Below are 121,436 nucleotides of genomic sequence, written 5' to 3' on the forward strand. Positions count from 1 at the left end.
ATGCCCTCATTGGCAGGCTTGGGTCACGTCTGGGAGAGGAGGCTCTCCAGATGGAACTCAGGATACGTTCTCAGGGAAAAAAAGGAACTTGGTGCCAGACGGTCTTGCACAACCACTGAACCCTGAGGCACTGTCTTTGTCCTCGCTTGTCTCAACTGTGGGCAACCTGAGACCCCTGTTGACTGGAAGGGTGGCCTTGGGAGCCTGGCAAAAGAGGAAGGTCTGGGAAATATCACACACCAGACAAGTAAAAAGCCAAAACTGGGCAGAACTGGCAGGGGCTGAGGCCAGGTGGTCATTCTGCACAATTACCACCAGAGGGCAGGCTTGCCTAGAGATGATGGAAAACAGGACGTGGTCAGAGGGCAGCCGTTAGGTGAGTCCTGTCCCAACCCTCTGAGCATAGCAGGTGCCTACTGCTATACTTACTGCCAAGCCTTATGAAGCCCAACCCTGTCCTAAGCACTTTCCATGCATCAACTCACTGAATTATCAGCAATGACATTGGCACTTTTTTTTTTTTTACCCCATTTTATAGATGAGGAAACCAAAGCTTTGGAGAAGTGTTAAGCAATGGGTCCAAGGCCATACAGCCAGAAAGGGGAAAGTTATGCAACTGTTCTACTAAACCCTGAGCTTCCTGAGGTTGGGGGTTGTGTCTTGCTCTTGTCTGAGGCCCCCACAGACCCTAACACAATCACTATTTGTTTAATGAATATTTCTTAAAGTGAGAATGTGGGCTCAAGGGCTGTCCAGATGTGCTGCGTCTTGGAAGATGAGTCTTAGAGGCTGTCAGGGACCAGAGGGACCACAGCACACCAACAGAAGAGACAGTTGTAGATTGGCAGCGGCTTGGCAACTCTGAAGTCTCATTGTAGGTCACTATTTATGCCTCTTCCAGGGGTGGCTGGCTGTGCAGATAGGAGAGGAAGAGAACGGGGCCCCCACTGTGGGCTAAACACTATGCTAAGTGCTTCGAGGGAGACAGAGGTAAGTGTGACACAAACCCCTACCTCTACTCCCCTCTTGGGAGAAGAAATCAGTCTTGGCCGGAAAGAACCCAGAAGTAAGGTCCTGACTCCCCTAAGAGCGAACTTCAACCCTCTAATCAAAACTGTGTTATGTACATGCTAAGTGCCAGGTGCAGCAGATACAGCAGTGAACACAGCTGAAAGATAGACACAGCTCAGGGCACCCAGGTGGCTCAGTCGGTTAAGCATCTGATTCTTGATTTTGGCTCAGGTCATGATCTTAAGGTTCATGGGATTGAGCCCCACATCAGGCTCTGCACTGATAGCATAGTGTCTGCTTGGGATTCTCTCTCTCTCTCTCTCTCTCTCTCTCTCTCTCTGCCCCTCTTGTGCTTGCACTCTATCTCTCTCTTAAAGTAAATTTAAAAAAATAGACAGCTCTTGCCTTCATGAAACTCAGTCTAAGGGGGAGACTGATAATAAACAGATATGTAATTGCAAATGTGATGTTTAAAGGAAACAGGAAGGGGTGCCTGGATGGCTCAGTCTGTTAAGCGTCTGACTTTGGCTCTGGTCATGATCTCACAGTTTGTGACTTTGAGCCCTGTGTCGGGCTCTGTGATGACAGCTCAGAAACTGAAGCCTGCCTCAGATTCTGTCTCCCTCTCTCTCTGCCTCTCCCCCACTCGTGCTCTCTCTCTCTCTCTCACACACACACAAAAACAAATAAATTTTTTTAAAAAAGTTTAAAGGAAATGGGGAAAGTACAAAGTGCTATGAAAGAAACTAAAAGGAGACTCATTTAAGCAGGGTTTGGGGAGTTACCTTTCTGAGGTGACAAAAGATGAAAAGGAACCTGCCATATGAAGAGTGTGGGAATGGCATATCTGGCAAAGGGAACAGCCTGTAGGGAGGTCCTGCATGGTAGGAAAATGTGGCATGTTCAAGGGACTAAAATTAAGAAAATCATTTCTGGAGTGTAATGAGTCAAAGTGGGTCACAGTGCAAGATGAATCAGAGAGGAGGGCCAGGGCAGAACAAAAGCTCAGGTTTTATCTGAGTGTAAAGAGAGACCACCAAAGGGTTGTGAACAGGGCACTGGTTCAGTCTAAGCTGATCTATGTTCGTAAAGGTCACTCTGGCTTTCATGGGGAGAGTGGTTTGAGAGTGGGGCAGAGTGGAAGCTGGAAGACATGGCAACTCTTACTAAGTCAATGTCAAGGGCACACAGACGGGTGGCTATTTCCTCCTAAAGCGGGCATCTAGAAAGGCTTTGAGGAGGGGTCTTTACCCCAACTGAAAACTCAACAGGCGAGGATGAAGGAGAAGGCTGCATCCCCCACTCCAATCTTTTCCCTTCTGAATAAAGAAGAAACTTCTGTTTTTCCTTTCCTGCCGCAGAAACCAGAAAGAGATGGCCATTCATCAATCAGCGCCTTCTGAATTACCTACATGTAGGGCTAAACAATAATTACAACAAACCATCAGCAGTTCCAAGTGTGAATGGCTCAATGACATTGTAAAATTTGGCATAAATAGATCTGGCTGAGCCTCACACATTTTCTCATGGGGTTAACGATGTCAGCAGTTCCGAGTCTGATCCCTACTGGCCTCTGAAAGACAAGATCACAGAAGAGAAAGAGGCAGAAAGAGCTTCCCTGGTGGCATTTCCCCAAGCAAATGGGCACATTTGCCTCTCGGATGAGCAGGGCAAGAGTCAACCAGGCCAACCAGAATGTGATTAGTCAGAAAGAGTCTCTCTGTCAGCTCTTTATTGGTGACCAGTCTCACAAGGGGCAAGAGTTCACGTTTTGTGAAGCCTGTTGTGTTTGTTAAATACCGTGTGTTTTTATTCAACCAGGTACTGCCTGCCAGCCAAGTTTATACGGCAATGTGCCTCCGGGCTCTGTCCATCTCAGACCAGTTACTGGTCCTCCCTGTTGTACACATCCTCCTCTTATCAGGTCCTCATAACTGAAGTCCCCTCAAAGCAGATAGAGAACTGAGTTTAGAAACTGTTTTTACTTCTACTGAATTGCTTTGCCTATCCACCATTCATTCACCAATCCTGTGGTAACAGCATCTTAATTTTTCTTGGGGACCTCAACTTAGGCCACATGGTTTGGCGGCACAAGCCTCCCACTAAGGCTCCAGGACTAGACAAGATTTGGTTTGTCATTGAATTCTACCACCAGCATGACCAACCCCGGCCCCCCCGCCACCCTTTCATGCTAATTGGTTCAGAGTCGGCACAAGATCTAAATTGGCTCGGTCAGATAACCTCATGAGTTTTTGCTGGACCACTAGGGAAAGAAACATTCTCTTTTCTCTGAACTGGGATTTATGAGGATGGCAGCCTGGAGCCATGATAGCCTGTCTGAAAATAGGACAAGTGCAGAGGAAGCAGAGCCCAAAGACAGAGGAAAGCATGAATCTTGTGGCATCATTTGAGCTCCTGGAGGTAGCATTACCTGAAGCCCTGCCTCATTAGGGGTGGGTTTTAGATACCACCAAAAAAAAGCATTCCGATGATCACATGGACCCTGAGCAACACAAGGGCGAGAACCAGACATCCTGAATTCCCGTGCTGTGTTCTTACCCTGTATTGTATTCCAGATGACTGTATCCAACCACATGCCCAAACTTGACAAATCTGCATGACTTTATGGTTTACTAAAAGATGGATATTTTTTTTTAAACATCTGATTACAACAGTGTTTCATCTAACTGAATCACAGAGTCATGGAAGGGCCCCTAGAGATCATATCATTGAGCGGTTTTCAAAGATTTTTAACAACTTCTCATTTCAAACAAAGTCATAAGCAGAGCTCCTGTATATAAGAAACAAAAGCAGTGTCTTGTTAGTGCAAATGTGTTTTATCTTTTCGGTTACAAGTTTTAACATTTACTTTTAGAATCAATGAAAACTCAAATTTTGATTTGTTTCCAAGGTATAAAAATTGTTCATATAGAAAACCAATAAAGAAAATCAATGAGGGGTGCCTGGGTGGCTCAATCAGTTGAGTGCCTGACTCTTCATCTTGGCTCAGGTCATGATCTTACAGTTTGTGAGTTCGAGACCCGCATTGGGCTCTGTGCTGATGGTGTGGAGCCTGCTTGGGATTCTGTCTCTCCTTCTCTCTTCCCCTCCTCCATTTGTTCTCCTTCTCTCTCAAAAAAAAAAAAAAAAAAAAAAGAAAGAAAAAAGAAAATCAATGAAAACAATATTGGTTCTTTGAAAAGATCAATAAAATCAATGAGCCTCCAGCCAGCCTAAGGAAAAAAGAGCAAGGACAGAAATTACTAATGTCAGAAATGAAAAAGAGGACATCACTACAGATCCTATGGACATTAAGATGATAACAAAGAAATACTGTGAACAACTCTATGCCCATAAATTTGATAATCTGGATGAAATGGACAAATTCCTTAAAAGACACAATTTGCCAAACTTACACAAGAAGAAATAGATGATATGAATAGGACTTTATCTATTAAAGAAATTAAACAAATAAACAAATAAAACCTTCCAAAAGAGAAAGCACCATTCCCAGGTGGGTTCACTGGTGAAATCCATACAACATTTAAGAAAGAAATTATATGGGGGCGCCTGGGTGGCTCAGTCTGTTAGGCGTCCGATTTCAGCTCAGTTCATGATATCGTAGTTTGTGAGTTTGAGCCCCACGTCGGGCTCTGTGCTGACAGCTCAGAGCCTGGAGCCTGCTTCAGATTCTGTGTCTCCCTCTCTCTGCCCCTTCCCCGCTCATGCTCTGTCTCTCTCTGTCTCTCAAAAATGAATAAGCATTAAAAAAATTTTTTTAATTAAAAAAAATTTTTTTAAAGAAATTATATGAACTCTCTATAATCTCTTTCAGAGATAGAAGCAGAGGGACTACTTCCCAACTCATTCTATGAGGCCAGCGTTACCCTAGTACCAAAACTAGACAAAGACATTACATGAAAACTAAACACCAATATTTCTCATGAACATAGATACAAAAATTCTCAAAAAAATATTATCAAACCTATAATGTATAAAAGAATTATATCCTATAATTGGGTGAGATTTATCCAAGGTTACAAGGCTAGTTAACAATCAAAAATCACTTAATGTAATTCATTGTATCATCAGGCTAAAGAAGAAAAATAACATGATCATATCAGTAGAAGTAGAAAAAGCATTTGACAAAATCCAACACCGATTCATGATTTAAAAAAAAAACTTTCAGGAAAGTAGGAATAGAAGGGAACTTCTTTATCTTGATAAAGAAACCTATAAACCCAAAATAGATGAAAGACATGGACATAAGACAGGAAGCCATCAAAATCCTAGAGGAGAAAGCAGGCAAAAACTTCTTTGACCTCAGCCGCAGCAACTTCTTACTCAACACATCGCCAGAGGCAAGTGAAACAAAAGCAAAAATGAACTATTGGGACCTCATCAAAATAAAAACCTTCTGCACAGCGAAGGAAACAATCAGCAAAACTAAAAGGCAACCAACAGAATGGGAGAAAATATTTGCAAATGACATATCAGATAAAGGGTTAGTACCAAAATCTATAAAGAACTTATCAAACTCAACACCCAAAAAACAAATAATCCAGTGAAGAAAAGGGCAAAAGACATGAATAAACATTTCTCCGAAGAAGACATCCAGATGGCCAACAGACACATGAAACAATACACAACATCACTCATCATCAGGGAAATACAAATTAAAACCACAATGAGATATCACCTCACATCAGTCAGAATGGCTAACATTAACAACTCAGGCAACATCAGATGCTGGCAAGGATGTGGAGAATGAGGATCTCTTTTGCACTGCTGGTGGGAATGGAAACTGGTGCAGCCACTCTGGAAAGCAGTGTGGAGGTTCCTCAAAAAATTAAAAATAGAACTACCCTACAACCCAGTAATTGCACTACTAGGTATTTATCCAAGGGATACAGGTGTGCTGTTTCACAGGGGCACATGAACCCCAATGTTTATAGCAGCACTATCAACAATAGCCAAAGTAGGGAAAGAGCCCAAATGTCCATCAATGGATGAATGGATAAAGAAGATGTGGTATATGCACATATATACAATGGAGTATTACTCAGCAATCAAAAAGAGTGAAATCTTGCCATTTGCAGCTATGTGGATGAAACTAGAGGGTATTATGCTAAGCGAAATTAGTCAGAGAAAGACAAATATCATATGATTTCACTCATATGAGGAATTTAAGATACAAAACAGATGAACATAAGGGAAAGGAAGCAAAAATAATATAAGTACAGGGTGGGGGACAAAACATAAGAGACTCTGAAATATAGAGAACAAACAGAGGGTTTCTGGAGGGTTTGTGGGAGGGAGGATGGGCTAAATGGGTATGCGCATCAAGGAAGACACTTGTTGGGATGAGCACTGGATATTCTACATAAAGGATGAATCACTGGAACCTACTTCTGAAATCATTGTTGCACTATATGCTAACTAACTTGGATGTAAATTTTAAAATTAACTAATTAATTAATTTAACAACAAAAAAAGAATACCTAACAAAAACCCTACAGCTAGTTAACAGCATTCTTAATAGTAAGAAAATCAAAGCATTCCTTCTGAGACCAGGTACAAAACAAGGATGTCCCTTCTCACCACTCCTTTTCAACATCATACTGGAAGTTCTAGCCAATGCAATAAGACAAGAAAAGAAGATACAGCTTGGGAAGGAAGAAATTGTCTTTGTTTGCAGATCATCTATGTAGAAAATCTGAAAGAATCAACAACTAAAAAAATGAATAATAAATGATTATAGCAAGGTTTCAGGATACAAGGTTAATATATAAAAGTCAATTATTTTCATATAAGCCATCAATGAACAAGTGGAATTTGAAACTAAAAACATAATACCATTTATATTCTCACGCAAAAAAAATTAAATACTTATGTATAAGTCTAACAAATCTACATGAGGAAAGCTATAAAACTCTGATGAAAGGAATCAAAGAACTAAATAAACAGAGATATTCCATAGTCACTGGCAGGAAGATTCAATATTGTCATGATATCAGTTCTTCCCAACACAATCTACCTATTAAGTGCAATCCACATCAAAATTCCAGAAAGTTATTTTGTGGATATAGACAAACTGATTCTAAAGCTTACATAGAGAGGCCAAAGACCCAGAATAGCCAACACAATACTGAAGGAGAACGAATTTGGAGGACTGACACTACTCAACTTCAAAACTTACTATAAAGCTAGGGTAATTAATACAGTGTGCTTAGGACGCCTGAGTGGCTCTGGGTGGCTCAGTCAGTTAAGCATTTGACTTAGGCTCAGGTCACAATCTCGCGATTTGTGCGTTCAAGCTCTGCGTTGAGCTCTGCACTGACAGCTAGAGCCTGGAGCCTGCTTTGGATTCTGTGTCTCCCTCTCTTTCTCCCTGCCCCTGCCTCGCTTTCACTCTGTCTGTCTCTCTCTCTCTCTTTCTCTCTCTCTCTCAAAAATAAACAAATAAACTGAAAAAAAAAGACAGTGTGGTATTGGCAAAAGAATAGACAAATAGATCAATGGAGCAGAACAGACAACCCAGAAATAGACCCACATAAATATAGTCAACTGATCTTTGACAAAGGAATAAAAGCAAGATAATGGAACAAAGATAGTCTTTTCAACAAATGGTGCTGGAACTGCTGAACATCTTCACATAAAAAAAAAAAATGAATCAGGACACAGGCTTTACACTCTTCCCAAAAATTAACTCACAGTGGATCACAGACCTAAATGTAAAAATGCAAAAGTATAAAACTGGAAGATGATATGGGAGAAAATCCAGGTAACCTTGGGTATGGCAATGACTTTTTTGATACAACACAAAAAGCACACAAATTCATGAGAGAAATAATTGATAAGCTGGACTTCATTAAAATTAAAAACCTCTGATCTGTGAATCACAATAAAGTCAATGAAAAGACAAGCTACCAACTAGGAGAAAATATTGGCTGAAGGCTCATCTGATAAAGGACTGTTATTCAAAATATACGAAGAACCCTTAAAACTTCACAATAAGAAGACAAACAACCGGATTTAAAAATGGAGAGCCTTAGCAGGCACCTCACCAAAGAAGACACACAGATGGCAGATAAACCTATGAAAAGATGCTCCGTATCATATGTCCTCAGGGAAATGCAAACAGTAGTCAGGTACCACTACACCTACCACTGGCCACCTATTAAAGTGGCCAGAATCCGGAACACTGACAACATCAAATGCTGGTGAGGGCATGGAGCAACAGGAACTCTCATTCAGTGCAGGTGAACCTTCTTACAAAACTAAACATACCCTCACCATCCAATCCAGTGATCGTGTTCCTTGGTATTTATCCAAAGGAGTTGAAAACTTACGTTCACACGAAAACTTGCGCATGGGTGTTCATACTAATTTTGTACATATCTACCTAACCTTGGAAGCAACAAAGATGTTGCTTCAGTTCAGTAGGGGAATGGGTAATCCAGACAATGTGCTGATCCAGACAATGTGGTGATCCAGAAAATGGAATATTATTCAGTGCTAAAAAGACATGAGCTACCAGGCCATGAAAAGATGTGAAAGAATCTTAAATGCGTGTTATTAACTGAAAGAAGCCAACCTGAAAAGGCTATATCCTACATGACTCCAACCAACCATATGACATTTTGGAAAAGGCAAAACTATGGAGACAGCAAAAAGATTACTGGATGCCAGGGGTTGGGGGTAGGGGGGAGACACCTGACTAGATGGAGCTCAGAGAATTCTTAGGGCATACTCTGTACATCATACTCTGTATGATAATGCCATAATGGATATACGTCATTATATTTGTCTAAACCCATAGAATGCACAACAACTAAGAGTGAACTCTAATAAGAACTACGAACTTCAGGTAATTATGATGTGTCAATGCAGGTTCATCAATTGTAACAGATGTACACTTCCGTCGGGGATATTAATAATGGAGGAAGCTATATATGTGTGGGAGCATGGGGTATATGGGAAGTCTATGTATCTTTCCCTCATTTTTCTGTGAACCTAATACTTCCCTAAAAATTTATCTTTTGGGGTGCCTGGGTGGCTCAGCCGGTTAAGCATCCGATTCCAACTCAGGTCATGATCTCATAGTTCGTGGGTTCCAGCCCCACGCTGGTCTCTATGCTGATAGCTCAGAACCTGCAGCCTGTTTCAGATTCTCTCTCTCTCTCTCTCTCTCTCTCTCTCTCTCTCTCTCTCTCAAATATAAATAAATAAACATTTAAAAAAAAATACTAGGCCCTCAAGAAAATAGGATGAAGTGAGGCAGAGAGGCTGGGAAGGAGGGTTTGGGAGGGAGGCAAGGAGGGAGAAAGGGTGTGGGAGGGAGGGAGGAAGGTGCTTGATCAGGGGCTCCAAGTTGCTCTCTGTCTGGTAGAATCTGAGTCCAAATGACTTTTGTGGCTGTCAGCAATGGGCACCATGGCTTGGACTCACTGCCCTCCAGCAAAGAGCTCTGAGGCCATGAGAGCAGGGGAGGCACAGGGATCACCACATGGACAGATGCCATCTGTTGCCTTTCTTTTGTTCACTCAGAGGCAGACAGCTGGGGCGGCACCACCTGTGATCGTGAGCAACCCTGGAAGCTGCACTGTCAACAGCCTGTCACAGGGAATCACCTCAGGCCACTGCCTCCCCAAAGAGCTGCCCAATGAACCAGCCTCTGCCCCTCGGGGTCTCTCTGCACAGCGCTAACAGGCTGGGGCCCGGCCATCCTGCCCGTGCCGCCAGACTCGGGCACCCGCTGCAGCTGCTGGGGGCCTGGGCTCAGGGGATGCCTCCTCTCTCCCTTCCCCCTGGGACAGAGGGCAGGGCTCCCCCAGAGTATCCAGGAGAGCCAGCTCTTTCCCTCCCCCTTTCTGACCTTTCACACTTGGGGAGGCCTTCACTGTGCAAGAAGCCCTTGTCCCCCTCCCTTTCCCCGACCCTCATGCCAACCACACTGGTGCCCACGGCTGGTTCGGCCCACTCCTCAGAGAAGGCAGAGGGGTTCACACAAAAGAAGACAAGAGAAGCAAGTAGCCCATGGACAACCGGCCTTGGGAGTTCCTGGCCCCACCTCACAGCCGCATGAGGGGGCTTTGAGGAACACCACGGGGCAGCGGTGGGGGTCTCCAAAGTCCCTGAGGTTCAGGGCTTTCAGCATGACGGGAGCATGGGGTCAGTTCCCAGTAAGCCCCTTTCATCTGTCGGACCTGTGAAGAGTCTCCACTGGGTCTCCCAGAACTGCCCAACCAAGGGAAGCCACGCTTTACTCCAGGATCAGGTGCCCAGGCCATCAGCTGTGTCCCAGAGCTCTCTCTCTCCATAGGCGCGCCAAGTTCCGAAGGCCCAGCTGTGGTAGGCACCTGGCATGCTTCCAGGTCCTGGGGCTGCTAAGGGCCCGGCATGCCACAGCCTCACACCCCCCTGGGCAACAAGTCCTCTGCAGACGGGCCTGGCCCTGAGAGAGCTGAGCAGAGGCCATTTCCTGGGAAAGCCACCCCCCCCAGTGGCCAGCCTTCCTCACTGCCTCTCTCCTCCTCCTCCTCCTCAGGCTCTAGGAGGCCACCAGTTACCTCCTGTCCTCAACCAAAAGACCCTCAGGGGAAGAAAGTGGGAGGGCATCATCATCATCATCATAAAACAGTATAAGTATTCATTCACTCACTCATTCATTCATTCATTCACTCATCCAAAAATTATTTTTTGAGGGCCTGTGCCAAGCCTGGCTCCGTGCTAGGCACAGGGGACACAACTGTGAGTGATACAGGCCCCAATCATGTCCTCGGGGAGCCGGGAGTCCCATGGGGGGAGACAGTTGGCAAACACGCACACAGACATGTAACAGATACGTAACATTATGTCGGTGGCCACATGTGCTATTAAGAGAAGCAAAGTCGCTCGAGGAGGTGCTACTGTAGATCTCTGGTCTGGAAGCTTCTCTGAAGCAGTCACCCAGGAGACCAGAAGCTGGGACCCAGGAGCTGGGCCAGGAGCTGAGGGGACAGTGCTCTAGGCAGGGGAAAGAGCAGAGGCAAAGGTCCTGGGGCACAGGCAGGCTTGTGCATCAGAAGCAAGTGAGGAGGACAGTGTGGCCAGCCTCAGTGACAGGGGTAGGAAGTGGGTCTGGAGAGATGACGGGGCCAGATCAGGCCTGGAAGCCAAGGTAAGGATTCGGCTTTGATTCTGAGACAGTTTTTACCAGGGAAACAACATTACCTCAAGTATGCTTTCAAAGAATCACAAAATACAAAATTTTTTTCTGATGTTTTATTTAGTTTTGAGAGAGAGAGAGAGAGAGAGAGTAAAAGCTGGAGAGAGGCAGAGAGAGAGGGAGACACAGAATCCGAAGCAGGCTCCAGGCTCTGAGCTGTCAGCACAGAGCCCGAAGCGGGGCTCGAACTCGTGAACCGCGAGATCATGACCTGTCCTGTGCCGAAGTCATGCACTTAACAGACTGAGTCACCCAGGCGCCCCAAGAATCACAAAGTTTTTAAAAACTAATATCAGCATCTGGCATTTATCGAGCCCTTGCTCTCCATGTGGTCTTACGCTTGGCATTTTGACCACATTATCTTCTTTCGTCCTTACAACCACCTTATGAAGTGGTCGGCCTGATTCCCTTGCCTTGTTCCAAGAGAGACAACTGAGGTGCAGAGGGGTGAAGTGATACGCCCAAGGTCACACAGCTAGAAAGCATGAGCTCAAGACGAGCCAGGCGGGCCCCCTCCAGAGCCGTTGGGTTACTCTGGTCCTGGTGTTAGGCCGCCTGGCTTCCAATTTTGACTCCCAGCCACCAGCTGTGTAACATAGCCGGCTCCTGTCTGGTCCTGACATTGCCACAGCTCCAACCTCTGTAAGACGGACACACTGCATCCTCCTCCGGGGGCTGCAGAGAGGACACTGAGCAAGGGTGCGGGCTGGCGGTGGGTGGGAGGCAGATGGTCAACAGGTGTGATGGCAGTTACTCACCCCCAAAGCTTTGGGGGCTGTGGTTCTAGGGACCTGGTGAAACATATGAGGTCAATCCACCTTGGAAAGAGGAGACAGCCGTTCGGTCTCCACTACAGCTGCAGCAAAACAGACTGCAAGGGACGTGATGGAGGCCCGCAGACAGAGGAAGGTACTGGGTGGGACTAAGCAAGGCACAGAGTCAGCCTTGTCCTCTCCGAAGACTGTCCTCTTCCTCTACAGCCAATCGGGATGCATGAGAGAGAAGTCTCCATCACCTTATGGGGGACAGCTAGCTTCTGCCACGAAGCCTCCCCACACTGCCCAGGTCAGAGGCAGCGGTGCCCAGGTATCACAAAACCAGAAGTTTCTCCATTAAAGCACTGCTCCATTCGGCACAGCAGTCACCTTTCATTGTTTGGGCTCCCTTTGTTCATTTAGCCTCATGGGACCCCAGAAATCCATAAACAGCAAACAACAACGAGCTCCACTCTTTAACTTCTCTTCCGATCCTTTCGATGCACAAACATCCCTTCCTACGTGTTCGTGTGACCATGTGAATCCTCTTGTGGAATTTATCTCTGACACTATTCTAAACATGCAGGAAGAAACCTGGAAGGTTTCTGGCCCTCTTTTAGAAGAGCAGTGTGGCCTCATGGTTAGAATGTAGGGTTTGGAGGTAGACCAGCATGGATTCAGATTCCGGAGAGGCATGCTGCGTGACCTTGGATAAGCCACTTGACTTCTTCGGGCCCCAGTTTCCTCACTGGGACAGGGATAAGAGTGTTCCTCTCACCAGGCTAGGAAAAGGAGAAAAGGGAAGAGAGAGTGTGTGCAACACTCTAGCCAAGTACCCTGCACAGGCCAAGTTGTTCCTTTACTCTCACTTTAGTCCTTCTTATCGAGATATGCAGCAGGCTCAGAAAGTTCCCTCTTTGGGATAATATTTGTATATGCTATCAATTGCTGTGTAACAAATCCCCCTAAAACTTAGTGGTTTAAGTAAGCACACATTTATTATCTCACAGTTGTTTCTGTGGGCCAGCAGTCTGCCCATCACTTACCTGGGTCTCCTGCTTCAGGGTCTCTTGAATGCTGCAATCAAGGTATGAGGCAGGGCTGAGGTCTCATCTGAGTGCCCCATGGAGGAAGGATTCAATTTGAAGTTCAGGTGGTTGTTGGCAGGGTCAATGGCTCAAGAGCGGCTGGGCCGGAGGTCGCCCTCAATTCCTTGCACATGAGCCTCTCCAACATGGCAGCCTCCTTCCTTGAAACATGCAAGCCAAGATGGCAGTGCAGTTGGCTAGCAAGACAGAAATCACAATCTTAAGTAACTGAATCCCAGAAGAGACATCTCATCACCTTTGCCATATCCTAATGGCTAGATATAAGTCTCTAGGCCTGTCCACACACAATTGGAGAACATAAATACCAGGAGGCAGGAGTCTTCAGGGGTCACCTTGGAGTTTGCACTACACAGCAAGGTTCAGTTCAGCTAGCATTTTCTGGGGCCTTTTATGTACCAGGCACTGTCCTGGAGCTGGGAACTTACAAAGTGAGGAAGCCAGGGTGTCCATCTCCCAGGAACTTCTGTGAGATGTTTTCTGCTTCAGTCTCTTGTTTTTCACTGCTGTGAACACTTTGGGAACCTGTGTACAATCTCTGTTGAGGGGAGGAGGACAATTACTCACTCCATAGTGTGAATGAGTTAACTAGGCCCTTTTCCCTCCATCCCAGGCTGGTCAGGGAAAAGAACACACACACACACACACACACACACACACACACACACACACACACAGTGAGCTAGCTCTTAGGGGTATTTGCAAAGTAGTGGTCACTGTGCTGGTTGCTATGGAAACAAAGAGAATGAGACCAGACCCTTCCCTGGGGAAGCACACTGGGAGATGGGGAGCAAAGAGGGAAACTCACAGGTTCGGCCTGGAGTGAGGCATGCCACACTGGAAGCCAGATCCGCATGGGGAGTTAAAGCAAAAAGATTATAGCCAACAGCTGAAAAGTTGAACCAAGCTTTGCCCTATACTTAGTGGATAATGGTGGCTTGATCTCAGAGCAACCAAGTTCCCTTCCCCAACACAACCCCCTTCCCCCACTCTGACTCCACCTCACAGATGCCAGGGGGGCTTGCTACAGAGGCAACAGACACAAACTTCCTTTGTTCGAGAAACCTCATCTTCCCTGGCTAACCATGGCGGTCTGGTGGGGCCTGATGGTCACAGACTAACTCCTCTTGGCCATGGGGGTGGACTGGATACCCAAGCTGGATCAATCTTCCATTCCCTGGCCCATAAGACACATAACCCAACCTAAGCCAATCAGAGCCTTTCTCTGGCATTTCTTCCTGGGTGAAGCTGTCAGAGAAGAGACTATCTTCCTAGTTATGCAGGAAGCAGCTGCTGGTAACCATGTTTTTAGCCATATAGAGAGGGAAAAAGGTGGAGCCCTACATACACAGAAACAAGACAGAGAGAGAGAGAGAGAGAGAGAGAGAGAGAGAGAGAGATACACCAGACAGTATCAAATTCCTGGTGCCTGTCTTCAAGCTTTACTTGAAAATCTTTTTACTTGAAAATCTTTTTACTTGAAATCTTTTTATTTACCTAAAATAATTCAAACTGGGTATCTGTCACACTCCAACCATAGGGTCCTGAACTAGAAGTATAACATTTTACCGTTGGGAGTTCAAGCTAAAGCTACAAATCTTCCTGGGAGATGTGATCCAGAGGTCCAAATTCTTACTAAAGTATAAATGACTAAGATCCTTTCTTGAGAGAAGGCTGTGATGTGGGTTTATCTGAAAATACACAGGGCATCATAAGGTTAAAAGTAGAGGCTGTCAAGACATCCTTCACCTTATTCATGTGTAAAAAGAGCTTGTGATTCAAATCAGAAAAACTTGAATTTGAGTGCAGGCTCTGCCACTAACTGGCAAACCTACTTCACTTCTCTGGGCACCCATTTCCCCATCTTTAAAATGGGAATAATAATGTTTCTGCACTTCCTGTCTTACAATGCTGTCATATAGAAAAATATCAACATTATTTTATTTCCCTGCAGCCAATGTCCCTAGATGTGCTATATTAAATACATCTTAATACTATATTTGGGTAAATGCCAATGAACAGAAATGTGAACAACATCTCTCCAGTAGGACTCAGCACCTGAGGATAAGAGTGAGTGAGAAAGTCTTAAAACAGCTTCAAGGGGTAGACGTCCATCTACAGAACAATGGTGTTAGTCTGGGCCCCGACTTGGTAAAGTCTGACGTACTTTCATCGGTTTGTGTGTGTGTGTGTGTGTGTGTGTGTGTGTGCAAATTTATACTTTTCTAAATCGTCTCTTTCTTTTCATTTTTTAAAAATTTCACAGGCTTGTGATGGGGCGCTTGGATGGCTCAGTCGGTTAAGGGTCCAACTTCGGCTCAGGTCATGATCTCACGGTTTGTGACTTCGAACCCCGCGTCGGGCTCTGTGCTGACAGCTCAGAGCCTGGAGCCTGCTTCTGATTCTGTGTCTCCCTCTCTCTCTGTCCCTCCCCCACTTGGGCTCTGTCTCTCTCTGTCTCTCAAAAATAAATAAATGTGAAAAAAAATTTAACATGCACGCGAGAAAAAATGTCAAACAAAGAGAGAAGCATAAAACTAAAACAATCCACTTCAGCACCACTGGAGCCTTTTCATCCAGATCTTAACTTTTATTTCTATATATGGATCTTACCAAACACACTCGGCTTCATACTTCCTTGGTGTTGTTTTCGTTACAGTTTGGGAGGCCTTTACATATCAGCACATAAGTTTGGTGGGTTTTGGGGAATTTTGTTTGTTTTGTTTTGTTTTGTTTTAAAGATTAGAATCCTTCAGTTACCAGCATCCTGGGTTTGCTAGATCTGGCATCCAGTACACGGTTCAATACATATTGTTAAAAGGAAGACAGAAACAAGGGGAAGAGGGAAAGAAGAGAGAAGTCAGGGGAGTGGGAAGGGTGATAAAAAGAAAAGAAAAGGAAGGGGGAGAAAGGAAAAGAGGTAGGAGGATGGAGGGAAGGGAGAAAGAGGGGGAGAAGAGGGAAAGAGAGGAGGGAGGAAGGGAAGGAAGAAAGGGAAGGGACACAGAGACAGAGAGGAAAGGAGGGAGAGAGCGAAAACAAAGGCAGATAGAAGCAGAGGAAGAGAGGGAGAGAGAGACAGAGACAGTGAGACAGAAAACAGCGAGAGAGCAAGGGAAAGAGGGACAGAGAGGGAGGGAGGGAGAGGCGACAGACAGACTGAGTCTCAATCTCAGATTGACAGAGAGAGAAAGGAGAGAAGGGAGGAAGGGAAGAGACACAGAGGGAAGGGAGGAAGAGAGGGGAGAAGAGGGAAAGAGAGAGGAAGCGAGAGAGAAGAGAGAGAGGAGAGAGAAACAGAGATAAAGGAGGGAGGGAAGAAAGACAGAGATGGAAGGAAGAGAGGGGAAAAGAGGGAAAAAGAGAAAGGACAGGAAGGGAGGGAGACCAGAGAGCAGAGGGCAGGGGGACTCCGAGCCGTGGACACCGCCCCGCCCCCGGCCCCGCCCCCGCCCCCAGCCCCGCCCCCGGGGCGCGGGCTGCCGCGCCACCTCCAGCCGCCAGGAGCCGCCACGGGCAGCCAGCAGCACCCTGCGCGCTCCGCGGACCCTCTCTCCCGCCTCAACGCCGGCCGCTCGCCGCCTCGCCGCCGCTCTCGGGCTCCGGCCGGGTCTCGCGCGCAGTCTTCTCGTGAGGGGCCCCGCGCCGCCCGGCGCACGCCGCCCCCCTGCCTCGGGGCGCGGGGTCTCGCGGGCCCCGCTCCCGCCCTCCGCTCGCCTGGCCCGGACCGGAAGCGGCGCCGCACGGCCTGGGCCTGGCGCGGGGGGCGGGCACCGGGGCCCGGTCCGACATGGGCAAGAAGCACAAGAAGCACAAGTCGGACAAACACCTCTACGAGGGTGAGGAGCTGGCCGCGGTGGGGGGCGGCGGCTCTGGGGAGTGTGTATGTGGCGGGGGTGGTGGGGGGAGGGTTCTCGCTCCTTCGAGACCACCCTCGAGCTCCAGAGGCGGGCCGGGGGCCGCATCTCCCACGGGCAGGCCGGGGACCCGCGAAGGGGGTGCGGCCCGCGGGAGGCCGCGCAGACCCCTCCCAGGCGGGGGCGGCATTCGAACCCGGGACCCCTGACCACCCCCCCCGGCGGGGCTCTTGTTGGGAGGTGTGAGACGGCCCCCAGAGGCCCGCAGCGTTCGGGGCACACATTCGGCGAGTGTCCGTCAGTCAACAGGTGCTTCGCGGGGCGCCCACTGCGCGCCCAAAGCCGCCCCGGCAGTGGCTCCCCCTTCTCCCCCTGCCCGTCCCCCTGCCCGCGGTGCCTCTGCATCGTGGATGCTGGCCGGCGCGTCCCGCCCGTAATCGAGGCTCTGTCCTTTTGTTTTAAGAGTATGTAGAGAAGCCCTTGAAGCTGGTCCTCAAAGTGGGAGGGAACGAAGTCACCGAGCTCTCCACGGGCAGCTCGGGGCACGACTCAAGCCTCTTCGAGGACAAAAACGATCATGACAAACACAAGGACAGAAAGCGGAAAAAGAGGAAGAAAGGAGAGAAGCAGGTTCCAGGAGAAGAAAAGGGGAGAAAACGGAGACGAGTAAAGGTAAACGTGGCTGCGGTGCTTCGGCTCTGCTGGTGGTGCCACTTTTTAAGAGTTCCCGCCTCCCGCTGCCAACCTAACTTGATTCTCTCTGTGCCTGGCGAGACGCTGAAACGCCTTTACGGCTGTCTTGTTTTGAGGAAGAGCAGGGCAGCCTAGAAACATGAATCAGTTGGGAGTTTCAGCAACTCTTGATTTTATTTATACTTAGTTACACTCACAGCTGAGTCCTGATTTTCCAGAGCCGCGTCAAAGAGCATTTGCCCATCTTGGGGCGCCTGGGTGGCGCAGTCGGTTGGGCGTCCGACTTCAGCCAGGTCACGATCTCGCGGTCCGTGAGTTCGAGCCCCGCGTCGGGCTCTGGGCTGACAGCTCAGAGCCTGGAGCCTGTTTCCGATTCTGTGTCTCCCTCTCTCTCTGCCCCTCCCCCGTTCATGCTCTGTCTCTCTCTGTCCCAAAAATAAATAAATGTTAAAAAAAAATAAAATAAAAAGGAGAAAATTTTTCCTCACCCTGGTCCCTCATACAGTCCCTCCCACTAGAGATAACCAGTTGGAGGGCACCTGGGTGTCTCAGTCAGGCATCTGACTCAGGCAGCAGCTCGTGAGTTCGAGCCCCACGTCGGGCTCAGAGCCTGGAGCCTGCTTCCAATTCTGTGTCTCCCTCGCTCTCTGCCCCTCCCCGCTTGCACTCTGTCTCTGTCTCTCTCTCAAAAATAAACACTCAAAAAAATTACTTAAAAAAAAGGTAACAAGCTGGGTTTTTTTCTTATTTGTAAAGTAGTTTATGAACATAGTTTTTAATTTTTTTTTTTTTTAATGTTCATTTATTTTTGAGAGAGAGAGGGAGACATAGAATCTGAAGCAGGCTCCAGGCTCTGAGCTGTCAACACAGAGCCTGACGCCAGGCCTGAACCCACAGACCGTGAGATCGTGACCTGAGCCGAAGTCGACACTTAATTGACTGAGCCCCCCAGGTGCCCCAGTGAACATAGTTTTTAAAAGTCAAGAGTACTTCAGAGCTTTTACACAAAAGCAGTCGCCTGCTCCAGTGGACAGTTTTACTTCCAAAATGTTTTAGTTTTTTTCCTTTGGGTATTTGTGTCTTTTTTTTTTTTTTCAACGTTTATTTATTTTTGGGACAGAGAGAGACAGAGCATGAACGGGGGAGGGGCAGAGAGAGAGGGAGACACAGAATCGGAAACAGGCTCCAGGCTCTGAGCTGTCAGCCCAGAGCCTGACGCGGGGCTCGAACTCACGGACCGCGAGATCGTGACCTGGCTGAAGTCGGACGCTTAACCGACTGCGCCACCCAGGCGCCCCTTGTGTCCTTTTTTAAATGTAGTTTATGTTATTTCCTGACTTATCAGTACGTCTTTTACTGATAAGTTACAGAAGGTGAGAACTTAAGTCAGCAGTCCAATACCGCTTCACACCCCCGATTTCCCTTCCTCCATTCTTCCAGCGTGGATGTATCACGGTTGTTGGTTAAATCAGTATTCAGTGTTTAATTGTTTTTCCTGGTGACAAGTATAGCAAACATGGAGCCAAACTTGGTCTCTTGTTAATTGCTTTCATTTGTTTGGTTTTTGTGTACCAAATCTTCCCAAACTGACAGATTTATGAAACCCGTCTGATTTCTGTTTTTCACGTGGTCAAACAGTTCTCCTTTTCTTGAGACATCTATCTTGGAGCCCTCTGTGCCCTCCTGCCCCGTCTAGTCTGGTTGAGTCCTCTAGGCCTTCTGGGATCCTCCTTTGCTTCTTTCCTGGATCCCGTGCCTTCTTGATTTGCTCCCTTATTCTGGTGGATTCTTAACTCTAGGAAGTTCCTAAGAAACCATTCATAGGAGGTAGGTTTTGGAAGTCCTTATGTGTTTGAATATCTTTATTCTGCCATCCTATAGTCTCACATAGATGGATGGTTTGACTCCGCGTGGAATGCCAGATTGAGAATTATTGTGTCCTAGAATTTTAAAAGCATCTTGTTCTTTAATTGTCCTTTTTAAAAAATTATAGATGTTTATTCATTTTTGAGAGAGCAAGTGTGAGCGGAGGGAGGGGCAGAGAGAGAGGGGAACAGAGGATCTGAGGCGGGCTCTGCGCGGACAGCAGCAAGCCCCGTGTGGGCTCGAACTCATGAACCGTGACATTATGACCTGAACTGAAGTCCCAACACTAACCAACTGAGCCACGCCGGCACCCCTAGTTGTCCTTGTTTCTTTAGCACCCTGTTCTTATTTTTCTGTGCAGTATCTTCTTTTTTTTCTCTGAGGATATTTTTTTTTCCTTTTAAGTTTTCTTTTGCTCCTTGCTTTGTATCTCCAGTTCTTCAGTTTATTTTCTTGGTCTCCTCCTTTTATGTTAACAGCATCCCTTAGATACCTGTTGCGCCTTCCTAGTCTGTATTTCAGTGTGAAGCACAAAAGGGCTGATTAATAAATACTTTAATTAAAGTACTTAATTAAAGTATGAATAAATACTTTGTATTTAGTTTTCTAGCTGTAGAGTCACTAAACAAAGACCTGATCATTTCATTGGGGAACCCCCAAATGTCTGTTCTCCAGAGAAAAGTCCCTTCTTGGACAAGGATTTTACCTGGCTGCTGGTATTTTGGGGGCCAGCCAGGGAAGGGGACTGAAGGTCCTACCACCCAGTGCTCTGCATTCACTCCAGCATCTCTCCCCACTTCTGGCTGGTATGCTGTCTGGAGACTCTGGTTCCTTATGTCTCCAAGTGTGAGCTTTTCCAGGTTTCTCAGGTTTGGACTTTTCTCTAGCTGTCCACTTCTGCATGCAGGAGGTCTCTTACTTTCTGTGATCTGCACGCTCCTACACTTGTCTTTCATCTCCCGAATGTGTGGGTATCTTTCATCCCCTGTCATCTCGTCTGTACTTTGTTCATCTCATTTAACTGGAAGTTGAGGTCACCCCTTTTGACCACTTCTGATTCTAGTTCTGGCACCATAATGCCAGCTGATACACTCGTGTTCTTCATTTCTTCTTTTATCAATTGTCTCATTCCTTTTATTAACTGCGCAGTATTTTGTTATATTGATGTACCATATTTTATTTGATACTACATTTAAATGTTACAAATAAAGCTTCATTGAGCCTCGTGTACACAAATCTTTGTATACTTTTGTAAGGATATCTTCAGGATAAGTTCCTGAAATTCTCCCCCTGTGTTCCAGCCACTCTGCCCTTTCTTGACTGTGGCTCGAAATGTCATTAGCCCTCATTATATTTCGATTACCTTGTAAATTAAGATGCTTTTGCATCCATAGTCTTACTTGGACATAACACCCTGTAGGACAAGTAGGTTGGTTTCCGTTTTATAAAAGGTAATGTGGAAACTCAGAAGTGAAGTGAATTTGCCCAAGGTCCCGTTTCCCCAGGACTCAGAGACCATGGGACATTCCAGATTCTCTGGGGTGTCATTGGTTCTGTAGAGGCTGTTTGGGCCATCCGTTCTTTGCAGGTCAGACCAGGGATGGGGGAGGGGGTTCTTTTACTAGTGTTGTCTAGGAAGGGAGACTTCCGGACGCTCCTCTCTGAGCTACGTTCTGGATCCCTAGGGAATTTTAGGAACAGCAGTTGCCTCTGGTCCCTTCTTGGGGAGAAGCAGCTGTGTAACAGACATGGGCCTGGAAGGGGCTGGGGTATGTGTGGTTCTAAGGGACTGGTGATTCTTCTGGCCATTCTATGTGGCAGGAAGAAGGAAGGATGCAGGGAAAGGATCAAACTTGCCATTTTAAAGCGTTTTTCTGAAAGGCATACATAACTTCTGCTTGTGTTTCATCAGCTACAACTTAACCACATGGCCACCCTAGCTGCTAGGGAGGCTGGGAAATGTCTTTTAGTTGGAGAAGGAGGTGGGGCTTTGTACCCTAATAAGATCAGGAATCTGTTACTTAGGGAAGAAAAGGGAAAGGTAAAGTTTGGGGGAAGCACACACACTTACAACATAAAACCCTATAATTTTTCAAAAGTGTTGGAGTTAAATGAGTTTCTTCTCTTGAGTAGGAAAGGCCCTGGTTATATTAGTTTAAAATGGCCAAGCAGTTACGATCGATAGTATTTCTCTGTGTAGCACAGTGGCATTTAATACCAGCCAGAACATTACGAGTACAACATCCCTTTGTTTTAATCAGGCCATGATCTAGATACCACCCCTCTGAAAGTGTGTTGGCTAGTTTTTCCCCCCTGAGCATTCGAATGCTGAGTGATTGGCAAAGAATTTGTGTGCTGGCATAACTCTTAATGTATTTCCTAAAGATTCAGCTTTACATTTGCAAGTCCTTTATTTCCAATTTCCACATCATATAAAAAATATATAAGGCACCTGGCTCAGTCAGTTAAGCATCTAACTCTTAATTTCAGCTCAGGTCATGAGCCCCTCACTGACAGTGTGGAGTCTGCTTGGGATTCTCCTTCCCTCCCTCTCTCTCTGCCTTTCCCCCTCTCATGCATACACACACTGTCTCTCCCTCTCTCAAGATAAACTTTAAATAAATAAAATAACAGCTGATGAATAAATGCTCCTATCATTTGGTCTAGGAATATAAGCATGAGAGGACAATGAAGTAAAACTGAGGGGCAATAAGTAAAATTCTGTGGGATGCCTGGGTGGCTCAGTTGGTGGAGCATCTGACCCTTGATTTCAGCTCAGGTCTTGATCCCAGGGTCGTGGGGCTCTGCACTGAGTGTGGAGCCTGCTTAAGATTCTCTCTCTCTCTCTCTCTCTCTCTCTCTCTCCCTCTCCCCCTCCCTCTCTCTCCCTCCCTCTCCCTCTCTCCCTCCCTCTCTCTCCCTCTCTCCCTCTCCCTCCCTCTCCCTCTCCTTCTCCTTCTCCCTCCCTCCCTCCCTCTCCCTCCCTCCCTCTCTCCCTCCTTCCCCCTCCCTCTCCCTTCCCCCCTCCCTTCCCCCTCCCCCCTCTTCCCTCCCCCTCCCTCTCCCTGTCTCCCCACCACCCCCGCTTGCGTGCTCTCTCTCTCAAATTAAAAATTTTTAAATGTCAGTGGATTTTTGGTTTGCTTCTATTTCTTGGCTATTATAAATAATGCTGTTGTTAACCCGAGTATGTAAGTATCTCTTTGAGAACTTGCTTTCAGTTCTTTTGGATATATATCCAAAAGTAGAAGTGCCAGATCATCCTGTCTTCTCTTTTACAGATGAGAAAACTTAAGGCTCAGAGAGCTTAGTCACTTGCTCAAAGTTGCATAATCAGTGCCAGAACAGGAACTCAAACCCTGCCCCTTAAATAGGTCTGTAGTGTGAAAGAGTTGTTAAAGTGGACACTGACCTCCACACCCTTCACAGTACATGGAAAATTAACATCAGTGCCCTTAACAGAGGGGGCGTTCTAGTTCTCAGTCTCTTGAGAGTCCCTGGGGCTGGGTGGGGGGAATCACAGAAGATTTTGCTTAGGCGGTTGCATTTGAGCTGGTCTTGAAAAATCAGAATATAATGATGTTACACTACATGTTCAAGCAATGGGATAAAGTATGTACTCTGAGCTATCATTGTAATATAGGGATATTCTTTTCATCTTGTACGATTACAGGTAAGGAATCATGGGGCACCTGTGTGGCTCGGTTAAGCATCCAGCCTCGGCTCAGGTCATGGTTTCACAGTCCATGAGTTCAAGCCCCACATTGGGCTCTGTGCTGACAGTGCAGAGTCCACTTGGGATTCTCAATCTCTTTTTCTCTTTCTTTCTCTCTCTCTGCCCTTCCCTGCTTGCATGTGCACATGCCCGCCCTCTCTCTCTCTCTCTCTGTCTCAAAATAAAAAAACAACAACCAAAAAAAAAAAAAAAATTAACATTCGAGCGTTTACTGTATGCCAGGCACAGTTCTGAGTTCTTTACATTTACTATTTTAATTCTTACAAATAGCTCTGTGGAGTAGGTGCTGTTAGTATCTCATTTTATTGCTGAGTTAACTAAGGCATAGAGGATGAGGTAGCTCATAACTAGAGAGAAAAAAATGGATGACTGTAATCATTAAGCAAAATGGAAATTCTGTCAAAACACAACTCATTGATTTGTTTGGTATGACATCTGCCAAAGCCAGGATCTCCCAGCAGAAAATCCTCCCACTCTGGTTTCCTTTGGAGGTTGTCCTCTTTAAAAAAAAAAAAAAAAGTTTATTATTATTTATTTTTTTTTAGTAATTTCTGTACCCATTGTGGGGCTTAAACTTACAACTCCTATAACGAGTCACATGCTCTTCCAACTGAGCCAGCCTGGTGCCCCTAAAGTTTGTTTGTTTGTTTGTTTGTTTAAGTAGGCTCCACACCCAGCGTGGGGCTTGAACTCATGATCCTGAGATCGAGTCAAATGTGCTTCCAAATGAGCCACCTACATGCCCCTGCTTATTTATAGTAATCTCTGCACCCGAAATGGGGCACAAACCCACAACCCCAAGATCACGAGTCACACGCTCTTCCAGATGAGTCAGCCAGGCACCTCTAGAGAAAGAAAGACTGTTATGAGTGTAAGAGTGGTGTTGCTCCTCTGATGGAAAGGCTGTTTATTCATTTATTTACTCAACAGACATTTACCAGGCACCTCTTACATGCCAGACTCTGTTATTAGACTCAAATGACGAAGGTAAATAAAATACAGTTCCTGCCCTACAGGAGGAGCTCAGAGTTGAGCTGGGGAATCAGATGTGAAAGGAGAGCTAAACTTCATGGCCTGGTAAATTCTAGTAGAGGTATGAATAAAGGTATGTTCTGGGAGTCCAGGGGAAATTGTTTCTTGTTTTCCCTTGGGGAGCCGGGGGAAGGCATCAGAGGTACAGACTAAATAGGCAGCACATGCTGTCTTCAATCTAAGGCCAAAAATGAGGTGTCACTTTGAGGTAGTAAGACTGATTTTTCAATTAAATTCAAAATCACCTGTTAAATTCTAAAATTGTTTTGCGGATTGGAAGCATTATTTGAGTATAGCTAGAAATCTCTGTATCTGTATCTGTATCCCTTCCAAAAGTAGCTGAAAGACAGTACTTATCACTAAGGACTTCAGCTGTTAATTTGTGTGCTTTCACATTCCCATTCCATGCTGCCTCCTGTAATTAATTAATTCTGCAAGTATTACGCATAAGGCATTGTTGAGCTTGGAGGTACAGCACTAAAAATGACACGGGACCCTGCCCACAAGGAACTCTAGTGAAGAGGCAGATGTGTTTATAGTGCAATGAGTGTTATAATATTAATAATATGAGCAAAGATTTGCTTCAGAAGTGTCATTCACAAATTAATAACTTGCCATTGAGTTGTGAATAAATTAGAGTCTGAAATTAAGTACAGTGTGTTTGTAGTTACAGAAATAGCCGCTGTTCCTCTCTCCTGCCTGGACCTTCTTGCGCACAGGATAGTTCCTCTGCCTGGAATGCTGTTTCCACCCACCCACCTCCACCCCCAGCCTGGCTAAATTCTGTCCTTCAGATCTCAGCTCAGATGTTACTTCCTCGTAGAAGTCTTCCCACACTTGTCCAGTCTAAATTAGATTCACCCAACAGTTATTCTCTCCATGGATTCTGTTTGGGTCTTTTTAATGAGTTGTTTAATGTGTGTCTCTGCTGTTACACTGTCAGCTTCCTAAGGGCAGGGCTGTGTGTGTGTGTTATACACCAGTGTTTATCTATACAGTAGAACCTTATTTTTTTATTGAATGCATGAATGAATGAGTACAATATGGGCAAGTGCTTCGCTGAAATTTCACATACTGTCTTATTTCATCCTCAGAACAATCTTCTGAGGTATGTATTGTATTGCAAAGATAAGAAAATTAGTCCCCCAAATTATATAGTTTATCCATAATTTCATGGCAAATAAGTGGCAAAGCCAGAATCTGAGCCTATTTATAAACTATAACTGTAAACCCTTCTTCCTTGGCTACCTAAAGTTAAATGGCTCCAGTATCTTTGTGTCGTTTTCTATATGTAATTGGGAAAATGCGTTAACTATTAAGCATAACTGTATTAACTTTTGGTTTTACATATCTGTGTGACTTTAATAAGGGACGTTCTCAGTAAGATTCTTTAACTATGTTCTGAATCATGAAGAAAATTAGAAGGTTGGAATCAGAATTTTAAGTGGAGAGAGAAGTGTAGAGGTCAAAGCCTCTTGTTTTGTGGGTGAAACTGAGTGAGTGAATGGGATAACTTGTTCAGGGTCACATTCTGGTAAACTAGAAGGCAGGTCTCCTAATTCCTAGTCTGGCAGTAACATGTTACTGAATATCCATGCAGTTTAGGGTGCTTTCCAAGTATAGGTTTTTGTATTCTTTTTCTCTTTGGGACTGTAGCCCAGAAGGTCATATTCTCTTGCCATTCTGAATATTAAGGTGGTTAACGTAGACCAGGCTGACAGGATAAAGTGACCAGGTAGTCCCATCCTTTGGTACTTTTTCAACTTTTCTATTTCTTTTTTTTATTTTTTTAAAAAAATTTTTTTTTTTCAACGTTTATTTTATTTTTGGGACAGAGAGAGACAGAGCATGAACGGGCGAGGGGCAGAGAGAGAGGGAGACACAGAATCGGAAACAGGCTCCAGGCTCTGAACCATCAGCCCAGAGCCTGACACGGGGCTCGAACTCACGGACCGCGAGATCGTGACCTGGCTGAAGTCGGACGCTTAACCGACTGCGCCACCCAGGCGCCCCACAACTTTTCTATTTCTTGACCTCATTTCACCATTCCATTGATTCTAAGATAGATAAAATCAACAGTTAAATCTCTATCTTGTGGGTGATGAGAGGCCTGATGAGAATAAGTGAATTGCTTAAGAAGGTCACTGTGTGTTAAGGATGAGGCTGGGGCTAGAACTTGAGCCCATAGACCATGGGTCAGCAAACCATGGCCAGTGCACCTGGGTTTATAAATAAAGTTTTGTTGGAATACGGCCACACCCATTCATTTATGTATTGGGTAGGGCTGCTTTCACGCCACAACAGCAAAGGTTAGTAGTTGGGACCTTAGGACCACAAAGCTAAATTATATGCTATCTGGCCATCTACCAAAAAAAGTTTGCCAACTCCTGCTCTAGATTCCTGGCACTATAGCCCTGGTTCTTTCCACCTAGGAGAGTGCTTATTGCCTTGCAGCTGTCCTCACTTCACAATTTACATTTCATAGGAAGGAATCTGTGTCTCTAGGGGGTCTTTTTCCATTGAACAGAAGGAAATTTTCCAGCCTACAAAAGATTGATGCCAGTTGTTCTGATTGATGGCAAAAAACCCACAAAACTTTCCAGAATCAAAATTTGCTGCTCTAGAGTACGGCATGAAGTCATAAAAATAGACACCAATCAACTTGATGATAACTGAGATCAAGAGCACTATGAGTACAGTTTATATAGCGTTTTTCTCTGGAGCCTTGAAACCAGTCATATATTCTATATTAGATGCTTTGGACCCTGAGAATAGAAGCTCTGTATCAGTGATCCTGAAAGTGTGATTCCTATAGCAGCAACACCCACAAGGCCTGGAAACTTGTTATTAATGCAGACTCATAGGCTCTACCTTAGACCTACCGGATGGGTAATCCCGGAAACAGGGCCAAGACGTTAGTGTTTTAATAAGACCTTCAGATGATTCTGCTGTACACTGAAGCTTGAGATCCATAATGGGCACTCAGAATTTGCACTTCTAGCAACTTCCCAGATAATGCTGATGGTGCTGGTCAGGGAGCACACTTTGAGAACCACTGCTCTGGATACTAGGACAATAAATTAGGACATAAGCCAAGAAAATAGTTTTGGAGTCGATAAGATCCTATTGAGAAGCTTGATTCTCAAAGGCATAAAATAGACATTTTTAGACAATTTTAGTAAAAATTTAATTTTAAAAAAAAGAAAACACAATAATAAAACTAGCACCTGGATACCAACCATCCAGCTTTAGCTTTTTTTTTTACCTTTTACTTGATTTTTTGGTTTTTGGCTTTGGCTTTTTGTTTGTTTTTGTAAAGAAATAGGGGCACCTGGGTGGCACAGTCGGTTGAGCATCTGACTCTTGATTTTGGCTCAGGTCATGATCCCAGGGCCATGGAATGGAGCCCTGCTGACAGCACAGGGCCTGCTTGGCATTCTCCCTCCCCCTCTCTCTGCCTTCCCCTGTTCGCCTGCTCTGTCTTTCTCTCCAAATAAATATTGAAAGAAAGAAAAGGAGAAAGAAAGAAAGAAAGAAAGAAAGAAAGAAAGAAAGAAAGAAAAAAAAAGAAAGAAAGAAAGAAGAAAGAAAAAGAAAGAGAGAAAGAAGACAGAGGGAAAGAGAAAGAAAAGAAAGAAAAAGAAAGGGAGAGAGAAAGAAAGGGAAAGAGGAAGAGAGAGAAAGAAAAGAAAGAAAGAAAGAAAGAAAGAAAGAAAGAAAGAAAGAAAGAAAAAGAAAAATTAGAATATAGATACAGATGAAGCTTTCTGTGTATTCTTCCAGAATCCCATTCCTCTCCCTCTGTCTCCTCTCTCTCTGCCCTGGAGACCACCATTATTGTGAGTGTCCTGTGTATCAGTTGCATACTTGTTTTTGTAATTTTACCACTTCCACATACATCTGTAAATAATATACACTTACACATTTTCAAACTACAAAACCAGTATTGTAACAGTATTCTCAACTTTTATCTCTAGAAATTATAGTTCTGAACACTCTACATCTTGATACAGTGTAACTTTAGCTTATAAATTTTACCTGCTGTGTAAATGTCATAATTTATCAATCCATTTTCCTTTTAGTAGGCATTGGATTGTTCATAATTTTTTACTATTTCAGAATGTGGCAGTAAATATTCTTATACCTGCCTTCCATGTAGAGAAGTTTCTCTAGGGTATATGCCCAGGAGTAGAAAAGCTGAGAAGTAGGGTAAAGGCATCTTCAGCCTTAAAATATTGTTAATTGTTCTCCTAATGGTTGTGCTTATTTACCTACCCATCTGCAAGGTGTGAGAGCCCTATTTCTCTGTTTTCATCAAAACTTGACATTTTCAGGCATTTTATTTTTTGTCACATGGAGAGCTAGGAAATGCCTTGTAGTTTCAAACATTTATAATCCCCAGAGTTCTAGGCAGCTTGAGTTAGTTGGCATGTTTTTTGATATTTCAGGTTTCTGGGAATTACCTGTGATATCCTTTACTCATTTTCTATTGGGTTATCTGCCTTTTTACCTGAATAAATGCTCTTTGCACAGTTTTTGTTAATACTCTTGAGTTTTCTGTGTTTCAAGTACTTTATGTCAGTCGATAGCTAATCTTCTCTACTCTTGGGTCATAAAGATCCTTTACTTTTATCTGAAATTTTAAAGCTTTGCTTTGTACATTTAAGTCTTTAATCTGTGTGGAATTTCCTTTTGTGTACAATATGAGGTAGAGATCTAATTTTATTTTCTTTTTCATGTAGATAACCAGTTGTGCCAGCACTGCCCTTTTGTCCTTGATTTATAATGCCACCCCTGATATACCAAGACTTGTCTATGTGCACGAGTCTGTTTCTGTACTCTGCAATCTGCAGATTGGTCTGTTTGCCCCAGTTAGTATTACAAATACTATCTGGTCAAACACATCTTATTGTGACTTTTTTCAAAACTGTGGATTATTCTTGATGATTCACTCTTCAAGATAAATTATATGATTGGCTTGTCAAATTTCATGAAATTCTGTCTTACAATTTTGATTGACATAACATTTTATTTATTTTTAAATGTTGAGAGAGAGAGAGTGAGTGCACAGGCAGGGGAGGGGCAGAGAGAGAGAGGGAGAGGGAGAATCCCAGGCAGGCTTTGCACTGTCAGTGCAGAGCCCATTGCAGAACCTGATCCCACGAACTCTGAGATCATGACCTGAGCCAAAATTAAGAGTCAGTCGCTTAACTGACTGAGCCACCCAGGCGCCCCGTCATAACATTGTATTTGTAGATTACTTGAGAGAGAATTGACTATCAATTCATGAACATGGTATATCTCCTTTATTCAGGTCTTCCACAGTGACCTCTCAGTAATGTTTCATAATTTTTCCTAAAAGGTATTGGACATCTTTTATTAAATTTATTCCTAGGTATGTTTTCTTTTGTGAATAGTATTATTTTTCTAATTGATTATTTCTGGGATATAGAAGCACTACCCACCCCCCCCCCCCAGGAGCTGTTATTCTCTCCTTTTCCAGTAGATGGCAATAAAATACATTAAGATTTCATTATTAGAAATCTGTTTTCTTTTAAGTAGTGTCTTGTTTTTGTTTTCACTGAAATTATTTGTTTTAAAGGTATTAATTCTGAAGTATTTCTAAATTGTTTCCCTTTGTTCCATTTAGGAGGATAAAAAGAAGCGAGATCGGGACCGTGTGGAGAATGAGACAGAGAAAGATCTCCAGTGCCAGGCCCCTGTAAGATTAGACTTGCCTCCTGAGAAGCCTCTCACAAGCTCTTTAGCCAAACAAGAAGGTTGGAATAAGTCTGAATTAACTTACTTGAATGAGGAAGCTGAAATTATTTTAAGGGTTGTAGCCCGGGAAGGTGACTGGGTTTTAGCTTTTAAGATTAAAAGCTGTATAATTGAATTTTTTTTTTTTTAAGTTTTCTATTTTCTGTCACTGCATAAGAGCTTTAAAGTAGCTTCCATTTTGAATTGATACTCTAGTACTTCAATATATTTGTAAGATAAATGAAATTTCTGTATGAGACATTTAATGATGAGTATGAGGTAAGTCATATGGAAAGAAATCAGCTAAACAATACTCTTTAGAATCTTCCTTTTGAAAACACTCTTTTCCTTTCTCCTTTACTTTAGAAGTAGAACAGACACCCCTTCAAGAAGCTTTGAATCAACTGATGAGACAATTACAGAGGTAAATGTTCTTTCCAACATTTTTTAACTTGGAAATTAAAATGAGAAATATAGGATCCAAACCACTTCTCTATTTTTGATTATTTAAAGCCACATTTTTGTGGCCTAAATCCAAATGTACTTGATTTTAAAGTGGATGATAAATATTTTGCCTGGCAATAGAAAGTACTTTAAGAAGCTGACTTTTAAATGTTCTCCTTTGGTTTGTTTTAACTGGCAACCTGAAGAGTGTTACATAATATTCTTAATGGCAAATTTCTCTTTAAACTAACTTCTGATGTTGAAGCTTTAAACCAGGAATAAATAATACAGATATTTTCACTTTGCTAATAAATAAAAATACCTTCTGTATATTTGTTTAATGCTTATCATGCTGTGAATATTCAACAATTATTAAGTCTGGGAGAAGAAACTAAGTAGGATTTGTGGCCCTCTCTTAAATGCAAAATTTTGTTCTAAAAAATTCAGTATCTAGATTAAACCAATGTTAAGTTCTTAAAGAGGAAAAGAATAACTCAGTCTTCATTAAAATACTTATTTTTGCTACTTTTCTTTACTCAGAATTTGAGTTTTCAACCCAAAGACATTTATATTATTTGCAGAGGATTCGTGGGTATAGGCCATGCATTCTAATACTGAATTTTCTTCTCACTCTGTTATACTTCTGTGTCAACCCCAGAACATATTATAAATCATTTTGTAAGTGAAAGCCTCTAGTGCTATCTGTATTCAACACCTGTTCAGCTTTGCAGTTAAGATCAGAAGTTAGTGGCCTCACTCCCTTTTTGGTGTTACAAATACACTTGAATAAGTCATTCACTGTTTGTCCCAAAAATATGAATAGGTATTCCAACTCTATTGGAATGCTCGACTATGAAGTGTTGGGGCTGCCTTTTAAATTTTTCTTCTTATGACATGATCAGGATGTAGGCTAATGAAATCTTTTAAGTAGATTTCTTAAAAGAAATCTACTTAACAAGGTCTCTCTTAGTCCAAGGATATTCACATTTCTCAGAACACTTTGGGAATTAGAACCCAGAGCCGCATTTTTTGAATATTCTGTAGAGATCTGTTATCCTTAAGACTCAGCGCAAATGCTGGTAAATAATGTAATTGATTAGGACCATATTAAAATGACTGGTTTTAGGGGGTGTAGGTAATTTGCTCTGAAGAGGTCCTCCAGAGATGATTAGTGTTGTTATTCATAGTAACTACTGTGGACAGCACACAGTTGTATGTAGCAGTTCCAGACTGAGTATTTTTGCTCATTCTTTATTTTTTAATCTCATTGCTTAGGCATCCTGCTAGAGAAGAACAAATATCTAAGGTTATATTCCAACTCTATCTTTTATCACATTTATGATCTAGAACAAATGATTTGCCCTCTGAGCCTTAGTTTTCTCATTTCTAACTGAGGATACCACCACCTGTGTGGCTTTTATAAAGATTACATATAAAATAAATCAAGTACTTATCAATGGGTCTGCATGTAGTAAATACATATTAAAAGTTGCTGCTTTTATTATTTTTTAAACCATTTTTATTAATATAATTATTTGCAGTATGAAAACTTTGGTATGCCAAATTGCCAGAGGAAAAAAAATCAGTCTAATGACCTAATTGTAGAGCAGTGGTTCTCAACCCTGTCACTACTGGAGTTACCAATGCCAAATATTCCAACACTAATAGGAATAGTCAATCATACAAGTACCAATGTCTGCACCAGCCCTCCTTCCCAAAAGATTCTGTCGTGGGTCTAGGCTGAGCCTCCTCCTCCCCTCCCTACCCCCCAACTAGAATTTTTTTTTTTTAAGGCTCCTCTATTGGTTCTGATGCACAGCCAGAATTGAAAACCTGTGATAGAAAGCACTGGTTCTTAAGTTTGGGGGTAATTTGAGGACCTTTTTAGTATCAGGTTTTTGAGTTCTCCCCTGTAGATGAAATAGAAGTTGGATCCATTGATTAAGAAAATATACATATTTTACATAGATGTATTAATCCTGTGGCCCCCCAAGAGTCCAAGCTTATAGTTATAAATCAGCATGGAAGATTGCAGATGTGCATTTATAGTTACTATTTCTGCCTTTTCCCCTATGGTTGATAAAAGTACATAGGGTTTACGTCCCAGAGGCCAAGACACTGGTCAGTTAGTCTGGATTTTTTATTTTGTTTCATTTTTCCCTATGTGGGAGGTGCTACCAACTAATTAGATATGTATATCTTAAAAGATTCTCTGTCTTAAAGGTACAACTAGTATGTAAAACATCTTCACCTTGTTATTAGTTGTTAGTCTTTGAAATCATTCTTTCACTTTTCAGTGAGAGGTATGTTAGCATACTACACATTCTTTTTACATCTGAAAGTTTTCCTGTGACTTCTCCTAGACCAGTAGATTTGTTCATAATAGAAGTAAGATTGCTCTTTGCGTATCTTCACAGAAAAGACCCAAGTGCTTTCTTTTCATTTCCTGTGACTGATTTTATTGCTCCCGGCTACTCCATGATCATTAAGCATCCAATGGATTTTAGCACCATGAAAGAAAAGATTAAGAACAATGATTACCAGTCCATAGAAGAACTGAAGGTAACTGTAGTTATTTATGTCGTGATTGGAAAATAGACAAACTTAGGATACAAAGTAACATGTCTGTTCAATTGAGAGTCTTGGATACTGTATGTACAAAATCTTGGTAGAAATCTACATGTTTGGTATTAGGAAACTTTCTAATTGACCTTTTATTTTGCAGAGAATTAAGTTTATTTTAATATCCAAAATCTTTGTATTTTTTTGTCTCAGAGCTTGTTGATAGGCAACCAGGCAAACTAAGCCATCTGCTATCTTTTATTATTTTGGGACATTTTTAGAAAAATTTTGAATTTCATATGTTCTACAATATATATTCTCAACCTTTAAAATGAAAAAGTATCTGATTTTTAAATTCAGACTAGTGCAGATAAAATTGATACTTAAATTTGTGGCAGAGTAGTTTCCTTTTCTGTTTCTAGTCATGTCTCTCAAATAGAGGATAAGTTGGCCTGTCCAGAAAATAGTCAACAAAAGTTTAATTACATGTTCTAGTTTGATGAAAGTCAGTTGCTTTCTGAGTTCAGTTTGGCTAGACTTATTGAGCATATTTTCTTCAAAAGAGAAGAAGGAGATTAAAAACTTTAAAAGTGAAGGGGCGCCTGGATGATTCAGTTGGTAAGCTTCCGACTCTTGATTTTGTCTCGGGTCATGATCTCATGGTTCGTGGGTTCAAGCCCCACATCAGTCTCTGTGCTGACAGCAAGGAGCCTGCTTGGGATTCTCTCTCTCTTTTCTTCTTTCCCTCTCTGCTCTTCACTTGCTCACTCTCGAAATATGTAAATAAACTTAAAAAAATAAAAATAAAGAAGCTATAAGCCACCAGGATGATGTGTGTGTCTCATGTTACAATGGGAGTGTTTTCCATCTTTAAATAGCCTTGGCATATGTTGATTTCAATGGTAAATTTTTCATTTTGATCCTCAAAAGGAACCACGTGGTTTTTGAAATTTTCTGTGTCAGACCACCACAAACTGAACTGGTTTAGATAATATCTATTTTGCCTTTATTTTTTCTGCATGAATGTTGTAGTATTCACCTGACCTAAATACTAGACTCTAGTCAGTTACAGATCATCTTTACCTTTTCCTTTTTTCATCCACGTATCAGTTGAGATTTATGAATAAAACCAGCATTTAATTCTATCTTCGCTATCCATTTGACTACATAGATAACATTCCACTTACTCTGAAAAAACTGAATTACGTTCAGAGAAATGGAAGTTTCCCAACTTTTCATCTGGTGAAAATTAAACTAGAACAGTTTATTTCAGCATATTTCTGACCTTCTTATTGCTTAATGGGAAAAAATTTCACAGGTTTTTTTTTTTCTTTTTGTGAATAGTTTTCTTCTGATCTTGCTCTTACGATGACAGGAGACCATAGAAATGGGCCCCCTAAGTGTTTTTGCACAAATGATTAAGACTTGTCATAAGTGGAATGAACTAATATTTTCAACGTTTTAGAGTTTTCTACATGAGTATGTTTTCTTTTGGGGAAAAATCCAGTAGTCCAATGTAATATTAATTAGCTTATTCAGCTCATTAGGCTGTTCAAGTTGGGTTTTTTATTTTTTTTGTAATTATATGGAAAGTATGCAGAAAGGTCATTCAGCTTTTTGAATGACCAAGTGCCATTACCCCGAAGTCCAGTAAAGCCTAGCACATGACACTTAAGATCATGGAATCTACAAATGCCTTATTAGATCCAGTACTCTCTTGCCAGTTATAGGCCCAGTGGTCATTTAGTATAAGTAATAGCCATCTGATGTCCTCCCTCATTCGCCTTGTTTCCCAAAATATATATTTAGTAATTCTTTGTTTTTTTAATGTTTATTTATTTTTGAGAAAGAGACAGAGCACAAGCAGGGGAGGAACAGAGAGAGAGGGAGACACAGAATCCAAAGCAGGCCTCAGGCTCCGAGCTGTCAGCACAGAGCCCAATGTGGGGCTTGAATCCATGAGCTGTGAGATCATGACCAGAGCCAAAGTCGGGTGCTTACCACCCAGGCACTCCCTATATTTAATGATTCTTAATGGAATAGAAGTTTTTCCTACTATCTGTAACAAGGGTCCTTAACCTGGGGTCCCCCAGATAGAAGCCACAGATAAGCCTTTAAGGGGAACCTACTAAAATGACATGAACAATTTAGTGTTCAACTTGGTGTGCATATATATGCTTGAGGAATGGATCCATGGCTTTCATCACATTCTTAAAGATCTGGGATGTAGCAAAATTCTGAACTGATAAGAGACTTGGCCAGACACTGAGGATCCAATTTAAATCCAGTTTAAATTTAACACCAAATTTCTTGGGACCCTTGAGTCTATCTTCTCACATGCTTTCAAATAATACTAAATCTACCTGTTTTTATCCCCTGTAAGTATTCTAAGCTGTCATCACTAGTTATTAAATAGTGATATTTGAATATTTGGTTTGAATTTAGAGGAAGAGAGTTTGTTTAGAGGGATTCTTTTTTGTTGGGTTTTTACCATTTTAACTCAGTAAGGCCTTGGTATAATCACTGTCACATTTATACAAAGTAAAAAATTACTTGACCATGAAAACATGCAGTGGAATTGAGCTCTCCAGCACATGTAGGTACTTTGAAATTTAACCCAAAAGTACAGTTTTGATAATTTGGCTATTCTAGTTACATGTTTCGACTCCTAGAGATTGTATGGTTTGTGGCACATCGGCATGGTTTTGCAGCATTCTGCAAGTTATGTTTAGCTTACGATAGTACCCAAATATTAACATTAGTGTAAATGTGTTAGTGTTTTTGATCAGTTAATTTGAATTTCTAAGAAATACTGTGATAATTTAGCCCTGTCCCAGTTTTCATCAGGATTTGAAATTATTTAATTCATAAACGGAAACTTATGATGTTTGTTTTAAAACTAAGAGTAGTATTTTTTAATTACATGAACTCAGTTAAGATTATTCTATTAAATGGAAGTATTTTCTTCTAATTCTTTTTCTGTGTAGTTAGATTATAGTGAAGAAACCCATTTAAAAATTTCATCTTGGGGGCCACCTGGGTGGTTCAGTCGGTTGAGCATCCAACTCTTGATTTGGGCTCAGGTCATGATCCTAGGGCTGTGGGATCAAGGCCCTCATCAGGTGCTGCACAGAGCGTGAGGCCTGCTTAAGACTCTCTTTCTGCCCCACTCCTTGGCTCTCATGTTCACTCACTTGCTCCCTTTTTCTAAAATAAATAAATAAATAAAAATTTCATCTTGGGATCTAAAGGTTCATGTAATTAATTACAAAATGTCTAAGAATTTAGAAAGAAATGTATAATATTTAAATTAATTTAGCAGTATTTGTTAGTGAATCTTAAAACTTAGTAAATTGTTACTAATGTTGTAAAGAGTGAAAGAAAGGTTTTTTGTTGGTTTTATCTTTTTTAATTTTTCAAAGGCCTATATGATTTCAAACAGACAGGAGGATGCTTTGTTTTGTTTTAAATGCATTTTTCTTCTTAATATTCTCTCTCCAGGATAACTTCAAACTAATGTGTACTAATGCTATGATTTACAACAAACCCGAGACCATTTATTATAAAGCTGCAAAGAAGCTATTGCACTCAGGGATGAAAATTCTCAGCCAGGTAAAGGAAATTCTTTGTCATAAATAATAACATAAAATCTATATACCTTTGTTTTTTGGTTAGAGTTGATAGAGATCCAGTCCAGTACAGTACTAGTTTTACAGGCAGATTTTATTAAAGTAGGAAATACTAAAGGGAAAAAGTTTTCACATAAAGAAGAAAATTAAAGCAGGAAAGTTCTCATTTGGAATTGATGCAAATAAATACTGGCATTCACTACTAATTATTTATTTTAGAGGCTATTGAATTGGTAGTCACCAGATAGATTTATATTTGCTATGAAAGAAACATCACCCTGAATTCCAGGGTAAGATTGATTAGATGAATTATGAGAGCTTTTAGGAGAAAAGCTGTCTACTTCCCTTTGTACAGATGGACCCTGATGCTTTGGTGAGGCACAGGAACTCCTTGCAGTAGAAAGAAACAAAATTTCAACGAGCAGTAACTTGCTGGTTGCCACCTCCCCACAGGAGCACTGTCCCTTGAAAGACCACAACTGCTACATAATAAGGTGTTGAGGTGGGAGGAACATGTGCACATGCACAGACACTTACTTCATCATCAAGCTTCATGAGAGCACATAAACATGACCGTGTGTTCAAAACAGGTTAGTGGCAGAAAATGACACGGGATGCCTCAGAGCTACGGTTTGAGGAAAAGCCTTGGGGTAAATTGAGGTGATTGCTGTGCACCTGCTGGGAGAAAAGGAGAGCTCACAAGATAAGTCGTGTTCTTTGAGGTTTTACTCAGCTCTGAGTAGGGTGGGAAACTAACAGAAATGATCCTGGCACCTTACCATGGCAGGACGTTGGAGTTCTTTGAACTTGTGGACCTCAGGCAAGGCATTAACCACGCTGGGCCTCCAGTGTTCTCGTGTGTGGAGAAGAAGGTTTCAAGAGTGATCTCCCAAGATGATTGCTAGCATTAGGGTGCCAACTCCATAAGAGCTAGAATTGGGAGGAGACTACGAGAAAGGAGAGCAAGACAGGAGAGGGATTTTGCGAAGAAGGAAACGAGTGGGTATAAGACAGGAAGAATGAGAAGGAAATCAGAATTAAGAGCTTGGGCCCAGACTCAGGAGAGTTATAGGATAGTAGGAATGAGTCACGTGTAGCCGCACATGGCTTTCCAGTTGTTGTAGTGATCATCTGTATCACACTTTCACGTTGAAAGAATTGTCATGGTGTGCAGATATCTGAGTGTCTGTGTGCTTGGCCCTAAAAGATTTCTTGGATCCGTTTAACTGGGGAAAGAAAAACATTTGGATTGACAGTTATTCTTGTGCAGACAGCATCAGTTCCTACCCTTTCCTAAAGACTTAAGACCCTGTAATGTAAGCCAGTTACACATCTTTGGCAAAATCTGTTTACCCCTCTTTGCAGGAAGGTTCAGAATCCAGAATGAAGCCATATTCCAGATTTAAAAATCTGCAAATGCTCATTACTACACTTGAAGTAAAAGTGCATCCTGCAAGTGCAGTCGTTAGTTACTCCAAAACTGGATATTGAAGTTTTAGGAGAAAGTTGAATTTGCAGTATTCCAAGTAAATTTATCAACTTTCATTTCCCATTATTTTCTTTTCTTCAGATAATGTAGTTAATATAACATGCAAAAGAGTCCACTGTCTCTTGAATTTTCCTGGGGATGGGATGGCTGGAAGCACAGAAAATAAACATTCTTCTCCACTTTCCCTTTTCTCTCTCTGTTGTCTTCCTTTTTTCAGATCTCTTCCTGTTGAGGAGCCCTACCCATCCTGTGTTATAGTTTCCTGTTGACTGTCCTCTCCACCCTAAGTGGGAGGGATCCTTACAACAGTGATTTTTAAACATTTAAATTTAGACCTGAGTTAACTCTTGTAACAGCAGTGCTCCCAAGAGAGCCCAGTACACCCGTCTATGATTGATGTCTTTTTATAATTTTTTTTTTTCAACGTTTATTTATTTTTGGGACAGAGAGAGACAGAGCATGAACGGGGGAGGGGCAGAGAGAGAGGGAGACACAGAATCGGAAACAGGCTCCAGGCTTCGAGCCATCAGCCCAGAGCCTGACGCGGGGCTCGAACTCACGGACCGCGAGATCGTGACCTGGCTGAAGTCGGACGCTTAAGCGACTGCGCCACCCAGGCGCCCCTATGATTGATGTCTTTTAAAAGATCATTGGTTTTGAATGTTCAGTGTAAAGATTGTACAGTCATTTATCATTTTTTTTTCATTTACACACAAATAGTGACTATTAGTAGACCTTTTTACTTATTTATTTTTTAGTAGTAGACATTTTTATAAAGGACACGTGTAGAATAATTTGTTTGCTCTCCTAGATAAATACTAGCATGCTGCGTGCTAGCACAAACAAAGTAATAGAATCAAGGTTCAGGGCCTGGCTGTGCCTTCGAGATGCTGAGTGACCTCAGGAGACAGTGTTACCTTTCTCAGCCTAGTACTTCACTCCTAGAATCATGCCTGACGTGGGAAAGCACCAAGGGTTAGCTGTCATTAATGGCAAAGAATCAAGCCCTTTTAGTCATTTAATATTGTTAAAGTGATTAGTATGCTGATTGGGAGACATCTTAATTATTTTTAAAAAAGACTACTTTCAAAGGAAAATTAAATTCAACTTTTTCCAGTGATTTGTGTTGAAATTTAGAAAATTTCTCTAATTCTTTTAATTCTGTGCATGTTCTGGGTTTTTTTTTAATTGTTTTTAATGTTTATTTATTTTTGACAGAGAGTGAGAGACAGAGCATGAGCGGGGGAGGGGCAGAGGGAAAGGGAGACACAGAATCCAAAGCAGGCTCCAGGCTCTGAGCGGTCAGCACAGAGCCTGATGCGGGGCTCAAACTCACAGACCGCGAGATCATGACCTGAGCCGAAGTCAGATTCTCAACTGACTGAGCCACCCAGGTGCCCCTGTGCATGTTATGTTTTTTAGAATTCCAAAATGTTTTTGATGTAGGTTCTCCTCTTTATAAAATCCAAGAATGGAAATAAAAAGATAAGTGAGAGCTTCATGATCTGAACACTTAACAGTGCGCCAGACTCTGATTTAGATACTAGAGAGAGATGGGTGAGAAATTACCTAAATGATATACACAAGGGAAAACACAAATGGCCAATAAAAAGTTACAGAGACAATCATACTAATATTTTTTTAAGTATGTATTAAAATAGACATTTTTAAAACTCAAACTGGCAAATTACTTTAAATACTGTTAAATTTGGTAAGGATTCAGAGAAATTGTCAATCACTGACGTGTATATATAATGTATACACTAACATGTAATATAATGTATATTAATAAAACTATTCTGGAAAGCAGTTTGGCAGTAAATATCAAAAGCCTTAAAAATACTCATTCTTGTTGACCTAGTGTTTTCACTTCTAGGAATTTTTTAAGTATAGTTACATACAGTATCACATCTAGGCATTTATCCTAAAGAGATCTTCTTGGAGAGATTTATTTACAGTGATGTTCATGAGACTTCTATTTGTAATAGTGGAAACTTGGAGATAATCTAAATGTCTGATAGCGGGATATTAGTAAGACCATGGTACCTAAGATAAAGTAATATATATATATATATAGTTACTGAAAACACTTTAAAGAATACTTAATGATATGGAGGTCACATGCTTGTAATTTCTTAATGAAGAAAATGCATGTTACCAAATATTCAGTGTAATGCCAATCTGTTGATATGTGTAATGCTTAGAGAAATACTGGAATAATGATAAATTAACAAGGTTTTTTTTTTTCTCCTCTACCTAAATCTTTGTCTACAATGAAATATATTACTTTAATAGTTTTAAGGTTACTTTAAGATAAAAGTTCAGTAAAGATAGCTAGTCCAGGGACACCTGGGTGGCTCAGTTGGTTAAGCGTCCGACTTCAGCTTAGGTCACAATCTCACGGTTCGTGAGTTCAAGCCCCGCGTCGGACTCTGTGCTGATGGCTCAGAGCCTAGACCCTGCTTCAGATTCTGTGTCTCCCTCTCTCTCTGCCCCTCCCCCGCTCACACTCTGTGTCTTTCTCTCTCTCAAAAATAAACAAACATTTAAAAAAATTTTTAAATAGTCCATGTTCTTGAGGCTCTCATATTCTGCACTACTAATATAGCAGAGTGTGATGAGCCAAAGCCCCTTAGGAGACACTAGAGGCCTGGACTTCATCACTGGTTCTTGACCTTAGGTGAGTCATGTAGCATTTCTGGGCTACATTGTTCTTATTCAAATGACCTCTGGTCTTCTCCAGTTCTTAGTTTCTATTACTCTGCAAAAATCTTCCCTGCCGTTGCCATGCAGCCCTAAGGAGACTGCAGTCCATATTTTATCCAGGGACAGTGCTCAGTTGGAAGGCAAGAGTAGTCGCTAGAAACAAACGTGCCTCCAGAAACCTCAAGCCCTTAACCACAAAGAAAATTTCACAGCATATCAATGCAGTGGAAAATTAAGTACATGTTTCACAAAATATAAACAAGGCTTCTTTGGTTAGAAGAACATTATGCTTTCTGGGAAAGAAACTACACTAGCAACCTTTCATTCTCCTTGAAGCGTGTTGTTTTCACACGGAGTAAAATGCCAGAGTCATCAGTGATTATCCTAGGATACCAAAGTATAAGGGTTCTTAACATGTTCACATCATCTAGCTTTTGAATTACCTGATAATTCTTAAGTTTCACAAGATAAGCCATTCTGTGAAATCTAAAATTTTAACGTGCTATTAAATTAAATTCTGCTTTTTAAATTTAGTACTGCAAAGAATACTTACTAGTATTTATTCATACTTTCTCTGAACGTTTTGATGATGTAGTCAGGTTGCAAAGCACTCTCTTATGTTGGAAATTAAATGATCTGAATTGAAGGAATAGACTGTATTCTGGTCACCAAACATTTCTCTTGTTATAATTATATTTAATTGCTTTTCTTCCCTTTTAAGTGCGAACTCACATTGTGAGAAAGAAATGCATTACTTTAAAAATCAATGGCAAACATACAATGAGAATGTTCTTGAATATTTTTAGGAGAGAATTCAGAGCCTGAAGCAAAGCATAGAATTCATGGCAGACTTGCAAAAAAGTCGAAAGCAGAAGGATAGAACCGACCAGTCTCAGAGTGGGGAGGACAGCGGCTCCTGGCCGAGAGAAAGGGAAGACTCCGGAGACCCTGAAACCCGAGCCTTCAAGGGTCCCAGCAAGGAAAACAAAAAGTAAAGAGCCTTCGGGATATTGAAGCTAAGCTGTCTTTTTCAGCCTAGGAAGGGGGAAAAATACTAATTCGGTGCCTGCCTTGGGAAATCCAAGTCCTGGTCCGCCCGTGGTTGGTTGGTTGTGGCATGAAAGTCCATTTTGGTGATGTGATACCCTCCTCTTCTCATAAAGGCACTATATGGAATCGTTTAAACACAGTTCAGAACAATGGTTCTGAATGTATATTCTTATGAAAGTAGTTTTAAAATCAAGAAATTATCTTTAGGGACTCACTGTCAGTGAACTTATTTAAATAGAACTCTAAGAAAAAATTTGTATTCGTTACCTCATTCCATAGACAGTGATTCAGCTTACCTGTAGTTAAAGCCATTCCTAAGCAGATGGGCTGTTGCTGAGGTGCGTGCTGTCCACCAGACATCGCCTGGCGGGACCAGTACCTCCCAGCAGTAGCCGGCGTGGCCAGACGCACGTGCGTGCACCCGCTCTCACCTCTCGCCAGCGGCCCTCATGCCTCGCACCTCACCGTCCTTGCTGGAAGAGGGCTCTAGGGAGCGGCTTGGGATTTCTGCGGTTGCAGTGCAGAGAAAGTAAACTTGTGACATATTTTTGTTCTGTTTTTAAGATTTGTACAATTTAAATGTATTTCATTTTAAGTTTTAAAAATCAGGCTTTGAAAAGAAAATTCCATGTCTCTCTGCTTTCAAAATACGTTTGAGGTAGAATCCATTTGTGTGATGACTGTATTGAGAAAAATGTTTAAGACAAATAGCACCAGATACCGAAAGGAGGGAAGTAACCAGGGTGTCGGGTTTGCTTTACTTCGAGTGTGGCACAGGCCCTCGGCAGGCCCCTAAGGAACAAAGCCATAGTTGGTGATTGTAGTGCCATTGTCACCCTTTGAGTTGTACCCCTATTTGGAACTCATTTTAATGTTTTCACCTTATTATTTTTTTTTACTTAGTATTAATGTGTGTTTTCAGGAAAGACAAAGATATGCTTGAAGATAAATCTAAGAGCAGTAACTTAGAAAGAGAGCAGGAGCAGATTGACCGCATTGTTAAGGAATCTGGAGGAAAGCTAACCAGGCGGCTTGTTAACAGTCAGGTGATTGGACTTTTCCTTTCTTTTCACTACCTTCTGACTGGTCGTCTGAGACATGCAGTTTTCACATTGCTTGTGCACTTGTAGCCCGTGTCTGCCATAGAGTTGTTCAGTACAACACTCCGAGGAGGCAGATTTAATAACGTATTTATAAAGGACATGATTAACCTTTTTCTCTATTATTGGCTTTTAGTGAAGTTAATGTGTTCTAAACTTGGCAAATGAGCATTTATACTCTGGTCTCTTGAATTCATTGTTTAGCACATTGCTCTTAAAACCGAATAGATTAATACATAACTTCCAGCAGGTCACTTCCCTTCCCTGGTCTCCAGTATCCTCCTTTTTTTAACAGAGGGGACAAAACAGAGTGGCCTGAAGGCCCCACATAGCTCTTTAAAATTCTCATGTTTCCTTAACCTTCATTTCTGCAGCCCATTAGCACCTATGTATATGGAGCCAGGTGGGAAAGTTAATATCTAAGTGTAATGGTAGCAACTTAGTATATTGGTTTGATTAAATTTAGGGCATTGTAGTGTGATATATATACATATATATGTATGTGTACATGCACATGAATGTGGTACATATAAAACTGTTGAGGACATTTGGATACTTTGGGTCATTGCAGTGTGAATTTGAAAGGAGAAAACCAGATGGGACGACAACATTGGGGCTTCTGCATCCCGTGGATCCCATTGTAGGAGGTGAGTTCACAGGTCACACTGTGCATGAACTTGCTGTTTCGCAGGCAGTAACCTGGGTGACGTTTTAAACCAGCAGGCCTAGTGCTGTGAAATCTAACCGTATTGTCAGCCACAAAGAACTTGGCTAGGCATCATGTATTTCATGCTAATAGCATGAATAGCTTTACTTCGTCTTTAAGTAGATTCTATATAGATCAAGTTTTCTTTAAACTACAAAGTCCCAGGGCACCTGGGTGGCTCAGTTGGTTAAGAATCCAACTTCGGCTCAGGTCATGATCTCACAGTTCAGGAGTTCGAGCCCCATATCGGGCTCTGTGCTGACAGCTCAGAGCCTGGAGCCTGCTTCAGGTTCTGTGACTCCCCCTCTCTCTGCCCTTCCCCCAGCTCGTACTCTGTCTCTCTCAGGGGGAAAAAAAAGTCTGGAATTTAAATGTATTTAATACAGAATATCAGACCCACAATTAAAGCCAAAATTTTACAGTTTCTAACTCTGGCTCAAAGAGATTATGGTATGTATGCTCAGTTATTTCTGGAGGTATCTCAAAACTTTCTTATAAAACATCTGACTGACTTCTTAAATTTCAGTGACTAGAACGAATATGTATGCCATACAGTACCATATAGGAATAATAAAAACCTGCTGATGTGATGGCTTTCACTGTAGTTGGTAGAAAGTTTGTAAAGGTTGGGAAGCAGGGGCGCCTGGGTGGTGCAGTCGGTTAAACGTCCGACTTCAGCCAGGTCACGATCTCGCGGCCCGTGAGTTCAAGCCCCGCGTCGGGCTCTGGGCTGATGGCTCAGAGCCTGGAGCCTGTTTCCGATTCTGTGTCTCCCTCTCTCTGCCCCTCACCCGTTCATGCTCTGTCTCTCTCTGTCCCAAAAATAAATAAACGTTGAAAAAAAAAAATTAAAAAAAGAAATAAATAAAGGTTGGGAAGCATTGCTTTAGAACCTCCGTCATGTTTTTTATTTCCCTCAGGTATTTTAATGGTAGTAGTATAGGGAATAATTTTAAAATTTGATATAAGAATTTTTTGTCATTCACCTGAGAGGAAAAATCATATATTGTGGTATGCAAATGTGAGCATGCTATTTTATAAATACCCATTTTCCCCACCGCCATCATGAGAGAGATCACTGGGGATACAAAAATGAATGACGCTTCAGTTAACAGTCTCCAGTATTTGCCTCTTGCTGCAGGCAAGGCCTGTCTTGGGCGCCGGAGGTGGAGCTGGGTGTACAGCAGGGAACAGAACAGAGATGAGTCCCTCCCCTTTTGTCTGTGGGGTGCGGAATGGAGGAGCCAATGAGAATAATCGCGTGAAGAAGAGCAGCTGTGACGGGACACAGGTGGGGGTCAGAGAAGGCTTCCTTATTCCTTAGCAAGGTGACGTTTAGGTTGGTCCCAAAAAGTGAGTAAGGAGTGCGGGGATAGGAGGTAAGAGACTTTGAAGCAGTGGGAAGAGCCGGATGCATTTGAGGACTAAAGAGGGGAGCCTGTTCGTGTCTTTCAGCGTTTCCCTCCACTCTTGAGGTGCTGACGGAATCCCTTCACGTAGAAGAAAAGTGCTGTCTGCAAAGCAAAACTCACTTTTTGCTTTTATGTGAACTTTTCGTTTTATGTGAAATTTATATGGTATTGAGTCAAAGTGCCACGAGATCGGGAATGTTGTTCTTTCTAGTGTAGCTGTGGTGAAAATTTGGTAATTAAGAGGATAACGATGCAATTAATGATTTAGGTGACACCTTAAGATCTGCCCCTTTCTTCATGTCCAGGGTCTGTCTCTGCCCTTGCTCCACTTCCTTGCATTTGCAGCTCCTGGAGTCGGTGTGGCCCAGGCTGCTCTGGCTCCTCACGTTTCGGCAGCTCCCTGAGAGGCCTGAGCACTGGTCTGAGGTGGAAGCTCTGCCCCTGCTCACTTCCAAGTTCTTCTTCCAAATTCCAGACTGCTCGCCAAGAGGGAGAGAAGATCCAATTTAGGTGTTCAGAGTTTCTCGCAAGTGCTTTCATTCCCTCAACGCTGATCACCTGTGACATAGCCTCTGTTCAAGGGTGGTCGTGGTGCAAAAACCGGAACTCTTCACTAGAGATCGTGTTTTCTCCTCATACCAACCGTCCTTCCCAGTTCTGCTTATATCAGAGTCCATCCAGTTACAGGGGTCTGCTCCTGGTTTACAGAGCACATCTTTAAGGACCGTTCCTCACTGCATTGAAAGTATGCCTCAGAGATCCTAATTCTTCTCCTGAATGTACCATGAGTTCTTGTCTTTAGTTGGGTGTTGTCCCCTAGTCTTTTACTAAGCTTTTCTACTCGTTTACTTTCATCACAGGTTTCAATTTTTAAATCCTTAATTTTTGTTTTTAAGTGAACTGCAACATGATTATAAAGTATTCCAGGAAGCAGGAGAGGGTAATGAAAAGGACCAGGTCTGGGGCCTGGCCACATTCCTACCTTGCTGAGCTGCGATTTTCTTACGTGAATAAAGCCTCCTGGACAGAGTCCCATGGATGGCACGAAGCAGCGTACATGCAGACACCCTGCAGATCACCCATCGGCTCCTTACCACATGCACCTCCCACACCGAGCCCGGTCTTCTGTTTCAGAACCAGGCTACTGCCCTGTGAGACTGGGAATGACAACCGGAAGGCTTCAGTCTGGAGTGAATACTTTGCAGGGGTTCAAGGAGGACAAAAGGAACAAAGTCACTCCGGGTAAGGTTTTTTCCTCAAGCAGCTAGCGGGGGGAAAGTGTAATCACCACTTACTGCTTTATTACTAACTCTTTTGGTGGCATTTTTGCAGTATGAATCAACTCTTTTATTAACTTCGGAAGAAACTGAAAAATCAGTTACTAGTATTCAAAATGACTTTTGTTCTTTCTTTCCTCGGGGGAGGAGTCACTTGAGTTGTGACTTCATGAGGATCCAGGAGGGGGAAATACCTACCTTCTATTTGTTATACCAGTCATTGAAGTAGTAAAATTAGAAGGGAATAATCTTTAATAAAATAAAAATCAGTTTGACACAGAAGTTAAAGAACAGTATTGCAGTACTTAATTTCTGTCAACAGTGTTATACTTGAATTACGGACCCTACAGTTCTTATGCTCCACATTACGACTCCACGTTTGCAAATATCAGCAAGGACGACTCTGATCTAATCTATTCAACCTATGGGGAAGAGTCTGATCTTCCAAGTGATTTCAGGTGAGTCACCAGTTCATCAGTCTGCTGAGTGCCATGTTGTTCTAAAATCCTAATAAACGTGTGTATATACAAGGGGTGTGGTCCAAACTGGAGGTATAACTTTTGAGACCCCGTGGATGTGTTAGTCCTGAGGTGAGTAAGGTCACCTTAGGGAGGAAGTGAAGGGCAGGAGCAAGTCCAGGACTGAACGCTGACGCCTCTGTCATTGAGAAAGTCTTCTTTTTCTTTGGCGGTTTCCCCAGGAGCATTTCATTTCACTGTGTTCTTGATCTTGTTTGCTTCTCTCATGACGGTAAAGTTAGCACTGGCAAGGCTGTAAGTATGCTATCGTACCTAGACAGAAATTTTTACACGGTGGCGTAAAAATTTAAGTCGTGTCTGGTGGAAACCGTTGGCTGGGATGGGAAGGTGAAGCCGACAGGTGATTCATATGGAAGTGACTTTCCCAACATTCTCTCTTTCAGCATCCATGAGTTTTTGGCCACATGCCAGGATTATCCATACGTGATGGCAGATAGTTTACTGGATGTTTTAACAAAAGGGGGCCATTCTAGAACCCTTCAAGAGTTGGAGACGGTAAGAAGGCTGCTAAAGAACCGGGTAATTTATTATTGGCTCTCAGCATTAGTCACTGAGTGTTATGAAACCATGGGAGTCACCAGGGTGACAGCTGGGCTGCCTTCCCCTGAAAGACAGCCCGGCCTGGGTGTGGACCGCGGGTGGAGGACAATGAACGGAAACGAGTAAGCCAGCTACCAGGGTCTGTGAGGGCCAGAAGACTGTCGTTATCTCCCGATCTTGGGAACATAAGAATCAGGATGGGGCTGACTGCTCACAAGTCAGCTGGTGCCATGTACCCTAACAGAACAGGGGGTCTCGCTCACTGGATTGAAACCGAGTTGACTTACAATGCTAGCGAATGTCCTTTTCTTTCTTATGTGGTAAGAACACAGTGGTGGGGCCCCAAGGAACAAAATAAGAAACTTCCTCTTTGCTGTCACTAACACTTGTAGACTTGGACATAGTTGATAATCTGGCAGACCCACAGCTCAGAGACTAGAACCAGACAGTGTTCCTGGTGCAGAGGAGAGTCAAGCTCCACACCGTCCTTGTCACCATACTTAGAAGAACCTTACGTCTCTCAGGGTCCTAGCTGTTCCCAGTGGCTGTGGCTACTGTCGCCTTGTCCTCTGCCCTCACTGCACATGTGGCTGCTGGTCCCTGGGTGACGGTCAGCAGCGCTGAGTCGGCACCTCTGGCTCACTGAGAACAGCTGTACAGTCTTAGTGCTCGATCTGCTTTCTTCGCATGACCTAAAACCACGCACCTTCGCATCAACTCAAAAATATTTTTCCTCTAGCCTTCCCATCAGTTAACTTGAATTAATTAGTAGTATTCAACTACAATTCAGTATCTTTCATTTGGTTGATAGGGCAAAAGATTTCAAATGTGAAATTTCTCTGTCCACTGATCCAGCAGATATTCTCAGAATAGATCTTAGAAAAATTTAAAAGTTATATATAAGGATGTGTTGTTTATAATTTTTAAAAATTGGGAATTGGTTTTAAAAAATCATAATAAAGCTTTTTTTTTTTTAATTTTTTTTAATGTTTGTTTATTTTTGAGAGAGAGACACAATGAGCAGGGGAGGGGCAGAGAGCGAGAGGGAGACACAGAATCTGAAGCAGGCTCCAGGCTCTGAGCTGTCAGCACAGAGCCAGACACAGGGCTCAAACCCACGAATAGTGAGATATGACCTGAGCCAAAGTTGGACACTCAACTGAGTCACCCAGACAACTTTTTAAAAAATAACATCATTATTTTTAACTTTTTAAAACTTTTTAAACTTTTAAAACTTTTTAAAAGATAACATCATTCCTAATGTTTGTGCATGATACCTTGGTCTGTTGTTAATATGTGCCTGATCTCTGAAGGCTGGTATTATGGGAAGCTTTCACATTCTGCATAGCCTTTGAATATTTTACAGTAATCTTCTGCTACCCGAGACTATTGCTCTGTTAATGCAAAATAGTCCCTAGAGTGCCTCCTATTTTCTCCTTGTCATAGACTCACTGGTTGTTGAAAACCGACTCCATTTACTAGGTACTTTTGTGCTATTTACCAAATACTTTCATACCTTCTTGCTCAGGCACAGAAAGATTAGTCTTGAAGTTACCAGTAATAGGTACTCTTGACTCACAAATACTCTCAAAGTGCTACTTATTGTATCTATTTCATTTTTGGTTTAAAATAAATTCCAGGGGCGCCCGTGTGGCTCAGTCAGTTAAGTATGTGACTCGTGATAACGTCTCAGGCCATGATCTCACGGTCAAGAGATCGAGCCCTGCATCAGGCTCCTCACTGAGCATGGAGCCTGCTTGGGATTCTATCTCTCTGTCCCTCCCCAGCTCCCTCTCATGCGCGCTCTTTCTCTCACTCTCAAAATAAATAAAAAATTAAATTCCAGTAATCCAGGGGCACCTGGGTAGCTCAGTCTGTTAAGCCTCCGACTTCATCTCAGGTCACGATCTCATGGTTCATGAGTTTGAGCGCCAGGTCGGGCTCTGTGCTGACAGCTCGGAACCTGCAGCTGCTTCAGACTCTGCCCCTCCCCACTCACACTCCATCTCTCTCTCAAAAATAAACATTAAAAAAAATTTTTTTTCAATGAATAATTTCCAGTAATCCATATTCTTATTTCTTGCCTCGAAACTCTTAATATTTTTTGATTTTCCTTGATATTTACCTTTTTAATATATCTTTTAATGAAAATTGGTTTTCTTTGTCCTTACAGCCATCACCTGAAGATGAAGGTCAGACCAGGACCCTTGACACAGCAAAAGAAATGGAGGTGATTATATTCGTCATTAAAAATATTTAAATGGAGGATAAACTCAAAGGCCTGAATGATAATGCTTTATTTTAAAAGAAAATTATTTATTATCTCCTTAGATAAAAGAATTCTTTTTGCCTGTGGGGAGCGTAGTAGTAGCCAGTGCGGTGCACAAGCATGTACACAAGGGAGCCCAAACTAGTTACCGCACCGTGGAAATGTACACGTTGTAGGAACACAGATCAGAAACCAGCTGCTCTGGATGGCCAGGGAGATCCTCACAGAGGGGATGCCAGGTGGACGGGCTCTAGAAGGATGGCCAGGCAGTCTCCCAGCAAGCAGCGCCTGGCATCTGAAGTGGGCAGAGATGCTGAAGTGGGACAAACGGATCTGAGAGGACAGGGCACGTGTGCAGAGAGCGTGGAAAGTGTGTGACCCTGGGGTGCCGGGCAGAGGAGGAAAGGTGGGGAGGCTGCATGAATGAGGGTCTAGTGACAGAGGGCCATACGTGCAGTCCGAGAAGCTGAGAGTCCACCCTTGAAGACAGGAAGCTCTAAGAACATGGGGAGGGGAGAGAGGCTGGAGGAGAGGACCGGTGAGAAGCTGTGGGGCTTGACAGCCATATGCTGATGAGTGTGGCAACATGGAAGAGAATAAAGATCTACAGTAAAGAGAAATACAGTAGAACTAAAGTCGACAGGACCTGGTGCATGAGGTACATCATAGCATCGTGAGCGCCCATCCAGGGTGGGAACAGGAGCTCCCCTCAGTGGGAGAGCAACTGCCTTCAGTTCCCCACGCGGCAGTGATTCGAGACGTGGCTGCAGGGGAGGCCTAGGACTCCCGGATCTGGCGGCAGGCGTGTGGATCTGGAAGTTGTTGGCATAAAGGGAGAGTGTTACTGTAGTCATTCAAGTGAATGCGATTGTCCCGAGAGAGCACGTGCCCTGGCTAAAGGTTGAAGGACAGCTCCGGGTGCATCCATGTTGTCACAGTGATAGCATTTCCTACTTGTTAAAGACTGAGCGACATTCCACTGTGCGTGTGTACGTGTGTTGATTTCATCCGTATACCTAGACGTGGGATGATTGCTGGATCGTGTAGTAGTTCTTTTTTTGGTGGTTTGAAAAACCTCCGTACTGTTTTCGGTAGTGGCCGTACCAGTTCGTATTCCACCAGTAGTGTACGAGGGCGCTCTTTTCTCCACGTTCTCACCAGCACTTGCCATCTCTTGTTTTGTCGTCATTGTTGATGGCCATCCTGGCTGATGTGGGGTGATACCTCATTGTCATTTTCATCTGTTTCCCTGATGATTTGTGGTGTTGGGCACCATTTCACGTACATGTTGACCATTTGTGTATCTTCTTTTCAGAAATGTCTATATCATTCCTTTCCCCGTTTAAAAAAGGTTTTTAATTGTCTGTGTTTATACTATTGTGTTGTTTGAGTTCCTTATATATTTTGTACATTAACTGATTATCAGATACATGGTTTGTAAATATTTCCTTTTATTCCATAGGTTGTGTCTTCATTCTGTTGATTGTTTCCTTTGGTGTGCAGAAGATTTTTAGTTTCATGGAATCCCACTTTATTTTTGCCTCTGTTGCTGTGCTTTTGTGTTCATATCCAAGAAATCATCACTCAGACCAAAGTCAAGAAATTGTTGCTATACATTTATTAAAGACACTATTCTTTTCAAAACAAAGGGAACAAAAAAAAGGTTGAAGGACAGAACTTGGAGAAGACCCGTAGTTGAGGTAGAAAAATCACGGAAGAGGGACATGCAGGAAGGAGTCCAGCAGTGTCAGCCGCTGCCAATGAGCCCAGTAAGAGTGGCAGGTGTGGCATTTGTAACCGGCAGGGCAGTGCTGGTAAAACGGTGGGGTTGGAGGTAGACGTCAGGGGGCTAAAGGAGCGGAGGGAAGCTGGGACACAAGAGCGGACAGATGTGTGCCCGGTAACTGACACGGAAGAAAACCTGAAGAGGAGATCAAAGACAGATGCGGATGTGGTACCTGCCAAACCATGTTTTCAAGGAATGAGGAGCAGGCAAGGTCATGTGCTTAGTGAGGGGGCAAGAATGCGAGAAATCTTGAGAATGGGAAAGGCAGCTGGGTAAAAAGGGAACAGCTACGGGATAGGGTCGTGAGGGCCCAGCCCCGATGGCAAGCCGCAAGCACATACCGATGGTTTTCCTCCACACACCTGCCCGCGTGTAGCTAGAGAAATCGGGGGTTCAGATACACGTCTGGAGTGCCATGCCAAAATCTAAAGGGAACCCTTGACTTCTGATAACTTGTTATCTGGGGCAATCTCTTCCTAAAAAGCAGTGTTGAGGTTATAGAAACTCTGAGTCTTGTAATTCCAAAACCAAAACCCCACCCTTTTTAGGATTTTGTTTCTCCCATGCCATACTGACAGCCTGGCTCTGTGGCAGGGAAGAGACCCAGGAAGTACCTCATGCACATCTGCTGTGGGTTTGCAGGTGCATGGACCGGGGGCCAAGACACTGCCTGTGAGCCTCGGAAGCACGAGGCATTGTCACAGTCCCCGAAAGTTCTTCATGGTGCAGACATCGCCAAGGCCCTCATTCCTGTAGTCTTTTTAGGTGGCTGCCACATGGAACAGGTGATGTGTGATGACACATCATTTCACTATAGAGAAGTGTGCGTATTCTGGAGAGACATTTTTTGTAGGTAGCAGAACTCTAACTGCCAAGTAAATAGGTGGGACAGCTTGGCCTGCACACACAAACCATCTTACTGACGTTTCATTGCAGCACTGACGGGACTTAACAAGCTGAAATAATTCCTTTCTTCCTTTCTTCCTTTCCTTCTTTTTTTCTTTTTTTTAAGCAGATTACAGAAATAGAGCCAGAGGGGCGTTTAGACTCCAGTAATCAGGACAGGCTCACAGCGCTGAAAGCAGTAACAAATTTTGGTGCTCCTGTTGAAGTGTTTGACTCTGAAGGTGAGTGTCATTTCATGACCCAGGCAGTCCAGGTTTAATGTCACATTAGTACAGATTAACATAGCCATTCACCACAGGAAATCTTGGCTGGCCGTGCTTCAGTGAGTAGTAAAGCATGTCTGTGGTGGTGATCTCATTTGGAGGGGATCACTCCTTTGAGGAGAGAAGACTAGGCAATAAACAGCAAAACCCCAGAGCACAGGACTCCCTTTACTACACAAGGTGGAACCCAAGTATGTCCCTGTTTTCCTTAGCGTGTTATTCTTCGTACCTTACAGAAGCTGAAATGTTCCAGAAGAAACTTGATGAGACCACCAGATTGCTCCGAGAGCTCCAGGAAGCCCAGAACGAGCGTCTGAGCACCAGACCCCCTCCCAACATGATCTGTCTCTTGGGCCCCTCTTACAGGGAAATGCATCTCGGTAGGTCGCACCTCCGGGAAAAGGAGACTTGGGGGATATTTAAAGGGAAAAACTTCTGAGAAGGGACACCGCTGTGAAGCAGTGCTAAAGTGAACTGTAGGTGATTTATTTTTTGCATTTACACAGTTGACCCTTGAACACGTGGGGGTTAGGGATGCTGACCCCAACCACCCACCCTGCACAGTTGAAAATCCATGTGTGATTTTTGACTCCCCCCAAACTTAACTACTGTAATAGCCTTTTGTTGCCTGGAAGCCTCACCTGTAAACAGTCAGCTGACATATCGTATGTTCTATACTAATTCATACAACAAAGCTAGAGAAAAGAAAGTATTAAAATCAGAAGAGAAAATACATTTACAGCCCAGTGTTATCGGAAAAAAAGGCAATGTGAGCGGATCTGCACAGTGCAAACCCCCATTGTCCCAGGGTCAAGTTTGTGGTGTTCCTATGACTTTTTTTTTTTTTTTTTTTTTAAATCTAAAGGAACCACGTTTCAATACCTAGAGCTGTGTTTCTTTTTCTTTTTGTCTTCCTTCCCAGCTGAACAAGTGACCAATAATCTGAAAGAACTCGCACAGCAAGTCGCTCCAGGTGATATCGTGAGCACGTATGGGGTTCGGAAGGCGATGGGGATTTCCATCCCCTCCCCCATCATGGAAAACAACTTCGTAGATTTAACGGAAGGTACGTGCCTTGTGTCTCCGGGAAAATGGAAGGCTGTCGTGAGCAAAAGGGACATCTCCTTTCAAATAACACTGGAGAGGTTTTTGTCTCCGCATGTTGATAGTGTAAAAACTGCTTTTGTTCTTTAGACAAGATATAAAGGAAATAAAGGGTTCACACATTTGCAGACAGAGCTACAGTGATGCCCTAGTAGCACATCTAGTCTTTAACCTTGAACGTGGTAAAGAAGGGCTGTCAGCACTTATTCTGGATGACACCTTTACTTTTTACTTAAAAGGGGGAAAGTGCTGAATGAAGCCGTAACTTTCTCTTTCAGATTTTGAAGAACCTAAAAAGACTGATGTTGCCGAGTGTGGACTGGATGGGGTTTGAAGCTAACTGGTACTTCATTATATATTATGTACATAGTTTTTTCATTCTTCACTTGGAAATCCTTTTCAGAAGATAGTAAATATTTGTAAATTGTGTTTTTAATTAAACTTTGGAACAATTAATGTTCCAGAGATTGGACTTCTATTAGGTAATAAAGCTGAGCCGGGACTGCGAGCTGTGTCGCGTGTTATCAGCTGAGCTGTCCTTGACCTTTCCCCGGGGCTGGGTCTGAGGATAAAGTGATAGAGAAACACTTAGGAAGTAAAACAGCCTTTTCAGGACCATTCGTTAAAAGCAGCAAGTCCCCCAAATAATTGAAGTCCCTCATTTTTCCACGTTTGCCACCCTCCTCAGAAATTACAACCAGCTAGTTCCTGACTTACAAAACATTTCATCTGGATGGTTTCTTCAAAGAATGGCCTTGTGAGGAAGGAACAGGATGGACTCTGACCTGTTGCCCTCCGGAGCAGAAAGGAGGAGTGGACCTGGGCACGTTTGGGTCAGATGGTGATAAGGCCGCTTCTTTGGGGGGCACAGACGGAACCAGAGCAAAGACATTTCTTTCAAATCCCCATCCAGCGGGATTTCCTATTGTTACATTGTGGAAACAAATACACTTAACATACTTTTAGAATCTGCGAGTACGTCCCCTGCATACCTGCTGGGAATGACACTGTGTGTGCAAGGACGAGGTGCTTCCCCTGTGCCCCCCTCCCCCTCCCCCAGAAATCACAGCACTGACTTGTCTGGCGGTCCTGTTTGCTTTGCCGTTTTCCATTTTTGAGACAGTCGCTTAGAACTGCTGTAAAAGGATAAGCTAAATAAGGGAATCATGGAGCTTCAAGTTCACATTTCTTTTACCGTTTCTCACGGGTCACCCGTGCCTCAGCCTGTCCCTTGCCCTAATAGTCATCTAATTTTATCTGAAATGCAAAGGTCAGCTGCTCAAGCAGGCAGCTGAGCAGGAGACCGTGAGACGTGTGGCCCCCTCCTGTAACAGGCGCCACACTGCAGCCTTGCTCAGTGAACGAGGCGCATTTAAGACCCTGCGCGGACTGTACATAGCCCTTCTGTAAAACCCCCCAGCTGGAAGTCGTGTTAGTTTTATTGTCCTGACCTTGAAACTAACATTTAGCAAGAACAAGTAGGGTGAAAGAGAAGGGATTCTCTCAAGAGAGTTAGAAATGACCCAGTCTTTTAAAAACCTACTACAGGGGCACCTCGGTTTCGGCTCAGTTAACGTCGGACTCGGTTTCGGCTCAGGTCATGATCTCAGCTTTGTGGGTGCAAGCCCCACATAGGGCTCTGTGCCTGCAGCACAGAGTCTGCTTGGGATTCTCTCTCTACCCCTCTCACTCTCCCTCCCCCACTTGCACTCTCTCTCTCTCTCTCTCTGTCAAACTTTGAAAAAATAAAAGCCTACTTAAAACTGTATGCTAGAAGACCTTTAAAATTGTGCAAATACACATTTTATCAGGTGTTTCTAGAGTTTAATTTTAACCTTTCAGTTAGAAACCAAGAAAACATTAAATTCAAAACACTAGGACATTAACGTTTTCCAGATTGCTAATTTAATGAATGAAATGCTAAACAAAGTAGAAACACTGGTACTTTATGAAAAGAAAATACATTTTGAAACAAATGTTACAGATATATAAATATTCAGGATACAGAGTAATCCCTAGTTGTTTGCACCGTCTCAAAACCTGTTTCTGTATGTTGACCGGTTATATACACAGTGTAGAAGCTGGTTAATGATCTTCTTCTCTATTAGGAAATTTTCTTAATGAGTAAACCAGAGAACTTCAGGTGCGATTGTCACTAGAGTCAGGGAGGCCACCTTTAAGCAAGCCCTTGACCCTTAGAAAAGGTCAGTGTTAGCAAAGACGCTTGTCCTAAGACAGAATGGCGCCTGTGAAGAAAGGGCTCAGGGATCAGAAAACAGGCAAATCAAAACTATGTGCTTTTTATGGTCAGTTATGCACTAGGGTCTGCACATGAAAAACTAAAAACTTACAAAATATTTTTATCTGAGAACAGTGCTTGAACTGGAAATAAAAATCTATGGTAACTACTTTTTAAACTCCTAATTGGGATTTCTGGTGCCGGAAGAGAAAAGTAGTTCGAATATTGCAAGAGTAGAAATATGTCCACCTCAGGCCCAACACGGCTGTGTGTGTATATCGCATCAGTGACAGAATCTCCAGGAGAGCCCTGTTGAGCAGCCCTGGTCACTGCTGAGTTAAGTGGACGCATTTCAGTGTAGTGCCCCCTGAAACCAGCCCTTTATATGGAAAGTCGGTGCATAAAACAGTTTAAGGTTATTCCCCTTAACAGAATTTTCGCCACAAAATTCCTTTATCCAGCAAGTTCTTATACTTCGTTCGCCTCTATTCTGGTTACATGCGGGCCTCAGAGCTGCACTAGCGCCCCCAGCACCTCTGCGAACCAGAGAAGCCCCTTCTGAGCCTCATAAGCCCGTGGACACGTCCCAGGCAGACGGCGGACAGTGGCTTCAGGTCCAGTCCTCCCTGCCCTTGGCTGCAACCCCGGGTAAGCCTTTGAAGTCTCCTACGGGCCAGGTTTCCTGTACTTGCGGGGGGTTCCTGGAGGACTCCAGCTGGGAATCCCTGCTCTGTAGTGAACTTCAGCCATGTTAGAGCCCCAGGTGTGCTCTGGGGATGCAGCGGTGAAACTGATTCAGAAACAGGAACGAGCAGTTTGGCTCCTCCTCAACCTTGAAACGCAGTGAAGGCTGACTTCTGATTCTCTTAGACTTGCAGCACCATAAGACACCTCTCGCAAACCTGGCTTTTTGCACTTGATTTGATTCCTCCCGTTTGGAACAAGTCTGTCTCCGCAGCTCTGAGTGGGCTGGCTTCCCAGATCCGGGAACCTCTTCTGCACGCTTGCGGAGGACATGCTTTTTGTCTTGAAGCTCTACGAGTGAGCTGTGAGGACTAAAGAAGAGAAAGGGAGCACTACAGGTTGTCTGCCTTCTGTCTACACAGACCCCCTTCCTTTCCAGGACAGGAACTGAGATGTGAGGATAGCAGGAGGGCGCTCCGAGTACACACGGTGGTCAGGGAAGGGCTGAGAAGCCGTGCCTTTCTTTCCGGGCTGTGCTGCTCCTTGCCTTCTTGCTGTGTGACAGCCGTGTTCCTCAGCCCCAGCGGGGCTAAGTCGTCAGCGGACGTGGTTAAAAAGACAACACACTGGAGGGAAGAGATTTTTGTCTGGCATCTAAGAAGTCATTAGGGTAAAACTCCACTAATCATATACCCATTTAAATCAAACACCTGCCAGAGAGGACAAGTAACAAGCCTCTGTTGTGCTGTTCTCTCCCTACTGTGTGAAATCATAGATGGAAAACCACATTTTCAGCTCTGTTTACCGGGGTGCCTGTGTGAGAAACGTACAGCCCTGTTGCTGCTCCACTGGGAGAAAGGCGTGCCCAACCCATCCCGGACAGCTCGTCCTGGTTCTGTACCTAGAAAAGACCAGTCCCACCCGTGCGGCTGGCAGGCCATGGCCAGTTGTGTGTCTGGCTCCCCCTCTGAGATCTCCACAGTACCCAGGGGATCCGCATGTCCCAGCTGCCTGTGCGTGGCGAGGCTCGGTGGTAGCCTCGGGCTGGAGTCTGGTGCACGTTCCGAGAAATCCTCTAGCACAAGTCCAAGGAGGCCACACACAGCCACCTTGTCAGGGTAGTGATGGCCAAACCCCTGGAATGCCTCTGTGACTGGCGTAGGGCCGAGTGCTCCCCGTGGCTTGCTTCAGGGACGGAAAATCCGCTTCCAGCATGTTCACCTCCCAGAAGCCCTCAATTCAGTCCCAACCCTTGGAACTTTGCCGTGTCTGTGCAGACAAAGTAAGTCCTCAGCTCGCCTTTGCCTTTGACGTTAATCAGTCCCCGGCACTCGCAAGAATAACCTAGTCCCTGGAGGATGGTGCAGGTCTCCTCAGTAACCTGAAAAGGAAAGGACAACAAACTCTTGGGATGCAGGAGAAACACCTGCTGTTGGAGGGATGGCCAGGAACCAGCCCCGAACACACACGTCTGGTGTCCCTCAAGCATGTCCGGGCTGGAATCACAAAGCTGACGGATGCCTGGGTCCCCCACCCCCGCCGGGAAGTTCCTCCCCCGGGTCATGGGTTTCCCCAGCTGGGGTGTACCTGGATCTTGCCAAGTTCTCCGGTGCTCTCCATTCGGCTGGCGACGTTGACCGTGTTTCCCCAGATATCATACTGAGGCTTTCGTGCCCCGATCACTCCAGCGATCACAGGCCCGTGGTTTATGCCTGAAGATGACATTTGCGGTTGGCAGGTCGGGGAGGCAAAAAGCCTCAGGCTCTGCCCCTACGGGAGGCCACAGAGTCCAGCGGCAGCCCCAGGAAGCACCGACCAGCAGCTGAAATGCAGGTTGGAGGGGGCTTCCCGAGCCTGTGACAGCACCTCTCACTCGGGACGTGGGAGAGGCGCTCCCTGGGCGGCCCTCTTCCCAGCCGCTCGCTCCCGACGTCAGGCTGAGGTCATCACTTTTCCAGTATCCGCTCATCTCCCAGCAAAGAATAAACGGGCTTTGAGCCCCAACCCCGTTAGCTAACACGGAGCAGTCAGGCTCGTAACTGCTTTGTCCTCAGTATATTTTAAGGATTCCAGCCCGATTTCTGGTTCTCCATTTTCTGTAGTGATACGTTCTGACGTAAACTTTCAAAGGTAACTTCATTAACAGTATGCAAAGAAAGAGTAGTTACCCAGTTGCTGGGGTTGTGTGGCCAAGAGGGATTTCTCAGGTGCACCGACAGACTCGAGCGTGGGCTTGCCGGGCTCCGGGACCCACCGCAGCCTCCCACCCCGGCGTGGCCCGGCCCGCCCTACCCTCGGGCCCTCACCGACTCGCAGGCGGAAGGAGTTGAAGGAGTGCCGGTTGATGCCGTCCAGCTTGCTCATCAGGGCGATGCTGAACTCCACCATGATGCCGATGTGCGCGTGCTGCCGCTCCAGGTCCTGTGGGACAGGGCGCTGCACGGGGGCCGTGGGATCCCGTGCCCCGTCTTCCCTCCTCCATGGGGTGTTAGCCACCTGCACTCCCCACCAGATGCCTCCCCCGGGCTGAGTCGTGAGGTCCTCTGCCCCTCCCTCATAGGACAGGGCAGGAAGGGGTGTCCCCTCGAAGTCAGGTGATAGGTCTGGGAACTGTTGAGTCCCCCGAACGTGGGGCTGGGACCCGCGGCCACCAGCTCAGCTCGGTACCTGGTTCTCAGACCCTGAGGGGACGCTGAGCCCCACGGCTGCCATATACGTGCTGCCAATGGTCTTGATCTTCTCCACACTGCTGAACTTGGGCTTTAGGAGCAGCTGCGGGACGAAGGGACACAGAGCCGTATGGCCCAGCCGCAGCCCCGGCCCACCCCAGGGTCTGAGAAGGGGTGGGGTCCCTCTCGCCACTGCTGCTAAGTTCTCACGCTCGGCCTCCCCATGTGGGCAGACAGCCGGTCCACGCAGGGACACGGCCTCTGGCTTGTCAGCCCTGCTCCTCCTGACTCGGGCTTCCCAGGGTTCGTCCGTCTGCTCCTCGGCCCCTCCTGGGGCACCTGGACTCTCCTTTTTAAGGACCAAGCACAAAGCACAGCCCAACAGTATCTATCTACCCAGGAATGTCGACTGCTTGCAGCTGAGAATCAAGTCCAAACCGACTGACTTCCTCTGAACCAGCTGGCAAGTGTAGACTTGCTGGAAATCAAACTACAGGGGCCCCTCCCCTTACCCACTCCAGGACCCCCAGGGGATGCCTAACACCTCAGACTCCCGAAGCCTGTACGGTGAGTGCTCCCGCCTGCACGTACGTCCCTACGATGTTCAGCGTACAAGTCAGGCACAGGGAAAAGGTCAACAACAGAACAGAACAACGTCCTGTAATAGAAGCTACGTGAATGGTCTCGCTCAGAAAGTCTTTACTGTATTCATTCATCCTCCTCCTCGTGAGGACACGAAGCGAGGTGAACGGCCTGGCCGTTGTGACATGGTGTCAGGCTACAGCTGACCTTCTGACCACACGTCAGGCGGAGGGTCCACTCCTTCCGGAACACGGCTGACCCGGGGAACTGAAACCGCAGATAAGGGACTGCCGAGTTCTTCAAGGACCTAAATCTAATCTTCGCAGGCTGCCCGTCCCAGAGAAGATAACAACACTTACTGAAGAAGCGAGGAGAGGCAGATGTGCACCTTCGGCCCTGCGTGTCGCTCCCCACACGCGGCTCGCCGCGCCCCGCCTCCCCCCAGCGGCTCGGCCCGGAGGCCCTACCTCGTCGAAGTCGGAGATGATCTCGTTCAGCAGACGCAGGCACTCCAGCCCCTCCTTGTTGACATCGCACTCCGTGTAGAAGACTTTGAAGTCCGGCACCGACGCAAACATGACACACACGCAGTCGTAGGACTGATGGTACCAGTCCTGGGTGGGGGCGGGGAAGGAAGCAGGCCACCTTAGGCCCCCCGGCCTCGGAAGGGACCGGGAGCAGACAGGGACACGGCTCCTCGGCCGCCCCACCAAACTCGGGAGGGGGCGCCAGGCAGGTGCCACTCCGCCCGGCTTCCACGGAGACCCATCTGGGGGCTGTTACAGAAATAAGGCCGTGAGTCCGCTGCTTGGGGCAGGCCAGGCCCTGGTTGGCTTTGGCCCTTCGGTACCCTGGGTCTCCTGGCTGAGGCTGAGAGCCCCTGGGGTGGGAGGAGGTCCCAGATCACAGGAGACCTGGCTTCCGCACCCATTGGGCCTGCTTCCTTATCTGTGAAACGGCGACCCAGAACTGGCGGAGCGCACGCTTTCATCCACACGGATTGTCCGGATGACAAATGCCTGGACGTACATCCGGTCCTCACAGCCACCCTGACCCGTGGGCCCCCTCGTACAGGGGCGAGGTCCAGGGCCCCGGGACGTGAGGTCCCAGGGGCTGCATCCGGACCCTCAGACGCCCTGCCCTAGTGACCCAGGCCCCGCTCGCACCGCACCTCATTTAACTTGTCACCAATGAAGTGTGCGGCCACGTGGGCTGGCAAGACGTTCTCCAGAAGGAGGCGGTTCACGTTCTCCATGGTTTCAAACTCCTCGTGTTCCTTTTTGAACTTCTTCTTCCACAAGCAATCCAAGCGGCAGTAATAGTCAATCTGCAGACGATGGGGGAGCATCAGTGTCCTGGCCACGGTGAGCGGGGGCAGAACGACATAGGCCGAGAAGCAGCAGGGCGCGCCCGTCACCCTGGGGCTGCGGAGCCGTCCCGTCCGCCCTTCCACCCTCTGTCCCCGGCAAATGGCTCCCACTCAACAGCCACCTCCCAGTGGCCTTAGAGTCCCAGTCAGCCGTGACTCAGTTCTCAAGTGACCCACGTCACCAGATGTCACTGGTGTCCTGATGGGAGGCGATAACAGGGAGGTGAGGACGCAGGGACCCCTCCCCGAGGGACCAGAGCTTCCCTGCAGGGCTGTCTGCCCCAGATCTGCGGAAGTTCCCGCCCCATCCCAGTTCTCTCTCCGAGCTGAGCAAGGGACGCCGGGGGCTTCCCAGGCGGTACCTGTCTGGAGAGCATGATGAGGGTGACGTAAAACAAAACCAGGTAGAAATTGATCATTGCCTTTGGGTCCTTCCACAGACAGAACGGGGAGCTGCTGGACACGAAGGGAAAAAGCAGGAGTCATCTCCAGCCTCCTGCCCAGTCCTCAGATGCAGGGGGCGGCGGGGGGCGGGCCAGAGCCAGCCTGCGGGAAGGCGTGAACGGGACAGAGATCTCTGCCATCCGAGCTCATGTCCTCATGGCGGAGACGCTAAAGGCAGCATCAACTTGTACAGAAAAGGGTTTGACGGGGCGGTGGGAGAGGCCTCACCGCGGCGACCCCACAGCTCACACCCGGATGCCCAAGGGTAGCCACGGCAAAGTCTGCACGGAAAGCACTGCAGGCAGGTGCGTCCTCAGAGTGAGTCAGGGACTTCCAGGTTGGCAGATGGGGTTGGCAGGTGCCACAGACCCACAGGAGCAGGTCTTGTTCCGGGTCCCGAAACTCCAGCCTTCTAAGTTCAAGGGGAGCCAGGCCCCTCTCCTCCACCCACAGGGGCCGAGAGCCCCCAAAAGCACCCACACGCCAGCCCTTCGAGTGTCAGACAACAGTGCTTTCCAGAACCCTCTGGACCTCCAGGACACGGATGAAGGAGGGGGCCTGGACTAGAGCTGAGGCCTCCCCCCGACCCACCCCCCGAGCGGCACAGAGACCAGATGACCCAGGAGGCCTCCGTGCGACCAGGGGCGTCCCCCAGAGAACCTGCAAATGAGTCCCTCTCCAGCTCTGAGCGTAGCGGCCCGAGACCGTCGCTTGCCTGTCACATGGCAAGCGTGCCACCTGCAGGTCCACCCCACAGGCGTCCAGTCCAGACGGGACCCAACGCAACCGTCCCGCAGCTCGAAACAACGGCGGAACCAAAGGGAGGTGCTGCTGTGGAGCGCGGTCGGGATGGGCGCCGCGGGCCCCACCTGAGGGTGCCGTTGGTCTTGGTGAGGTTGGCCAGGCTGTGGCTGCAGCAGTCCCACTGCCAGCACGGGGAGATGTTGAAGAGCACCAGATAGGCCACCAGGGCCACCGTCAGCAGCACCACCTTCAGCTCCAGGCTCATCCGCAGGAAGACGGAGCAGGCGACAAAGGCCAGGATGCAGCTGCAGGTGTAATACTGGGGAGGCGGGGGGACGTCGGTCACCGCGAGGCACCCCCCCAGACCGGGGGTCACCAGAGAGGGCTGCCTCTAGCCGCGGCACACTGACCCGGAGCCCCGGCCCCACTTGGGGGACCCGTGAGGAGCCGGCCTGTCTGCGGCACTGCCCTCTTGCCTTGACGACCCTTCTTAACAAAGCAGACAACAGAGTCTAAGACTTCACGGTGTGTTTGCTTCTACCTGCGGCAAACGGGCTCCTCTAAAGGAAAGAAGGCGGTGGCATGTGGACGTGACCAAGGTGGTACACACACACCCGAGTGGCCTCCCTGCCTCCGGCTCGGCCAGGAGCCTGCCCTTCCCGAAGTGCGTCTCTGCCCACGTTCCTCTCCTCAAAATCATGCTGTGGCTCCCCACTGCCCCCAGAAGACAGACACTCATGGTCCCCCCTGATCTAGATCAAAGCCACCCCTGGCCCCATCTCCCAACTGGCCCCGCTCCACCCCCCTGTCCCATAACCTTCTTGCCCTTCAGAGACCAGCTCCCAATTCACCACCACTCGGGATGAGTGCCTTCAACGTCCCAAGCTGTGCGGGAGCGGTCCAGGTGGGGACACGCGGTGCCCAGAAGTCCGGCCGCACTCACCGGGAGGAGCTCGCACGGGGCCAGCTCCCTGCTGCTCACATCCCCATCCGCCAAGCTCTGGTTGCCTGCAGGCTGCCTCAGGGCCGGGAAAGGCATCAGCGGCTACAGAGGAGACAGGTCACCATGAGGGGTGGTCCGGGGACCTGGGACTCCAGGACCTGCCAGGACCAAGCAGGGCTGGGGGTGGGGAGGGGCCAGAGGGCTGGGCCCGAGGCCTCCGCGACATCTGCCAGGCCCAGCTCTGAGTGTGGCCAGAGTCACTGCCCCGATTCCCCAGCACGGTCCTCAGCTCCACAGTGGGGACGGGTCTGGGGGAGAGAAGGGTGTAGAATGAAGCCATACGTACACTGTCCCCAGAGCATCAGAGGCTGGTGGTGGGAGGTGTGGGGGATGGGGGGAGAAGCTGGGATCAACATGGACAATGAGCCCCCTGCTCCCCGGGTGACACAGTGTGGTGGTCACAGTCTCCAGGACACGGAGACACCCTAGCTCTAGATGTCAGAGCTGGGAGGACCAGCAGGGACAGGTGCTGTCTGCAGTACTGAGCACGCGAGCAAGGCCTGAGAAGCAGGGGCTCAAGTGTCCCTCGGGCCTGTGCCCGGACAACCACTCCTTAGTGAGGAAATGGAGTCTCAGAAAGAGAAAGACAGGGCCTCCTCAGGGGACCACAAAGAAAGGCGGGGATGCCAAAACGCTGGTGATTCAAGACATCGCAGCCTCGTGGGGCTAGCCACGGAAGCTCTATGGAGTCCCCAAGTCTTTGTCTGCAAACCGGGCCTGCCTCGGGAACCTCCCAGAGCCTGCCCACTGCGCTCTGCAGGGGCTACACCAGATGCAGCTCTCAGGCAACAGGATGATGGGATTCGAGAATCTGAAGCTTCCCAGGGTCAAACACTGGCCCCCTCCACCCGGGAAGCGTGCGCAGGCTCGAGGGGTCCTTGCCAGGGCCCGCCTCCCCCACCCCCGGAACCCACCAGGTTGACGATGGCGATGCTGAGCAGACTGCCAATGGTCAGGATGGCCAGGGACAGCCGCAGCAGGGGCTGGGTCTCCACCCTCTCGGAGATGGCCTGCAGTGTCCCTCGGGCGGGGCAGCACCTCTGTGGAGGCACGGGGTCAGGTGGCTGGCGCCAGCACCCGGACAAGGAGCCCACGGTGCAGCGCCCCCCGCGGTTGCACAAGCTCCCAAGAGCTCCGCTAGTGACCGTCAGCAGGTGCACTGTGCCCGTGCCCAGCCCAGAGCTCAGCACTCACGGGGTGCACAGACAGAAGGGGCGTTCCCACCCTTCGGGCCGGGGACGGCCACAGCCACTTGGGGGCCACCAGCAGCCTGGGAGGGCAGATTACTGGGAGAAGCACCCGGCAAACTGTCATCCAGGCAGGAGGGGCGAAGTTGAGCACGGAGGGCTCCGGGGAAGGGTGGAGGCAGCGGGAGGGCCGGTGGGGCAGGGCCCGGCCAGGTGCCCGCTCGGGCTTTCCCACTCACCAGGAACTCGTGGGCAAAGCACAGGCCTAGCACCAGCCCCAGCACACAGGCCACCAGCCCAAAGGACACACCCAGGGCCGCCATCCTGGAGAGGAGAAAACCTTAGTCCTGGAGGACCGTCTGCCCAGGGCCAAGCCACAGGCAGGCCCCCCCACCCCCCAGCACCCCATTCTCCAGCTCCCGGCCACTTCCTGCCCCTCCCAGACTACTGCCTACACGCAGCAAAGGGGATCTTTGAGAACTGTGGTCCAGCTGCCCACTCCCGGCACGCAGGGCCCGTGGTTACACAGACTTTAGACTCCTGTCCGGCACCAAAGTGCCATATAAAAGTGCTTCCTATTTGGTCTTTATTAGGCACATACTGAACCCCAATCCTCACGGACCCTTTGGCCAGACCACCCTTCCCGAAACCGCCAAGTAGCTGACCTTACTCCTTCCCTGTGACCTCACCCCCAACCCTTCCCCCACCCAGCAGGGCCTTTGAAGCAGAAGCACGAATCTCCGCGGCTCCTGATACCCTGGCCGTGCGCCCGGAGAGGGCCCTAAGCCCACAGGGGACTGGGGAGGGGAGGCGTGTGTGGGAGGGGGAGGCCTGCAGCCGGACAGTCAGTGACAACAAAAATCAGCTGTAGTGACCCCAGGTGTGTGGCCACAACCCCAGTCCAGCTTCTCCCGTCTCAAAAACCAGCCCCCTCCTGCCGGTCAAGAGCGCCGGCAGGTCCTCTGGTGAGCCCTGCAAGGTCACCGCCCCTCCTGGCCCAACCCCAGTGGGCTGGACGGTCCCGCCACGCCAACTGACCTGGGCAAGAGCAGGACGTGAACGAGCAGGATGCAGACGAAGACGAGGCTGGCGCAGGCGAAATAGTGGCGGACCCGGGGGATGGGCGCCAGGCGGTACTGGGGGCAGTGGGGACTATCAGGGGTGGCAGAGGCCCTGCCCACAGGGCCACTTGCTCTGACCCCTTCATCGCCCACCCCGGCTTGAGTTAATCACCTTAAAAACACCCTCCTTGAGCTCCAGGTGCCGATGGGACATCATCACGACCAAATAACCCTCATGAACTCCACTGGGCATGGCTCCTTGATGTTTAGAGCCGTCCCTGCCCCTCCCCCACCCCACCCGGGGTCTCTGACTTGATTTCCCAGGTCCCTGAAAAGCCCATGGCCCCAAGCCTGTGGATGGGAACCAAGTCTGAGCTCTGGGCTGGTGGTGGGTCCGTCCCCAGCCCAAACCAAGGAGTAAGGCCGGGGCTGAGCCCCTAGCTAGTGCTGTCTGCCCCCCTACACCGGGCACAATCTCATGGTCTCCAGCCACAGGGCTCCTACTGCAGATGAGCAGACTGAGGCTGGGACACTTGGACAGCTCAGTCGACTCGTGATGTTGGCTCAGGTTGTGACCTCGTGGTCGTGAGATCGAACCACACATCAGTGGGAGCAAGCCCCACACTTAGCGCAGAGCCTACTCAGGATTCTCTCTCCCTCTCTCCGCCCCTCCCCTACTCGTGCTCTCTTTCTCAAAATAAATAAATAAAACTTGAAAAAACCAACCAACCAACAGTGAGGCTCAGAGAGTCCAGCAGCCCACCCGGGTCACACAGCTAGTGGAAGGCTCGCCAGACAGGTTTCCCGATGACCACACCTCCCCCAGACCCCAAGCTCCTATGGAGCCACCAGCTCAGGGAGCCCCAGCTAGAGAAAGACCCCCCCAGTCCTGGATGCTGAGAGGGGAGAGAGGTCCCAGCACTGGCCACACAGATCAAGGGTCTATGAAGTAGGCAGCAAGCAGCCATCTGTCCCACCACGTGAGGTTTCAGTGGCATAACGTGTGTACCTGGGACACTGCCAGAACCCAGTAGGCGCTCAAGAAATAAGTAAACACTTGGTACAAAAAGCATGTCGTCGTGCAGCCAGAAGGAGAAGCACTTTTTCCTAACTATAAGGCTGATATTGTCAGACTGAGGCATGCACTGGCCCTTATGGGCAAAGCTCCTAGCATCTGAACGGAGCCTCTCCCAGACCCAAGAGGGAGAATCACTGATGGGGGCAGGAGGGGGGGCGGGGCATGTCAGTGGTGAGCCAGCAGGAAGAGAGTCCAAACAGAGCCAGACTGGGCCCCACCCCCACCCCCACGGCCAGCCGGGGTGACTCCCCACCACCCTCCATGAACAGACGTGGGAACGTTGGCTGTCCCACAGCCACCACCCCCAGGCCTTGGAGCCCTCGTTCCTGGGGCTGCTCGGGGGCCCTCACCTCTCGCTCAAAGCCCTTCTCCAGGAAGATGGACCCAAAGGTGTAGAAGTCATCAGACTTGGAGCAGCAGGGCCTGGGGGGTAGCAGACACAGGCCTTGAGACCTGGCCCAGGGGACTAGGGGGCCCCACCCTTGGGAGGAGACGGGGGAGGAGACGGGGCCCACCCGCAGGAGGCGAAGGAGCCACCGTGGACACAACTGGAGCTGGGCCTCCAGACACCAGGGCGCAGGGTGGGCCTGGCCAAATGGGGAACCCCCATCCGAGGGGGACAGGACAAGGAGAGGCCTCAGAGTCTCACCTCGTGGAGCTAAGCCCCTCGATGGCCGAGAGGATCTCCTCATCGTAGGAGTCGTCCTCAGACCTCCCCTTGGGGGATGCACTCCTGGATAGGAAACCCGGAAATCCACAACTGCATCACCCCAGGACCACAACTTGCCCAAAGGCAGGAGTGTAGACGAGAGGGCTCACCCGGATGGGTCCCCAGATGCCTGCCAGAGGCCCCAGGGACACAGGAAGGTTCCACTGAGGCCCAGAGAGGGCAAGTGGAGACCCCACACCAAGCAGCATCACCCAGCTGGCCAGCAGCTCAATAAGAAGCAAAGGACAGACCTGGGCCCCCAGGCTAAGGCCTCTTCCGCTAAGCACACACGGGTCCCTCACACCAACCCCACTGACCTGACCGCGGGGTGGGTACACAACTCTATTATTGTAAAGTTCTGATTCCTAGAAACACTTTGAGCCAAGCCATGGCAAACTCCATGGTCAGGGTTGCCCTCCTGGACAGAGGATGGTCAAGGCAGCCTGCCTGGAGGAGGTGACGGGGGCAGGATTTGGCCAGGAAAAGAGGCCACAGGTTGACAGAGAGGAGGGCACAGTGCATGTACCTGTCAGGGGCCCGGTGGCGCCGCAGGGGAATGGCCTGGAAGAGAAGGGAGAGAGGAAGTTATTCTGCAAAGCAGGACCCGTAAGTCTGTCCCAAGACTGGGTCTATCATCTCCCGCACTCTCGGATTCTCGGGGCAGGTGCAGAGCAGTCTGGGAGGGAGGGTCCTACCTTGGGCCTCCGTCCGTTGGGGATAGGGGTCTCGTTGCTGCTCACGCTCTCGCGGTGGTTGAGGTGTGCAAAGGGCCGTGCGGCCCCCCAGGACTCGAGGTAGCGGGTCATGCGCACGGACGCCCTCATCTTCAGGGCCACATCCCCCTTGGGCTTGGGGAGGTGCTGGCTGGGCGGGGGCGGCTGCTGGCTCTGCGGGCAGACGCAGACACAGCCTGTCTAGTCCCCTACCCTCAGCCCAGGAAGGGGCCACTGTCCGGATCCTGCCCAACTCCCCCCCCCCCCACCCCGCCCGACACTGAATGCTGCCCAGAGCGCTGGCCAGGCTGGTGGAAAGAGAAAACGGCAGAAACACTACGGGTCTGCAATCTCCTTGGGGACTGGCTGCGGCCCAGGACCCTCTTCGGCTGGGCTGCAGGGCAGGTCCCGGCTCCAGCCCTGTCCTTCCAAGGCGGGCAGGACACTGGGGGTCACACACAACTGTGCACAGCCCCTCAGATCCTTCCCCGTGTCCCCGGGGAAAGATCGTGTTAAAGTCCTAAGCCCTAAGGCCCCACTGGGCCCGTGAAGCTCTGTGGAGCCACTGTCCTCGGGGCCTGAAAGCCCACTGGCCTCTCCCCGCAGAGACACCCTGGGGAGACAGTGCCCAGGAAAGCCACTGGCCGCCTACCCTGCCCACCCACATGTGGCCGGCACATGTCCTTCCTGAAGGAACAGCTGCAGGAAGAGGACTGTGGGCCAGGAACCTGAGAGACAGAGCGCCGGCCAACAAGGGGCCAGCCCCACCCCTTGGGGCAGCGTTCCAGGGCATTCCCCTCATGTGGCCCCCACGCCACAGCAGGGACCGTTACTTGCCATGTGCCTGCCGTGGCCGTGGCAGGCCCGGGGTGTCTTAGCCAGGCCCTGCCTCTCCACGGCCCCCTTCCCCCACAAGGAACAACAGCTGGGGACCCCTCCCTGCTGGGGAGGGTGGGCAGGACTAGAGAAGAGAGAGATCGCCAAGGCCACCAAAGACAAATTTGGGGTCATCTGCAAGTCCCCTACCCTGTGAAGGTTCCTGCCTTCCAAGAGTCCCTGTCTCCTTGGGTCCCTGCAAACACCCACATGGACCAGCACCTACAGCCACAAACACTCGCTAAGCCACAGGCGGCAGCTTGCCTGGAAACTTCTAGCCTCCTTTCGGGATAGAAACATTTTTAAACCCTGAGAAATGTCCGTCTGCCCCACTGGAAGGAACAGCTGGAGTCCAGCCTCTGTGAAGAGTTTTGGGGTCCAGAGAATGTGCTGTGCCCTGCAGACAGCGGCCTGCCCTGGGGTCAGGGGAGGCCACATTCTCTGTCTCCCCTCCACTGGTGGGTAACTCTACCCACACAGCACCTGGCTGCTCAAATTCAGGGTCGCTAGCACTTTCCAGACACCTGGGCTCCCCAAGAAATAAATGTCTATAAAGATCCATCAGCTCAGGGGCACCTGGGTGGCTCAATGGCTTAAGCGTCCGACTTCGGCTCAGGTCATGATCTCACAGTTCACGTGTTCGAGCCCCACATTGGGCTCTGTGCTGACCACTTGCTCAGAGCCTGGAGCCTGCTTCTGATTCTGTGTCTCCCTCTCTCTCTGCCCCTCCCCCGCTCACATCTGTCTCTCTCAAAAATAAACATTAAAAAACTTTTGTTTAAATAAAAAAATAAAGATCCATCAGCTCAGAGTAAAAATGCACCTATTCAGAAGCAGGAACGGGGAGGTGACTTGTGACCTTCAGCAGCCCACAGGTGACCCCACCTGCCACCTCTGGACACTTGTCCCCCAGGGGTCCTCACACCTAAGAAACGGTGTCAGAGCCCACAGAGGCCCAAGATGGGAAAGGGCCTCCACGTCCACAACAGGAGACGACCCTGAGCTTGCGTGTGGTGGCCTCTGTGCACACACAAGGACACGTCTCCAAAATATGTCATCAGGTGAAGAAAGCAACAGGGTGGGGCACGCTACCCTGGGCTTGGCAAGGGCAGATGACCGTCTCTCAGTCTATTTACATGTGCACAGACCTGTCTGTGCAAGGAACTCAAGAATCTCGACCACGCCGGTCCCCTTTAGTGGGGACATGCCAGCTGCACACAGGATGTGAGGGCGACTGTCCACAACACCCCCTTCGTGCCCTCTGAATTTTCAACTCTGTGAATGAATGACATTCAACCAAGATGGGGGAAGGCAGGGCTGCTGGGGAAAATGTCAGACGCCCCGTGAGATCCTGCCCAAAACACGCTCATGCTAAAAACTTCTTCGCTGTTTATGTGAAACTCAAGCTCGCCTAGGAGCCCCGTGGTTGCCTGGCTGAGGCGGCGGCCCGGTGGGGCCGTGCCCACCGCTGGCCTGCAGGACAAGGGCTCTGCTTCATCGGCTCACAGGCTCTCCGAGCACCTGCTCCACTGTCGGGAAGCACTCAAGGTGCAGCCTGGAGAAGAGGGGCGCCCCTGCCCCAAGGTGGCCCACGTGCAGCTCACGCAGACAGTAAATAAGCAGAGACGACAAACAAATGGAAGCATCTGAGCCCTCAGAGCGAAGAGGGCTGTGGGCAGAGACAGCAGCAGTGGCAAGGGTCCTGGGGTACAAAGAGCCTGGCAGTGGAGGGACAGGGGCTGAAGGGCTCTCAGGAGGGAGGGACGGGGTGGGTGGAAAAGAGGGTGGGGCCCAGAGCTGTGGGGTACAGGGTGAGGGGCCACACCGTATTCCATGACAGCCCCAGGAACCCGGAAAGAGTTTCCCCAGAAGCTCACTCAGCACCCATGGCCCACATTAGGGGAGGGGACGCTGCTGAGCAGTTCCCATCCCTGAGGAGCAGGATGGCGCCCCTGGGGCCTGGGGAGGCTCACAGGCCGGCCCTCTGCTCCCCCACAGACTGTCGGGCCAGCTCTGAGGACGGCCAAGGCTAGAGAGAGAGGGAGCTGGAAAGAGCCTGTCGGGGCTGACATTCTTGAGCAAGTCCCAAGGATGATTCACCAAGGCCGCCAGACGAGCGGGCCTCCCGTGGCAGGAAAGAAGGCCTGTGTGGGCGCAGGGCAGGGCCAGGGCCTACCGGCCTTACGGCAGCCCAGCAGCTACCCCCGCCACGGGGTCCTGAGGAAAGTGGGGTCCCCCCACCCCCCAGCAAGTGACGGCACCAGCCAGTTAGGCGGCCACTGGGGGGCAGAACCCTAGGCTCCTGCCTAGTCCCACTTTCCTGACTCAGCCGAAGCACATTTTAAAAATGTGTCTTTTCAAAATCGAGGAAATTAGTGACAACCCCCAGAAAATAAAGTAACAGCGACTATCATTTCTGGGACGTTTATGAGGTGCCCCTTTATGGTGAGGGCCTCACTCAGACTAGCTCCTCCTCCTCCTGAGGTAGGCACTGCTGTTATTCCAATGGCACAGACAGGAACACTGAGGCCCAGAGGCACTGGAGCCTAGAATGTACTCCGTGACGGGGAGCTCACTCCTACCCTGGGCAGGCTGCTACCCCACGTCTCCACAGCCTGGAAGAGAAAAGCACTCTCCCCTCCATGGGGATCTTCCCCCAGGGTGTGGACCCTGCTCCCCCGCACAGCCCCGGCTCCCAGGGTCTCCTGAGCGAGGCCCTCCCGCCCGGCTGCTTCTTCTGAGCCCTCGTACCCGGGGGTCGATGACCAGGTAGGTGTGGATGTTCATCTCCTTCAGGTGGGGGTCCCGCTGCTGCCCGTGCCCATCCTCCACCTCATACGCCTTGTCCAGGTGGTTCAGCGTGGCCTCTGTGATGTGCACCCGGCTGGGGGAGACACGAGTCAGAGCAGCAGGGCCCAGAGGAGGCTGGCGTCCGCCGGGGGGGGGGGGGGGGGGGGGGAGGGGGCACCATGGGGGGCGCCAAGTAGGCCAGAGCCCGGACTGGCTCCCCCAACGCAAGGTCACTGCTCCCATCTCTGACCCCACCCTAAGCCCCCAACCCAGAGTTGGCCCACGGCCTCTGACCCCACCGCCGTCCCGCTGCGCCTCACCCAGGGACTCCAGCCGCCTCCATCCTGTTGGCCAGAGACACGTCGTGGGACCACACGTCGTACTGCCACTTGCGCAGCCCAATGACACCACACAGCACGTTCCCCGAGTGGATGCCCACACGCATGCTGATGTCCACACCTGTGGCCTCTCGCACCTGCCTGGGCAGAGCAGTCCAGTCACCCCATCCCAGCCAGGGCTGCTGAGGGACCCAGGCGAGCCACTTTCGCCCCAAGCCTCGGTTTCCTCAACTGCCAAGTGGTTCCAGTGCACTCCCTACCGCGCGTTGGGAAGCAGGACCCGGTGCCCCGGTTCCGCCCATGGTACCTACTTAATGGCCTCACACATGTCCAGCCCCATCTTCACACAGTTCCGGGCATGGGTGGGCAGGGATACGGGCAGGCCCGACACACAGTAATAGCAGTCGCCCAGGATCTTGATCCGCATACACTCATTGGCCTGCAGGGCAAGGCAAGCAGGGGCCTGGTCGGCAGATGGCTAAGAGCTGGGGTCCACACGTGCCAGGCGCCTCCCCATACTCTCCAGAGTGAGCCAGACTCCTTCGTGGCCAGACGCTTCCTCTGGGGTACCAGCCACCAGTAGCCGCTTCTGGGCCTGACAAAAGGACTGGGGATAAGGAGGACTCTCCAGAGGGAACCCCTAAGCAAGAATCAGGGGCCAGAGCGGGTATTACCAGGGATGGCCACCCGAGTGCCTCTGGGAGAGGCACTGTCTTTGCTTCATCCGGTCATGCAATGCTGAAATGTCCGTGAGCTCCCTGCCCCACCCCAGGCACTGGAACACACAGGGAGCAAAACAGACAAAACTCCCCACAACGTGGGGCTCACACACTAGCGGCAGTTAGACACTAAACTAGACATCCAGCGGTGAAAATGCTAAGGAGAAAATGGAGGGCTAAAGGCTGGCTAACCTCCTGGAACACAGGTATCCTCGGCCTCCAGATCTGGTGCCCGTCCCCTCCCATGCCCAGCCTCAGTGACCAGGTAGGGCACCATCCCTCCCATTCAGTCCCTGTACCAGCCACGCCTTTATGAGCAGTCCCTTTACTAAATCTTCTTCCAATGACCTCATTTGAGTGAATGCCAGTTGTTTCCTGCTGGGCCCTGGCTGCCAAGGGATGGGAAGACAGTGGCTTTTCTAGAAAGCAGCAGGAACCTTGGAGAGGGCCTGGAGGCCCAGCCTGGAGACTCAGGCTCAGGGCTCCAGCCACCCTCATCTCCGCCCCAGACAAGCACAGCGCTACCCTCTGGAGCTGGGCTGTCTGTCAGGGACTTAGGGGAGCCCACATCCCCCAGGCTGATGCCCCACCCTGACACTTAGAAACCAGGGAAGTTAGGGGCGCCTGGGTGGCTCAGTCGGTTGAGCATCGACTTCAGCTCAGGTCATGATTCACGGTTCATCAGCCTGCGTCCGGCTCTGTGCCGTCAGCTCGGAGCCTGGAGCCTGCCTTGGATTCTGTGTCTCCCTCTCTCTCTGCCCTTCCCCTGCTTGCACTCTGTCTCTCTCTCTCTCTCTCTCAAAAATAAATAAAACATTAAAAAAAAATTAGACAATAAAAAAGAAACCAGCGAAGTTGTGTATGTTGGGGGTGGTGGGGTCCTGAGCCCAGATGTGGTGCAGGTGCCTCTGGAAGGGTCGGCCCTGGCTCTCAGAAAGAGGGTACGGATCTGGAATCTGCTGATAGGACAGAAGTCTGGGACCAGCCCTGCCCAGGAACTAGACACTCCAGCTGGAAGGCGTCCCTCTCCCCATCTGTACAAAGGACCTGCCTCCTGCGCCTGCCACAGAAGGAAGGTGGCATCCAAGAGGACAACAGCAGGTCTCCAGGCTTTGTGGCAAGGAAAGAGCCACCTGTGACTGGAAACCCAGGCCCTTGGCCCACATATGGCCCATCTACTGGGAACTCCCACCTGCTGGTTTAAGAGATGTCATGAAGGAAGGAGGCTCCTGAAGGAAGGCTCCAGACTAGGCAGGCTCTCTGAGTCACTCGGTCCACAGTACCCCGAGGGACAGTGCTCCAGGGCACCCCTGGCCATCCGGTAGTTTAGCCACCCCCCGTGGTGGTCATTCTCTAAGACGGAGGCCACTCCTGGGGGGCCAGTCCCTCCTAGAACAGAGCAGCTCTGACCATGAAAGAGTCCTCCTGCTGCGGGGCCCGCACTCACCTCCCATCAGGGTCCACACCACTGGTTCTCCACACACGGAGTCACCCGGGAGGCTCTTAAAATCTCTCCCAAGTGTGGGCACGGGTGCTAGCATTTTATTTAAGCTTTCAACCTGATTCAGGTGTGCAGCCAGCATAGACAGCCTCGGCCTTCAGTGTTAACACTTGGGTCTCTCCTTAGTGGCCACCACTAAGCCTGTCTTCACCGGAAGCTGGCCCAGCTGCTCCCCAGGTCCCCCAGCTCCCTGTGCTCTTCAAAGCACATAGCATATAGGCTGAGAGCAATCTGAGGGCAGGGCCAAGGCCCCCACTTGAGCTCAAGGCTGCCACTCGGCAGGTCTCGGGACCATTCGGTAAATTAACGAGTAACAGTACACACACACACACGCACACACGAGATCCCCCGACCCACAAATGTTGGTTCCCTGCCCCCTCCCCCAGTCCCAGTGCTGCTCGTAAAGATGAACAGTGATAGCCCAGCCCAGCCCTGCTTAGTCTCCAGACCTCTCTCTGCTCAGCTGTACCTGGGAGACCCTCCTCACCCAATGCCCACCCCCACTCTGGCATCTGCCACATTCCCCAGGGTCCCCGGATCAAGTTCTCCTCATCTCAGCCCTAGGTCCTTGCATGTCTGACCCTGGGGCTTCGTCTCCCTCATCTTCTGTCCACTCACACTGAGCCACGCTCACTTCAAGGGCCCCCAGAGGTTTCCTTTTATCCCAACCTTTTGCACACGCTGTTCCCTCTGCCCAGAACCATTGCTTTTCCTCTTCAGGGTCTCTTTTTAGGTTCCTCAAACTCTAACGTGCACACGGTTCACCAGGGATCTTGTCAGAAGGCACCCTGTGGGTGAGGCCCAGCATTTTGCAAAGGCCTCCCAAGCTCCCTGGGGAGGCCTGCTTCTGATGCCCTCATGCAGTGAGATAGAGCCATCTCCTCCTCCAGGCAGCCCTCCTGAGCCCCTGTGCATCCCCCGACATGTACTGGCAGTCTCCCCCCTGACCTCACACTCTGGGGACAGGATTCTGGCTGCCACAGGCACCACTCAACCTCCGCTGCCACCGCAGAGCCCTCGGAAGTGTTTGCTGACTGAATGCTACGATTCAGGCCTCCGCACACCCATGTCAGCACAGCACTGGGCACATGCCACCCGTGGGGACAAGGGGGGCAGCACAAAGGCCCGCGGGCTCACCTTGGCGATCTGGTCGAACTTGCCGAAGAGCTCGTTCAGCATCACCACCAACTCTTTGGGGGAGCAGTCGCTGGCCAGCCGCGTGAAGCCCACAATGTCGGCATAGAGGATGCTGGGGGCAGGGGTGCAGCCGGAGGGTCAGAGCCAGGTCCCTGGAAGCCCCTGAGCACCCGCCAGCCCTGAGCCCAATCACCCCGGCCTCCGTAGGAACAGGAGAGAAGCTCGGGGCCATAAAGAGGAATTAACGTTCCAGAGGCTTAGTATCAAGGCAAAACGCAGCAAGCCCCAGAGTCACAGGGCCATCGAGAACTGTCATCCCCAGGCCCCCGTCACTGCAGACCACAGGATGGTGCTCTCACAGGTGCCTTGGAATGCCCTCCTCCCTCCCCACCTTTGCACAGACTTCAGAACCAAGCCTGCTGGTGAGACGAGACTCCGTGCTCCCTCAAGCCAAGCTCCACACCCGACACTCGACATACACACACTACCCTTGTAGGGCTCCCATTCCACAGATGAGCAAACTGAGGCTCTGGTTAAGGGCCGCTTCGAAGCCAGAGCTTCAGTTTGCACCAGATCTCCCAGCTCAAAGTCCATGAGTTCCAGACCAGCTCACAGACAACCTCACTGAGGTTGGTGCATTCAAATAAGATTCTGAAGCCGCTGTGAATCTGCCAAAGACGGCTGTCAGGACCAGGGGACTTCGCCTCTTTTTAGGGGGGCCTGTGCCCCCTTGCGGATCACCTGAAAGGACCCCTCTCTTCCTAAAGGCCCCACTTATGTGCAGAGCTTTACAATTTTAGGGGGCTACTGGATCTCTCCCGACACCAATCTGGTCTGATCCGACCCCCTGGGGAGACAAATGGGGAGAATGAGCTCAGATTCACCTCCCCCAAACTCCCTGTGGGACCCACCTGACGTTCTGGTGCCGCTTGACGTACAGGCTGTGGAAGTTGTTGTCGGGCATGTAGCGGCGGTCCCCGCGCTCCTTGAGCCGCTCGATGATGGCCAGCTTCATGCCCATGGAGATGTGGGCGGGCAGCACCGACAGCAGCAGGTTCTCCTGAGCACCGGTGGAGGACAGGCAGGGGGGCTTGAGGCCCCATCCTAGGTGACTGGCCTCTGTTTTCTCTACGTTCCTTCCTGCTTTGCCTGGCACACCCTCCATCTCCGCTGGCCTGTGTCCTGCCACCAGCCTCCCATGTCCCCAGCAACCCCCAGGGGCGAAGCTTGCATGGTTGTCCAGTCATGCGGCCCATGCTCACACTGTTCAGTGAGTGTCTGACATCCACCGAGAAAGGACACAGGGCGTGGGGCCTGGGAGACAGCCAGGCAGGGCCGGGGAGGGCCAGGCAGGGCTGGGGAGGACCGGGCTGTGGCTCTAGGGGGAGGCAGGGTCCACACCTGCTGACGCTTCTTGACGCGCAGTTTACGACGGATCTGGATGCACTTGACAGTGTAGGTGAAGAGGTCTCGGGAGGCGTCCTGCATCTGGTGCTTGTGGAAGGCGCCCGTGAGATTCCCACACAGGAAGATGACAGCGTTGGCCAGCAGCTGAGGGCGGGCGGAGGGCAGGCTCAGCATATGGCTTGGCCTGTGCCCTCGGGCTACCAGCCCCCTCGGCAGGCTGGTGATGGCACCCCAACCCCATTCTCTGACCTTCGACCCACTCAGGCTGGCACCCTTCCCAGACAGGCAGGGAAACTGAGGCCCAGACAGGTGCTGGTCCTCTAGAGTCACTGTGACGATTAGACCAGGTCTCAGGCTGGGGACCCTGAGACCAGGGAAGCAGAAAGGCATCATCCCAGTTCGGCCCAGAGGACAGTCACAGAAGGCATGGCATCCCGATAGGCGCCCAGAGCTCCGGCTTCTGTCTCCCAGAGCTGACACCAGGCCTGGTCAGAGGAAAATACCTCTCCTGGCCACCACTAACTGTGAATGTTTCACTCAATGCAAAGACACAAGACAGGGTGCCCAGGGATATGCTCCCAGCCCTATCAGCATGGGACTCTGCAGGTGATGCTGAGCTACACAGCAGGACTGGAGAAGGAGGGCCAGATCGTCAGGGGCACCACAGGCCAGCAAAAAAAGGCCACAGGGCATGGCCCTGCCCAGGGGGGCGGCTTCCCCAGCCGACTGAGGGAAAGCCTAGCCTGGAGGCCATCTGTCTGCAAAACAGGGTGCTGAGGCCTCAGGACCGACTCGCCCACACAGGTCTCCGCCGCCCTCGGGACCAAACCACAGCCCCTGCCTCCACCTGCCCCCCTCCTGGGCCCCTGTGCACACCTCACCTGCAGCCCTGCATGGACACTGGGCGTCGTGAAGGCCTCCATCAGAGTCCCGATAACGAGGAGGTGGGAGATGCTGGAGACTGCCCCCGCCACGACGGCCCCCTGCATGCTGAAGGGCAGCAGCGTGTACACCACGAACACAATGAAGAGGAAGAAGGGCACCTGGGGGCCGGGAATCGTGAGGCTCAGGGACTGGCCCCGCCGCCCCCGCCCCAGGACACAGCCCCAGACCGAGCTGACATCAGGGCCCCTGCAGTCTCTATTCTTCTGGGGATGGCCCCCAAAACCCGAATCCTGAGCCCTCTGCCCCCAGGGCGGCCCCTTCCCCTCCCAGTGGTGAGGGACAGAGACAGACTCGCAATAGAACGAGAAAAAGCCGAATTCTGCTTCTGGGTCAGACCCAGACAACAGTATCCATCACTTCCTATGAGCTGATTTATGATCTGGGGCCGAGGCCAGGCCTCCCCAGGAGTCAGACTCAGGCCCTCGTGGTCGAGGGAATTCCCGCCTGGCACCCACTGCCGGGGCTCTCCCTCCACAGGAATGGTGATTGGCAAAAGGCTGGAGCAGGGTCGGCTCACTGACCGCCCCCAGCAGATCAGCCCAACCTGGGGATGGCCCGCCTGGGAATGAAATGGCACAGGGGAAAACAGAACAGAGGGCAATTGGGACCCGGCCATCCCGCTGGAGCCCCGGGACTGGCGCCCCCAGCCTTTCCTGGCACACGGGCCCGTTTGTGCCTTTCTGCCTCTCTGAGCTAGAGTTGTGTCATTTCCAATCAAATGAGGGTCCGCCTGCAATGCTCCAGCCGGACATTCACAGGGACACTCTTCCCAGTTCACCCATCTCTCCAGCTCAGAGAGCTGACAGGGGCCCAAGATCAGCCCAGGGCCCACCCTATGTCACAGGCCCATGGCCCATGGCAGGAGGAAGGCCCAAGGCCAGCACACTGAATGCAGGCACGAGTTTCTGGGTGCACAGCTGGGTGGTGGCATCCAGCCCCTGGGGACACCAGGGTCCCCCCACCCTGTTACCTGTGCCCCCATGTGGGTTGTCTTTATCCATGAGTCGAACACCAGCACATAGCCCAGCATCATAAGGCAGACCCAGATGAGCAGCGCCGAGGCCCTGAGCCACCGCCGGACGAGGCACTCAACATAAACCAGCACGTAGAGAACCACAAACACAGCAAGTGTGAAGAAGGTCGTCCCCAGGACAGTCTGGTGTCCAGAGGGGTCCTGGGCAGGGCAAACATACACAGAAATGCCTCAGCTTTCCCCAGTGAGGCACTGCCTCCTCCAGGAAGCCTGCCAGGCTAGCCTGTCCAGCCTGCCCCGAGCAATGTCACCTGTGTTCTCCACACGGGTGACATCTATGCTCCGTCTAAACACCAAGCTCTTCCTTACCTTCGGGCTTTGTGCTGTCTTGGCTAAGGTTGCCTTCACCACCATCCTTCACCAGTCGCTTCCTGTGCAGCCCTGAGATCCTGCACAGCCCAGCCCTGTGATGCTACCACTCCCCAACCCCTCCCTGTCAGGCCTCCTCTGCTTCCAGGGTGCTTTGTGAGGACCTGCGGGGGACAGATAGCACCAGAGTGCAGGAGCAAAGCCGTGGAAAGCCTCCTGGAGGAGGCCACTGCTCCTGTCTGTTACAGAATGAATGGAGGTTAGGAGCAAAGGCTGACCAAAGGCGTCCCAGACAGGGGAAGAGCTGGAGCAAAGAGACAGAAGTGTGACACTGGGAGGTGGTTGACAGGAAAGGAGAGTCACAGCTGGGACAGCACCTGGTTTCCCCCAGGAGCCCCTAAGCTCCACGGGCACAGAGGCTGATCTGGGGGCCAGCATACAGTAGGTATTCAGTAACCATTTGCTGAATGCAGAAACCAATGTCCTGCGGTTTCCAGCCACAGATACAGGCAGCACCGACAGTGCACCCACTGAGTGCTGGCTGCTGTACCCATATCACCCTGATAACACCCTGTAGTCTCTGAAGTTTTCTTCTAGAACTCTGCTGCTGCATACAATGGCTACTAGCCACGTGTGGCTATTCAAGATTAATTTTACACCAGGGGCGCCTGGGTGGCTTGGTCAGTTAAGCGTCTAACTTCAGCTCTGGTCATGATCTCAAGGTTTGTGGGTTCGAGCCCTGTGTCTGGCTCCATGCTGACAGTGTGGAGCCTGCTTGGGATGCTTTCTCTCTCCTTCTCTGTTCCTCCCCGACTCGTGCTTTCCCTCTCAAAATAGATGAATAAACTTAAAAAAAAAAAAAAAACTCAGTTCCTCAGGGATACCTGGGTGGCTCAGTTAGTTAAGCATCCAACTCTTAGTTTTGGCTCAGGTCATGATCTCTCGGTTCATGGGATCGAGCCCTGCTTCAGGCTCTGCAGTGCTTGGGATTCTCTCTCTCCTTCCCTCTCTGCCCCAAGGGTGCTGATGCTCTCGGAAGGAAGGAAGGAAGGAAGGAAGGAAGGAAGGAAGGAAGGAAGGAAGGAGCGAGGGAGGAAGGAGGGAAGGAGGAAGGGAGAAATTAATTTACTTTTTTAAAGCTTCTGTTCCTCAGCCACACTAGCCACGTCTCAAGAGCAGTGGTGGGGCAAGGCCTAGGTCAGAGATGACAGCAGGGGCGTCTGCCTCAAGACCGGGGTTGAGAAGGACTCTGAGGCCAGAGAAGGAGTGCTGGAAAGAGGGAGTCGTGACACGCGAGCTGTCCCAGACCTAGGTCTTCCGTAGAAGTTTACTTTGGAGAAAAGGAGTGTAGTTTACTTGGCCAAATGGACGTAAGCTCGCAAAGCACCCCAGACTTCAAAATTAAATTAAAATTAAAAGCCTAACTATGCTCCCGAGCACGTCACAGATGCAGAGCTTCAGGCTGAGAGGAGTCCACGACCTGCCGGGAGGCCTCGCAAGCCCAGAGCGGCAGAGCCGGGCCCCGAACCCGCCGCGGGCCAGCCGCCTCACTCACCCCGCAGACGAAGGCGATGACGATGAGGGCGACGCAGGCAGTGACAGCCACCAACAGGAGCGTGAGCAGCAGCGGCCCGTGCTGACTGGTGAGACGGTACTTCTCGTAGAGCACGTCCTGGTTCGGGCCCTCCTCGCCCTCGTTAAGGAAGTAGCGCCCCTTGGCCGGCATCTTCCCCCCAAGGCCCACCCGCCCGGCAGTGCCCTCAGGAGACCCCACGGCCTGGGGAGCATCTGTCTGCAGACACCCTCCCTAGTGGGCCTAGGCCTCCGGCCTCTCGGAGTCTGGCAGGCGGGGCTGGGCAGGGGCCCCCTCAGCAGGCAGCCGCGTGGGCCACACGGGGCCCGCACTGCTCCGCGGCCAGGCCGGCTCACAGCACCACTGGCCTCTTCCTCTGCATCCGGGCCGGGCTGACCAGACACACGGGGTCCTCGGCTCTGCGGAGACACAAAGCAGACCCGGGTCTGAGTCATCAACCTAAACCCACACCTAACTCCTAGGTCCCGTTTCAGGCTCTGCGCACAGGGCTGGTTCCCTGTGTTTCCCAGGACTGCAGCAGCCACTAGCCACACGTGACTATTTAGAGTTAACTGGGTTAAAAATGAAATTAAGGGGCGCCTGGGTGGCTCAGTAGCGTAAGCTGGTTTCAGCTCAGGTCATGATCTCACAGTTCGTGAGGTCGAGCCCAGAGTCAGGCTCTGTGCTGACAGTGCGGAGCCTGCCTGGGATTCTCTCTCTCCCTCTCTCTGTGCCACTCCCTCCTGCTCTTTCTCTCTCTCTCAATTTCTTTAAAATGAAATTCAATGTTCAGTCCAGCCGTCACACCAGTCACATTTCAAGTGCTCAAAAGCCACACACGGCTAGTGGCTATTATATCCGGCAGCACAGATAAAGAGCATTTCTATCATCTAGAAACTTCTACTGGACAGCACTGCCCTAACAGTTTGACTTGCACAGGGAGGTGGAGGTCTCTGATCCATCCCAGCGAATTCTGTGTATGGCGTGAGGCAGGGATCAGCCTTCATCCCTTTCTTCTACAGGGGCATCTGATGACCCCAGCAGCTTCTGGAGAAGCCACCATTCTCTCCTCAAGAAGTTCAGTGCAGCCACCTTTGTAACAAGTCAGGTGACTGTGCATGTGGGGTCTGTTTGCAGGTCCTTGCCCAAAGACCACACCCACCCAACTACTGGGGCTTTGTAGTGAGTTCTGTGTCTCAGACCCCCACGCCCGCTACACCCAGACCCTCCCCCTTGCGTTCATGTTACATTAAGCTTCCACGAAAGACTGCCTTTTTTATTTTTTTTTTTTTTTTTTTTTTTTATTTTTTTTTTCAACGTTTATTTATTTTTGGGACAGAGAGAGACAGAGCATGAACGGGGGAGGGGCAGAGAGAGAGGAAGACACAGAATCAGAAACAGGCTCCAGGCTCTGAGCCATCAGCCCAGAGCCCGATGCGGGGCTCGAACTCACAGACCGCGAGATCGTGACCTGGCTGAAGTCGGACGCTTAACCGACTGCGCCACCCAGGCGCCCCAAGACTGCCTTTTTTAAATACATTTTTTAAGTTTCCACCGACAAGAAGTTGAGAAGTTTGCAAGCTCCACTTCGTAGAAAAGGAGTCCAAACCTCAGGGAGGGAGCACAGCGGACCCTTTATGGCAAAAGTGGGAGCAGATGCCAGGCTTGCAATGCTCAGCCCAGATGGACTCCCTCTTTCCCAGCACCATTCATTCATTTGCTTATTCATTTTTTCCAAAAAGGCAGTTAATTGTGCCTGTGGCCCCCTAGGCCCACTACATACCTCCCGTGTGCCAGGCAAGCTCTCTCTCCCCTTGGAACTCCCAGTCCCCAAAGAGAGAAAGTTACCCAAAAAAGTGCCATCCCTACATGCACGGGCTGAGGCCTGCGGGCAGCTGCCATATTCCCAGCGGGAACCCTGTGTCACAGGAGCAACCCTGGACCAGGAGTCCAGGCTCCCAGCATCCTCCAGGCCTGCCTGCGAGACTGGAACCAGGACAGGGCTGGTGGCAGAGGGCAGGGGGGAGGTAAGAGGTGGGAAGGCTCAGGGAAGTCACGAAGGGCACGAATGGCCACTGGCAAAAGCTGTGAAAGAAAGAGTCCAGAGCCCCTACAGGTAGAAGAGCAGGGGACCCAGAGTCCCTGAGTCTGAGCAAAGCCCCCTAGTGAGTGCCCACCTGGGATCCGGGAGCCACCTCAGACCCTGGTTGGGCCCACAGCTACCAAAGAGCCCAAAGCGCTTAGGCAAGTTACAAAGCTGATTTCTACATGAAATTCTGATTTATGAATGAGGGCGGCTAATTTAAACACTGGAGCCGTGCCACCCACTGGTTGACAACCTCTAAATCTAAACCAACCAGTCTTTATTCCACACGGAGTGTTTCTGGAGTATTAACCACGTATGCCTCGCCCTATGTGGTAGGGTTTACAAAGCAAGATCAGGTCCCCACCCTGAGAAGCCCCCACTGCAAAGCTCCCCTAAACCAGCTCTTTGCGGCCACAACAGCAGAAACACTGTCAGGCCAGGTGTCCACACCCACATATTCGCTCTCAAGTTCATGACCTGCAAAGGCCAAGGTGGTACAGCCGTTTTACAGATGCAGAACGGAGCCCAGATGTCGAGTGGCTTGCATAAGATCACACAGCTGGAGCTGCTTGCCGGAAGGGCTGGGATTCTACCCGCTCCCGAACGAGGGCTCCTGGCCCGACCTTTCTGTCTCGCTGAACTGAGCCCTGTGAGCAAGGGCAGCTCCCGGGAACTGAACCACAAGTGCACACACTGCCCATCTCTCTGGCCTGGCACCAAACTCCAGTGCCTCGGGACTGGACTGACAGGCTGAGAAACCCCAAACACCACGGGGCCAGGGCAACGACTCCCTGCAGCTGCTCTAAACCCCAGGCAAAGCCCTCAGACCAGAGCTGTGGGCGGCCAGGACACACATGCACACACACACACACACACACACACACACACACACACACACACAGCACCTTTCACCCCACTACTGACCTGCCTATCCAGGCACACGAAGCCCAGCTGAGGCAGGGGTGAAGAGAGAGGAGCAGTTGGAGGGTTCCCTGGGGGAAGGGGGGGAACCCTCGCCTGGTAAACACCGCTCTTGGGGATCTAATTAGGCCACTTCCTGGGCAATGGCAGGCGGGCAAGGGCGTGGACAATAGCCCTGGACACAGGGACTTCGGCCCATCCAGGGACCGGGTCCCACTCCTGGAAGAGCAAAGCAGGGCAGGGCTGGGAGGAATGACCATGTTTATCGCTCCTGGTCAGAGGCCTGGGAGCCCATGGCGGCATCTCCAAAGGCCAGCGGCTCCCTAGAAGCAACCCCCCCAAAGCTGGACACAGAGGCCCCCCTACCAGGGAAGGCTTCAAGGCCTTTCTGCCCATTCACCAGTTCTTCTGCTGGTCACTGACAGCTGGCAACTAGGAGGGCCCCACAGAGGCCCTGAATGAAGGAACTCCTTTGCCAAGCCTCCAACAAATGACCCTTGGCTCACCCACCTCAGTGACGGGGAGCTCATCGCCTCTCGGGCGGTCTCCTCCAGAAGTGAGCACTCCTTCTGGCTGTAAGGCCCACCTGAGGCCAAGTGAAGCCGACCCCCGTCGCTCCCTCACCCCCACCCCAGTGGTTCTGTCCCAAGTCCAAAGACACCAACAGCAGAGACACACATGTGGGACAGTCGAGGCCCCTTTACCTGGAGGAAGCAGAGCCCAGGGGTCAGACCTCACGATCACCCTGGTAGGGGGAATAGGGGAAGCAGCCCATTTTACAGTGGGGGACCCCCAAGGTCCAGTTGGGAGGGAACATTATTTCTTCTGCTGCTGGGATTGTCTCTCCCACTTCAGTCCCTTGGCTCAGGGGCCATGTGAGCCGGGCTGGCTCATCATCATCGTCCCTCTCAAGCCCCAGTGACTGGTTTAGGGACAGGCATGTGACCACAACCCTCTGAGAACCCTCTTTGGGACTTCTGCTGACCCACCGAAAAGAGATACTCTCTTTTGCTGGTGGCCTACAGCTGCTCGTGGCCACTGGAAGTCACCACAGGAGATGGCCCAGTGAGAATGAAGCCAACACAGAAAACTGGAGAGAGACAGAGACTTGAAAATACCCCCCGAGCCCCTGGATCCAGCTGTGCCTGAAGTTCAAACAGCCTCCAGATATTTCAATCACACGGGACAATCATGCCTTTTTCGGGTAAAGCCAGTTTGTGCTTCTGTCACTTGCAACCAAGAGGCCTTCTGCCCCAGTTTACTGTATCTGGGAAATGCTCATGGCCTCCTGATGGGTCCAGGGTCAGGGGGCAGAGTCCCATGCAGCTCAGGGGCAAGAGCGGGTGCCCGCAGATACGACTGGCCCCAGCTAGGTCTCCTGGAAGGGGGCTGGGCCAAGGAGGGGAACTTCCCTTGCCCATACCTCTGTCACCACATCCCGGACTCCACAGCCCAGAGCCAGCCAGGCTGCATGGGACCCAGTCCAGCAGGAAGCTGGGGCAATGGGCCTCTCCACATCTTCTCCAGTGGCCTCCAGAGACTCCCTTCTGTGGGATGAATTAGGGAGCCCCGGGGCATACTTGCATAGAAATGGATACCAAAGGAATCAACCTCACTCCCCCAAAGCACTCCTGTTGGGCCCTGAGCTTCCCACAGCCCTGTGCCCCATGATAGAGGGGGGCGGGCAATGCCATCAACAAAATCCACCATGTACTTACTGCGTGCCCAGCGCTGTGGGCTCGAACTCGGCACACCCGCCCCGCAGGGCAGTATGACTACTGCTTCCATTTTATGAACGTGGGAACACAGAGAGGTTCAGTCATTCTCCTGAGGTCACACAGCTAGTAAAAGAGAGCTGGGACTTGCATACAGGCCACCTAGGCTCACCTCTCATCCTGCCTAACACTCTCACGGTGCTGACATCCCCAGAGCCCATAACCTCTCAAAATGCTAACCCCTTCCTGCCCTCCCCTCTCAAAGCCTAGGACCGAGGGTGGGAGGAGGCAAAGTATACTCCATCAAGGTTCCTCCATCCGCCTTGAAGAAGTAAAGTCAGAAAGCCACATCAGGAGGCCTCCTCTAAGCCAGCAAGATCCAGGAGCACCTCTTCCTACAGGAAGCCCTCCAAGCTACCCACACACACCTTCTCCTCCTTTTCCTACAACTGAGGCAGGGCTGTGGTCTCCTTGCCAAATACTGACTGGGGGCTCCAGGTTCCTCAGCCAGAAGAACCGCCGGAAATAGGGAGGCTGGGACCTCAAATTATGAGTACAAGACCGGGCCCTTTGGGCTGCTCAGATATCCTTCCCCAGCAGAACTGGCTGATCCCGCAGCACCCTCAGTGCTACCACACCCCTTGGGGAGTTCTAGCCCACCCCCAGCTTTCACAGACACAGACAGGGCACCCACTTCCTCACCCAAGCCGCACTGGCAGGAATCCCGGCCTGGCTTCCTCTGGCCCAGCCCAGCAGGCCTCGGAGCTGCACAGGGCCTGGGGCCCCAGTGGCCTCAAAAGGAGGAAGTGGGGGCTTTGGGGTGTGCGGGAGGGGCAGGCAGGCGTGAGGAGAGGCCCCACCTCGGCCCCTTGGGCTCAGTCCCTGCACCCAACCCAGCCTGGGGTCCATGATGCTGCAGCCCAGAACCCACAGACACAGCCTTAGCCTCCTCGGCTAGCCCAGCACCAGCTTGCTCCACGGGCTGTGTCACAAGCAGATTTTTATTTGCTGGGGGCGGGGGGGGGGGGGTCTCATGTTAGGGCATCTCCCTCAGGAGACCCAGAGTTTTGTGAAGGGGACCCAGAGGGGCTCTGCCTGGCAAAGTCCCGGCATAAAGGGGCACCACCCAAGAAACCTCATGGGACAGAGGGATTTCAGCCTGACTGCCATGCACGCCCTCCCCTCCACCAACACCAGAGCCGAGCAGCCCTCAGGCCTCTCCCTCTCCACACCTTTGCTCACGCAGGGCCTGACCTCTCTCCCCACGCAGGTCTCTCCCAGGCCTTCCCAGAGTCCTGCCAACGGTCCCATCTGTCAGACATCCCAGCACCTGCCTCACCAAGGTGAGGCAGGGTCTGTCGTGGTAGGATCTGTGTCTACATCCTGCAGCTGGGCCCTGGTCATTGCATGTAGACCAGACGGAAGGACAGACAGATGGATCGATGGACCCACGGATGAACCAACCAGCTGGAATCTTGAACCAGGCAGAAAAGGCAGGGGAAAGCAAACAGGGCAGCTTTGGAAGAAGGAGGGAGAGCCCATCAGGGCAGAAGGAGGTGAGGGGCACCTGGGTGGCTCAGTCGGTTCAGTGTCTGCCTTCAGCTCAGGTCATGATCTCACGGTTCACGAGTTTGAGCCCCTCATCAGGCTCTGTACTGACAGCTCGGAGCCTGGAGCCTGCTTCGGATTCTGTCTTTGGATTCTGTGTCTCCCTCTCTCTCTGCCCCTCTCCCACTTGCACTTGGTGTCTCTCTCTCTCTCTCTCTCCCTCTCTCTCTCTCAAAAATAAATAAACATTAAAAAAGTAAAAATAAAATAGAAGGAGGTGAGAACATGAAGGAAGTGTGTCCCTGAGAATGGGAAGTGCTGGTGGAGGAAGCACAGGTTCAAACCCCAGCTCTGCTCCCATGGCCATACGTTCCAGTCGCTCACACTCTGAGCCTCAGTCCTCCTCATCGGTAAACTCGGGTGCTGATACCCAAGTCGTGGGGAAAAGTGAGGTGCAGGTCATGATGGCCAACAGGCTGTTTGCGAGGACAAAATAGCCAATGAGCCCAGAAAGAAGGCTGTTTCCAGAGCTGAGGAAGCCCATGGAGTCCAAATAGAAGAGACAGAGGCATGAAGCAGGCAGGGTCCCCCCACAAACCTTCTAGTTCATCTTGCCACCTCCTGGTGACAGCCTACAAGGCCACGAAGCAGGGGCAAAAGCCAAAGTGCCCAGTGATGTGAGCCCTCCAGCCAGCCCTGCTCCCCATCACGCTTCCCCAGGACCCCCAGGCTGACTTTACACTAGCTCCCAGGGTCCACGGGCTACCCATCAGTCTCAGATCCAGAAAGTCCAGCTCTGCCACCAACCTGCTCTGTAACCCTGGGCAAGTCCCTTGCCCCATCTGGGCCTCAGTTTTCCTTCTTGCAAAGGAATGGTTCTGTCAGACCTCTGAGACCCGGAGCTGGGCTGGGCTGGGCGTGGAGTCTGAATCATAAAACGACAACAAGCCTAAGGGGACAGCCTGGGTGTTGTCACCTGGCCCCAGAGGGCTTATTCTAGGGGTGGGGTAGGGATTATTCTTTGTACCTGAAATCCTCCCTGCCACTTCTCCTGTGGATTAAGTCTCAGCATAGTCAGTGTCTCCTTTAAAATACAAATGCCTCATTCACCCCTTACCTCCCAGGCTCCAGCTGGCAGGGATAAGAAATGAATTTTGCTATCTCCTATGCCAATTCAAATGATGGTTAGTAACTGCCTGGGGAAAAATCGTCCATTCATTCATTCATTCATTCATTCATTCATTCGTTTATTCATTCACCTTGAGAGAGATCCATGCATTCATTCTTTTAATGGACGTATACTAGCACCTTCTATGTGCCTGGCACCAGGCCAGATGCCAAGAGGAAACTATGCTCCAGGCAAAAGTTCCCCGAAGGCAGAGACCTCAGTGCTGGCCTCTCCCAGGTGTCCGTACAGAGTGGGGGGTCCATGCAACAGTGCTTATTAACTAACTAATGGATCAACCAAGGATTGCCGGAAAGAACATTCTCCCTGGCTCTTGCTTGAAATCCCACCGTCAGTGATTGATTCCTAAAGTTAAGCACTGCCCTCACGAAGCTCCCTCCTTAAAATGAACACACTTTGGGGGCACCTGGGTGGCTCAGTCATTCAACTCTTGGTTTTGGCTCAGGTCATAATCTTAGGGTTCATGAGTTCGAGCCCCACATCAGGCTCTGCGATGACCGTGCAGAGCCTACTTGGAATTCATTCTCTCTCTCTCTCTCTCTCTCTCTCTCTCTCTCAGAATAAACTTAAAACATTTTTTAATAAATAAAATAAAATAAAATGAACACACTTTCATGCCCCCATTCAACACATTTCTGACCTCTTTCCCCTTGATAAGGAAGGACAGAAAGGGCTAGTCTACAGGCACCTTACCAGGTGCCAGTCCTGCCCAGGCTGGCAGGACAGAGGTCTAGCCACTGACTTCACACTTTGCCCAGGGCCCCACCCAGACAGCCAGTGGTGAGGAGGCATGAACGGGGTTGGGAGATAGGGGACGGGATCCATTTCACAAAGCCATAGATATACCCCAGAGTAACCACTGAACTGGAGTGAGCAAGAAGGATGTAACTACCCTGCCAGTATCCTGTTTAAAGAGACAGCAGAGCCCAGAGGAGAGAGGACAAGCTGGAGTCATAATTTATACCAAGATGATTTCCAAAGAGAGCAAGAAACCATGAAAGAATGTTCATACAATGCTGTAGTGGGTCAGTCCTTTCTGACCTGACACAGAAAAGACTAATCAACTCCCATTACATTTAAAAAAACTACTCCAGGGGTGCCTGGCTGGCTCAGTCAGACCAGCATGCCACTCTTGATCTCAGGGTTGCAGGTTTGAGCCCACTCTGGGCATAGAGCTTACTTAAAAACAAATAAGTAAATAAACTTATTAAAAATCTACTACATTAGGGGTGCCTGGGTGGCTCGGTCGGTCAAGCATCTGGCTTCAGCTCAGCTCATGATCTCACTGTTCCCAAATTCAAGCCCTGCATCAGGCTCTGTGCTCACAGCTCAGAGCCTGGAGCCTGTTTCAGATTCTGTGTCTCCCTCTCTCTCTTTCCCTCCCCTGCTCACACTCTATCTCTCTCTCTTAAGCTATTAATAGCAAAATCAAAAGATAAATGAGAAATTGGGGAAATATTTACAACTCTTATCATAAGGAGCTAACCTCTCTCATATGTAAAAAGTTCCCACAGATCAAAAAGAAAAAGACCAATCATCCAATTAAAAAAAAAAAAATGGGAGAAGGGTATGGATAGAAAGTGCACAGAAAGGCAATACAAATGGCTGTTAAACATTTAGGAAGAAGCTAACCTCACCCGTAATAAAAAAAAAAAAAAAAACACACACAAATTAAAACTACTACGGAAAATCATTTTTACCTATCCAATTGGCAAAGATCAAAGCATTTATATGCAACACAACAGGCAGTCACACAGCCTTGGCAGGAGTGATTCAGCATAACCCCCGGGGTGGGGCTGGCGATTTAGTCGTATGTAACAAAATCACTCCTGCACACACAAACCTTTGATGTAGCAAAGTAATTTACCTTCAAGTAATTTACCTTACAAACACTTTCACAGATGTAAAATGACACATGTACAAGATTATTGTTGCAGCATTACAATAACAAAAGAAGATGGTGTGTCTGCCAGTTAGGAGATAGTGAAATAAATCACAACGCACCCTTCCTGTGGAATACTATGCAGCCGTCAAAAGGGTGCAGCGGTGTGAACTGAGCTGTCCCAGGGTGTTCTGTGAAAAATCCACATGGCAACAGCAGTGTCTGGAATGGGTAATGCCTAAACCAGGATACAGGATAACCAAAACTGATGCTTTGGTGGAATGAGTGAACCTTCAGTTTGTTTCTATCGTCGTAATGCAGCTTGTGCAATTAAAAGGAAGTTCTTGGGGAGCGCGTGGATCAGTCAGTCATCCGACTTTGGCTCAGGTCATGACCTCACGGTTCGTGAGTTCGAGCCCCACATCAGGTTCTCTGCTGTCAATGTAGAGCCCACTTTGGATCCTCTGTGTCCCTCTCTCTGGCCCTCCCCTCACTCTCTTTCTGTCTGTCTCTCAAAAATAAATATTAAAAACAAACAAACAAACAAAAACAGAAGTTCTTGGGGTGCCTGGGTGGCTCAGTTGGTTAAGCATCTGACTCTTGGTTTTAGCTCAGGTCACGATCTCACAGATCGTGGGTTCAAGCCCCACGTTGGGGTCTCCACAGACAGTGCAGAGCCTGCCTGGGATTCTTTCTGTCTTCCTCTCTCTCTGCCCTTTCCCTGCCCTCACGCTCGCTCACTCTCTCTAAAATAAACAAACAGGGGCGCCTGGGTGGCGCAGTCGGCTAAGTGTCCGACTTCAACCAGGTCACGATCTCGTGGTCCGTGAGTTCGAGCCCCGCGTCAGGCTCTGGGCTGATGGCTCAGAGCCTGGAGCCTGTTTCCGATTCTGTGTCTCCCTCTCTCTCTGCCCCTCCCCCATTCATGCTCTGTCTCTCTCTGTCCCAAAAAATAAATAAACGTTGAAAAAAAAAATTTAAAAAAAAAACATTTTTTTAAAAGTTCTTAATACAAGATGCAAGATCTACTGTATACATAGTGCCTACAGCCAACAATACTATATTGTATGCTTCAAATTTTTCCACGAGGGCAGACCTTACGTTGAGGGTTCTTATCACACTACTACGATTATTACTACTAGGAGTAATAATAACAATAATAATAATAAAGGGGGCAAAAAGAAACTTTCGGGAGTGAGGAATACGTTTATGACATAGATTGCCATGACGGTTTCAGAGGGGAACACTTATCTTCAGCTTATCGGCTGCATATATTAAATATGCACAGCTTTTTCTATGTCAATCATACCTCAATAAAGTGGTTTTAAAAATAAACTAAACACGTGAGGCACCTGGCTGGCTCAGTTGGAAGAGTGTGCAACTCTTGATCTTGGGGTTGTGAGTTCAAGCCCCACGTTGGGTGTAGAGACTACTAAAAACACAAATAAACTTAAAAAAATAAACTAAAAAATAAAGACTCTATTAGAAAAATTCAAGGGCAACAGAAGGTGACTGATAATTAAAGGGACGCATATACAAACATGGAAAGACACGTTCCTGGCATCTTTATTGGCATGGGGGTGTGTGGATCTACATATATAAGTATGTATGCAAATACATAAAAAAAATAGGACCTGTTTACCGGGCACCTGGGTGGCTCAGTCGATTTCGGCTCAGGTCACAATCTCACTGTTCAACACGGAGCCTACCTGGGATTCTCTCTCTCCCTCTCCCTGTCTGCCCCTCCTCTGCTCATGCTCGCTCTGTCTCTCAAAATAAATAAACTTAAATAGAACTTGTTTTAAAAAAAATAAAGGAAGGAAGGAAGGAAGGCAGACAGACAGACAGACATCCGTCTCAGGCCCATCAAGTGTCAGTTGCACACCCCGGAGAGTTACTTCTCATCTCTGTGCCTCAGTTTCCTCATTTGAAAAAAGGGAGACTAAGTTCTGACCCTGCAGGGCTTTGAGAGGATTCAATGGGGGTAAGGCAGGCAGGGTGTCGAGGCTCCACCCGACACAAAGTACCCAAGTCGAGATAACAAATATTACCAAGTTGGCAGAAAGGGCTGTGGGGTCTGGAAGGCAGGGAGCGGGGCACCTGCCCCTTCCCGTCCCCGATGACCCAGTCGTGAGCTCCGGCCCCCTACTCTGCCCTGGGAGTGGCCTAGCCTAAAAGTGGTCAGCACCTAAAAATTGCTACCTGGGGCCCTGAGCAGCAACAGGGGCTGACGCCCCCGTGGGGTGCCTGGCGGGGCCTGGACAGAGAGGCCGTCCAGCCCCCCAACCTGGGCCCTAGGGGAGGTGGACAGTGTCAGAGAGAACTGCCATCTGGCATCCCAGGCAGCATGGTGACCCCACCCCAAGCCTTGCAGGCCTGCTTCAAGGAGAGAAAGCAGAACACCTGCCCTCAGGACAGGCTCTGCAACCTCGGAACCCAACTAGAGAGACTCCCAGTGGCCTCTGGCCTCCCTGGCCTCCCTCGTCTGAGAACCTCCACCTCGGTGAGCGGTGAGCGCCTGTCAGGAACAGGCAGGGGCAAGGCCCACGCAGCCCATCCCCCCGCAGCCCATCCCCCCACCCACCCCGGGGTGGGGGTGGGGGTGTGGGTGGAGCTGCTCTCACTCTCTTTCCAGCTGGGGGCTGACTCTGGAATCCTAACCTACTTGTTCAAAGCCCCCTGGCTGAAAAGCAGGGATTTTCAGAGAGCTGGAATTCAAACCCAGACCTGCCCTACTCCAAGGCTCCAGCTCTTTCTTAACCCTCCATCTACATTTCCTGAGGCGTGCTGCCCACCAGCAGAGCCACGAAGAGCTACACACACATGGCCAGCCCCACCCACACTGGACTCTGGTCACAGGCAGTGCAGGGCTTGACATTCTCCTCCTCCTCCTTTAAAGAGTCCCTGTATACATTAGCAATTAAAGGCTCTGAGAAGTCCGGCAGAAAAGAAACCTGCTGAGTTAAACACAGCTAAACATTCCCCGGTCTGTTTGGTTCAAGGGACTCTTTTTTGAATTAATTTCCAATGAACTCCTTTTGGGAAATGCTGACTGTGGAGTCTCGAAGATAGCTCAGAGCTCCTCACTGGGCAGCTGTGGCCCAGAGAGCCAACTATCTTCCCCTCTCCTGACAGCCTGGGGAGCTCCCTCTGGCTGGGGGCCCCGCTCTCCCACCTCTACCCAACCCTGGGTTGGGCTGGATGGACACACAAGGGAAGGACAAGCCAGTGCAACTGCTTGTGGGCCAGGGGACGAGCCCTAAGCTTGGCCTCTGGGGTAGGGGTGAAGGGAAGATGGGAAGAAGGCCTGGATGCACAGCGGCCTCCCTCAGGCAGTTTTAAGTTGGGGAGCAATCTGCCCTGCGGAATTGAGAAAGCAAGAAAGTGCTCTAAATACCAACCAGGAAAAGACCCTCCTGCGTCTCTTGGCTACACTTCCTGCCTCTCTCAGGCAATGCAGGGAAGTAGCCCACCAGCCAGAGGCAAAGCAGTGCAGGGGACAGAGCCCTGGGCCGAATGTCAGGAGACCCAAGCTAGAGTGGGAGCCTTTACCCACTCTGGTCCGGTCCCACTCAGACTAGCAAGCTGGCCACAGAGAGGTCAGTGGGAAAACCAGACAGTAAGACATCCTTGCCCAGAACTCAGCAGGCCATGCTGGAGGGGCCATGGCCTCCCCCAGCCATCCATGGAGCCCAACGAGACATCACTGTCTAGTCTGGGCCCCCGAAGCCACTGCTTCATCCACAGACCCTCCCCCCGCCATGTGGCTCCCACAGCACCAGACAGCAGAGTGCCCGGCTCTAACCCAAAGTGCTGAGATCCCACTTCCTCAAGGCTTCCTGAGTACCTGAGCGAGGCCAAGGGGGCACGTGATGGGCAGGGGGGGTTGCCTGGTGAAAGCCCAGCCCAGAGCCTGGAGGAGCCCTTCTGCAGGGGAAGCAGGCCTAGCCGACCTCCCTTACCCCCAAACCACAGCCTGGCCTCTGTAACTACACCCACACGGGGGGCTCAGGAGACCCTCCCTACAGCTCAGTTGTCCCTAGAGCTAGACCCCCCATTCCTGGTTACTTACTCCTTCCTGCCACAAACTCCTGCCTTCCAGAGCCAGGCTCTGGCTAGGTACAGGAAGCCGCTGTGATGGATCCCCAGTCCACAGCAGCCCCATGCACCCCTAAACACAAGCTTCTCCTTGGGATAGCCTGCCAGAGCTTCTTGCACCTGTCTGGGTCCCCAAGAACACCAAGCCCAGTTGTGCTCACCCTCTGGCCAAAAACCTCCTCCGGGGCTTCCAGAGGCCTTCTTCGAGACTGCACAGTTTGACTTATTTCAGTTCCCCAAACAAGCCCCACCCTCTTTTCTCCAGGCTCTGGACGCTTAAAAGCACAGCCTACCTCCCCACCCCGAAAACTCCCTCTGCCCGGCAAACTCCTGCCCAACCCTTCAGAGCCAGGCCCAGCCACCACCTTCCACAGGAGGGCTGCCCAATTCCCTCCTAATCTGGATTCAGTGCCTGGCTCTCCCTTCCCAGTGCCTGTGTCGAAACACAGGACACCTGGCCTGTCACTGCCCGGCTACCTGATGCCTCCCCCAAGGCTGATGTCTGGCTACTCATTGCTCAGCTTCCAAAATCTGACACCTGCCTGGTACACAGGGGACACTTAAACCCAAGCCCCACAGACTGAGACAAATACAGCTCATGCTGAGCAGGCACTGGGGGTTGGTCCCAACCCCGGGGTCCCTGTCCCCATCTGCATGAGCTCGGGCAGGTCACCTGCCTCTCAGCCTGGGTTTCTCACCTGAGCAGTGGGGAGCTTGCCAGTTTATTCTGGCCGTGAAATGACCTCATGGCTATAAAAACTCCTCCTAAATCCAGAAACTTCACACACTTAAGGGGGCCAAACTTGTGTTACTTCAACGACAGGAAAGCACCCCCCCGCCCCACCCCCCACCGCCATGGTGCCCATGCTCCTCCATCCAACAAGTGCTCACTGAGCCCCTGCCCACTCCAGGTACCAGGTGACAGGCTAAGGCCATGATAAGCAAGGTCCCTTGGAGAGCGTGTGTTGTCGGGGAAGAGGAGACAAATGTAATAAATGAGCCACATGAGGAAGAGAAATGCTAGGATGGGCAAGGAGCAGCCTGGGGCTGAGGAGTCAAGAAGGCAGGAAAGCCTCAGGGACCAAACATCAGAGGCGCTGTGTGACCACGGGCACATTCATTAACCTCTCTGGGCCTGTTTCCTCACTCAAAGAATGGGCTGGTAATGGTACCTAATGCTCAGGGACTTCACAGAGAGGCTAGTACACAGGGTCTGCCATCAGGTGGGGTCACCCCAGTGGCTCCAAACACAAGTTGGGGCGGGGGGAGGGGCGGGCAGCCTGAGAAACCTTGATTGATATCAACAGGCACTGGGAAACACCCTATAAATCCCGGGGGTCCTGACACCCCCCCCCCAAAGGTAGCCCTTCCTTGCTCCCCTGCCCAGAAAGCAGGGCCAGACAAAGGATGCAGAAGTGCTGGTCCCTGCTCTGGGCACTACCTGGTGCTAAGGCACCCCCTCCCCGGGGGGCCTCAATGGTGGCTCCAGGGAGTCTGGGTGTTTCAAAAGAGGATGCCTCCCCATTAGTCTGGGTCCCCCATTAAAGCAGTGCCTCCAGCTGACTTCAAAGGGCTCCTCCTCCCCGAGCCAGATGGGGCCCGAGGGAGACAGGTGTGGGAGGCCGGGAGCAGGGACTGGCAGAGCCAGAATGACCCTGGCACACACTGGCAGGGGATGTGCAGGAGGGGGGGCAGCCTGCCTACTGCAAAGATGGGGAGGCTGAGGCTAGGAGGGGGAGACAGGTGGCCCCTCGTCCACATTCCCACCACTTAATGAGGCCTGAGGAAACCGTGCCTCCAACAGAGCTCTGATCAGGAAAATGCACACCAGCCCCAAAGCTGTGAAGCCCGTTGGGGCTGTTTTCCCATCTGTGCAGGGAGGGGCTGTGCCCCATGCTCCTGGGCCTCTCCCTGCTCAGCCAGCCAATGACACCAGGAGCCATCCACCCAAGTCAGCTGGTCCCAGAAGCAGGGAGACTGAGCCACTAACCAGGGGCAGGAAAGGTCCCTGCAGGGGACGGCAAGGGCCGAATCCTAGAAGACAAAGAGGTCCCCACCAGCATATTCTGGGTCCTAAGAGGTGGTTGGTGGCACTGCCTACTACATGCATCCCCTGGGGGCCTCCTGTTCCCTAGAAGCCAGGCCTGCTGTGCTGCAACCCCAGGAGGACACAAGCTCCTCCCTGGGCCATGAGTACTTCCGTCCAGGAAGAAGCGGGAGGAGGTAACCCTGGGGGGCCAGGTACATGTCTGAGAACTGGGGTACCCGCGGCAAAGACCTCAATTTGTTTCTTTTCCTTTGGGCACAGTCACAGGTAAATGCTTCCAGTGGTTGCTGTAGGGAGGGGTACACACAGGGGAATAACAGGGAGAACGGACAGAGGAGGGTGCCCCCGGTTTCCCCTGACACCGGCACCGACGGGGGGATTTTCACAGAGCCCGGGCAGAGGGAAAGCTGCCAGGCGACTGACTCCAGAGCAGACCACTCGAGCCTCCTCAGCCCCCGAGCTTGAAGACCCCGAGGAGGGGGCCTCCACATGGGTGACACGGGCCAGGATGGGGTATGAGGTAGGGAAGCCCTGAGCAGAGGGGCTGCGTGGACAAAGGGCAAGAGAGAGGCAAGCAGCGTGCTGACCCCGGAGTGCACGAGAGGCCACGAGAGGTGGGACTGGACCAGCACGGTGGGCTGGGACCAGAGGACCCCAGAAGCCAGGAGAAGGGGTTCAGATGTGACACCAGACAGGAGAAACTGGCCAAGTGTGTGCATCGGAGGAACCCAGGAAGCCCACAAACCCCTTCTCCAGGGCTCAGGGTCGGCCATCCTACCCCATCTGGACTGTCGGTTTCCCCTCCCATACAGCACTTGGCTGGTGCTCAGGCAATGCCCTATCTGTCAACGTGATCAGCAGATGGTGGGAGAAAGGATGACCTAGTATCATGGGGAGAAGGGTCACCAAAGAGGAACTGAGCCCACCTCTGACCCAAGTCTCGTCCTACCTCACCCCAGCGCCTAGGGGGCTTCCAGGGGAACATCAGGGAGTGGAAGGTGCTTCAGCCCAGGTCTGCACCCAGGATCTGGCAACACCCCAGGCATGATGTGGCCGGTTGTGAACTCCGTGGGCAGCGGCAGGTCGAGCCAGATGCCGACAGTTGCTGGGTGGGCGCCCTGCCACCCTCCCTGGGGGGTGGGGGCTGGAAGAGCCCTGTGGGTGAGTGGAGACTGCAAGCCAGGGCAGGGGCAGAGCTGGAGGGCCACCGGGCGGGGGAGCAGGCTGGCAGCACTCAATACACACAGGCCGCCAGGGAAACCCCAGACATGGGTGTGCTGGTCTCAGACGGCTGGGCAGAGTTTTTCATGTATATTCCAGTCCCCCAGCAACCTGCCTGGGCACTGCCACCTCATAGAGGAGGGGACTGAGGGACTGTGAGACAGCAGTTAGCCCAAGGGCTGCAGGCTACCAGGGAGGCCTCTCCCACCTGAAACAGGACAGGCAGAGGAGAGCCCCCAACACAGCTACATGACAGCGATCACACCTCCCCCGGAGCCAGGGCTCTCCTGCACCAGGTGCAACATGTCCCCCCTTGTTTAAGCCTATAACCGCCTGAGCGGGAACCACGAGAGACACAACTTACAGATGCAAGAAACTGGCTCAAATCACCGGGCTCACCTCACATGCTGCTGGAAACAGGCAAAGTGGGGCCCAGAGGCAGGGGGCTGGATCCAAGGACCTCCAGAAGACCCCTGGCTTCTCTGGCTGTTCAGATGTGATGGTCTCATTCACTGAGCCAAACTAACTCCCAGCTCGTAGCTACGCAGGTCTCTTCAAGCACACGAAATGCCTAACAGGCCCACCACCCACGCTTCCCTCCCATCCCTGAGACCCGACCCCACGCAAGGCTGGAATCAGCCACTCCCACTCGAGCGTCCAGCGTGACCCGCTCTGCCTACTCCCTCAGCAGCCCCAGAACAGTCCCAGCTGGGTGAAGCACTGCCCTCTGCCCAGGCCCTGGAAGATGGAAAGTTGCCACCAGCGGACTGTCAATGCGCCCCACACCCCCTTCCTCCAGGACAGGAGAGAGGTCAAGGACACTGAGGGATGGGCCACCCATCACCTCTTGATGACCTCCAGTATGGGAGGATGGCAAGTCATGGAAAATCCAAAGGGTCAGATCATCTACCGCCAGCTGAAGCAGGACCCCAGCACATGACCCAGGAGGCACAGCCCAGCGGCAAGGGAGCCCTGACCCAGCCCCCGCCACCTTGCAGTGGGTGCAGACAAGGGTCAGGCCAGGCCTGCAGGGTGGGGGACCCAACTCAGAGGAACCTGATTCCTCCTTCCCCACGGTGAGGATCATGTCCTACTAACTCTTCAAAGCCACCCAGAGCCCCTGCTCAGCTTTGCCCCACGCAGCCTCTCCAAAGAAGGGGCACTGTGCCCTGACCCCCTACAGGCCTCAGACATGGCGGCTCTCCGTGACAGGCAGTGTATACACCTGGACAGCCCTGGGGACTGACTCGCTGTGTGACCCGGGACAAGAAAGTGCCCCTCTGGGCCTCTGTCTTCTCCTCTGCAAACTGGGGGGCAAAAGGCACCTACCACAGGGTAGAGGTGAGGGGAGCAGGAAATGGGTTAAACCAAGAGTTATAAACGGTAAAGGGGGGTGCATGTTCTCACAACCACATCAAATCTGACCGGTATCTCCTCCTGAAAAGCACCTTTGGCCTATTTAGAAGCCCTGCTCCTGCCCCTTCCTTCCCACCGCTCACTGCCTAGGCCCTCCCTGCACCAGCCCCCATTGCCGTAGGACCCACAGGAAGACCTCCTCTCTTGAGACCCACTCCTGGCAAAGGGGCCCTTCGAGGCCACCCCTCCCCTCCCAGCCCCCAGAAAACGGCTGCCAGTAAACGGCCACTTCTTTTCACTAAAACCTTACAGGAGGCTCTTCCCCCACACAGTTCACACCTTCCCTTCTGAGGGCCCAGAATCCGGAACAATCTGACAGCCTCCCCTCCTCTGCACCCACACCTCACATCAGAAGCCACAGGAAAGCCCCAGAAGGCCCCTAACCTGGAGGTGGGGAGACCCACAGCTTGGTTAGGAACAGACCCTCCCAGAAGAAACCCTCCCAGACTTTCAATTCCGCGGACACATGCACATCCGGCCGAGCCGGTCACTTCACACTTCCTCTTAAGTCTGCTCACTTCTCGTTTCCGTATCTTCTTTAGCTTTGTCCCAGGCAAAGGGACATCATGAAGTCACAGATCCAAGGTCCTATTTATAGGATGTGTTTTTTTTTCCCTTTTCCTAAAACACATTAAAATAGATACCTAACAAATTTTAAGCATGTTCATCCACATACGGCCTAAAACCACCGCAGGGCCCCCGTCTGAGAAAAGCTGGCCTAGTCACTCTCTAGGCGGCCACCCTCAGGCCGTCCACCCGCATGTCTGTGGCAGACAGCCCACGGCCACACAGACATCGGAGCAGAGCCCGCCTGGACTCCGGCCAGGCCTCGGGGCCAGGGGCCCCGTGCATGGAGGCCCAGCCCAGCCCTCTGCTTTCCTCACCCCTCCGCTCCCCTCCCCCAAGCGCTGGCCAGAGAGGAAGCGCCCAGTGTCAGCTGCCCTGAACCCCAGGTAGTGACACAGAAGCGAAGCACCTGATCTGCCCTGTGTACATGTGTTTGGAGGAGCACACAGAATGATCCAGAAGGACCTAGTCCCAGTGGTGCACACTGGTCCCCGGGGGCCTTAGACTGGGAGGGGCTGGAGGGAAAGGGAGACCCTTCCACTTCCCGGGAAATCTTGCTTCTCTGTCTCTGGGGCATGTAGCACTTTCAGAGTTTGTCTGAGGGATATTCATTTTTACTTCACAAAAGAAGTTCGATTGCCCTTCCCCCGACGATCCTTCCGTCACTGAGAACAGAGAAGCGGGTTTGTAAGTGTGAAATTACAACCCTGAAAGGCAGAGCGGGCATCTGCAAGTCCACGGTTCCCAGACCCCTCCCCACCCCGCCCCGCGGTCATGATGGCACCTCCTCGTCAAGCTGGGCAAAGCCCATGACCAGCGGTCTCTGGTCCTGTGTCCGGGAGCCGCCCCACCTCCCGCGGCCCAGACCCTGTCCGGCCCCCGCCCAGCCCGGGGCCGCTGGGACAGATGGCGCCCCGTCCCCACAGCCCGCTTTACCTGGCTCTCCTCCGGGGCCCCTGGACGGCCGGGCCAGGGTCTGAGGAGCCGGCGTGGAGGTGGGCCGTCCCTCGCCCGCCCCTTCTCGGCCCGCGTCCAGGCTCACACATGCGAGGCCGACTTCGCCCGGCTACCTAACGAGAGCAAGTCGCATCTGGGACCCACAACTTCCTGCTCCGCAGCAGCCGCCTCACAAAAGCTACAGCCGAACCCTCAGCTCAGCGCCTCCGGGGCTGTAAGGGGGGGGGTGGGGTGGGGGGGCCCGCTCCCAGCTGCAGCGGGGCCCTCAACACAAGTGGGGGGAGGCATCGGGCCAGGCTCCTGGCTCCAATGACTTCATGGAAATTGGAAGCTTTAAGCTGGAACAATTTTCAACAAGTGAAAATAAAACGAGCACCAAGCCTCCGTTAGAAGGCCCGAGACGACGGCTGGAGGCCAGGAGCAAATGCATCCTTGATGAGCATTAAAAGTGAGAGAGCAGCCTGGCACAGAGCCTCGTGCTGGTTCTGCCACTCACAGACAGGCCGTGAGCCTCAGTTTCCCCACCCACCTAGTGAGGGGGCTTCATCCGTCTCTGAGAGGCCAAAGGTCTCCAGCCTCATCTGCTGCCTTTCCATCTCCCAGCTGCCCCCATGCCTGGAGCCCCTATTCCAAGCAGCTCGAGCCCCCAAAGAATCCCAACAGCCCTGGGCCCCAGGATGCCAGGAATCAAGCCCCTTCTGCTTTGCCAGCCCTCAGTTTCCCCCACTGGGATCATGTGGTGCTCAGCTGTGAGGCGGCAGTTATGAAGGGCTGGGAAGCAGGGAGCGGAAGCCTCCCAAGACAGAGGAAGAAGGCACTGCTGGTCCTCAGTCACCTGCTGAGCATGTGACCTGGGGGCCTGGGATCACTTTCTACCTTTTATCCTGACAGCAGAACCTACTGTTTGGTAACAAAGTGGAGAACAGAGCCCGATTTTCCCAGCTCACACTCCCACCCTCCCCAGACCCCCCTTTCAGCTCCCTTCTCAGAGGAGGCAGTGGTCAGACCCTTCCCTTCCAACCTGCTACATCCCCAACCCTGGCCACTGGGCACCTGACACCCCAGCCCTCAGACAGACTTCAAGGTCCTGGCAGACAGGATCTGTGCACACAAGCTAATGTGCTTTATGACCAGCATTTAGACACTGACTGTGTGCTGGCATTGGGGACGGCCTCACATAACTGCCCATCAGCTCCATGAGGAAGGTCCTGCTATTATGCCCCTTCTACAGAGCAGGAAACTGAGGCTCAGAGACGCCACTCACTTGCCCAAGCACACACAGCTAACAAAAGGCACAGCCAGGATTCAAACTCAGGTCTATCTGACTCTGTGGTCAAACACTCACCCGTGACCATCCTGGGGCCAAAGAAAGGCTTCCCTGAGGACAGGCTACTCCAAGCCCCACTACCCCCTCCTCAGTGGGTACCCTCACCAGAGACCTCTAAGCCCTGGTACTCAGCGCTCCTAAACTTGCCGAACAAACTCCCCCAAAGGAGGGGCAAGCTCAGGCTTTCTCAGCATCAGCCCAGGAACTGGTTTCTGTTCACTCCAGGTGCCAGGGCGCAGGCATGGCCCCGACCCTCTTCTGTTCCTCTCAGGAACACCTGCCCTCCTCCCCATGGGCAGGACCCCTCTCTGGTGCTGCGGACACAAATGTGACTTGGACACAGCCCCCATCAGCCAAACCCCCAGGCTGAGACATGCCCACAACGGCTTGCCCAAAGGTCTGGGACAACCACCCATAAAGACAAGATATGTGGTCCGGAGCTCAGGGTGGAGAGACCTCAGCCACCTGGGAGCCACAGGCTGTAGAAAGTGGCAAGGCCACGAAACAGTGGGCAAGAGGGCGTAACACCGTAGCAAAAACAAGGCAGACAGGGCTGTCAGGCGGCCAAAGGACAAATAATGCAGAGCCCGGAGCCAACAGCTTGGCCTCGTTTGACACCAGATGACAAGCCCCTCCCTCGGGAAGAAACCCCATAGCACCCATCGCATTTCGGACTCCAGGTAGGCTTCTGGGAGGGGGTGTGAGCAGGGAAATACTTTTTCCTTCCCCTAAAGTCAGGGGGCTCACCATACCCGGAAAGGGGTCTGAGCAACCAGGCTGGCGATTTACCAAGCCAGCCTCTTGTCCCACGGATGCGGGATGAAGAAGCTTCAGAGCAACAGAGTCAGAGACCCCCTGAGCAACCTTGGCAGCCCAGGAACCCACCTGTAAAGTCACCCAACTCCTCAGAAGGCTGGGAGGCTTATGTGAGAAATGCGTATAAGGCACATAGTAAGCGCTAAGTTAAAGTCAGAAGCGGAGGGAGGCCAGAGGGTGTTCTTTCAGTTCCAAACCCCAGATCCCACTCCACTGCATGCCTGCCCTGGTCAGAGGCCTTCCGTGGCTTCTCTGTGCCTCCTGAGTCAAGTCCTGGCTCCTCCTCCTGACCCCCTACAACTCATCTTTCCATTCTCCCTGATTAGGAGTTAGAAGGCCCTAGCTCCATCCTGTAACTTGTAACCAGTTGCATGACTTCAGCCAGCCCCTTCTCCCCTGGAAACCCAGTTTCCTGCCTGTTGAGTGAAGGAGTGAGCAGAGCGTGTCCCTATGTTCCCAGCCTGGGAAAGAAAAGGATCCCAGCACATCCCCGAGCCCACATTCCACACCTCGTTCTTTCATGTCCTGACTCAGACCACCAGGGCACAGCCAAAATGAAATGGTCAAAAATGCCACCCATTGGGGCGCCTGGGTGGCTCAGTCGGTTGAGCGTCCGACTTCGGCTCAGGTCATGATCTCACGGCTTGTGAGTTCGAGCCCCGCGTCGGGCTTAGAGCCCGACTTAGAGCCCGACCTCCAGCTTAGAGCCTGGAGCCTCTTCAGATTCTGTGTCTTTCTCTCTCTCTGTGCCCCTCCCCTGCTCACACTCTCTCTCTGTCTCTCAAAACTAAATAAACATTAAAAAAATAAAAATGCCACCCATCTTGCCAAGACAAGTACAAAGGTCACCTCTTCCAGGAAGCCTTCGCCAGTGTCCCATCATTACCGCCTTTGGGCCACACAGTGCCACGGGCCTCTCCAGAGACGGTTTACAGTGCTACCCTCCTTCTGCAGCATCCACTTCCACTCTGGTAACAGCTCCTTGTTCCTGTGGGGAACCAGCCCTTCAGGGGTGGGCCCAGGACCACTGTCCAGTGAGGAATGGGCATGGAACTTGATCGAAGTGGCCCAATGAGATTCAGTTCTGGGACTTCCGTTGGAACTATGTGGGAACAAGATGCATGCCATCTCTGCCACTCTGGTAGGCAGCCTCCAAACGAGGCCGACTCAGTGTTCATGCCCCTCCTGTACTACCTTCAGAAGCAACAAAAGAGTGTAGAAATCACAACGCGTGACTTCTGAGGTCACGAAAGACACAGTGGCTTCCACCCTGGCCCCCTCTTGGCTCACTGGCTCTGGGGCAAGCCAGACACCATGTTGTGAGGACGCTCAAGCAGCTCTGCGGCAGGGAACTGAGGCCCCTCCCTCCAGCCAGCCCCACACCGCCAGCCCTGTGGCTGAGCCACCTTGGAAGCAGAGCCTCCAGCTCCGGTCACAGGTAGAATGATTCCCTGTGGCCACAGCGTCCCTGCCTGCTCAGGAGCGACCAAGTATCACCTCTTCTCTCCCATGAGACGCACCTCTCCCCAGCACCAGGCACTCCAAAGGCCCTCAGGGACATTTCTGCCTAATTGATCCACACTCAGATTCTCCCAACAAGAGCATAGAGCAGAAACCCAGCACCCCCTCTGTGGCACCAGCAGCGCGTATGTCCCCTTTTGCCCACCTGCCTGGGAAGACAGAGCAGGCTGGCTTAGCACTGGGAAGGCCCGTCTACTGGCCCCAGCTCTTCCAGGCTCACTGAAGCAGACACAGCCCTGTGGCCCCATTACTCACCCTACTCCCAGAATCATCTTTCACACTCGGCGGGGCCAGGGGTGAGGGGGGGTGCATTCCAAAGCATCGACTCACCTCCAGCCCCTCTGCCTTCATCTCTTCCTGGCTGTGGGCTCAGGGATGTGCTGGGATCCCTTTCTTTCCCAGGCTGGGAACATAGGGACACGCTCTGCTCACTCCTTCACTCAACAGGCAGGAAACTGGGTTTCCAGGGGAGATGGGGCAGGCTGAAGTCATGCAACTGGTTACAAGTTACAGGATGTAACCAGTGGTCCTGAGGGGCGACTTGGGGTGAGCCTCAAAGCCACTCCAAATAAACACATGTGCTAAGTAAACAGCACCTTAGCTATTAAACTCAGCCTCTCTCAACCACTGTCCTTCCTTGTGCAGAAATCTGCCGCCTGTCACAGGGCCAATGCCAGGACAAGGAGAGATGAACAACACCACATCATGTTGGTGGCACGGCCTACCAGAGCCCAGGGGGCTGGCTCCCACGACCCTGACGGCCCCAGCCCCTGCCAGACTCGGGCGACGGGGCTTTGGAGAAGGAAAGGGGCAGCCAGGGTCACAGTGCGTTGAGCAACAGCAGAGAATCCTCAAAGAACAGATGTGAAAGCTACCGCCCTGCCAACCAAAAGTCCTGATTTCCTTTGAAAAACTTGGCAGCTGGGCCTCGCCAGCAGCCGCCTGTCCTCCCCCACGCCCGGCTCTGCTGTGAACTGCTAAGGGGCAGGGAGGAAGGCCATGCTCCCCGCTACAGTCCCCAGGAAGGGGGTCACCACCGTGATGCCGCAGCGGGAAAACGCCAGCCCACGGACCCGCACGTCGGGTGCCATCTCTCATTTAACAACACCACAGACGTGCATATAGTTGTTTGCACACAAGAAAATCTAGAAGGATGTACGTAAATCTTGGGCGTTATCACCAAGTGACAGAACTTAGCAGTTTTATTTTCAGATCTGTCTTATTTATGACTTTTTTCCAATTTTCTCTAAAGAAAAGAAACTACCCATGTTATTAAAAGGTACCAGGTAAAACTACTATGAAGAAAAAAAACAGGAATAAAAAAATATATAACAACATCCCGAGCTGGAAGTACTACCCCAATGCCAAACTCAGCCCCACTTGTAAACAGGTGGAAAACGGAAAGGTTTATAATTTAAAATGCTACTACCTTAAAGCCACAGGGCGTCATTGGCTGCCAGCATCACAAAGGAGATGCAAACCTCCCAGCAGAAGTCTGCAACCCTGCCTCTGTCTCCAGTGTACTCTTGTGCAAACCGAAACTGAATTAGATCAAGCCTCCAGATCCAACTACATATTTCCAGGAGGTTCACAGGAAGAAGGAACGTGTTACACATGATAGAAGCTCTACTGTAGGAAAAGGGACCCAGCTTCTGCTTCAATAAATAAATAAATAGATAGATAGATAGATAGATAGATAGATAAAAAATAAAAAATAAAAAAAATCAACATGGCACCTAGGAGAGAATGAATGAGTATCAATCCTACAGAGGAAAGAAGACTTGAGAACAATACCATGCAATCTCATTATATAGACTTTATTTGGACTCAAATTTTTATTTTTTTATTTTTATTTATTTATTTTTTGGACTCAAATCTTTAAAAACTAAAATACAGGGGCACCTGGGTGGCTCGGTCGGTTAAGCGTCTGACTTCAGCTCAGGTCATGATCTCACGGTTCATGGGTTCAAGCCCCACATCAGGCTCCATGCTGAACACTCGGAGCCTGGAGCCTGCTTCAGATTCTGTATCTCCCTCTCTCTCTGCCCCTCCCCTGCTCATGCTCTCTCTCTCTCTCTCTCAAAAATGAAAAAACATTAGGAAATTAAAAAAAAATAAAATATATATTTGATGTGTATAGAACAATTGGAAATTTGAACTTTGAATGGATACTTACAATCTTAAGAGACTATTGCTAGGTTTTAGGGGTGGTAATAATACTGGGAGGGGGGCTAGTCCTTATCTTGTAGTAACATATATGACAACTTTAAATTTTCTTTGGTGTTTGTTTATTTATTAATTTGGGGAGAGAGAGAACATGAGCAGAGGAGCAGCAGAGAGAGAGGGAGAGAAAGACAGAATCCCAAGCAGGCTCCACAAGGTCAGCACAGAGCCCAAAGTGGGGATCTCACCAACCCTGAGATCATAACCTGAGCCAAAATCAAGAGTCACATATTCAACCAACTGAGCCACTCAGGCGCCCCTATATACACTACAATTTGTACAGAGTAAGTGATAGGTCTGGAGGGGACAGCAAGTGGGAGCAGGGATGACTCCAGGCTGGCCAAGAGCTGGAAAGGGTGGCAGCTAGCCGATGGGTATACGGGGGTGGTCACGCTGTTCTGTCTTCCCCTGTAGACATGTAATTTTTCCACAGTGAAATGCTGAAACAGCTCTGGCACCTGTCGTCTCATTTGAGTGTCAGCAGTGAAGGGGTCCACTCACGAGCGGGGGGGGGGGGGGGGGGGGGGGGGAGTTGTCTCAGAACTAGAACCTAGTGACAAAACCAGACTCACGCCTGCTCCCTGCTGGAAGGGGGATGGGGCTGGGCGGAGACAGCTCCCCACCCCGCAAACCACCAAACCAGGGTGAGCTTCCAACCTGAACCCCAGACCGCTCTGCAGGAAGCAGGGGCGGCTGCAGGGTCCCAGGCTCCAACAGTCACCACCAGCACCGGGCACAGGCACACGGCCTCCTTGGCCTCCGCCTCCGCTCACCTCCCCCACGGGAGCTTAAAGGCTTCCAGTACCAGCCAGCGACAATGAACCCCTCTCCCCGCAAAGCCCCTCCCCGTCTCATCCTCGGACCACAAAGCAGTTTCCAGGGGGCGGAGCGCCCTCCACGCCCCCAGACGCCGCCTTCCGCAAACCTGCGTCCTGTCTGCAAAGCCGCCCTGGCGTCATTTTACCCTCCGGGAGAGAATCCCCACACCTCGCTGCCGGCTCTTCAGGGGACCGCTCCTACTGCAAAGCTATCAGGCACAACCTAGATGTCCAGCCACAGGGCACGGAGAAAATCCACCAGGGCGGCTCGTGTAGCAGATGCTGGGCCGGCCTGAGGGGTCTGAGAAGCCCAGCGACGGCACTCACAAAGCGTGGGGGCGCGTTGGACACACCGAACTTTCCTTAGAGGACAGTGAAGAAACTTGTCATGAGCAGTTTGTTTTCGTGTCCTTTGTTTTAAAAAAAAGAAAAAGTCCTCTGGAAGGACATACGCTGGTACGTTAGTGGGTTACTTCAAAGAGTACAGATTCTAGTTTTTGTCCTCACTTTATTGCTTAAGTTTTCTGATCTTTCAATAATAAATGTGAATTATTTCTGTAATTAACATAAAAAATTAAAGCCACTTAAGATGCCAGCTGATTTTGTCCTCCTCCTGGGAACACAGCACAGAGCCTTGGGCCGAGGAGGGAGAGGTTGAATGGCTATGGGCCATCTGAAGGTCACATTGCCTTGCTAAGCCTCAGTTTCCCCATCTGTTGGGGAGACTCACCAAGTGAGCTCCTCCCACCATCCCCATGGAGCCTGCTCCCTCCTCTGTGAGATGGGGACTCTAAGGCATACATACCTACAAGGTCATGTGGACAATGCCTGCCCAGCCTTGCCCTCCTGCAGTCCCTGTGGACAGGCTTGCCCATTTCTGACCTTCGTGTATGCCTTCTCCTCCTGGGCACCTACTGACCCTGCACCCAGGCTGGTGGGGAACCAGGGGCTTCAGAGGCTGGACACTGGGGCAGCCACATATGCAGAAATCCACCCTGCTCAAGGCTGACATGCTGTCCCCTTGAATCCTTCTGATCACCCTCCAGAAAGGTGGTAAAACCCCATTTTATGGAGGAAGAACTAGGGGTCCAGGGGGTATAAATGACTACCCACCTACACACACCAAGCCGAGATGAAGACTGCAGGCTGGGAACCCTTCAGTGAGTTCCTCCAGCACTCAAGTCATGGGGCGGGGGCAGAGGGGTGGTGGGGTGGGGGTGTCAGCCAACCATTCCATGCATCCCTTTGGAAAAGCCAGGCACACTGCTTAGGGCTGCAGGTAGGATTGAGGGAGGACCGAGCTATGACAGGGCATAGCAGGCTGAAGCCACAAAGCCTCAGGCTCCTCTCCCTCCTCCCTGGCAACCCCCAGCGCCGCCCCCCCCCCCCCCACACACACACATAATACACACAGTGGTTACTTGAGTATGGGCCCTGTAGCACCCACTGGATGGAGAAGGGTGTGGGAGGATGCTCTGGCCACTATGCTGGAGGGGACCCCAGCCTTGGGCACTACAGGACGGCAAACTCAGAACCCCAGAGGCCAGACAGGATATCACAAGTGAGACTGGCTGGCCTCGTGGGAATGTAGGCAGTGCTACAGGCCCTGTGAATTGGCAAACGAGACTAGAAATCTGGGTTTTTGTGTAGAATCCCATAATTATGGATTCTGGCAACGAATCCAAACTAATTTGTACACAGTTCCCCTATCAGCGCTCTGGACTCACTGCTGTGTGACCCGGAGCAAACCACTTAACCTCCCTGGACTTCAACTGTGTCATGTATAGAGTGGAAAAATCACACAGGTTACTGTGACAATAAGATACACTTTGCCCATACTAATGACAATAAAAGGCAACAGTGACAATAACAGCTAATGTGTCCTGAGTGCCAGGCACCATTCTAAGTAACATGAATCAATCTAATTTCACTCTGACCATTAGATAGGAATTTTTTTTTTTAATTTTTAACGTTTATTTATTTTTGAGACAGAGAGAGACAGAGCATGAACAGGGGAGGAGCAGAGAGACAGGGAGACACACAGAATCCGAAACAGGCTCCAGGCTCTGAGCTGTCAGCACAGAGCCCGACGCGGGGCTTGAACTCACAGACCGTGAGATCATGACCTGAGCCGAAGTCGGACGCTTAACCGACCGAGCCACCCAGGCGCCCCGATAGGCATTTTTTTTTTTAACTCTGTATTTTGAAATAAGTACTACTTTCAGAAAAGTTATAAGAAAGGCACAAGGAGTTCCCCTACACTTTTTTTTTTTTTTTTTTGCAGTTTTGCCTATTTCTGTCATTTTGTCTCACTTTATTATCTGTCTGTATAGGTGTTTCTCATCAATATTTGAACTGTGTCCCTCTACCCCTAAATACTTCAGTGCATATTTCCTAACAACAAGGACCCATATAGATAGTTACCAGGATATTTAACATTGATACAATGCTTTTTATCTATAGTTCATATTCAGTTTCATCAACTGTCCCAATAATGTCCTTTACACGATTTTTTTTTTTCCAGCTTGGGTTTCACATACTGCATTTGGTTGTCCTGTCTCTTTGGTTAACTTTAATCTGGAACCGCTCCTTGGCCTTCAAGATAATTGCTCTTAGTGTCCCCATTTCATAGATGAGAAACCAGCTCAGAGAAGTTGAAGCACTTGCCCAAAGTCACACAGCCAGGAAATGTGGAGCTGAGACTCAAGCCCCAGAAGTCCCCTCCAGAGGTTGCCTTCTTGTCTGACAGGCACAGGCCTTGCAAATAATAGCCTTTGTTGTTAATAGCTGAAAACAGTGGCTCCCTCTGCAAACAGCCACCTCACTCAGCAGGTGGTCATTAACTGAAGGAGTGGCCTCCTGCTGCCAGCTCTGTGCACCTGGCAATGGCCCTGGCCCAATTCCCACCACTGCACCCTGTGGCGCTCCATTTAGCCCCCTCTATAATAAGCTGGAAGACAGAGAGGGCAGTGGAAGGCTGAGGGTGGAAGGGACGGCTGAGGTGCCTTTCTTCTTCCCCCTATTAAAGTGACAATTCAGGCTCAAATGTCCATGTCCAAAAGGCAGAGAAAGGCAAATGTCCCAGAAACAAAGCCTGAGGTCAAAGGGGTCCCCAGGCCAGGTCCCTGACCCACCGACCCAACCCCCCCACCAGCACTGAATGGAACCCCTGAGGTCAGCTGTCTAAGAGGGGGCTGATCCCACACACTCTGCTTCCTCAGTGAGGACCCTCAGGGATATGAAGTCATCAAGTGCTCTCTGGGCCCAGAGCCCCTATCCTCAATTCCAATCTAGGCCAGGCAGCAGCTTAGGAAACCACTCTCTTTGGCTCCCAAATGGATGTGGCTCAGGGCCTGGAAGCTTCCATCACCCCGAGCTCCCATCCACCTGCCAGCCAGCCCTCAGCAGCCCCCCAACAGGTGGTCGTGAGCCACAGATACCCTCCGGACTCACAGTGGGAGAGACAACACTGCCAACAAGAAGTTCTGCAACAGACCAGCTAGGATGTGGTCTTCTGCTGGAGTTCCAGGCAGTTCTGTTAGTTCTGAGGCTAATCTGTGCTGAAATATTCAAAATCCTAGGACCTTCCCATTGGACACCCTATTAAATTTGCAAGTTTATGTCTGCCCCCAGACCAGACCTGCAAACTCTGGTGAAAGTTCCAGAGGCAGCAAGAACTGCCAGAATTTCTCCAGAGCAAATGAAAAGGGAAGAACGTTTTGCCTTTCTTCCTCATTGCAGACAACTTTGAAAATACAGAAAGCATGAATGAGAAAATGATCTATCACCAGATTCCCCCAAAGACGTCCCAGTGTGGCCTCTCGCTGTCCATCCTCCTCCACTGTCCAGTGCACAGACTGGCCCGCCTGCTGTGTGAGGCTCTCCCTACAGAGGTGTTTGGGGTCAAGGTGCAACCACTTTGTCTCCCCAGTGGGCTAATGGACTTAGGAGGGCAGGTCCCCTGCCTAACTCAGCTCTTTGCCTCCTGCCCAGGCTGGCCACTTGAGGCTCCCTTACTGGAGTCAGCCATGGACCACTAGAAGCCACTATCCCCCAACACCAGTTCCTGTGTGCCCAGGTACAGAGGAAAAGGATCCAAGAGGTGGGGATCAGCAGCAAAGCCCCACAGCACCCTCAGGTAACAGGTAGGAACAGGAGGAAGGGAGAGGTGGCCAGGCAATGTGTTTTCCCCTTGGGGAGCATTTGAGACTCTTCCTGTTGGGGTAGGGTCAGGCTCCTGATGTATACTCCAACAGATTTCACCAGAGCCACACCAGAACAGGATGGAAAAACCAGAAGCCAGGCCCTAGTCCCAGATCCAGGACTGACTTGTTACGAGACCTTTGATGACCTCAGCTTTCCCACCTATAGATGGGGCTAGTCATTCCAGCCCTAACTCACAAGATCAGATGATACAAGGGATGTTCCAGGGCCCTGTAAGCCATCTGGCCTCAGAAATCGGAGAAATCCCACCTCTCCCTGCCCTCCTCCATAAAGGGCCCAAGAGCTCAAAAGCCTGAGAACATCGAGGGCTGAGGGAAGAGAACCCAACGTGTGTGTGTAGATCCTGAACATTCAGCACTAAGGGAGGCACCTAGTATCCACCTCTGCTGCCCCCACCCCACCCCAGGCGCAGCTGGCCACTTCTGTGCGGCCTCCTAGCCACACCTGGGGTCTGCCCTGCACAGCCCAGGTCCACACCAGACAAGTTCTCCTCCACTATGAAGGCAGCTGCCCATGTGTCAAAGCAGGGACTGAATAACAGCCCCAAAGCCCCCTCAGTCTCATGCCCTGCGACCACTGCAGTCCTGTTGGTCATTCATTCGTACCTCTGTTGAGCATCACCCCGGACCAGGTCTGAGGGTGCTTCAGTACGCTGGTCCAGATCTGGATGTTCTCTGCACAGCCCAACCACCCAGGACAGCTGTGTTCCTCATCTGAAAGGCTCCAATTCTAGTAATGGGGCCTACACTCTCATGTCCAGCCTTGACTCAGAAAGCACATGAGTTCTTGGCCTTTGAGGGAGGGGACGCCACATAAAAACCAGAGAGAAAAGACGTCAAGCCCCACTGAAAAAGGCTCCAGCATCTGGGCCCCAACCAGGGTCAACCCACTTTCTTCAGTGAAAGGGTTAGCTTTTAGGTTTCCCCCAGTGGGGATCCAAGGCAGGGGCCAGCAGCTGCTTGCCTTGCTGGCTTTCCCATCCCCACCCCCCATTAATTGGTGAGGGGTCCTGCTCACCCTGGGCTGTGGTTGAACTGCATCCAACCCCATGCCCGCGTCTGGACCTCACTGAGCCTTCTCCCCTTGAGGTATTTTTACTTTAAACAGCTCTAATGGCCCCCAGAGTCCCGGGCCTTGTCCAAGTCTGGGAAACCTAACCAACCAGCCCCCTCTGTACCATCACAAGCCAACCAGCTTGCCAACAGAGGTCCGAAGGTGACGGGCCCGGGGTGGAGGGCGGGGAAGGCCCACAGCCGTGCCTCTCTGGCAGGTCTCAGTTTTGCCATCCGGAAAGTGGGGCTGGGCCCCAGCTCCTCCCAGCGGGGTCTCTGTCTGGGAAGCGTCTCCCCCCGCCCCAGCTGGGAGGGGGTAGAGGGCCCAGAGAGGGAGCATCCGAGAAGACCCACCCCAAACCTGGGGAGGAGGAGGAGGAGGAGGAGGAGGAGGAGGAGGAGAGGGCAGGGAACGGGGATGACTCCGAGGGTCTGGGGGCCGCCCCGCCCGGCCTCCGGCCTCCACTCCCCCTCCCTCGGAGGCTCCGCCGGCCGACACCGCCCCCGCCCTACACCCCCCCGGGGTCTCCGCCTGGGTGGGGCCGGGCCGTCGGGCGGCGAGCAGCGCGCAGACACCCCGTGCGACACCCCCCACGACGCGGGGGCCCGGGGACGCGAACGGCGGCGCGCGCTCCCCCACCCGGGGCCGCTGCCGCCGCTCCTCCCCCCCCGCGCTGGGGCCAGACCTCAGCCGCCGCCGCCTCGGCCTCGCTCACCTGCCGCCGCCTCTCCCGCTGGCGCTCTGGCCGCCGCCGCCGCCCGAGTGGCCGCGCCGGCCGCGGGCGGGATCCTGCAGCGCGGGCGGGGGCGGCGGAGCGGACGCAGGCGCCCCCAGCTGGCCGCCCGAGCCCCGAGCCCAGAGCCCCGGGCCGCGGCAGGGTCCGACGCCCGGTCCCCATTCAGGCGCCGCGGGCCACCGCCCTGCTCGATTTTCACCAGAAATGCCGAGGACGACCACCCTGGCCCCCCGCCCCCGCCAGGCCCCCTCAGAACGTGAGCAGGAAACCAAACCTTTTCCAAAATTACTGTTTTCTCGAAGTCCCGCACGTGTTTGGACGCACCTGGTGCTGCTCCACCCCCAGAGGGAAACACTTTCTAGCAAACTCGTTCAACTGTTTCTGCTCCAGATCGGTCCTCTCTCCCTCCAGGAACGCCCCTTTCTAGAAGGAACTATAGACTTCGGGCTAATGCACTGCTGCCAAGATGAAGGAAGCTTAGGTTGAAACTTTCTGCCTCTCTCAACTCCTGGGGGGTCCGGAGGTGGGAACCGCCCTGAGCACCGGAGACAAAGCCGCCTAAGAAAGTAGGTATCCTCAGAAGGTAGGCGGCTAACCCCATGGTGACCCCACTCACAGCTGCCTACAACCCAGGGTGGGGCCCCAGAGTTGGCAGCAAAAACATCTGCCCTGTTTCCGAGGCACCCAGGCTGGGTGAGCAAGAAAGCGCTCCTGAGTCACAGCTGGGAGGGACAAAGGAGACCGACTGAAGGGGTAATCAAGACCAGGAGAGCGCTTAACTGACACCTTCATGAGTCCACTTGTCCAAACAGCACTTATGCCTGTTACAGAATCCTAGGTGCCCACTTGGCTGAGAGTGGGGTCACGTGGGCAGGTGTGAGGCCCGTTTCTCCGGTCCCAACCCTAGAGGCCCCAGCCACAGTTCCGCAGGAAAGATTACTGAGAATGTGCAGTTTAACAAACAGGCAGGTGATCCTATGGCAAGCAGTTGGAGAAACTCTGGTCTACTAGGTGCCCCGTGATGAAATCCAGGAGCCGGGTACATTAGTGACCCTACAGGGAAGAGACACCCAGGGTCTGGTGGTTGTGCCTTGACCCTGCAGGAGGCCTAGAAGCCAGCCCAGAGGACACCTGCTTTGGAACTAGGCCGAGGAAAGGAATCGGATGGTGGGATGCTGAAAGGTGAAAATCTGATTTGCACCCCAGATGGTCCCCAGCTGAGACTCCTAGCTCTTAAATGCAGCAAAAGCGCCCTGATTCCCTGAGTTCAGTTCCCACTGCCTCTGGGCGTCCAGAGGGTGGCACTTGGCCTTGCGGGCCGGAGCTGGGCCCCTACCCTGGCGAGGTCACTGCTGCGTCCCAAGTGCTCACAGGTGAAGATCTGAGCAGCTGGAGCTTCCCTACGCTGGAAAATGGGAATCCCCGCTGGGGGCGAGGTGGTGGGCGCACCTAATCTTCATCAGCCCGCTTCTGCACCTCGCCCCGCCCACCCTGCAGCTCCGCCCCCGAGCAGAGCCCAGGAAGTAAGTTTGCCCCAGACCTCAAGATCAGCGGGTGCCTCAGTTCCGGGCTGGTGTGACCTGCGGGCCAAGGACAAGCCTGAAGAGAGTGAAGGGTGAACCCTGGGCCCCTGGATGGACGTGCCGGGCTCGCCCTCAGGCCTCTTCCTTCTGCCTCTTCAAGCACAGTGCAGGGAGCCCTGGGCCCTTTGTGGCACATGGGGGGTGTGGGGAGCGATGCTGTGACTTCCCACCCTGTGGTGTGTGTGTCATGTTTTTGCAATTCTATGACCAACTCTCCTGACAGCAGACAGGAAAACGGAGCTGGGGAAAGCGAGTTCAACACAATGCTTGCATCAGTGCGAACCATTAACTTACCACTAATTGCTGAGCGGGCTCCACCCTCTGTTCTGCGGCCAGCTCCCAGTGCCCCCTTGCATGTTGCCCTCGGTTAGTGACTGGAAAACTGGAGCCAACGTCAGAATGGAACGGAGGCCTGGCAGAGACCTCCAGCACATTGCTGGGCCCCACTCGGAGTCTGATTCAGCGTGTCTGGAGTGGCTACCAAGAATTTTAATTTCCACCAAGCTCCCCAGGGGTGCCAGTGCGGCTGGCTGGCGGGCCAGCCTGGGTTGCAAGGCTCGAAGGCATTGATTTCCAAATACAGTTGGAGTCCCACTCCCAGAGGTTCTGATCCTGGGGAAGGGTCTGCAAATATGCGTTGTTTAAAAATCCTTGGGGCGCCTGGGTGGCGCAGTCGGTTAAGCGTCCGACTTCAGCCAAGTCACGATCTCACGGTCCGTGAGTTCGAGCCCCGCGTCGGGCTCTGGGCTGATGGCTCAGAGCCTGGAGCCTGTTTCCGATTCTGTGTCTCCCTCTCTCTCTGCCCCTCGCCCGTTCATGCTCTGTCTCTCTCTGTCCCAAAAATAAATAAACGTTGAAAAAAAAAAATTAAAAAAAAAAATTAAAAAAAAAAAAATCCAGGTGAGTTTATTTAGTGACAAGGAGGGCACTTCAAATCCTAGAGGAAAAGGAGTGACTTCTTCAGTGTCTAAGTGTCGCATGAATTGCCTACCATTTGAGGAAAAACTGTCAGCGGGACACCATCAAGTCATGATCTCACACAGTTCATGGGATTGAGCCCCACGTAGGGCTCTGTGCCAGCAGTGCGGAGCCTGCTTGGAATTGTCTCTCTCCCTCGCTCTCTGCCCCTCCCCCACTTGCGCTGTCTCTTTCTCAAAATAAATAAATAAACTTAATTAAAAAAAAAAAAAGAGGGGCGCCTGGGTGGCTCAGTCGGTTGAGCATCCGACTTCGACTCAGGTCATGATCTCACAGCTCGTGAGTTCAAGCCCTGCATCGGGCTCTGTGCTGACAGCTCAAAGCCTGGAGCCTGCTTCAGATTATGTGTCTCCCTCTCTCTCTGCCCCTAGCCCACTTGCATTCTCTCTCTCAAAAATAAATAAACATTAAAATTTTTTTTCTAAAAACAGTATCAGCTACCAACCTCACATCATACTAAGACAACAGTAATCAACCAATCGATGAAAGATCTTTGTGTTTGAAAACAAACCTTGTGAAAAACATTTTTTAGTAATTTTGGAGCAGAGAAGTCTGCATAGGGAATCAAATCCACACTGAAGGGCTGTGGTTAAATTTCAGTGTCTCTATCCAGGTGAGGGGGTAGTCTCCAAATGTCCACATCTACTGTCTGTGATCTTAATTATCCACTCTGTTGGAAAACTCCAGAGCACGTTTGCCTGAAGAGTCCCTTATTAACTGGCCCAGGGGCAGTGTCCACCGTGGGAGGCCAGCTCCTGCTGCTAGAGAACCATCAGCATTCGTTGCCTGAATGAATTTCTGGGGCAGGCAACAGTTCGGGGGCCTTGTCGCACTTGTGCAGAGAGAAGACTTAAAAACCTAAAATAAATCACTGTCACAGAAGCTGTGAGTCACTTATTTCAGCAAAACCAGCCCTTCTCTTTAGCAGGCAACGGGCACTTCAGCCAAGGCGGACAGCGCACAAGGTTCCCGAGGGTGGTGCTGATCGCTTCGGTCCTGGTTCAACCTCTCGCTCATCACTACGTGGAGCAAAGCTGGCCTTCCCAGCCTGGTGGTCCTCGTTCCTCACCCCTAAGACAGGAGGAGCTTCCTTCCATGAGGACCTGTGGACGGGCTATGCAGCTAAGGAGTTTCAGTTAGCAGGGGGTTATGTACCTCATGGTAGAAAATGAAACAACCCAAAGATAAGAATTGGAAATCATCTCCTCCATGCCACTCCCTGAGGTAACAGATTTTTAAGGCTTGAGATAGACTCTTTCTCTACCCTTCTCCCTGGCAATCCAGTTTTAGGTTAGAACACCAGCAGGTCAAATCATTATGGCACACACCTTGAACTTACACAGTGCTGTATGTCCATTATAACTCCATAAAACTGGAAAAAAAGCAAATTGGCCAGAAAAGATGGTGGATTGAACCCATCATCTACATTTACTGTTTCCTTAAGCCCACTAGAATGGGTGTTAGGGTTCCAGCGCCCCTAAGAACGGAGGAAATGAGAAGAAACAGCAGTATGAACGTGAAAGGAGGAAGGTGAGTGGATCGGTAATACTGCCTTGGGAGACACAAGACGCACAGCCCTAAACCTGCGGCTGGGAAAACTAAGAAGCAATCCCAGTTACACTGGGGAAGCTCCAAAGGCTCAGAGACTGGAAGTGCCAGCTATCTCTGGCCACAGGGCAGAGCTAAATCGAAGTTGGGGGAGTGGAGGGGCACCTGGGTGGCTCAGTTGGTTGAGCATCTGACTCTTAATATCGACTCATCATCTCACAATTCATGGGTTTGAGCCCCCCATCAGGCTCTGCACTGACAGTGCAGAGACTGCTTCGGATTCTCTCTCTCTCTGCCCCTCCCTCTCTCAGGCTCTTTCTCTCTCTAAAATTAATTAGGGCATGTGGGTAGCTCAGTTGTTAAGCATCTGACTTCAGCTCAGGTCATGATCTTATGGTTAGTGACTTCCAGCCCCACATCGGGTGAGCTCAAGCCCCGCTTCTCTCTCTCTCTCTCTCTCTCTCTCTCTCTCTCTCTCTGTGTGTGTGTGTGTGTCTCTCTCTCTGCCCCTTGCTCACTTGTGCCCTCTCTCTCTCAAAAAAAAAAAAAAAGCCTAATTAATTCATTAATTACAGGCCAGAGGTTGAACATTTAAGGAGTGAAGAATCCCAATCTCTGGGGCACCTGGGTGGCTCAGTCGGTTAAGCGTCCGGCTTCGGCTGAGGTCGTGATCTCAAAGTTTGTGGGTTCAAACCCCACGTCGGGCTCTGTGTTGATAGTGCAGAGCTTGCTTGAGATTCTCTCTCTCTCTCTCTCTCTCTCTGCCCCTCCCTGACCTGTGTGTTCTCTCTCTCTCTCTGAAAATAGATGAATAAACTGAAAAAATAAATTAAAAAAGACAACAGAACGAAGAAGTTCACAGAGACAAGGTAGGCAGGCAAAAAACTGTATCATTAATATCTGCAGAGATTCAAAAAATGTATTGTAATCACGAAACCAAATAGGATACTGTTTTTTAACGAGGAGCATCTGAGGACAAAAACAGAACTCACATGAAAAACATGGGAGCAGAAATTAAAAACCAACAGAAAGGTTGGAAGTTCAAGTTGAATAAAAAGTCAGAGATGGAAAATAGGTTAGAAGAGATAAGAAGACTAGAGGCTCAGCCCAGGAGACTCGCTATCTGAGTAATTGTGGAGTCCAGAGAAAACAGAAACGAGGAAAATAAAAATAAGAATTCCAGGTTTCCCCGTCATCCAGGACATGTGGTGCCAGATGGAAAGCATCCATGCCACCAACGGCCTGGTACAATAGGCGAAAACAGACCCACCTAATTTCCATAATAGTGACAATGCCAGAACATTGGGAACCAAAACGAAGACCCTAAAGGTTTCAAGAGAAAAAAAAAAAATAGGTTACAGTTAATTTTCTCATAACAACACGAGGAAGGATGAAGCAATGCTTTCAAATTCTGAAGGAAAAAATGTTTTCCAAGCCAGAATTCCGTGTCCGGCAGAACTATCAGTTGAGTCTAAATGAAGAACAGACCATTTGAGGTGTCGAGTGCCTGTGCATCCTTCCCCAGGGAGCCCCTGGGACTGTGCACTAACGAGAGCTTATCAACAAAAGAGGGAGACACGGGATGCAGAGAACGGGAGCTGACCACGGGGTGTGTGAAGGGGACCAGGTGCTGGTGGAGAGAGAGCAGGGCGGTGTGTGTGCACCGGGCATGGCTGCTCAGAAGCTCCAGGCATGAAAGGGGTTGGAATCCCTGAGCACCTGAGCATTTGCAGAGGCTTAGAATACTAGTAGCATTTGGGGTGCCTGAGTAGCTCTGTTGGTTTAAGTGTCCGACTCTTGATCCCAGCTCAGATCTTGATCTCAGGGCTGTAGGTTCAAGCCCTGCATTAGGCTCCATGCTGGGCGTGGAGCCTACTTGAAAAGAGAAGAGAAAAGGAAAGAAAATGGCAGTGTTTAGGGTGAATTACTAAAGTACGTGCAAAACTAAAACCAAAAAAAAAAACAAAAACAAAAAAACAAAACAAAACAAAACACAAAACAACAAAAAAACCTCGAGAAAACAAACCAAAAAAACTTGTACAGAAAAAAAAAAGGAATCTTTTTTAAGTATACAGCTTAATTGATAAGAGCAGCATCTACACAGTCACGATAATGTAAACACTGAATATTGTGCTAAACAAAATCCAACGTAATTATTTCGGGAGGCTGGGGCACGAAAGGAGTTTGGGGGTGGTAAGAAGTCAAAACATAATTTCTTTTTTATGTTTATTTTTGAAAGCTAGAGCACGAGCGAGCGCGGGGCAGGGTGGGGGGTGGGCAGAGGATCTGAAGCAGGCTCAGTGCTGACAGCAGAGAGCCCAATGCAGGGCCAGAACCCAATAAATGTGAGATCGTGACCTGAGCTGAAGTCGGGCTCATAACTGACTGAGCAGGCACCCCAAAACATAATTTTTAAATTTTATTTTTGAGTAATCTCTACACCCAACGTGAGGCTTGAACTCACAACCCTGGGACTAAGACACACATGCTCCACCGACTTAGCCAGCCAAGGTGCCCCGAAACATAATGTCAATAACTGAAAAGCAAGAAGTGGCATTAGAGGTATATCATTTAGAGACATCGAGGTAAACACTCCAGCCGCCCCAAACCACCGAAAGTTGGAAGTGGCTGCCTCAGGACAGGGAAAAAGCAGAGGGAAGGAAGGGATGGCAAACAGACTTGTAGAACCATTTGACTTGATGACAAAACTGCTGTCCTGCCCCATCCACCTGCTCTTCACCAAGTCCCCACGCCCCTCAGCCCAGCCCTGCCTGCCAGCCTTACACACACCTGTCTCCACAGGCTGCTCCTGTGTGACTTTCCCCTTACCTTCTGTGTTCCGGTGGCGATGTCTTGCCTACTTATATGAAAGCACCGTTGTCTTGAATTGGATTTTAAAAACCAAAGACGCATGATGTAATGTACCTTACAACTATTTTGAGTCCTTGTGCAAAGCCACATTCCTGAAGATACCTGCCAGGTGATTTAAGTATAGAAATGGTTTGCATTTTTGCACGGGTGAGCAACAGCTCTTTTGAAAATTGACACACCACTTAAACAGGTCATTTGATACGTTTAACCCTCTCCTGTTTCGTGTGAATAATGTTGGCATTAAACCTTGACATGTTTCTAATGGGTTTCTCTTCAACCCTGTAATCCCGTATTTTCACATAGGAGTCAGTTACTCGCTTTAGAAACATACACACATAGACACAAGTTTATGCCATTTCCTAGATGGATTGTATCATGGATTAGTTTGTTTGGATTTTTTAAATGGCTTCTTAGACAAGCAACAAGTATAAAACGTTTTTTAAAGGTGAAGAATGTTCCCATTTAAAAGTTGTTGCATTCTTAAACTGACCTAACCTGGTAAATGTAGAACGTCTCACAACAGGCTTTTCTGAACACTAATGAATAGAAATCACAGCAGAAATTCTACAAACACATAATGAGAGCCTAAGAAAACGATTTCAAGGAAAATCTCTCCTAAAAAAAACACCACCCTGTTCCTAAGGATTAGGGAGATCACTGTCTGGAATTTCCCATAGCCACCTTCCATCCTCTTTTTCAAACAAAATTTTCCAGCAGATTTCCCAAACAAAATTCAAGGCAGCTCTCTGCCTTCTCTGACCCAAATAACTGGCTCCTTCTTCTCGCCAGAGTCCGCTCTCTTTGCTCACCATACGAGTCATTCTACTTTAAGACAGATAACTTCTTTTTAGAGACTTTCAGTTGCTGCTTGCCGTTGTTAAAGGACCTAAAACCTAAAATATCAAGTTTTGGGGGGCAGATGGTGGAGAATGGTCAATAACTGGTTTTTCAGCATCACTTTGTCAACGGCAACATTTTCTAAAAAATTTCACATGACCACGTTGTGTTTACATTTCAATCTTAGCAAAAGTACCAAAGATGAAACACTTCTCAAAGCAACTCATGAAAATTCACCTAAAAGAAGATAAAACGGGGGGAATTTTTGTTTTTTCCTCAGAAAGCTCAGTTCAGAAGTAAAGTGCCATCAAATAGCAATACTTTAATAAAACTCCTATT

The 121,436-nt window shown here is 50.1% G+C and overlaps 2 protein-coding genes across 9 annotated transcripts; one reads left to right on the forward strand and one right to left on the reverse strand.

The window, feature by feature from the left end:
* The first annotated feature begins 16,607 nt into the window (after positions 1-16,607).
* Positions 16,608-54,316, forward strand: BRD7 (bromodomain containing 7). 2 transcript variants are annotated; one of them, XM_047836029.1, is made up of 17 exons: positions 16,608-16,921; positions 17,403-17,611; positions 29,917-30,046; positions 30,393-30,450; positions 32,888-33,032; positions 36,534-36,644; positions 41,663-41,847; positions 42,829-42,952; positions 43,578-43,653; positions 46,259-46,366; positions 46,724-46,859; positions 47,324-47,459; positions 49,654-49,710; positions 52,551-52,662; positions 52,941-53,084; positions 53,627-53,770; positions 54,087-54,316. In XM_047836029.1, exons 1-17 carry the CDS (start codon positions 16,873-16,875, stop codon positions 54,140-54,142), a joined length of 1,980 nt encoding a protein of 659 aa, XP_047691985.1. In that variant the 5' UTR covers positions 16,608-16,872; the 3' UTR covers positions 54,143-54,316. The 2 variants fall into 2 exon arrangements, with proteins under 2 accessions (XP_047691985.1, XP_047691986.1); XM_047836030.1 differs by having other exon boundaries at positions 16,609-16,921; positions 47,324-47,435.
* A 1,374-nt stretch (positions 54,317-55,690) lies between these two features.
* On the reverse strand, positions 55,691-113,626 carry ADCY7 (adenylate cyclase 7). Of its 7 annotated transcripts, none has more exons than XM_047835835.1 (26): positions 113,605-113,626; positions 80,901-81,337; positions 78,974-79,177; positions 77,940-78,101; positions 77,053-77,202; positions 76,563-76,711; positions 75,652-75,763; positions 72,606-72,733; positions 72,277-72,435; positions 71,918-72,050; positions 68,273-68,464; positions 68,104-68,138; positions 67,518-67,601; positions 67,219-67,291; positions 65,768-65,865; positions 64,969-65,053; positions 64,457-64,582; positions 63,483-63,584; positions 62,665-62,858; positions 61,714-61,807; positions 61,154-61,309; positions 60,450-60,596; positions 59,399-59,503; positions 59,038-59,152; positions 58,319-58,443; positions 55,691-58,112 (listed from the first exon to the last, which is right to left on the reverse strand). In XM_047835835.1, exons 2-26 carry the CDS (start codon positions 81,069-81,071, stop codon positions 57,966-57,968), a joined length of 3,246 nt encoding a protein of 1,081 aa, XP_047691791.1. In that variant the 5' UTR covers positions 81,072-81,337; positions 113,605-113,626; the 3' UTR covers positions 55,691-57,965. The 7 variants fall into 7 exon arrangements, 6 of the variants coding, with proteins under 6 accessions (XP_047691791.1, XP_047691790.1, XP_047691792.1 ...); XM_047835834.1 differs by lacking the exon at positions 113,605-113,626 and adding an exon at positions 113,260-113,297; XM_047835836.1 differs by lacking the exon at positions 113,605-113,626 and adding an exon at positions 100,542-100,721 and having other exon boundaries at positions 61,714-61,804.
* Positions 113,627-121,436: the final 7,810 nt, after the last annotated feature.

This window comes from Prionailurus viverrinus, chromosome E2 (genome assembly GCF_022837055.1).
Source record: "Prionailurus viverrinus isolate Anna chromosome E2, UM_Priviv_1.0, whole genome shotgun sequence".
NCBI classification, from domain to species: Eukaryota; Metazoa; Chordata; class Mammalia; order Carnivora; family Felidae; genus Prionailurus; species Prionailurus viverrinus.

Excerpts from the sequence above, each read along its gene's own strand:
- BRD7 (XM_047836029.1), top strand. The coding sequence starts at position 16,873 with ATGGGCAAGAAGCACAAGAAGCACAAGTCGGACAAACACCTCTACGAG. Across the intron at positions 49,711-52,550 it reads ACACAGCAAAAGAAATGGAG|ATTACAGAAATAGAGCCAGA; the intron begins GTGATTATATTC and ends TTTTTTAAGCAG. Across the intron at positions 53,085-53,626 it reads TTACAGGGAAATGCATCTCG|CTGAACAAGTGACCAATAAT; the intron begins GTAGGTCGCACC and ends CTTCCTTCCCAG.
- ADCY7 (XM_047835835.1), bottom strand. The coding sequence starts at position 81,071 with ATGCCGGCCAAGGGGCGCTACTTCCTTAACGAGGGCGAGGAGGGCCCG. Across the intron at positions 72,051-72,276 it reads GAGGCGGCTGGAGTCCCTGG|CCGGGTGCACATCACAGAGG; the intron begins GTGAGGCGCAGC and ends TGTCTCCCCCAG. Across the intron at positions 63,585-64,456 it reads GCATCGCCATCGTCAACCTG|CCGCTGATGCCTTTCCCGGC; the intron begins GTGGGTTCCGGG and ends TCTCCTCTGTAG.